Source organism: Castor canadensis, chromosome 18, assembly GCF_047511655.1.
Source record: "Castor canadensis chromosome 18, mCasCan1.hap1v2, whole genome shotgun sequence".
Classification (NCBI taxonomy): Eukaryota; Metazoa; Chordata; class Mammalia; order Rodentia; family Castoridae; genus Castor; species Castor canadensis.
This window is the reverse complement of record NC_133403.1, coordinates 4538921-4683099: the sequence shown is the minus strand read 5'-3', so window position 1 is coordinate 4683099 and position 144179 is coordinate 4538921. Positions and strand designations below refer to the sequence as shown.

At 37.9% G+C, this 144179-nt stretch overlaps 1 protein-coding gene, 1 long non-coding RNA gene and 1 other non-coding gene across 3 annotated transcripts; 2 read left to right on the top strand and 1 right to left on the bottom strand.

Annotated features, from left to right (window-relative positions):
• Positions 1-35351: 35351 nt before the first annotated feature.
• Positions 35352-35424, top strand: Trnaa-agc (transfer RNA alanine (anticodon AGC)). The gene has a single exon. It is a non-coding gene; the product is annotated as a tRNA-Ala (tRNA).
• Positions 35425-72171: 36747 nt separating this feature from the next.
• Positions 72172-141900, top strand: LOC109675102 (solute carrier family 5 member 4-like). The gene is made up of 15 exons (XM_074060813.1): positions 72172-72306; positions 72938-73009; positions 76165-76269; positions 77931-77990; positions 80854-80958; positions 96309-96414; positions 97554-97634; positions 98893-99113; positions 110151-110286; positions 111797-111907; positions 113095-113245; positions 126123-126291; positions 128627-128842; positions 138396-138498; positions 141028-141900. The coding sequence occupies exons 1-15, from the start codon at positions 72172-72174 to the stop codon at positions 141240-141242; spliced, it is 1986 nt and encodes a 661-aa protein (XP_073916914.1). The 3' UTR covers positions 141243-141900.
• Positions 77692-82567, bottom strand: LOC141418811 (uncharacterized). Its single transcript, XR_012443459.1, has 3 exons — positions 82245-82567; positions 82092-82125; positions 77692-79420 (listed from the first exon to the last, which is right to left on the bottom strand). It is a non-coding gene; the product is annotated as an uncharacterized lncRNA (long non-coding RNA).
• Positions 141901-144179: the final 2279 nt, after the last annotated feature.

The following is a 144179-nucleotide window of genomic DNA, read 5'->3' as shown; positions in this document are numbered from 1 at the left end:
ACCTAGGCAAACATCAGATGCTGCGCACTCGACAGTGGATACAAGTCAGAGAAAATTGTGGAGTTTTTTCCATCCTTGGGATAAAAGGCCTGGCACACATATCTTAGGAGCAAGAGCCCTGGTAAGTAGACTTGAACCATGACCTGCCCTCCACGTCTACTGTCTGTAGGGCACATTAGGAGACTGCATTTAAATAGGACAACTTCCTGGAGATTTTCTTTCTGGAGTACATCAGAAACTGAATTTAAAAATTCAAGAATGCAAGAAACTTGCAGTCTATCTCCCTCAACTTCTCTGTCAATGTTGTATTGACTTCAGGTGTGTGTCTGCTTTGAACTTACTTACAAATAAAAAAATCAAACAACCCCTTATAGAAATAGTTCCACAAAGAAGCTGACAGTAGCTGGGGATATAGCTCAGTGGTTTAGTGTTTGCCTCGCATGCATGAGGCTCTGAATTCAATCCCCAGTGCCACAAAAAAAAAAAAAAAAAAAAGAAGCTGACAGTCCTGTGCTAGAAAAATGGTGCTCTGAGGTGCCTTTAGGCACAGACAGGGCTCCAAAGTTGCTTGGGCCCTGATGGACTGGCTAAATCACAGCTGATCATCCAACAATATGTTGTTCAGCCTTCTAGCTTTTGAGTGTTCTCTATACTTTATTTTGTTGTTCAGATCTAGTTTTATTCCATTGTGATTAGACATGATACCAGAGAGGGGGGTTATTTCAATTTTCTTAAACTTGTTAAGGCTTCTTTGTGTCATAAAATATGACCTAATTTGGAAAAAGTTCCATGTGCTACTCAGAAGAATTTGTGTTGTGTGATAGTTGGGAGAAATATTCTGTATATGTCTATTAAGTCCATTTGGTCTACTATGTCTATTAGTTCTGACTATTTTTGTTGATTTTTTTTCTTTTATTATTCATATGTGCACACCAGGCTTGGGTCATTTCTCCCCCCTGTCCCCACCCCCTCCCTTACCACCCATTCCACCCCCTCCCCCTCCCCCCAACCCCCTCAAAACCCAGCAGAAACTATTTTGCCCTTATTTCTAATTTTGTTGTAGAGAGAGTATATATAGGAAGGGACAAGGGTTTTTGCTGGTTGAGATAAGGATAGCTATACAGGGCATTGACTCACATTGATTTCCTGTGCGTGGGTGTTACCTTCTAGGTTACTTCTTTTTGATCTAACCTTTTCTCTAGTTCCTGGTCCCCTTTTCCTATTGGCCTCAGTTGCTTTTAAGGTATCTGCTTTAGTTTCTCTGCGTTAAGGGAAACAAATGCTAGCTAATTTTTTAGGTGTCTTACCTATCCTCACCCCTCCCTTGTGTGCTCTCGCTTTTATCATGTGCTCAAAGTCCAATCCCATTGTTGTGTTTGTCCTTGATCTAATGTCCACATATGAGGGAGAACATACGATTTTTGGCCTTTTGGGCCAGGCTAACCTCACTCAGAATGATGTTCTCCATTTCCATCCATTTACCGGCGAATGACAACATTTCGTTCTTCTTCATGGCTGCATAAAATTCCATTGTGTATAGATACCACATTTTCTTAATCCATTCATCGGTGGTGGGGCATCTTGGCTTTTTCCATAACTTGGCTATTGTGAATAGTGCTGCAATAAACATGAGTGTGCAGGTGCCTCTGGAGTAACCTGAGTCACAGTCTTTTGGGTATATCCCCAAGAGTGGTATTGCTGGATCATATGGTAGATCGATGTCTAGTTTTTTAAGTAACCTCCAATTTTTTCTCCAGAGTGGTTGTACTAGTTTACATCCCCACCAACAGTGTAAGAGGGTTCCTTTTTCCCCGCATCCTAGCCAACACCTGTTCTTGGTGGTGTTTTTGGTGATGGCTATTCTAACAGGGGTGAGGTGGAATCTTAGCGTGGTTTTAGTTTGCATTTCCTTTATTGCTAGAGATGGTGAGCATTTTTTCATGTGTTTTCTGGCCATTTGTATTTCTTCTTTTGAGAAAGTTCTGTTTAGTTCACATGCCCATTTCTTTATTGGTTCATTAGTTTGGGGAGAATTTAGTTTTTTAAGTTCCCTGTATATTCTGGTTATCAGTCCTTTGTCTGATGTATAGTTGGCAAATATTTTCTCCCACTCTGTGGGTGTTCTCTTCAGTTTAGAGACCATTTCTTTTGATGAACAGAAGCTTTTTAGCTTTATGAGGTCCCATTTATCTATGCTATATCTTAGTTGCTGTGCTGCTGGGGTTTTGTTGAGAAAGTTCTTACCTATACCTACTAACTCCAGAGTATTTCCTACTCTTTCCTGTATCAACTTTAGAGTTTGTGGTCCGATATTAAGATCCTTGATCCATTTTGAGTTGATATTGGTATAGGGTGATATACATGGATCTAGTTTCAGTTTTTTGCAGACTGCTAACCAGTTTTCCCAGCAGTTTTTGTTGAAGAGGCTGCTATTTCTCCATCGTATATTTTTAGCTCCTTTGTCAAAGACAAGTTGGTTATAGTTGTGTGGCTTGATATCTGGGTCCTCTATTCTGTTCCACTGGTCTTCATGCCTGTTTTTCTGCCAGTACCATGCTGTTTTTATTGTTATTGCTTTGTAATATAGTTTGAAGTCAGGTATCGTGATACCTCCAGCATTGTTCTTTTGACTGAGTATTGCCTTGGCTATTCGTGGCCTCTTGTGTTTCCATATAAATTTAACAGTAGATTTTTCAATCTCTTTAATGAATGTCATTGGGATTTTGATGGGAATTGCATTAAACATGTAGATTACTTTAGGGAGTATAGACATTTTTACTATGTTGATTCTACCAATCCATGAGCATGGGAGATCTCTCCACTTTCTATAGTCTTCCTCAATCTCTTTCTTCAGAAGTGTATAGTTTTCCTTGTAGAGGTCTTTCACATCTTTTGTTAGGTTTACACCTAGGTATTTGATTTTTTTTGAGGCTATTGTAAATGGAATTGTTTTCATACATTCTATTTCCGTTTGCTCATTGTTAGTGTATAGAAATGCTAATGAATTTTCTATGTAGATTTTATATCCTGCTACCTTGCTGTAGCTATTGATGATGTCTAGAAGCTTCTGAGTAGAATTTTTTGGGTCTTTAAGGTACAGGATCATGTCGTCTGCAAATAGGGATATTTTGACAGTTTCTTTACCTATTTGTATTCCTTTTATTCCTTCTTCTTGCCTAATTTCTCTGACTAGGAGTTCCAGTACTATGTTGAATAGGAGTGGAGATAGTGGGCATCCTTGCCTGGTTCCTGATTTTAGAGGGAATGGTTTCAGTTTTTCTCCATTAAGTATAATGCTGGCTGTAGGTTTATCATATACAGCTTTTATTTTGTTGAGGTACTTTCCTTCTATTCCTAGTTTTCTTAGAGATTTTAACATGAAATGATGTTGGATCTTATCAAAGGCTTTTTCTGCATCTATTGAGATGATCAAGTGGTTTTTGTCTTTGCTTCTGTTAATGTGGTTTGTGATGTTTATTGATTTTCATATGTTGAACCACCCCTGCATCCCTGGGATGAAGCCTACTTGGTCGTGGTGAATAATCTTTTTGATATGTTGCTGAATTCGGTTTGCCATTATTTTGTTGAGGATTTTTGCATCAATGTTCGTTAAGGAGATTGGCCTATAGTTCTCCTTTTTGGAGGTGTCTTTGCCTGGTTTTGGGATAAGTGTAATACTGGCTTCATAAAATGTGTTTGGCAGTTTTCCTTCCCTTTCTATTTCATGGAACAGTTTAAGGAGGGTTGGTATCAGTTCTTCTTTAAAGGTCTGATAGAATTCAGCAGAGAATCCATCAGGTCCTGGACTTTTCTTTTTGGGGAGACTCTTGATTGCTGCTTCAATTTCATTTTGTGTTATAGGTCTGTTCAGATGATTAATTTCCTCTTGGTTCAGTTTTGGATGATCATATGTATCTAGAAATCTGTCCATTTCTTTAAGATTTTCAAATTTATTTGAATATAGGTTCTCAAAGTAGTCTCTGATGATTTCCTGGACTTCCATGGTGTTTGTTGTTATCTCTCCTTTTCCATTCCTGATTCTACTAATTTGGGTTTTTTCTCTCCTCATTTTAGTCAGGTTTGCCAGGGGTCTATCAATCTTGGTTATTTTTTCAAAGAACCAACTTTTTGTTTCATTAATTCTTTGTATGGTTTTTTTGGTTTCTATTTTGTTGATTTCAGCTCTTATTTTTATTTCTCTCCTTCTATTTGTTTTAGATTTGCTTGTTCTTATTTTTCTAGGAGTTTGAGGTGTATCATTAAATGGTCATTGATTTGGTATCTTTCAGTCTTTTTAATATATGCACTCATGGCTATAAACTTTCCTCTCAGGACTGTGTCCCATAGGTTCTGGTAGGTTGTGTTTTCATTTTCATTGACTTCCAGGAACTTTTTAATTTCCTCTTTTATTGCATCGATGATCCATTCTTCATTAAGTAATGAGTTATTTAGTTTCCAGCTGTTTGCATGTTTTTTGTCTTTACTTTTGTTGCTGAATTCTATTTTTACTGCACTGTGATCAGATAATATGCACAGTATAATTTCTATTTTCTTATATTTGCTGAGACTTGCTTTGTGCCCTAGGATATGATCTATTTTGGAGAAGGTTCCATGGGCTGCTGAGAAGAAAGTATATTGTGTAGAGGTTGGATGAAATGTACTGTAGACATCTACTAGGTCCATTTGGTCTATTGTATATTTTAGATCTTGGATTTCTTTATTGATTTTTTGTTTGGATGACCTATCTATTGATGATAATGGGGTGTTAAAGTCTCCCACAACCACTGTGTTGGCATTTATATATGCTTTTAGGTCTTTCAGGGTATGTTTGATGAAATTGGGTGCGTTGCCATGGGGTGCATACAGATTGATGATTATTATTTCCTTTTGGTCTATTTCCCCTTTTATTAGTATGGAATGTCCTTCTTTATCTCGTTTGATCAATGTAGGTTTGAAGTCTACTTTGTCAGAGATAAGTATTGCTACTCCTGCCTGTTTTCGGGGGCCATTGGCTTGGTAAATCTTCCAGCCTTTCATCCTAAGCCTATGCTTATTTCTTTCGGTGAGATGGGTCTCCTGTAAGCAACAAATTGTTGGATCTTCTTTTATAATCCATTTTGTCAAGGGGTGCCTTTTGATGGGTGAATTAAGTCCATTAACATTAAGCATTAGTACTGATAGGTATGTGGTGATTCCTGTCATTTAGTTGTCTTAGTTGTTTGAAGGTTTGATTGTGTGTACCTAAGATGAGGTTACTCTCTACTGTCTTGCTTTTTCTTTTCCTGTGGTTTGGTGCTGCCTATCTTTTCATGGTTAAGTTGGGTTTCACCCTCTGTGTGCAGAATCCCTTGAAGAATCTTTTGTAGTGGTGGCTTTGTGGTCACATATTGTTTTAGTTTCTGCTTATCATGGAAGACTTTTATTGCTCCATCTATTTTGAATGATAGTTTTGCTGGGTAGAGTATCCTGGTGTTGAAGTTATTTTCATTCAGTACCCAGAAGATCTCACCCCACACTCTTCTTGCTTTTAATGTTTCTGTTGAGAAGTCTGCTGTGATTTTGATGGGTTTACCTTTGTATGTTATTTGTTTTTTCTCTCTTACAGCCTTCAATATTCTTTCCCTATTTTCTGAACTTGTTATTTTAATGATGATATGTCGTGGGGTAGTTCTATTTTGATCTGGTCTGTTTGGTGTCCTGGAGGCTCTTGAATCTGTATGGGAATATCTTTCTCTAGATTTGGGAAATTTTCCGTTATTATTTTGTTGAATAGATTATGCATTCCCTTCACTTGCACCTCTTCTCCTTCTTCGATGCCCATGATTCTCAAGTTTGGTCTTTTGATGGAGTCAGTGAGTTCTTGCATTTTCTTTTCACAGGTCTTGAGTTGTTTAATTAACCATTCTTCAGATTTTCCTTTAATTACCATTTCATCTTCAAGTTCTGAGATTCTGTCTTCTGTTTGTTCTATTCTGCTGGATTGGCCTTCCATTTTGTTTTGCAGTTCTGTTTCATTGTTTTTCTGAGGCTTTCCATATCCTGGGTGGTTTCCTCTTTAGTGTTGTCTATTTTTGTCCTGAGTTCATTTATCTGTTTATTAATCATGTTCTCTGTTTCACTCTGGTGTTTATACAGTGCTTCTATGGTTTCCTTTATTTCTTCTTTTGCTTTTTCAAATTCTCTATTTTTGTTGTCTTGGAATTTCTTGAGTGTCTCCTGTACATTTTGGTTGACCCTATCCAGTATCATCTCTATAAAATTCTCATTGAGTACTTGTAGTATGTCTTCTTTTAAATTATTCTTGTGGGCTTCATTGGGTCCTTTGGCATAGTTTATCTTCATTTTGTTGGAGTCTGGATCTGAGTTTCTGTTTTCTTCATTCCCCTCTGGTTCCTGTACTAATTTTTTGCTGTGGGGAAACTGGTTTCCCTGTTTTTTCTGTCTTCCTGTCATTGTCTTTGGTGTTGTTACTGTCCCTGTACTGTGTGCAATTAAGTATTTTCTAGCTTGTAATAATAACAATGGTAATATTTAGAATGGAAGGGTGAGCTGAGATGGAAAGCAAGAAGTTAAAGAAAAGGGAAAAACAAATATAGAGACAAGAGGGAGAAAGCAGAACAAGGTATCAGACAAGAAAGTTTCAAAGGTATAAACAGGGAGTGTTAGTGTACTAATTGACAGTAAGCTGAACAGACATTAGAGAGACAGAGAGAGAATTGAAAATCAAAAATAAAAAAAATAAATATAAGAATAAAAATAAAAAATAAGTAAATGAAAGAAATATCTATATATAAAAATGAATTAAAATAAAATGGAAAATAGAAAATTAAAAAAAAAACACCAAAAAACTTCCAAGTTTATATGCAATGCAGTTTCAGTCTTAATAATTTGGGTGTCTGTCTCAATCTCCAGTCCTGGAGTTGGTGCCTCAGATGTTGTTCTGTAGTTGTCTCATCAAAGGGGATGCATAAAGTAGAACAAAACTACATTCTCTCTCTCTCTCTCTCTCACACACACACACACACACACACACACACACAAAGCCCTACCCAGTGTCCCAAGTTCAAATGCAATACAGTTTCAGTAAGTTTTTTGGCTTGCAGGTGTAATTCGGTTGTTCTCTCATCAAAGGTAGGGAGAAAAAGAAAAAAAAAGAGTTTGGAGACAGTTCTGAGATTGGTATCTGCAACTGTGGCTTGCCTGCCTGCTGCTCTCAGCTTGCTGTAGCTGGCGGCATTATTTATGCAGATGTCTGGGGGTGAACTTAGCACTCACCTGGTCCCACAGGCTTTGTTTGTTCAGAGTTCTCCTGTGCAGGAGCCTCTGCTACAGGCTTTCCCCTTTCCAAGCACTGGGAAAGGTGACAGTGCCCCCCGTGTTGTCAGGCCTGTGTGTTTATTTACAGTTCATGTGGGCAGTGGGTCTTCCCCCTTCTCCTGTGCAGTTTTCCTCCCACTGCCACTTTCACAAGCTTTCCTGCTCCTGCTTACTGGGCGGTGCTGGTGCTCCTGCCAGCTGCCATGTTTATTTACAGTTCACGTGGGAAGTGGGTCTTCCCTCCTCTCCTGTGGAGTTTTTCCCCCTCCGCCACTCTCACAAGCTTCCCCGCTCCTGGTTGCTGGGTGCGTGCCCCACTCCCGCCAGTGGCTCTCTGGCCTGGCCGGCTTGTTTATTTACAGTCCCGGGAAGGATTCCCTTCCCCCAATCTTCAGCACTCAGGGCACCCCATCCTCTTTCCAGCGTGTCTTAATTGTTCTTATTGCTTATTACTCAGTTTCTCTTTTTTTTCCCCGGGTGGAGATCAGTCTGTCCAGGGGGCTATGCTGCTCTGGCCCAGGCTTGTCTGTGGGAGTACAGTGGTACCACGAAGCTCACCTGGTCCGTGTCTTCCCAGTGGGTGCCGGCCACTGGCGGCCCTGGGGGCCCTCCTCGTTTCTCCGTTTAACGTGAAGTGGAGATTCTCTGCGCCGGCTGGAGGTGTGGAGGGGTCAAAGTTATGCCTTTTCTCAGTGATTATGCCTGCAAAGTGTGTCTCCAGCGTCTCTCCAAGATTTCACTATAGGAGGCTCGCTTTCTGCTTCCTACCTCTATCCGCCATCTTGGAATCCTCCCTTCCTTTCTTCCTTGTAAAATCACACATCCGGTATTAATTACTGTTGCCCCAGTTGTCTCTTTACCATTAGCACATTTATTATTTAGGTCTTCTTAGATCATGAAATTCTTTGCTCTTATATTCCTTCAAATATACTGGAGCAGGCAAATTATTGGACTTCATTAGAGTTTACTGTCATCAAGATTGAGATTAATTTCCTATTCCTGCAGCTAATTTTCCTCATTCTGAGTGGAGTGGGGAGCTTCATCCAGTGTCTTGAGCACTGAAATCAAATGTTTGAATACTGAGCCACTCATTACCAGTCTAGTGACAAGAAAATATACTACAACCGTGCCACTATAGAAGGTAAATGAGCTAAGAGAAATTCCTAGCTGAAAGGAAGAAAATGATTGAAATCCCCAACCAAAGATTCAGTCCCAGGTTAAAAATCACCATGTTGAAACCAAATTCCACATACAAGCAAATATGTCTCCTACAAAAATCCCAAAACTCCTCAATAGAGTTGCAGTGTAGGGCAAGATAGTAGAGTGCTGACCCCTACCACATCCTGGAACCCTCCAAGACCTGAAAGATGGAGGAAACTGATGTCCCTGAAAAACATGTGTGAAGATAGACAATCAGCAAGTAGCAGATCTCTGTTCAAGCCCAGAAAATGAGAAGTAACAGAGTAGGTGAAGAAACATTTTGTGCTCCTTCCAGCCATGGAGCCGAATGCCAGCTCTTCCAGAGAGGTGGGGAAGCTGAAATCTTTACCCCAATAACAATGAAGAAGGTTGGTGCCCAAACAAGAAAGGTGTTCAGCCCTTGACCTATGCAGAAAAGCTGCTGGGCCCCGGTGAGTAGAAGTGGCATCCCATAGAGGTCTCTTGGAACTTGGTACCACTTGGTGTGTCTTAGTGTTGCGGGAAATTATGAGCTGAGATAAGAGTCTCTGAGGCAGATTAGCAGGAAGCAATGTTTATTGTGCTGGCACAGACCCAGCGGACTCGTGTCCAAAGTCTGAGCCCCTGGAACAAAGAGGTCTCACCTTATATACCCTTGCAAGCAGGTTACAGAAGCAAAAAGCAAAACAACCCACATGTGGCTGCATGTGACTTCATTGGCTATTTCATTTTCCCAGTGCTATGCGACCTTCATGTTTTAATTTTTTAAGTTTTATCTCTCTGCTTTGTCATTCCCTCCCCCTGTCTCATCATCAGAACACAGCCTGTCTTTCTTTTCTGGTCTCCCCTTTCCTGCTACATTAGAACAAAGAAGTTCCCTGGAGGCAGGGGCCAGCAACAGTGACTGAGGAAAAGGTTAGTGTCAAATAAGAAACCTACCCCAGAAAAGTAGCTGGGAACCGTTGAGTGAAAGCAGCTGCTCACAGAGGCCTCAGGGACCATGGCACAGTGTGGTCTGTTTCAGAACAAAGAAGTTCCCTGGAGCACAAAACAGCAGCAGGGACAGTGGCCACACCAAGAGTGAGTTGTGCTTTCAAACCCACCACAGAGACTTTGCCATTGAGGATGTCTCACACAAGTCCACATCCATGTATAACTAAAGACTGTAAGTCCTGGGGAGCTTGAGAGAGGGTAAAGCTGCAAGAAAAATGATGCAAGACTGGCAAGTGGACAGTACAAACTCCAGAGATTGTATTTAGACCTCCAAACACTCCCCATCTCTGTCCTCACTAGCAAAGGAACACAGGCTGTCCTCAACAGACACCATTCCAAAGGCAGGAATCAAATTAGACTGCCATCTAGTGGACTGAAAGACTAAGATATTAAAGAGGAAAATCACCTGCTGAGAAGAGGACTAGGAAATTCTCAGTTTTTGTGTAAAGTAGTTTTTGTCATTATTAAGATTATGTTGGAGAGACCTTTTTAAACTTTTGTTTGTATTTACTTTTGCTGTACATTTCAGCTGAGCAATTTTGCATTCACTCTCCCTTGTTTTCTCTTTAGTTCTACCTCCTCCTTCTCTTTTTTTGTAGTAATCATATGAGAGTTCTGTAACCTGGCTTTTAGAATGCAACCTTAAACATTTCCTCTCCTCCATTTTCAACAGACCTCCCTAATTGATACTTTCCTTCTGTCAACAACCCAAACCACTTTCGAAGTCATACTTTCACTTTTCACCCACCAACAATGCTCTTTCACTACCAATACTTTCAGTGGGTAAATAGATCCTCAGATGATTTTTGTAGTTTTGTTGAGTTAACCATTGTTTTTTAAAAATTTCTCCATTTTCTTCTCCTCCCCTATGTCAATATCTTCTAGATCTCTTCTACCTATCCCAGTCTGCTTTTTCATTAACCCTTTCTACTAGCCCAGGCACCACACCTTTCTAACACATTAAAATTTTTAACCTCATATTACTTATTAGAATTATCCCACGATCTCCCTATCAGTGTCCTTATTAACTTAGTCCTCCAGGACCACAAAGACTCAGCTTTTATCCAGTACTGGAACAGTAGCATTAATTGATCCTTGTTAAGGATTGCTGTAATTTCAAGGCTATAGATTTGCAAGTATGACAGCTTTATCAACTAAACCTCCTTTCCTTGTGTGGAATAGGGGATGGTACCTAGCATCTTGACAACAAGAAGCTACAGATTGATTATTAAGCCACATCCCCCCATCAAGGGACAACACACAAGAGCTCACTCACCACCCAGTCCTGAATAATATTTCAGAAATCCTCAACTCTAGGGAATTAGAACCACTAACCTAAAATGACCCCAGATTCAAAAATTTCAATACAGAAACATGAAGCATCAAAAGCCAACTATGTGTCTTCTGCCAGTGGCTCATGTCTGTAACCCTAGTTATTCAGAAGGCAGAGATCAGGAAGACTGCAGTTTGAGTCCATTCCAGGCAAACAGTTCATGAGACCTTATCTCAAAAACACACAACACAAAAAAGGGTAGTGGAGTGGCTCAAGTGGTAAAGTGCCGCCTAGCAAGTGTGAGGCCCTGAGTTCAAACCTCACACTTCCAAAAAAGCACAACTGTATCACTAAGGACCTAAACTATTATAAAAAGGAAATATAAAACATGGAATTCAAAAACAGTAAGAATAATCAATAAGCTCAAAGAGGAGACACATAAGCTAGTGATTGAACTCAAAAAGAATATGAATAAACAACTAACTGAACTCAGAGAAAATTCAAGCATACAAATGAAAGAAATAAGGAAGACAATGCTGGATATGAAAGGAGACTTCAATAAAGATATAGAAATCCTGAAAGACAATCAATTGGAAAGAAATAAATCCATATCCCAAATAAAAACCTCAATTGAAACCTTGGCTAACAGAGTAGCCAAGTTGAACATAGACTATCAGGGAAAGAAGACAAAGTAAAGGAATTAGATCAATCAGTCAGAAACCAAGAAAAAAAAATGCTAAGAAAACAAAAATGGAACATACAGGACCTTTGGGACACCACCAAAAACCAAATCTATGATTCATGGGTATAGAAGAACAGACACAAACTGAAGATGTAGACACCTTATTCAATAATATAATAGCTGAAAACTTCCCCAATCTCAAGAAATGGAGGAACAATCCAGGTACTGGAGGATTTCAGAGCACCAAACTGGCAGGACCAGAAAAGAAATACCACCAGGGATATTTTAATCAAAATACTTAATCAAAAATTGATTGTATTTCAATCAATACAGAATAAAGGAAGAATATTGAAATCACAAAATAAGAATAGCAGGTCAGATATAAATGCAAGCCCATCAGAATAACAGCAGATTTTCCAACTCAAACTCTAAAGTCATGGAGGTTATAGAAAGATATGTTTCAGGCTCTAAAAGAAAATAAGTGTCAACCTACACTAGTCTATCCCACCTAATTATCCTTCCTAATTGAAGGATAAATGAAAAACTTCCACAATAAACAAAAACTAAAGGAATTGATGACCCCCAAACCGAAAAATACTGAAAGTAATACTGCACGCAGAAGAAGAAGCAAGACTCAGATAGGAAAGTGCAAAAAAGAAAAAACTCCTTTTGACCAAGCAGAACAGCAAACAAGGAATCAAGGAAGAGTAAACACCAGGAAAAAACCAACAAAAATGAGTGGAAATAATATATACATCTAAATATTAACACTGAATGTTAATGACCTCAATTCCCAAACCAAACCACACAGAATAGAAAATTGGATTAAAAAGCGAGACCTGAGAATTTGTTGCTAAGAAATACATCTCACTTAGAGAAACAAAAATTGGCTTAGAATGAAAGGGTAGAAAAAGCTCCATGTAAACACACCCTTAAAACAGGCAGGAGTAGCCATACTCATTCCTGACAAAGTAGACTTCAGTCTAAAATTAGTCAGAAGAGACAATGAAAGTCACTTCATATTAATGAGAGGAACAATCCATCAATAGGAAATAACATATATGCACCTAGCACCGGTGCACCCAACTACACTAAAAAACAAACAAACCAACAAACAATACTGAACTTAAAAGCAGATAGATACAACTCAGTGATAGTGGGAGATTTCAATACCCAACTGTCACCAAAAGATAGGTCATCCAGACAAAAAAATCAACAAAAGAGGATTCCAAGATGGTGGCTAGAGGGAGGAAGCAGAAAGTGAGCCTCCTATAGTGAAATCTTGGAGAGACGCCAAAGACACACTTTGCAGGCATAATCATTGAGAAGAGGCATAACTTTGACCCCTCCACACCTCCAGCCGGCGCAGAGAATCTCCACTTCACATTAAACGGAGAAACAAGGAGGGCCCCAGGGCCTCCAGTAGCCAGTGCCCAGACGGCTTGGGAAGACGGGGACCAGGTGAGCTTTGTGGTACCACTGTACTCCCACAGACAAGCCTGGGCCAGAGCAGCATAGCCCCCTGGACAGATGACCTCCACCTGGGGAATAAAAGAGAAACTGAGTAATAAGCAATAAGAGCAATAAAGACACACAGGAAAGAGGGTGGGGCACACTGAGCACCGAAGATTGGGGAAGGGAATCCTTCCCAGGACTGTAAATAAACAAGCCAGGCGGGCCAGAGAGGCTCTGGCGGGAGCAGGGGCGGGGCACACACCCAGCAACTAGGAGTGGGAAAGCTGGTGAGAGTGGCGGAGGGAGGAAAACTCCACAGGAAAGGAGGGAAGACCCACTTCCCACGTGAACTGTAAACAAACATGGCGGCTGGCAGGAGCAGCAGCACCACCCAGTAATCAGGAGCAGGAAAGCTTGTAAAAGTGGCAGTGGGAGGAAAACTTCACAGGAGAGGGGGGAAGACCCACCTCCCACATGAACTGTAAATAAACATGCAGGCCTGACAACGCGGGTGCAGTGACACCTTTCCCAGTGCTTGGAAAGGGGAAAGCCTGTAGCAGAGGCTCCCACACAGGAGAACTCTGAACAAAGCCTGTGGGACCAGGTTAGTGCTAAGCTCACCCCAGAGATCTGCATAAATAAGGCCTCCAGCAACAGCAGGCTGACAGCAGCAGGCAGGCAAGCCACAGCTGCAGATACCATTCTCAGAAATGCCTCCAGACTCTTTTTTTTCCTTTGTCTCCCTACCTTTGATGAGAGAACAACCGAATTACACCTGCAAGCTGAAAAACTTACTGAAACCGTATTGCATTTGAACTTGGGACACTTGGTGGGTTTTTTTTTTTTGTGTGTGTAGTTTTGTTCTACTTTATGCGTTCCCTTTGATGAGACAACTACAGAACAATAATTCTAATAAGTAATATGAGGTTAAAAATTTTAATGTGTTAGAAAGGTGTGGTGCCTGGGCTAGTAGAAAGGGTTAATGAAAAAGCAGACTGGGATAGGTAGAAGAGATCTAGAAGATATTGACATAGGGGAGGAGAAGAAAATGGAGAAATTTTTAAAAAACAATGGTTAACTCAACAAAACTACAAAAATCATCTGAGGATCTATTTACCCACTGAAAGTATTGGTAGTGAAAGAGCATTGTTGGTGGGTGAAAAGTGAAAGTATGACTTCGAAAGTGGTTTGGGTTGTTGACAGAAGGAAAGTATCAATTAGGGAGGTCTGTTGAAAATGGAGGAGAGGAAATGTTTAAGGTTGCATTCTAAAAGCCAGGTTACAGAACTCTCATATGATTACTACAAAAAAAGAGAAGGAGGAGGTAGAACTAAAGAGAAAACAAGGGAGAGTGAATGCAAAATTGCTCAGCTGAAATGTACAGCAAAAGTAAATACAAACAAAAGTTTAAAAAGGTCTCTCCAACATAATCTTAATAATGACAAAAACTACTTTACACAAAAACTGAGAATTTTCTAGTCCTCTTCTCAGCAGGTGATTTTCCTCTTTAATATCTTAGTCTTTCAGTCCACTAGATGGCAGTCTAATTTGATTCCTGCCTTTGGAATGGTGTCTGTTGAGGACAGCCTGTGTTCCTTTGCTAGTGAGGACAGAGATGGGGAGTGTTTGGAGGTCTAAATACAATCTCTGGAGTTTGTACTGTCCACTTGCCAGTCTTGCATCATTTTTCTTGCAGCTTTACCCTCTCTCAAGCTCCCCAGGACTTACAGTCTTTAGTTATACATGGATGTGGACTTGTGTGAGACATCCTCAATGGCAAAGTCTCTGTGGTGGGTTTGAAAGCACAACTCACTCTTGGTGTGGCCACTGTCCCTGCTGCTGTTTTGTGCTCCAGGGAACTTCTTTGTTCTGAAACAGACCACACTGTGCCATGGTCCCTGAGGCCTCTGTGAGCAGCTGCTTTCACTCAACGGTTCCCAGCTACTTTTCTGGGGTAGGTTTCTTATTTGACACTAACCTTTTCCTCAGTCACTGTTGCTGGCCCCTGCCTCCAGGGAACTTCTTTGTTCTAATGTAGCAGGAAAGGGGAGACCAGAAAAGAAAGACAGGCTGTGTTCTGATGATGAGACAGGGGGAGGGAATGACAAAGCAGAGAGATAAAACTTAAAAAATTAAAACATGAAGGTCGCATAGCACTGGGAAAATGAAATAGCCAATGAAGTCACATGCAGCCACATGTGGGTTGTTTTGCTTTTTGCTTCTGTAACCTGCTTGCAAGGGTATATAAGGTGAGACCTCTTTGTTCCAGGGGCTCAGACTTTGGACACGAGTCCGCTGGGTCTGTGCCAGCACAATAAACATTGCTTCCTGCTAATCTGCCTCAGAGACTCTTATCTCAGCTCATAATTTCCCGCAACACTAAGACACACCAAGTGGTACCAAGTTCCAAGAGACCTCTATGGGATGCCACTTCTACTCACCGGGGCCCAGCAGCTTTTCTGCATAGGTCAAGGGCTGAACACCTTTCTTGTTTGGGCACCAACCTTCTTCATTGTTATTGGGGTAAAGATTTCAGCTTCCCCACCTCTCTGGAAGAGCTGGCATTCGGCTCCATGGCTGGAAGGAGCACAAAATGTTTCTTCACCTACTCTGTTACTTCTCATTTTCTGGGCTTGAACAGAGATCTGCTACTTGCTGATTGTCTATCTTCACACATGTTTTTCAGGGACATCAGTTTCCTCCATCTTTCAGGTCTTGGAGGGTTCCAGGATGTGGTAGGGGTCAGCACTCTACTATCTTGCCCTACACTGCAACTCTATTGAGGAGTTTTGGGATTTTTGTAGGAGACATATTTGCTTGTATGTGGAATTTGGTTTCAACATGGTGATTTTTAACCTGGGACTGAATCTTTGGTTGGGGATTTCAATCATTTTCTTCCTTTCAGCTAGGAATTTCTCTTAGCTCATTTACCTTCTATAGTGGCACGGTTGTAGTATATTTTCTTGTCACTAGACTGGTAATGAGTGGCTCAGTATTCAAACATTTGATTTCAGTGCTCAAGACACTGGATGAAGCTCCCCACTCCACTCAGAATGAGGAAAATTAGCTGCAGGAATAGGAAATTAATCTCAATCTTGATGACAGTAAACTCTAATGAAGTCCAATAATTTGCCTGCTCCAGTATATTTGAAGGAATATAAGAGCAAAGAATTTCATGATCTAAGAAGACCTAAATAATAAATGTGCTAATGGTAAAGAGACAACTGGGGCAACAGTAATTAATACCGGATGTGTGATTTTACAAGGAAGAAAGGAAGGGAGGATTCCAAGATGGCGGATAGAGGTAGGAAGCAGAAAGCGAGCCTCCTATAGTGAAATCTTGGAGAGACGCTGGAGACACACTTTGCAGGCATAATCACTGAGAAAAGGCATAACTTTGACCCCTCCACACCTCCAGCCGGCGCAGAGAATCTCCACTTCACGTTAAACGGAGAAACGAGGAGGGCCCCCAGGGCCGCCAGTGGCCGGCACCCACTGGGAAGACACGGACCAGGTGAGCTTCGTGGTACCACTGTACTCCCACAGACAAGCCTGGGCCAGAGCAGCATAGCCCCCTGGACAGACTGATCTCCACCCGGGGAAAAAAAAGAGAAACTGAGTAATAAGCAATAAGAACAATTAAGACACGCTGGAAAGAGGATGGGGTGCCCTGAGTGCTGAAGATTGGGGGAAGGGAATCCTTCCCGGGACTGTAAATAAACAAGCCGGCCAGGCCAGAGAGCCACTGGCGGGAGTGGGGCACGCACCCAGCAACCAGGAGCGGGGAAGCTTGTGAGAGTGGCGGAGGGGGAAAAACTCCACAGGAGAGGAGGGAAGACCCACTTCCCACGTGAACTGTAAATAAACATGGCAGCTGGCAGGAGCACCAGCACCGCCCAGTAAGCAGGAGCAGGAAAGCTTGTGAAAGTGGCAGTGGGAGGAAAACTGCACAGGAGAAGGGGGAAGACCCACTGCCCACATGAACTGTAAATAAACACACAGGCCTGACAACACGGGGGGCACTGTCACCTTTCCCAGTGCTTGGAAAGGGGAAAGCCTGTAGCAGAGGCTCCTGCACAGGAGAACTCTGAACAAACAAAGCCTGTGGGACCAGGTGAGTGCTAAGTTCACCCCCAGACATCTGCATAAATAATGCCGCCAGCTACAGCAAGCTGAGAGCAGCAGGCAGGCAAGCCACAGTTGCAGATACCAATCTCAGAACTGTCTCCAAACTCTTTTTTTTTCTTTTTCTCCCTACCTTTGATGAGAGAACAACCGAATTACACCTGCAAGCCAAAAAACTTACTGAAACTGTATTGCATTTGAACTTGGGACACTGGGTAGGGCTTTGTGTGTGTGTGTGTGTGTGTGTGTGTGTGTGTGTGTGAGAGAGAGAGAGAGAGAATGTAGTTTTGTTCTACTTTATGCATCCCCTTTGATGAGACAACTACAGAACAACATCTGAGGCACCAACTCCAGGACTGGAGATTGAGACAGACACCCAAATTATTAAGACTGAAACTGCATTGCATATAAACTTGGAAGTTTTTTGGTGTTTTTTTTTTTATTTTCTATTTTCCATTTTATTTTAATTCATTTTTATATATAGATATTTCTTTCATTTACTTATTTTTTATTTTTATTCTTATATTTATTTTTTTTATTTTTGATTTTCAATTCTCTCTCTGTCTCTCTAATGTCTGTTCAGCTTACTGTCAATTAGTACACTAACACTCCCTGTTTATACCTTTGAAACTTTCTTGTCTGATACCTTGTTCTGCTTTCTCCCTCTTGTCTCTATATTTGTTTTTCCCTTTTCTTTAACTTCTTGCTTTCCATCTCAGCTCACCCTTCCATTCTAAATATTACCATTGTTATTATTACAAGCTAGAAAATACTTAATTGCACACAGTACAGGGACAGTAACAACACCAAAGACAATGACAGGAAGACAGAAAAAACAGGGAAACCAGTTTCCCCACAGCAAAAAATTAGTACAGGAACCAGAGGGGAATGAAGAAAACAGAAACTCAGATCCAGACTCCAACAAAATGAAGATAAACTATGCCAAAGGACCCAATGAAGCCCACAAGAATAATTTAAAAGAAGACATACTACAAGTACTCAATGAGAATTTTATAGAGATGATACTGGATAGGGTCAACCAAAATGTACAGGAGACACTCAAGAAATTCCAAGACAACAAAAATAGAGAATTTGAAAAAGCAAAAGAAGAAATAAAGGAAACCATAGAAGCACTGTATAAACACCAGAGTGAAACAGAGAACATGATTAATAAACAGATAAATGAACTCAGGACAAAAATAGACAACACTAAAGAGGAAACCACCCAGGATATGGAAAGCCTCAGAAAAACAATGAAACAGAACTGCAAAACAAAATGGAAGGCCAATCCAGCAGAATAGAACAAACAGAAGACAGAATCTCAGAACTTGAAGATGAAATGGTAATTAAAGGAAAAACCGAAGAACTATTAATTAAACAACTCAAGACCTGTGAAAAGAAAATGCAAGAACTCACTGACTCCATCAAAAGACCAAACTTGAGAATCATGGGCATCGAAGAAGGAGAATAGGTGCAAGTGAAGGGAATGCGTAATATATTCAACAAAATAATAACTGAAAATTTCCCAAATCTAGAGAAAGATATTCCCATACAGATGCAAGAGGCCTCCAGGACACCAAACAGACCAGATCAAAATAGAACTACTCCACGACATATCATCATTAAAACAACAAGTTCAGAAACTAAGGAAAGAATATTGAAGGCTGTAAGAGAGTAAAAACAAGTAAAATACAAAGGTAAACCCATCAAAATCACAGCAGACTTCTCAAAAGAAACATTAAAAGCAAAAAGAGCGTGGGGTGAGATCTTCTGGGCACTGAATGAAAATAACTTCAACACCAGGATACTCTACCCAGCAAAACTATCATTCAAAATAGATGGAGCAATAAAAGTCTTCCATGATAAGCAGAAACTAAAATAATATGTGACCACAAAGCCACCACTACAAAAGATTCTGCAAGGGATTCTGCACACAGAAAGTGACACCCAACTTAACCATGAAAAGGCAGGCAGCACCAAACCACAGGAAAAGAAAAAAGCAAGACAGTAGAGAGTAACATCAAATTAGGTACACACAATCAAACCTTCAAACAACCAAGACAACTAAAAGGCAGGAATCACCACATACCTATCAGTACTAACGCTTAATGTTAATGGACTTAATTCACCCATCAAAAGGCATCGTTTGACAAAATGGATTAAGAAAGAAGATCCAACAATTTGTTGCTTACAGGAGACTCATCTCACCGATAGAAATAAGCATAGGCTTAGGATGAAAGGCTGGAGGAAGATTTACCAAGCCAATGGCCCCCGAAAACAGGCAGGAGTAGCAATACTTATCTCTGACAAAGTAGACTTCAAACCTACATTGATCAAATGAGATAAAGAAGGACATTCCATACTAATAAACGGGAAAATAGACCAAAAGGAAATAATAATCATCAATCTGTATGCACCCCATGGCAACGCACCCAATTTCATCAAACATACCCTGAAAGACCTAAAAGCATATAAATGCCAACACAGTGGTTGTGGGAGACTTTAACACCCCATATCATCAATAGATAGGTCATCCAAACAAAAACTCAATAAAGAAATCCAAGATCTAAAATATGCAATAGATCAAATGGACCTAGTAGATGTCTACAGAACATTTCATCCAACCTCTACACAATATACATTCTTCTCAGCACCCATGGAACCTTCTCCAAAATAGACCATATCCTAGGGCACAAAGCAAGCCTCAGCAAATATAAGAAAATAGAAATAATACCATGCATACTATCTGACCACAATGCAGTAAAAGTAGAACTCAACAACAAAAGTAAAGACAAAAAACATGCAAACAGCTGGAAACTAAATAACTCATTACTTAATGAAGAATGGATCATCGATGCAATAAAAGAGGAAATTAAAAAGTTCCTGGAAGTCAATGAAAATGAAAACACAACCTACCAGAACCTATGGGACAAGGTCCTGTGAGGAAAGTTTATAGCCATGAGTGCATATATTAAAAAGATTGAAAGATCCCAAATCAATGACCTAATGATACATCTCAAACTCCTAGAAAAACAAGAACAAGCAAATCCCAAAACAAATAGAAGGAGAGAAATAATAAAAATAAGAGCTGAAATCAACAAAATAGAAACCAAAAAAACCATACAAAGAATTAATGAAACAAAAAGTTGGTTCTTTGAAAAAATAAAAAAGATCGATAGACCCCTGGCAAACCTGACTAAAATGAGGAGAGAAAAAACCCAAATTAGTAGAATCAGGAATGCAAAAGGGGAGATAACAACAAACACCATGGAAGTCCAGGAAATCATCAGAGACTACTTTGAGAACCTATATTCAAATAAATTTGAAAATCTTAAAGAAATGGACAGATTTCTAGATACATATGATCATCCAAAACTGAACCAAGAGGAAATTAATCATCTGAACAGACCCATAACACAAAATGAAATTGAAGCAGCAATCAAGAGTCTCCCCAAAAAGAAAAGTCCAGGACCTGATGGATTCTCTGCTGAATTCTATCAGACCTTTAAAGAAGAACTGATACCAACCCTCCTTAAACTGTTCCACGAAATAGAAAGGGAAGGAAAACTGCCTAACACATTTTATGAAGCCAGTATTACACTTATCCCAAAACCAGGCAAAGACACCTCCAAACAGGAGAACTATAGGCCAATCTCCTTAATGAACATTGATGCAAAAATCCTCAACAAAATAACGGCAAACCGAATTCAGCAACACATCAAAAAGATTATTCACCACGACCAAGTAGGCTTCATCCCAGGGATGCAGGGGTGGTTCAACATATGAAAATCAATAAACATCACAAACCACATTAACAGAAGCAAAGACAAAAACCACTTGATCATCTCAATAGATGCAGAAAAAGCCTTTGATAAGATCCAACATCATTTCATCATAAAATCTCTAAGAAAACTAGGAATAGAAGGAAAGTACCTCAACAAAATAAAAGCTATATATGACAAACCTACAGCCAGCATTATACTTAATGGAGAAAAACTGAAACCATTCCCTCTAAAATCAGGAACCAGGCAAGGATGCCCACTATCTCCACTCCTATTCAACATAGTATTGGAATTCCTAGCCAGAGAAATTAGGCAAGAAGAAGGAATAAAAGGAATACAAATAAGTAAAGAAACTGTCAAAATATCCCTATTTGCAGACGACATGATCCTGTACCTTAAAGACCCAAAAAACTCTACTCAGAAGCTTCTAGACATCATCAATAGCTAAAGCAAGGTAGCAGGATATAAAATCTACATAGAAAATTCATTAGCATTTCTATACACTAACAATGAGCAAACTGAAAAAGAATGTATGAAAACAATTCCATTTACAATAGCCTCAAAAAAAATCAAATACCTAGGTGTAAACCTAACAAAAGATGTGAAAGACCTCTACAAGGAAAACTATACACTTCTGAAGAAAGAGATTGAGGAAGACTATAGAAAGTGGAGAGATCTCCCATGCTCATGGATTGGTAGAATCAACATAGTAAAAATGTCAATACTCCCTAAAGTAATCCACATGTTTAATGCAATTCCCATCAAAATCCCAATGACATTCATTAAAGAGATTGAAAAATCTACTGTTAAATTTATATGGAAACACAAGAGGCCACGAATAGCCAAGGCAATACTCAGTCAAAAGAACAATGCTGGAGGTATCACGATACCTGACGTCAAACTATATTACAAAGCAATAACAATAAAAACAGCATGGTACTGGCACAAAAACAGACATGAAGACCAGTGGAACAGAATAGAGGATCCAGATATGAAGCTACACAACTATAACCAACTTGTCTTTGACAAAGGAGCTAAAAATATACGATGGAGAAATAGCAGCCTCTTCAACAAAAACTGCTGGGAAAACTGGTTAGCAGTCTGCAAAAAACTGAAACTAGATCCATGTATATCACCCTATACCAATATCAACTCAAAATGGATCAAGGATCTTAATATCGGACCACAAACTCTAAAGTTGATACAGGAAAGAGTAGGAAATACTCTGGAGTTAGTAGGTATAGGTAAGAACTTTCTCAACAAAACCCCAGCAGCACAGCAACTAAGATATAGCATAGATAAATGGGACCTCATAAAGCTAAAAAGCTTCTGTTCATCAAAAGGAATGGTCTCTAAACTGAAGAGAACACCCACAGAGTGGGAGAAAATATTTGCCAGCTACACATCAGACAAAGGACTGATAACCAGAATATATAGGGAACTTAAAAAACTAAATTCTCCCAAAACTAATGAACCAATAAAGAAATGGGCAAGTGAACTAAACAGAACTTTCTCAAAAGAAGAAATTCAAATGGCCGAAAAACACATGAAAAAATGCTCACCATCTCTAGCAATAAAGGAAATGCAAATTAAAACCATGCTAAGATTCCACCTCACCCCTGTTAGAATAGCCATCAGCAGCAACACCTCCAAGAACAGGTGTTGGCGAGGATGCGGGAAAAAAGGAACCCTCTTACACTGTTGGTGGGAATGTAGACTAGTACAACCACTCTGGAAATAAATTTGGAGGCTACTTAAGAAGCTAGACATCGATCTACCATTTGATGCAGCAATACCACTCTTGGGGATATACCCAAAAGACTGTGACACAGGTTACTCCAGAGGCACCTGCACACCCATGTTTATTGCGGCACTATTCACAATAGCCAAGTTATGCAAACAGCCAAGATGCCCCACCACCAACGAATGGATTAAGAAAATGTGGTATCTATACATAATGGAATTTTATGCAGCCATGAAGAAGAACAAAATGTTGTCATTCGCTGGTAAATTGATGGAATTGGAGAACATCATTCTGAGTGAGGTTAGCCTGGCCCAAAAGACCAAAAATCATATGTTCTCCCTCATATGTGGACATTAGATCAAGGGCAAACACAACAAGGGGATTGGACTATGAGCACATGATAAAAGCGAGAGCACACAAGGGAGGGGTGAGGATAGGTAAGACACCTAAAAAACTAGCTAGCATTTGTTGCCTTTAACGCAGAGAAACTAAAGCAGATACCTTAAAGCAACTGAGGCCAATAGGAAAAGGGGAACAGGTACTAAAGAAAAGGTGAGATCAAAAAGAATTAACCTAGAAGGTAACACCCACGCACAGGAAATCAATGTGAGTCAATGCCCTGTATAGCTATCCTTATCTCAACCAGCAAAAACCCTTGTTCCTTCCTATTATTGCTTATACTCTCTCTACAACAAAATTAGAAATAAGGGCAAAATAGTTTCTGCTGGGTATGGGGAGGGGGAGGGAGGGGGCGGAGTGGGTGGTATGGGAGGGGGTGGGGGCAGGTGGGAGAAATGAACCAAGCCTTGTATGCACATATAAATAATAAAAGAAAAAAAGAAAAAAAAAACAAGGAAGAAACTGATGGTGGCTTAAATTACTAATAGGAGTTAGTGAGAAAGTGGGTGAAACAGGTCAAAAAGATCTGGGTATGTTTGTTCGGAAAGAGAGATGAAGAAAATTCAACCAACAAACAATCAGTGAAAATTTCAGAAAAAAAAGATAATCTGGCAATATAATTAACCTGCCTAAAAGCATAGGTAACAAAGAATGATTATTAATGGAGCGCTAGAGATAAGGGCAAAATATGAATGAGAGAGTGGTTCTAATTTGAGATGTAAGGAAAATAAAAATAGACCATGGTGACAGAGAAGGTGTCCAAAGTATATGGCTCAAGGTCAAAGATTGAAAGCTGGGTGTTGTGGCTTCTATAAGATGACTGCAGAGAAAAAAAAAGAAGCAGGAAAGCAGAACTAAACAGGACATGTGAACATGTGTGAGAAAGAGAGAAAGAATGCAGTTACACTAGTCAGATGTATAAAAACATCAACACAAACAATTAAATAATCAAGTAAAACCCAAAAGTGACAAAAACATTTTTTAAAAAATCAAAATTTTCTGAGCTTTCTTGACTATCTGTCCATTGATCCATCTATGTACTTATCTTTTTTCCTTCAGAGTCTGGGTCTATCAAGCCAGCAGTTGGCAGTCTACTTTGAGTCATAGCTATGGAATGGAATCTGGGCTTATTTCCAAAATAGGAATGGGGCATGGAAATCTGAATACAGTCGCCAATGAAAGCTGCTGGCGTCTGAGACTTCAGCCCGCCAGTCTAGCACATCCCACTAAACTTGTCTTTTCTTCTCCCAAATTCTCAATAACTCATGGTCAGTTGTTCTGCTTTTGCCCACAATTACAGTTAAACTCATGTTGGTGGAAGAAAAACTGCTTTGCTGTCAGTGCTTACTATCTTAGCAATTCTGTAGAGTTAGTGAGAGAATTACTGTTTATTGGTGTGCATCTGTAAGGAAAATGGCAAACAAGGTTATTCGGTTGCTCTCTTGCCATCATCTCCCATAAATAACTCTTGAGTACTCTGAGTTTTTGTGGGTTAGCCTGCCTGGCATTTTTATACACATGAGTGTGAACATCAGAGGAAGATATTTGCATGGAAGGAAGTTCAATCATGTTTAAAATTTAAACACACTACCCTTGGATGAACTCAGGAAAGGACTTTGAGTTGTCACAAATGAAGGGAAGGACTTCGCCTAACCCTTATGTAAGATTCTACATTTAATTTTACTTTAGCACCCTTAGGATTTATAGTATTCATTCAGTCTCCAGATATGCTCTATGGCCAGGGTATTGATTTGATAGTGCTATGAACTCTGCTTTTAGAGTCACAGGCAGAATGACCTGTGATCCACTTGGGTGTGATTATCAGGCTGCAAGAGTACTCACTTTTCCATTTTTGGCCTTTGATCTTGAGCTTTCTTAATCTCTGTTAGGCCCAGTTTTATCTCTATTGGATAATTGTCTTTATAATACCTTCTTCACGTGGTTATAACAACAGCACAGAGTTTGGATTTATAAACATTTGAACATTGGATACGAATGTTATATTATTTTGTTATCAACATTACATGTGACAAGAGGTCATAGGCACTTCTGTCTCCAAATTGCTTTCTTATTATTTGTCATTCAGTATGTAGCTCCCAGAGGAAATATACTTTATTTGAATTTTCATGTTTTTAAATTAATTTTGTTGGTACATATTAATTATACAAAGGGGTTTCTCATGATATTTCTAAAGATGGTATCAACTTACAGTGGTCCAACTGCAATCAGATCTCTTGTCTATTTCTTCATCACACCCCAGAAAATGCTGATCTTTGAATCATGGATCCTTATTTCTAAGGATCATAACTTTTTAATGAGACAAGATCTAAGGGTGATATTTTTCAGAAAAAGAGATCATGAAATAATAAACCAAAAGTTAAATCTCTTTAACTTTCCTCTTTGATTCCTCATGGTCCATGTTGCTGGTACTGTTTCTAGGGTGGTTCTTTGTCCCCATCTACAAGGAAGGGTATCCAGATGTATACAAGGTGAATTTCTCAGATGCATCTTCAGGCATTCTTTTATTCATTTTTTTTCTATTCAAACATGGAATTTGTGTACTCATTTTCAGTTTGCCTATTGCTAAGAACATACAGGTGACAAAACAAATTTCTTGCCAAAAGGGGCTTCAAGTGTAGAATGTGGCTGCAGACAGGTGAGAAATCAGTAGGTTCTCTGCATAATGAACACCATGGTAGAGTATATCCTGGTGCAGGAATCCTGAAGATAGGGCTCCACATGTGCTTCAAGGAAAGTTTCTCAGAAGTGCCCTGAGGTTAGACTTAAGGGGTAATGTAGAAAAGTCAGGTCATGGCGATTCAGAGAAAACAGCATATGAAAGCTGAAAATTCTAACCTGGAATGAGTGTAGGTGAGGGTGTATGAGAGAAGAGTGTTAGTAGATGGTCAGTCTGAAGGTGTAGGTGGTATTCTGCTCTGAAGATCCAAGAGTTCCTGGACTTAAACAGTGCTCTCTTTCCTCCTGGAAATGGGTAATGTAGGCTTCAGGCCCTCAAAGGTCATAATAAGATTCATGTTTTAAGAATTTGTCTTTGCACAGTTGAGCAGACAACGGACTTTGGAAGCAGATCCAAAAAGGGAGACATTTACAAAGCTATAAGAGGGAAACAAAAGGAAGCTGGACTTTCTTTTTAATGTAGTTTGCCAAATGATGTCTTTTGATAGGGGAGTTGAATCCATTAATATTCAGTGCTAATATTGAGAGGTGTGTTGTGATTCCTGCCATTTAGTTGTGTTTTTGTTTAAGGATTTGAGTGTGTGCAGCTAAAAGGGGGTGGGAAGATGAACACAGTGCAATAAAATGTGTTAGTAAAAAAAGACTCCTCTATGAATGAAGGATAGGACTGCAAAACAGGTACTGCAGGGAGCGTGGGTTCTTATGGAGCAGGTGGGGTAAATGGAGGCAATGGAGTTAAGGGAATACAGTTGGTGGACTTCATGTACACATATGAAATGGACTGATGAAACCTTTTGCAATTGTTTTAAGCCCGCATGTATGGTGGAGGCGACCTAATCAATGTACAATGCAAGGTTATCTAAAATTTTCATAAGGAATATCCCCTGTACAATGAATATATGCTAATAAAAATGAAAAATGAAATAAAAATGGACAGAAAGAGTTTTTGGCATAGAGATGATGCATTTGATGGCAGACAAGAGGTGAAAGTGGTGTTTAAAGAAGTTTTATGAACAATTCTAAGACTTGATGCTGGAAGAGCTGGTTGGATGAGGCCACCTTTTAGGGTAAGGGAGATTCCAGAGGGGATAGAGACAGTAGATTAAAAGGAGGAGAATAAACTAGGTGCCAGTGGTTCAGGGTTGTAATCTTAAGTATTCAGGAGGCAGGGACTGATTGGGATGATTGTGGTTCAGAGCCACCCTGTACAAAAAGTTCAAAAGACTCCATCTCAACCTGACAATGATAGCAAGTACCTAGGAAGTACATGGGAAGCTGAGATCTAGAAGATCATGGTTCCTTGCTAGCCTAATCAAAAATTTGTGAGACCCTGTCTCAACAGAAGAAGCTGGGCACGGAGGACTACCATCCAGACTGGCCCATACCTAAAGCAAGACCCTATCTCAAAAATAACCAGAGCATAAGGGCTGGAAGCATGACTCAAGCAGTAGAGCAGCTGCCTATCAAGCATGAAGCTCTGAGTTCGAACTCCAGTACCTCAGAAAATAAATAAATAAAGGACAATGGAGATAAGTTAGCAAGAAGGTGGAACAGAAGTATCCTTTACTCTTCTACTGGGGTTGTGAGAATAGTCAGAGCAACAAATGATAAACTATATTCAAAGGAGATAAACAGAGGAAGAAATTTGGGAACCAATAAATAAGTGATGAGAAACCCAAATAATGCAGAGAATAAGTAAGAAAACCCAGATAAAAGTACAAAACAATTTACAACTTCAATCCTGGCTTCCCAACTGGGGTCAAAAAACCCACACTGTAAGCATACAGCGGGATATACAAGCAACCTCAACAATGATAGCAGACAGTCCTAACTGCAGGAGAAATCCATAGTTCTTACAAGTTTTAAATCCAGTTCAGGAATTTGTATAAAATGACTCCTCTTGCAAAATCAGCTAGCTTTTGAGGAAAAAAAAGTGTTTCACTCAGCAAACTCTTGTATAGCTATAACCAGGGAACATTTTGAGACAGATTGTATTATTAGTGATTAATCTTCTCTGGGGATCAGAAAACACAGCAATCACAATTCAGAGGCCATGCTGACACCTCACTGCAGGATGTGGGAAATTGACACATAAGACAGTGTGACACAAATCTGCTGAGAAGTGTATGTAGTGGGGACCACAGATTATGATGGGTGGGGACTGGTGAGTACAGTAGTCCATGAGCCAATCTGCTGTGATGAGAAGTAAAACCAGTCTCCATGGTTTCTTGCATGGGTCAAATTTGAGAGCACAGGGACCTAAGCTTGCAAATCATCAAGCAAATTTTTGGTTCCCAAAACCCACCCTCCAGTACAGAGCTCAGTGGTTTGTTTACTCCCTGTTACTCTCAGAGACAAATTGAGAACATGCTAAAGTCTGTGTGTATGGCACACTCTGGGGCACAAAGCCTTAAAACATGAAGGCTAAATAGTCTTCCTCCAACCCACAATGCAGCCCACGGTGGTTGCATAAATTTGGTGGAAATTTATATTTCCACCAAAAGTAGGTAAGGGTTCCTTTCCCCCCAGATGTTTAACAACATTTGTTGTTCTTTATTTTCTTGATGCTATGCATTCTGACTAGGGTGAGACAGCATGTCAGCTTTGTTTCGATTAGCATTCCCCTGATAGCTAAGGATGTTGAACTTTTCTTCCTGCATTTATTGCCATTTGTACTTCTTATGAGGAATCTATTTTCAATTCATTTCCACACTTATTAATTGGATTGTTTGTTCTTTCAGTGTTAAATTATTAAAAGCTTTTTATATATTCTGGATACTAATCCTTTATTTGATGAAGAACTGACACAGATATTCTCCAGTTCTGTAGGTTATCTCTTAAATCAGGTAATTGTTTTGTTTGCTTTGCAGAAGCTTTCTAATTTGATGAAATCTAATTTTTTAATTTTAGCTCTGATTTCCTGAGCAATTGGAGTCTTGTTAAGAAGGACCTATAATTACTTATGCCTGTATTTTCAAGGAGCTTCCCTAGCTTTTCTTCTAATAGTTTCAAAATTCCAAGCCTACATTTATATTTTGGGACTGCTACAAAGGAATTAAGTGACCACACTTGAGTTCTGTATAGATTTTCTTCTGTTGTGTTTCTCTTATTTTTTTGTATTTAATGATGCTTTTAATTAATATAAATGCCAATCTCTATTTTTTAAAAAAAAGCCTACATTTGTATCTTTGATCCATTTTGAATTAATTTTCATACAGGATAAGAGATAGGGGTCTACCTTCAGTCTTCTTTCTACCTGTGGATATCCAGTCTTCCCAACAATATTTGTTGAAGACTGTTTTTTCCAAAATGTATGTCTTTGGCAGCTTTGTGAAAAATAAGATGGATGTAGCTATGTGGGATTATTTCAGGATTTTTCTACTCTGTTGCGTTTGTCTACATGCCTGGTTTTGTGTCAATGCTGTATTTTTTTGTTACTATGCCTCTGTAGTATAATTTGAAGTTCAGAGGAGTGGTATGTCTGTCTAGCATTGCCCATTTTGCTCTGGATTGCTTTGTCTGTTCAAGTTCTTTCATGTTTCCCTAAGAGTTTTAAGATTGATTTTTCCATTTCTGTGAAAAATGACAATGGTGTTTTGATGGGGATGGCAGTGAACCTTTAGATATAATGGATTGCCTTTGATTGTCATTTTCTCAATATTAATTTTGCCGATCCATGAATATGGGAGTATTCTCATCTTCTAGTGTCTTCTTCAGTTTTTTTTTTCTTTCTTTTGGTTAATTTGGTTAAAGGTTTGTCAGTCTTGTTTATCTTATCAATGAATCAACATTTTCTTCATTGATACTTTGTTCTTTCAGTCTCCATTTTGTTCATTTCTGCCCAATTTTTATTATTTCATTTGGGCCACTGCCTTTAGGTTTGTTTTGTTCTAGGTGTTCTAAGGCTTACAGTACATTGCTAGGTTATTTATTTGAGATCACTCTGAGTTTTTATCAATGTCACTTATAGCTATAAACTTCCATTGTGGCACTGGTTTTTCTGTGTTCCAAAGATTCTGGTAAGTTGTGTCTTAACCTTCATTTGATTATAGGAAGTAATTTATTCCTCCACCTCTATTTTTTCAAGGACCCACTAATCTTTCAAAAGGGAATTATTCAGTCTCCACGTTTTTGGATATTTTCTGCAGTTTCTCTTGTTACTGATTTCTAGATTTATCCCATTATGTTTTGATAAAATACAAGAAATTATTTAAATATTCTTTTACTTGTTGAGACTTAATTTATGACCTACTACATGCTCTGTTTTGGAGAAGGTTCAGCAGGCTTCTGAGAAGAATGCATACCCTGTGACTGCTGGGTTGGATATCCTGTAGATATTCGTTAGGGCCATTTGATCTACGTGTTTCCCTGTTGATTCTTGTCTGTAACCTGCCTATCATTGAAAGTAGGGTGTTAAAATCACTCACTATTTTTGTGTTGGAGTTTATTTGTGCTTTTCTGTCCAGTAGTGTTTGTTTTATGAAATTGGTACACTGAAGTTTGGTGATTGCAAATGCTATATTCTCCTGTGGGATGGTTCCCTTTAATTATACGGATGACTTTCTTTGTCTCTTCTAATTTTAGTATAAATTCTGCTTTATTAGATATGAATATAGATACTTCTGCTGCCTTTTGGGTGTCATTTGTTTGGAACTTTTTCATTCCTTCACTTTAAGCCTGTGTTTGTCTTTGGAAATGGGGAGAATTTCTCATAGGCTGCAAATGGTCAGGTCTTATTTTTTAATCTAATCCAGTGTCTGTGGATTAGAGAAATGAGATTATTAACATCCAGAGTTATTATTGAAAGGCATGTAGTAATTCTTGATGTTTTTGTGGTTGTTTTATTCTTCCTTGCTCCTCATTTGCTTATTGATTCATCTAGTGAGACTGATTCTTTTCAATATTTTCATTTTGCATGGATTTCTCTCTGAACATAAGATTCCTTTAAGTACGTTCTACAGCACAGGTTTACTGGATATAAATTTAGTTTTTGTTTATCAAGGAATGTTTTTATTTCTCCATAAATTATGAAGGATAGCTCTGCTTGGTACAGTGATCTAAATTGACTTTTTTTTTCAACATAATTCAATGCCCTTCCTGTTTTTAAAGATTCTTTTGATACAGATGGTATGAGGATAGGTAAGAAACCCAAAACATGAAAGCGTTTGATGTCCCCACTGCAGAGGAGCTAATATAGAAACCTTAAAGTAACAGATCAATATGAGAAGGGGATCAGGAACTAGTGAAAAGGTCAGTTAGAGATGAATCAACTTGTGATGTAACACATTTGTACATGAAAGCAATGATAGGAATCTTCCTGTATAGCTGTCCTTAACTCAACTAGCAAAAACACTTTGTCTTCCTTATTAATGCTTATTCTTTCTCTTCAAGAAAATTAGAGATTAATGGAGAACAGATTCTTCCTGGAAGCGAGTGGAGGTGGGGGGGGCGAGAGGGAGAGGGCGGGGGTAGGGGGAAGAAATGGCCCAAACAATGTATGCACATGTGAATAAATGAATAAGGGAAATGAGATTCCAAGATGGCGACTACAGGGAGGAAGCAGAAAGCACGCTTCCTAAAGTAAAATCTTGGAGAGACGCTGGAGATACACCTTGCAGGAAAAACCACCAAGAAGAGGTAAAACTCCGACTCCTCCACACCTCCAGCCCACGCATAACATCCCCACTCCATGTTAAATGGAGAAACCAGGACAGTTCCTATGCCGCCAAAGGGCAGCTCCCAGATTGCTTGGGAAGATGCAGACCAGCAGGTGAGCTAAGCGGCATGCAGTACTCCCACAAACAACCCTGGGCCAGATCAGCATAGCCCCCTGGACAGACTGACCCCCACCCAGGGGGGAAAAAAGAGAGAAAAACAAACTGAATAATAAGCAAGCAGCTGAATTTTAAAAAAAAGACACATAGCAAAGAGGGTGGGGCACCCCAAGCCCTGGAGAGTGGGGGAGGGGCAATCCCTCAGGCAAACTGCAAATAAACCAGCCAGCTGGAGATGGCAGGAGTCGCAGCACCTGCCCAGAAACCTTGGAGAGGGGAAAGCTTGTAACTGCGGCTGTTATATGGAAATCATCACTGGAGGGGAGAGAGGGCCACTCCTGACACAAAAACGACAGCGATTGCAAAAGGCATGTAGGGCTGTATACTGGAGAAAACAAAAGGGACATGAGTCCAGGAGAACTCTAAATAAACAAAGCCTGCAGCAGCAGATGGCTGACAGTAGGAGGTGAGCAGCAGCCTCAGATAGATATTCACAAAGCTGTCTCCAGACTCCCCTTTTTTTTTTTCTTTCTCTGCCTTTGATGAGACAACAACACCGGATGCTGAAGGACTAACTGAAACTGTATTGCATTTGAACTTGGGGATTTTTTTGTTTGTTTTTGTTTTTGTTTGTTTTTTTCCCCTTTGATAAGAAAACAACAGAACTACTTCACAGACACTAGAAGTCTTCAGGACTGGAGGCTGAAGGACTAACACCAAAATTGTTAAGACTGAAACTTTATTGCATTTGAACTTATGGGGCTTTTTCTCTTTTTTTCAAATTATTTTCATTATCCTCTCTCTCATATTCAATGACGGAAAATAGATGTGTTACTTGAGAGAGAAGCAGATCTAAACTGTCCTGGATGGAGAAAAATTATACAATGAAGATGAAAGTTATGAAAATAACTTGTTGATGTGATGTGACTATCCTTGAAATTAGATGATCTTGTAGAAAGGAGTACTGACGTTCACTGCAGACTATTGCAGGTTTGAGGAGGACAAAGGGGCATGAGAGCATTTGAAGGGAAACAAGAGAGGAGAAAATCAGTTGAAAGTACTTCAAAAAAATTTTAAAGTAGAATATATAATAATGTTTGAAATGATCTTTTGTGTGAGGAAGAGATCAAATTAGTATTAAATTTAAATATTCTGGTTTGAATAATTAGATGAATAATGACATTTGATTTCATTGGTTGCAACCTACTTGCTTTGAGTCTCTTTTTCAAAAAAGTATTATAGGGAATCAGGTAAAATACAAGACCTGGAATCACTTAAGGCAGTAACATGTGAGGCCATCCATGAGTAATTATTCCAAATCACCAAAATGTGTTCACACACATCAAAGAGAGAATTGCAGTCACTGAAGAGTTCACTTGTCCTGTTTTGTATTGCTACTGCAAAATACCTGAGGCAAGGTGCTTTTTTAGCTCAGTTTTGGAGGTGAAAATTTAAGACCAAGCAGCTTTATCTGTTTGGGATCTGGTAAAGACCTCATAGAGAATGGCATCAGAATGTTGGGATCATACACAGAAATGATCACCTAGACGAACAGGTAGTCCTGAGACCAGGCTTGTTCTTTTTAAAACACCTATGGTTGTGGTAACTCATTAGAGTCCTGAGAAAACTGTATTAATCCCTTCTAATGGTGACACCCCTACTGAGCAACCACCTTCCATTTCCACTAGGCACTATGTTTTAACATTTCCATCACCTCAACACTGCCAAACTGGAGACATATCTTTCAGAATATGAACTTTTGGAGAACCTATGTGTGTCTCTCTGTGTGTGTGTGTGTGTGTGTGTGTGTGTGTGTGTGTGTACGTATGATAAGTGGATCAAATGGTAGTTGTATTTTTATTTTTTTGAAGAACATCCTAATGCTCTTGATGGGGTCTGTATGAAATTATCTTCCCCAAAACAATATGCCAGGAATCCATTTATGCACATCCTCACCAGCATTTGCTTTTTTGTTGTGTAATAATAGTCATTCTGACTGTAGAGGTGGTATATCACTGTAGTTTTGGTTTGCATTTCCATGCTGTATAATGGCATAGAGCGTTTTTCATGTTTATTTGCCATTTGCATTTATTCTTTTGACAATTGTCTGTTAAGAGAATTTTCTGATTTTAAGTTGGGTTACTGAAGGTTGTGTCATTAATCATATTGAGTTCTTTTTACATTCTGCATATTAACCCTTTTCAGATGAATAGCTGGCAAACATTTTATCCCATTGTATAGATTTTCACTTTACATTTTTGATTACTTCCTGCACCATGCATGAGTTTTTTGTTTGATGTAATCTCATTTGCCACTTTTTGTTTTGGAGTTCTATCCATAGAAATCATTTTCTGTACCAACATCTTCAATTTTTTTGCCTATGTTTTCCACTACTGGTTTCATGTCTTACATTAAGGACTTTGAGTTTGCTTTTGGATGAATTGAGAGATTCATGTGAATATCATGTGAATATCCAGATTTCCCAGCAACATTTGTTGAAAAAATTGTCCTCACTCCAATGTATGTTTTTGGTGCCTTTGTCAAAAATTAGTTGACAAAATGAGTTTATTTTGCATGAGTTTATTTTGGAATTTCTCATACTGTTCCACTGACCTAAATGTCTGCGCTTTATATCAATCATGTGTTTTTGTCCTTATTCCCTTGCAGTGATACAATATATTTATAGATTTGCATATGTTAAACTCTCCTTGCATCTTTGTAATGATTCCACCTTGATCATGGTGTATGATCTTTTTGATGTACTGTTGAATTTGTTTTCCTGGTATTTTGTTGAGAATTTTTGCATCTGTGCTCAGGGATATTCATGTACAGTTTCCTTTTTCTTGTGTTCTTGTCTGACTCTGGTTTTAGTGACAGGTAATGATGTCCTCAGAATGAGTTTGGAAAGGTCCCCTCTCTTTCTGTTCTTTCAAATGGTTCCAAAACCATTAATGTTACTTCTCATTTAAATGTTTGGCAAAATCAGAAGTGAAACTATCCAGGTTCTGGCATTTAGTTGTTGGGAAACTTATTATGACTGATTCAGTATCGTTACTTCTTTTTGTTCTATTCAGGTTTTTTTATATCCTCTTGATTCAATTTTGGTATAGCATGAATTTCCATAAATTTTTTATTTTTTCTAGGCTTTTCAATTTGTTATCATATATATTTTTTTCAAAATAATTCATAATGATACTTTGTACTTCTACATATGTCAAATATCCCCTTTTTCATCTTTTCTTATTCCAGTTTTTCTATCTTGTTTTTGGTTCTTATAGCTAAAGGTATGGCAATTCTGTATAACTTTTTGAAGTGCACATTTGATACTGTGCCATCAGATTCTATTTCATTCATTCATGCTTTTGATCATTACTGTTTGTTTCCTTTGACTAATTTGAGGTCTGCTTTTTTCGTGTCTGCCTAAGCCTATGAGACACATAATAAAGTTGTTTATTTGAAATCTGTCTAATTTTCAAATAAGACAGATCTAAAATTATCTTTTAGTACTGTCTCTGCTGGGTCCCACATTGTTTGGTGGATTGTGTTTCCATTTTCCTTTGTTTCAATGAATTTTTAAATTTTCCTTCTGGCTTCCTCAATGACTCACTGTTCATGCAAAGTGTGTTGTTCAGTCTCCATTTATTTGATAATTTCTGAATTTTCTCTTCTATTAACTTCTAGTTTTATTCAAGTTATCACAAAGGATACAGGATATTATTGCAACATTTTCAATTTGTTAACTGTTGTTTAGTGGCCTATTATATGGTCTGTTCTAAAGAAAGTTCCATGTGCTGTTGAAGAGAATGTTTGTTTTCAACTGTTGAATGAAATGTACGTTAAATACTGGATAAGTCCATTTTATGTATTGTATACCTTTTTATTTTTTATTTTATTTTTGAATTATCATGCATTAATAATACAAGGGGAGACTGGTGGTATAGCTCAAGTGGTAGAGTGTCTGCCTAGCAAGCATGAGGCCCTGAGTTCAAACCCCAGTACCACCAAAAAAATTAAAATAAAAATAAATAATACAAGGGGATTTCATTGTGATAATTCCATACATACTCTATAGTACATCTTAACTCTGTTGTTTCTTTTTATTATCATAGTATTTCTGTACCGGGAGTACATTGTATTGTATTGTACTGGGAGAACAATATATCACAGTTGAATTTACCCCTCCATCTTTCTGTTTTATCCTCCCATTCCTGGAATAGTTTCAAAATGTCTCATTTTTCCATTTTCAAACATGAGTACATAATATTTCTACTACACACTTTCTTTATATCCTCTCCCTTCCCACTGGTACCAACCCTCAGACTCTCCGTTTTTGAAAGAAGGCATTTTTGTTTGTTTAAGATAGCTATCCACGATGCGGGGGAAAAAGGAACCCTCTTACACTATTGGTGGGAATGTAAACTAGTACAACCACTCTGGAAAAAATTTGGAGGCTACTTAAAAAGCTGGACATTGATCTACCATTTGATGCAGCAATACCACTCTTGGGGATATACCCAAAAGACTGTGACACAGGTTACTCCAGAGGCACCTGCACACCCATGTTTATTGTGGCACTATTCACAATAGCCAAGTTATGCAAACAGCCAAGATGCCCCACCACTGATGAATGGATTAAGAAAATGTGGTATCTATACACAATGGAATTTTATGCAGCCATGAAGAAGAACGAAATGTTATCATTCGCTGGTAAATGGATGGAATTGGAGAACACCATTCTGAGTGAGGTTAGCATGGCCCAAAAGACCAAAAATCGTATGTTCTCCCTCATATGTGGACATTAGATCAAGGACAAACACAACAATGGGATTGGACTTTGAGCACATGATAAAAGCGAGAGCACACAAGGAAGGGGTGAGGATAGGTAAGACACCTAAAAAACTAACTAGCATTTGTTGCCTTTAACGCAGAGAAACTAAAGCAGATACCTTAAAAGCAACTGAGGCCAATAGGAAAAGGGGAACAGGTACTAGAGAAAAGGTGAGATCAAAAAGAATTAATCTAGAAGGTAACACCCACGCACAGGAAATCAATGTGAGTCAATGCCCTGTATAGCTATCCTTATCTCAACCAGCAAAAACCCTTGTCCCTTCCTGTTACTGCTTATACTCTCTCTACAACAAAATTAGAAATAAGGGCAAAATAGTTTCTGCTGGGTATGGGGAGGGGGAGGGAGGGGGCGGAGTGGGTGGTAAGGGAGGGGGTGGGGGCAGGGGGGAGAAATGACCCAAGCCTTGTATGCACATATGAATAATAAAAGAAAAAAAAGATAGCTATCCATGGAGTTTCATGGTGACATTTCCATATATGTATGTATTATAACCCTAATTAGCTCATTCCCTCTATTTTTCTCCTTTGTACCCTAGTCCCCTTCTTATGGTGATTTCAACAGGTTTAAAATTCAATATTCATTCTTGAACAGAAAGCACATCAACTATATTATCTGATGTTTCTTTATTGATACTTTTGTCTTGGTGATCTGTCCATTTATGAGATTAGGATATAGAAATCTTCCACTATTAATTGTGTTGTAGTATATCTCTCATTTTAGGACTAATGGTGCTTATTTTATAAAGTTGCATGTTTTATTATAAGATGCATATAGACTTATAATCTTTATACTTTCTTGACGAGTTGATCATTTATCATCACATAGTGACCTCCTTTTGCAGTTCTTACTGTTTTTTATCTAGAAAGTAATTTTGTTATAATAAATGTAAGCATAGATATAAGGTATAGACATAGCTAATCCTGCTTGCTTTCAGATTCCATTTGCTTGGAATCTCACTTCATTTTCATATTAAGTCTATATGTCTCTTTTACTGGTGAGGTCAGTTTTTTTGTAGATATCATTTTGTTAGGTGTTTTTAATTCATTCACTTTGTGTCTTTTGACTGGAGAAATAAGATCATTTACATTCATAGCTATGCTCAAAAGATATGGACTTGTGCCTATAATTTTCTTGTTTTTTTCTAGCTGTTTTGAATGTTTTTTGTTGATTGCCCCCCTCTAATTCATCTTTGCAATTTGATGGTTTACTGTATCAATCATTCTTAATTAGTATATACTTTTACAAGGGGAATTCATTATGACAATTCCAAATAGGCTCATATTGTACATTGGTTCAATTGTCCCCACCATCTCTCCCCCTTGACCCTCTCCAACTCCACTTAAAGCAATTGCAAGGGGTTTCATTTTTCTATTTTGTACAAGTATATGAAGTCCATCAATCATATTCCTTCACCTTAACCTCCTTCATTCACACTCCCCCTCCCACATGTACCCACACACACACTGTACCTATTTTACAGCCCCATTTTTCAACACCTTTCAATACACATCCTTATATCCTCTATCTTCACAGATGTTTTATATTACAATATTCTTGACACTCTATCATCCTGTTTTTCCTTTCCCTCCTTCCTGAGTTCCATACTGTAGTTCCACTATTGCAAACATGTTTGTATCTTTTGACTAGAGAAATAAGATCAGTTACACTCATAGTTATTATCAAAACATATGGAGTTGTGCTTGTCGTTTTGTTGATTCTTTTCCTAGCTGTTTTGAACATTCTTTGTTGATTGTCCCCCTCTAATTCACCTTTGCAGTTTGATGGTTTACTGTACTGATCATTTTTATTATGTTCTAGTTATAATTTGTGTATCTACTTTTCTAGTGGTCTTTATACTTTCACATTCTGTGATAGTTGTAGTCATCTCTCTGCAATTTCTGGGTGTAGAACTCCCTTAAGCATTTTTGTAATGGTAGTTTAACATTTATGAATTTTCTCAGTTCTTTTTATCTTGGAAAGTATTTATTTCTTCTTCTTTTCTGAAAACATAGCCTTGCTTGGCATTATAATCTTGTTTAGCAGTTATTTTCTTTTGGGATTTAGAATACCTCATTCAGTGACTTCCTGGCCTATAGGGCTTCTGCTGAGAAATATGCTATTATTCTATTTGGTCTGCTCTTAAATGTAACTTGGTGCATTTATCCTGCAAATTTTAAAATTCTTTGTCCTGTGCTTTTGACTGTTTGGTTAGAACATGTCATGTTGAGAATATTTTCTGGTCATATTTACTTGGGGTTCTATAAGCCTTCTTTTCTTGAATGTTCCCGTATATTCCTTGATCATTATTTGTTCCCCTTTGGTGATGCCAATGGTTTAGATGTTTGTTCTTTTAACAATGTCCCAAAAATCTTGAATACATCTGTTATTCTTACTTTTTTCTCTTTTCCTGAACAAATGTTTTAAAAGACCTGTCTTAAGGCTCTGGCATTGTTTCTTCTGTTTGATCTAGTCTGCTTATTGAGGCTTTCAAAGGAATTTTTATTTGACTTACTAAGCTGTTCATTCCCAGGATTCATGATTCATTCTTTTAAAAATCTATATCTCTTTGCTGAATTTCTCATTCATATCCTGCATTCTTACTAATTTCACTTAAATATTTATCTGTATTCTCCTGGATCTTGTTGAGCTTTTTAAAAATCATTCCTTTGAACTTTTAATCAGACATTTCATCCATGTTGGTGTCTTTGGAATCTATTAGTAGAGAGTTATGATCTTTAGGAAATGTCATATAGCCTTCATTTTTCTTGTGTTGAGATGAGTGCATTTGATGTAATGAATATTTTTGGGATACTTTCTTGGGATGACCTTTTGGAATACTTTCTTGGGATGACCTTAGTAAACAGACTTCTCCTGAACATGTGTCTTGGGGTATCAGTTTGTGCAATGGTTAAAATTATTTCCAGGTATGCACCATCATGTAATGTCACACCATGTATAATTTGAGCACAATGTGAGCTTTATTAGAGTTGGAGAGACCCACTGTTTCTTGAGCTACAGAAGTGTGAGGACTCTCAGGCAGTTCATACAGGTGCTTGAGACAGGGAGAGTGTGAACCTTATAGGGCTATTCTTATTATCAAGTTGTGGCCTATGTGTTAATGGGGCTTCATCAGGAAGCCCCTATTTATATTGGCCCTATTACTTGAAAGGATCTCTGTTACTGGATGAACCAGTAGTGGTGTGGAGACTGAAGCATTTGTCCTATGACTAGAACTTAGAGTGAGCCAGGCTGCTCCCTGGACAATAGTGGGGACTGGTCACAGATAGAGCCAGAAGAATTTCCTCTCTACTGATATCTTTGCATTATAAGCAAAAGCATAACTCAGCCAGTACCAAAAAAAAAGATTCCATCCAGACTTTGTTAGACTAAATGAACAAGGATGTGGCAAAACCCAGAGGCAGCATGCCTCAAGACTGCCTCAATGTGTACTGTGGACAGGAGAACAGTGAAGCCAAGGAGTCCTTTTCCTACCTTGTTAATGACAGGTAAACTGTACATCCTAGACACAGGCCAAATCAGAGATTCAGTGTTGCTGAAAATAACCCCAGTGGATGTCTTTGCATGGGGAAGTAGGGAAACCACAGAATTCTTTTTCTGTATTGTTAGAGACAGCTGGACTGTGAGTTCAAGGGTGGTGCAACAGCCAAATTGCCCCCAATATGCCCCATTTGACAGGGGAACCACAAAGTTCTTTTTTCTCTTTGCTAGTGACAGACATTCATGTTCTGCATTGGGTGAAAGGTGGCAGGAGCCATGTGGATAACTTCCTTCAGTCCTATTATCCGTGTGAAACCAAATGTAATTGCCCATGCCCCTGAACTCAGAGGAGAGATCCCCAATCTCTTAGTTCTTGAGAGTGGCACCCTTCATTCCCCTTTGTATCAGAATATTCCTTCCCTACAGTGAAGTTTTCTCAATGGATTTGTGTCACAGCCACTTCACAAAGCCAAGTTTACATTATGAGCGTGAGCAGTCCAATTCAGACAACAGGACACTTCTCAAGATGTTCATACCTATGGTACCCTAGGGGTTCACTATGAATTTAATTATTTTTTCCAAATCTAGTCTACTGTGATGATTTCAGATTTCTTACCTATTTAGGCATATGCCCATGAGGATAGTGAAAGTTTCCAATACCTAGGATTGTCAATTTCTGCACTGGTAATTTCCTAGGACTCTTTCTTTTAGTCCTATTTGATGGCTATAAATTTTTTAAACAAAAATAACAAGTATTGGCAAATGCATGGAGAAATTGGAACACGTATGCACTGCTTGTCATAATGTAAAGTGGTACAGTTGCTGTGGCAAAATTTGGGTAGTTACTAAGAAAGTGTAACATAGAATTACCATATGATCCAGAAATTCTACTTCTAGGTATATGCACACATGAACTGAATAAAGGCATTTCAACAAAGGCTTGTGCATGAAAGTTCATCCATAGCAGCACTGTTTACAAAGGGTAATGGTGAAACCAACCTGTGATGATTTGTGCTCCCCAAAGGTCCATATGATTGGAGGCTTTCTTCCCAGGGTGGTCTTCTGGAGAGGTGATGAGCTTGGTGGGAGGAATGATTAACTCTCACCATTTGAAAATAGTGGTGAACTTTTTTGGTTGATAATCTTTATTCTGTAAGAAACCCTCACTTTTTATCAATCCTTCTTTTGTTCTCATAAGTCACTGGGGACATGCCAGAAAGAGCAAACTTGTCCACTCATGCTCTCTCTGCTTTCTGCCTGAAGATATGATCCTTCTTCTGCATACACTGCAACATCCACTATGAGGCCAGAACCTAGTCATGCTATTGGAGTTTCATCCTCCAAAACTGAGAGCCAAATAAACATTGTTCTCCAGTTAGCCCATATGAGGTGTTTCATTATACTAACAAAACACTGACTTAATAACATCTGAACTATCCATCAATATATAAATAGGTAAATAAAATATGATATGCACAGGAAAATTTACATTATCCTTGGAAAGGAGTAAGATTTTGATACATGACAAAACATGGATAAACCTTAAAATATTATGTAAAGTGAAATAAGCCAGACACAAAAGAACAAGGATTGTATAATTCCACCTGTGTAAGGTACTTAAAAGTACTGAGGTTTGAACTGAAGATCTTGCGCTTCCTAGGCAAGCACTCTACTACTTGAGCCATGCCTCCAGCAGTGTGAGCTGCACCCCATAAAGACAGAAGGTAGAATAGAGGTTACCAGAGGCTGGAGAAAAGAAAGATTTGGGAATTGCAGTTTACTGAGTGAACTTCCATTTGCGATAATGAAAATGTTCTAAAAACAAAAGGTGTTGATTGTAATTTTACCACATGCTACTGAAATATACTCTTAAAATGGTTAAAATGTAAGGTTTATGTATTTCACAATGGTTTTGTAGATCTACTTCCCTCTCCTAGTTGAGCTGCGTGCCATTGTCCTAATGTGTCTCATGAAGTTCATTCAAACAACCTGTCCAAGAGAAATATAGGATTTCAGAAAACTTTAAGGCATGATTAACTCTCACCATTTGAAAATAGTGGTGAATTTTTTAGATTAAGAATCTCTATTCTGTAAGAAACATGCACTTTTTTTTCCTCACAAGCATGACTTTATTACATGTATAATAACAAAGCAATCACCATGGTTTTTTTTGTATGTACATTTTATTTATTTTTTGTACTTTTTTTATTATTCATATGTGCATACAATGCTTGGGTCATTTCTCCCCTTGCCCCCACCCCCTCCCTTACCACCCACCCCACCCCCTCCCTCTTCCCCCCATCCCCTTAATACCCGGCAGAAACTATTTTGCCCTTATTTCTAATTTTGTTGTAGAGAGAGTATAAGCAATAATAGGAAGGAACAAGGGTTTTTGCTGGTTGAGATAAGGATAGCTATACAGGGAGTTGACTCACATTAATTTCCTGTGCGTGTGTGTTACCTTCTAGGTTAATTCTTTTTGATCTAACCTTTTCTCTAGTTCCTGGTCCAGTTCTCCTATTGGCCTCAGTTGCTTTTAAGGTATCTGCTTTAGTTTCTCTGTGTTGAGGGCAACAAATGCTAACTCATTTTTTAGGTGTCTTACCTATCCTCATATCTCCCTTGTGTGCTCTCGCTTTTATCATGTGCTCAAAGTCCAATCCCCTTGTTGTGTTTGCCCTTGATCTAATGTCCGCATATGAGGGAGAACATACGATTTTTGGTCTTTTGGGCCAGGCTAACCTCACTCAGAATGATGTTCTCCAATTCCATCCATTTACCAGCGAATGATAACATTTTGTTCTTCTTCATGGCTGCATAAAATTCCATAGAAACATGCACCTTTTACCAATCCTTCTTTTGTTCTCACGCCATCACCTCTAAACTTCTCCCCTCCTTCTCTCCCTTTCACTCTACCTAATCCTCAAATGAACTGAATATCCTTGAATGCACTATATTTACACTCAATGAACACTTCCAATTTTCACCCTAATTATGGTCTTAATACTTCATTCTTAGAAACTACCTAGGCCATCATGGATTAGTAGAGGGCCAAAGCTCCAGAGCCTCGATTTCCAGGATTGCTTTAAAAGTTCACATGCCTGAAACTAATGCCCGATATCTTCTCCCACCTGCCCAAAGGTGATCATTAACCCAGTGCTTATAAAAAGAAGGAGTCAGACTTGGGATGGGTACAGATCCACCTGCAACCATGGCTAGCACATTAAGCCTCAAAATTACAACTGGGACCCTTGAGCCACCTGAATTGTCAATGTGCTTCCAAAATGCTGCTGACATCTCTGTCATTGTCATCTGTTTCATAGGTATGATGGCTGTCAGGCTGTGGATGTGGGAGACCAGTGGGCTTTCAGGGTGGCACCAAGGTTGGAGGAAATTGTCTTTGGGTGGGAGAGGTCTAGCATGACAAACTGTGACAACAAAGGAATTTTTACAAATCTCACTGTCATTCTATATGAATCATTTTTCTTGTATATGACATAAATAATGCTTGAACTGAGTGAATTTGTTCTCAATGCAATCCCATCATTTGAACAGAGACTCAAGGGGAAACTACAGATTTATTCTGTTTAACAGATTTAGCACCTGGAAAGATAAATAAAAACACTTTTAAGCTCGTTCTCCTTGTTTTCCTTTATTGTTTGTTCATTTTCCTACTTTGTGAGTTGGACAATTAAATCATTTGTACTCCTTTCATTCTTGTCAGTAATGAATTTAATGCTCTAAATTTTCATTGAATCACAGCATGTGTGAAACCACATTCTTTTTATAAATTATAATAAATAACAGCTCTGAGTTTGCATAAAACTGTGATTTTGAAGTCAATTGAAAATTGATACTTATCACAGTTTATAGAAAATATTTCTCTCTATAGGAATGTTGAAAAGTCACTACTATCAGTGTGCTGGCCAGAGCAACTGGAGCATCATGGAAGACTTGGATCCACCTGCTATTATTTGATCCTCACTTCTCACCTTCTGCTCAAGCAATGCTGAAGACCAACTGAGGCACAGTTAGAGACTTCTTCCTGGCTGGACAGGAGATGACCTAATGGCCAGTAAGAAGACCAATGGGCTTTCAGGATGGCAGATAAGTTTCCCGTGTGTGTGTAAAATAAATATTGGGGACATTAATTATTTGATGCTCATTGATTGTTCACTTGCTCTTTTACTACATTCCGGACTTCTTGGCTGTGACCTATGATTCAGAAAAATTAGAATATCACCAATGAATAAAATTTTTAGCCCAGCGTTTAAGGACCCCAAGCTGAGTTGTATTTATACTCATTTCCTTAGATCACTTCAACAATTTTTTGCATGGCTTCTTACTGGCTCCACATATTCTTTCTTTGCTCTCCTGCTAACACTGCTCCTTTTGTCTGGATTAGTCTTCACTCTTCTGTCTTCCTTCAGTGTTCATCTCATTCTCAGACTACTCAGCCCTGTCCTCGATATCGATCTAGTTTTTTTGTTCTATGCATTTAATGATAGTGGATTGTGTTCCCTATTATGGTGTTTATGTTAAGAGCTATTTGACATTTGACCAGTTGATGCTCTCCTTTCTAGGTTTTGATATGAGGCTCCCTTGACCATACTTGCATTGCATTCAAGTTTTCATCTTCCTGTCCAAAATTAGAGATTGGCTAAATTGAGTTGTGCATACAGTGGGTTTTCAGTAAACAATTCCTTCACAGTTCTTCTTATGTTTATAAATACTGTGAAAGAAAATGGAGATTGGCAATTGACCTGACAAGGTTGATTAAGCAGACCAACTGCAAGCTGAAAACAGATTTGTATTTGGGGCATCCAAATAGAGATTGCTTTTTGTGGTACTGTCTTATAAAACATGCAAGACTCAAACAATCACAAGGTCACAAACAATCTCAATCCTTCTTAACTAGCTAAATAGACCAAGTGATTTTTAGAGGACTAAAAATATCAGAATTGAAAAAGTGACATAGGGGTCCCAGACCCCAATTCTATTCTGTCAGATCTGGTACTCGTTCATTCCCATGCAAGAGATCTCTGTTGACCATTGCATTTTAAGAACCACTGACAATAGGATGGAAGTTGAGATGAAAGATAAAAATATCTTTTTACTGGGAGGCTAGAGAGGAACTCACCTTCTGAAATGTGATGTGCTTGCAGCTGGTTTGAAGGTCAGTATGTGATTAAAGTTCCGGCATTTCTTGACCAAATTAGGGCTCAACTCAGTGCATATTGTCAGATACATTAATGTACCCAAAAGCAAGGATTATTATGTTTTCTTTTGAAGGAGGAGATCTTAAGTACTTTAGGGTTGACAGTTTACAAAATCTTTTCAACCACACAATCTTGCCTTGCAAAATACAACCACTTATGGTCAACATGCAAAACCAGTCAGCATGAGTTCATTCCAAAAAAATATACTTATGGATGCTGAAATTTACACTTCATTTAATTTCACATTTCACAAAATTGAATGTGCCTTAGATTTTTTAAACCTTTTTTGACTATACAAAAATTTATAAAAATTCTAGTCCACATAAAAAGTGGTGATGTAGATCAAGGGACATAGTCTGCTGCTTCAGTCTCTAAGGAATAGGAATTGTGCCTCCTCAACATCTATCCATTTTCAAGAAGTCTATTTGGGCCTTTTTACTCTAACCACAGTCTGCTCTCTTGCATTCCAGATGGGAACCTTTCGCTTTGCCAGTAACATCGGAAGTAACCACTTCGTAGGCATAGCTGGGACAGAAGCAGCTTCAGGAATTGCTGTTGGGTCAAGTGAATGGAGTGTAAGTGACATCAAAGGCTTTTCCCTTTAAATTGAAACCCTATCAAGATATTTTAATCAAACCCCTATCCCAGTTTTCTGAGGACTCTGTGTAGAAGGTTCTCCTCTTTGGTTACATTTTTATTATTTTCTTCTCCAAGTCTACTTTTTCCTTGACCTTTATCACCTCTGTAGACAAATTCTGCCTGGGCCATTCCAGTCCCATTATTACTGGCCACTGAGCTCTTCTTCAAGCAGATATTTCTAGCAGGAATATCATCTCTCTATGATTCAATCCCCACTTTCACATGGCCTCGTTGACAATTCGAGCTCTCAGTTTTTTCTCTCCTTTCTGGACACTTTGTGCCCAACTATGAGCTAGATAAAGGAATTTTAAAATGTAAAAGCAAATGTAGATGTTACATTTCAGTAGGAGAAACAGACAAGCTTGCAATTGTGAGGATAGAATCATGCACAATCTATTGGCAGAATCATAGTCCTGAAAGAAGAGAATTGGTCTGAGAACCCATGGTGCTGCTGCTATCCTCAAATCCATCATAGACAATGGATAAGGCTTGACACAAGTCAAGGGAATTTACTATTGCTGATGTCAGATGGGTGAGCAGAAACCATCCATGTGGGGCTTTTCCAAGGAAGTAGCAGTGGAGTTAGAGGTGAATGCTTTGAGAGGTAATAGAACATGTCCTCTCTTGCATTCATACCACCCTATCACCTATCACATGTCCTGGAAAGTGGTGAGAGTTTATAAATAGTTCTTGAGTGGCCTGAGTTTGTCTGTCCTTTTATTTAATGCTTTGTAACATTTTCATGTACATTTGTTTGCCTAACAGTAGAAGAAAGTTTAAACAGATCATCCCTGAATAGATTCAAGAAGTGACTTTGAGTCATCAAAATTTTCTTTTCCCTTCCCCTTTTAAGATTTTTCCCCTAATTTTATGTAGTAATATTATGTATTATAGTATAAACCCAGACTTCAGATATGTCCCATGGTCAAAGTACCATTTTGATGGGTCCATAGACTCTGCCTCTACAGTCAGAGTCACAATGGCCTGTACCCAACATGGGTGTGATTATAAAGTTGATAACTCAGCTGTTCTTTATTAGCCTGCAAGCTTAATCCCAATTATGATCAGTTTCCATCTCTATAAGATAAGAATAATAGCTTATAATATTTTCCTCACTTGCTTGTTAGAGCAATGTAAGTAGGATGTGTGCAAATGTTGCACAATAATGATAGATTATACTTTAGCATTGTTTTCTGTGGAAATATGTGATGAACATTGAGAATCCTCTTCTGTCTCCAAAGAGCTTTTTGATGGCTTTATCCATTCAAGAATGATTCACCCATTGCCTTCCATACTACAATAATACTTCATGGCAAAGATTTATGATCTTGCACTGGCACACCTGAGCTCAGATCTATCATGTTCTGACCATCTTTCACCACACATCTCAAAAAGCTTCAGAAAATGAAGTAACAGAGGAAAGGAAGCCACAATTGTCTATGGATCATCATCATTTCAATGGCAGAGGATCTTAGAAAACTTTTTTTTTCAGATTAGGAGCTCTGATAACTACAACAAGCCAATCATCTTTAACTTCACACTCATTTATTGGTTTCTTATAGGCCATGTTTCTGGTGCTCATTCTAGGGTGGATCTTTGTCCTCATCTACACAAGGTAGGGGTGAGTATCCACAGGTATTTAAGGTATACTTATCAGTTGTAACTTTTATTCACTAACTTTTCTTTAAATAATGAAACATGGATATGCACCTTTCACTTGTTCTATGGCTAAGAACACAAAAGTGGCAAAAAACATTCCATGCATGGAAAGGATCCCATTGTAAACTGTGGCTGCAGTCCAGTGTGAAACCTGTGGCAGTACAGCACCCCTGAATCTGGGAGCATCTACGTGCTTCTAAGAAAGCTTCTCAGAGTGACTTGGCTTCATCCGTGAGGGACACATGTCACCTCTGTAGGTAGAAAAGTCAGATCTGAGAGAGTTAGAGAAAACGAACAAGAGATGTCAATCATGAGAAGACTTGTAGTGTGGAGAAGCATGGTGGGAGGCAGAGGTGAGTCTGTGAGTACAGGTGGGGTGCAACAGGGAAAGTCTTATGTGTCCTAGATTTGGAAAGTGTGTCCTGTACCTCTTGGTAATGGGCACCCTTAGCTTTTAGGCACTCAAGGTTCATAACCAGATTCATGTTTTAGGGAACTCTGCTCTGACAGCCGAGAGGAGAGGGGACTTGAGCAGGTGATCCATGGAAGGAAAGATAATGAAGAAGATTACAAAATAATTCATGATTCTACAGAAAGGACAAAGAAAGGAAAGGAAGTATTTCTGAGACCAAGATGAAGGCTTGATGGCAAATTAAGGTGAAAGAAGTGGAAAGGGAAGCAATATGAGCAACTCTTAGGAGTTGAAACCCAAGGGGCTTGAAGCATGAGGTCTCCATTAGGGAACAGGAAATTCTAGAAGGGAGCCAAACCATGGATGAAAAGAAAAACACTGAATTCACTGTGGAAATGGGTGAGTAATTCAGGCCTTTAGGACTCTTTTCATTTGTTCATTTTTTGTTGCTGCAGCAACATTCTTGTAGAATTTTTCTTCTTTTCTTATTATAAAGAAAAGGGGTTTATTTAGCTCACAGTACTGGAGGTTACACAGCATGTTACCACTGCTACTTAACTCTGCTATTTTCACTGCTGCATCACAATATGGTCAGGAAAGAGAAAGAGAAATGATTGCATGCAGAAGAGCGCAAGCACATAGAGTGGTCTAAAGCATTGAAACAAAACTCTCTGTCACAAAGCCAGTCCTATAAGGCTGACATTAATCAATTTGTGGGGGTGGAACCCCCAATACCTAAATGCCTTCCACAGCTCATATAGATTCCACATTGTGGATGAAAATTGAAATTCATGAACATTTCGAGTTATGAACCTTATTCGCCCACAGGATTCCATTTCTAGCCCCTAAAATTCATATCTATTTTGAAAAATAAAAAGTGCCCATTCTGTGTTAATATTCTAAAAGTCTTAACTCATTCCAGCATCAGCTCAAAGTCAAAGACCCAAAAAACTCTACCCAAAAACTCCTAGACACCATCAACAGCTATAAAAAATTGGCAGGATACAAAATCAACTTACAAACATCATTAGCTTTTCTACACACCAATAATGAACAAACTGAGAAAGAATATATGAAAACAATTCCATTTACAATAGCCTCAAAAAAATACCTAGGAGTAAATTTAACAAAGGATGTGAATGACCTCTACAAAGATAATTACAAATTCCTGAAAAAAAAGATCCAGGAAGACTACAGAAGATGGAAAGATCTGCCATGCTCATGGATCAGTAGAATCAACATAGGAAAAATGGCTATACTACAGAAAGCAATCTACATGTTTAATGCAATTCCCATCAAAATCCCAATGACTTTCATCACTGAGATTGAAAAATGTACCCTAAAATTCATTTGGAAACACAAGAGACCACGAATAGCCAAGGCAATACTCAGCAAAAAGAGCAATGCTGGAGGGATCACAATACCTGATTTCAGACTATATTACAAAGCAATAACAATTAAAAACAGCATGGTACTGGCACAAAAATAGACATGAAGACCAGTGGAACAGAATAGAGGACCCAGATATGAATCCACACAACTATGCCTACCTTATTTTTTACAAAGAGGCCAAAAATATACGATGGAGAAAAGACAGACTCTTCAACAAAAGTTGTTGGGAAAAGTGGTTATCCATCTGCAAAAAGCTGAAACTAGATCCATGTTTATCACCCTGTACTAGTACCAGCTCAAAATGGATCAAGGACCTTAATATCAGATCCCAAACTCTAAAGGTGGTACAGGAAGGAATAGGAAACATTTTGGAAGTAATAGGTATAAGCAAGGACTTTCTCAATAGAACCCCAGTAGCTCAGCAATTGAGAGCAAGTATACACAAATGGGACCTCATAAAACTAAAAAGCTTCTGCTCTACAAAAGAAATGGTCTCTAAACTGAAGAGACCACTCACAGAGTGGGAGAAAATAGTTGCCAGGTACACATCAGACAAAGGACTGATAACCAGATATATAGGGAACTCAAAAAACTAAACTCTCCCAAAATTAATGAACCAATAAAGAAACAGGCAAGTGAACTAAACAGAACTTTCTCAAAAGAAGAAATTCAAATGGCAAAAAAACACATGAAAAAAACTCACCATCCCTAGCCATAAAGGAAATGCAAATCAAAACCACACTAAGATTCCACTTCACCCAGTTAGACTAGCCATCATCAAAAACACCACCAACAAGAGGTGTTGACAAGGATGTGGGAAAAAAGGAACCCTCATACACTGCTGGTGGGAATGCAAACTAGTACAACCACTCTGGAAAAAATTATGGAAACTTCTTAAAAATCTAAACATAGATCTGCCATATGATCCAGCAATACCACTCTTGGGGATATACCCAAAAGACTGTGACACAGGTTACTCCAGAGGCACCTGCACACCCATGTTTATTGAAGCGCTATTCACAATAGCCAAGTTATAGAAACAGCCAACATGCCCCACCACCAATGAATGGATTAAGAAAATGTAGTATTTATACCCAATGGAATTCTACTCAGCCATGAAAAAGAATGAAATCTTATCATTTGCAGGTAAATGGATGGAACTGGAGAACATCATCCTGAGCAAGGTTAGCCAGGCTTAGAAGACCAATAATCACATGTTTTCCCTCACATGTGGACTTTAGATAAAGGGCAAATACAGCAATGTGGTTGGACTTTGGTCACATGATAAAGCGAGAGCATACAAGGGAGGTATGATGATAAGTAAGAAACCCAAAAAACACAATAGCATTTGATGTCCTCAATGCAGAGGAACTAATACAGAAATTTTAAAGTGACAGAGGCCAATAGGAGAAGGAACTAGAGAAAAGGTCAGTTCGAAAAGAATCAACTTAGAATGTAACACATTTGTACATGGAAGCAATGCTAAGAATCTTCCTGTATAGCTTCCTTATCTCAACTAGCAAAAATGCTTTGTCCTTCTTATTATTGTTTATACTCTCTTGTCAACAAAATTAGAGATAAGGACAGAACAGTTTCTGCCTGGAAGTGAGGGGTTGTTGGGGAGAGGGGGAAAAGGAGGGGGCGGGGGATAGGGAGGAGAAATGACCCAAACATTGTATGCACATATGAATAAACGAAAAAATAAAGTATAATAAAAATTTTAAAAGCCCAAGTCCAAAGTCACATCTGAGACTTAATGGAAACTCCTTTTTGTTGTAAACTTGTAAAATAAAAAATAAGCTCCAAGGTACAGTGTTAGGACAGTAACAGGAGAAACATTTCGATTCCAAAAACGGAGACATAGCCCCATGAAAAAAAGAGATCACAGGCTCTATCAATACTAGAACACAAAAGTGAAGATACCAAGTCTGAAACATCCCTATCAGGCATCCTGTGCCAGCTTGGGTAGATAGTGAGCCCCTAAGCCCTTGGGAAGTCCCATCCCCATGATTTGCTGGGCTCTGTCTGTAAGGCAGCACTCAGGGGTTAGAGAGCAATGACTGCAGGTTTTCCAGGTGGTGTTGCATCTACCAATTGCTCTGCTCTCTAGGGGATTGGTTAGAGCTCCACCAAGCTTTGTCCCATTGCTCACTCTGGCAACTTCTCCCTGGCATTTCTGTGTGTTTTCTAAAACCCTCCTTTGAAATCTCAGTGGAAATCTCCATCACTCCACAACTCTTTATTTCTGTTTGATCACTCCATAACTGTTTGGTTCTGTTTGATAAGCATTCATCTGGATGCCACTGAAGTCTACCACTTCTTCTCTTTGGAGTGGGGACATAAACCATGGTTGGTTCCATTTAAGCCACTTCTGTGCTGCCAGAGCACTGCACAGGGTTGTGTGGAGAACAGTCCTGAGGTCACCTTGGGCACCAAGTCTGTGGAAAATATCCTGAGTCAATTCTTCCTAGGCCTCTGGGGCCTGGATGGGAGGGATAACTTCAAAGTCTTCTAAGATACCATTGACATCTTCCCACTGTGCTTGATACACAATACCGGGCTCACTCTTGTCTTTTTAATCCCTACAACAACCAGTTGCACTACCTTCTTCTGTAAAAACTTCTGTAAATTTTCCTGATGATTCTGCTCTGTTTTTCTATTAATTATATATTCTACACTTTTAGATCCAGCATTGATGTGATATAAGGTCATATATATAATATCACACTTCAGTAATAAAAACCACAGGTATTTTCTAAGTAGGGAATTCAATTCTCTTTGCAGAAAGATAATCCTATATGGGCCAAGTATAGATCTGTAAGTTATTCAATTATCAATTTATTGTGCAGCTCTAATGGTGGTTCATTATTTACAAGTAATATTAATTTTAATGACTGTAGTATTATTGCTGAAAATAGTTAAAATCATTTGCTTCCTGTCTACAAGACATTTGGTGATGGTGTAAGGACTTAACTTTAGCATTCATATTTAAGACCCACTTGACAAAAGTCAAAGTATCTAGTAAAGGTTGGAGCTGGAAGAAATATCAACACAGTCTGCTTTTAGTACAAGGGTTAATTCCCTCTTGCTACTCTAACATGGGGCCATGCCTTTCTCACCTGTTTATTCCCAGTGTGTCTTGAATAGTGCTTAATTGCCCATAGGTACATAGAAAATACTGAATAATCTGAATTGCTGGGTTCTGAAAATAATTCCTGTTGATGTCTGTCTCTGCAGGTGATGACGATGCCAGAATATCTCAGGAAGCGGTTTGGTGGGAAGCGACTCCAAATCTACCTCTCAGTCCTCTCCCTCATGCAGCTTATGATCCTGCAAATCTCAGTGAGTTCAGTGCCTCCTGGCATGTTAGCTTCAGGAGGTAGATTGATCAGACCAAAGTGCTAAGATCAGGGAGGGGGTGTGTAAACTTTCAGTGGCCTTTATGGTCTGGAGTCAACTCACTGGGCTATCTCTATAAAATATTAAAGAGATCAAGGTGGGTTCAGAGACCCTATATTCATAGAGTACAGGACTCTCATGTTCTAAGAACATCCAGAATTTAATCCATCCTCTCATTCAGGTTATGAAAAAATGGGGTCCAGAAGGAACAAAATGTCTCCTCAACAGACAACCACTCAGTATTGAAGAGGAGGGTTTCTCTTGTCTCTTGCCTTTTCCAGTGCACACTGTGAAATGGAAACTATAAACTAGATTAGAAGAAAAGAAAAGACACTTCTATAAGGGTGCAAACTATGTTTGCAAACTAGGATGAATTCAATTTGAAACTGAAAACTGTTCCATCAAAATAAGAAGAGGACAAGGAAAGTGCCGCTCAGTTTTCTTTAGCAATAAGCAAGCGTTGACTGAGCCCAACAAGGAAACTGATGGGAATCAGGCTTGCCACCAATTTTGCAAGTCTTAAAATATTTGATCATCTGGAATATTTTCAGGCCCATAGGTATTTCAACTGCACCGAAAATGGTTTCATTTTTGGTTCTTGACCTGAAATTGACCCCTGCATATCAACTTATCCATGCCAGCAAGGCACTAAAGTTTGCAAAGTATTTTATTTCTCTGTAACTTTTCTACAGTCATTTCAACTTTCATTTTATCAAAATAATTTCATTCTTTCTTACAGATAGTCAAGGTGAATATTCTCACTTTCAGCTTATTATCCCACACATGTGAATTAGAAAGAAAGTACTTTGTATTTGTATTAATATGCTGACTTTCCTTAAATTTACCCTATTTTGTCTAAGACTACCACTATAAAATAGATAATCATGAATAAATGTTAAAAGAATTTGAAAGCTTTTTTAAAAGCTACATTCCTTGGAAATAATCAGGAATAAGGCAGAAAATAATTTGACGATTCAGCAGTATGTATAGAAAACAAGAAAAATGTATTTGTTCCTAATATATTAGTGTTGAAAAAAATCATCTCACCAAGTTTACAGTGAAGGCAGGTGTCTCAATGTTCTTGAGGAGGAAAATTCATCTCTACTTTTGTTTCTCCATTAAACTGAGTCATGATAAGCAAAGCAGATGTTGAGATTAGATGGCATGAGTTTTCAATGGGAGTGTTTCCCAGCACTTACTACTGGTTCCTTTCAGAGGAATTGTTCTTAGGGAAGTATCACTGAAGTGGTCTCCATGAAAATTAGAAGATGCAGAGAGAAGCAGATGAGCCCACAGGTGACAGGAGATGTGGGTTTTCATGTTCCACCACTGAGTTTCCCTCTGGCTCTGACATCTACAGTTTTAGGATTAGAATGAACAGGAATAGGTACTCAGACAAATAAGTCACTGAGGAATGTAACACCCAGAGTGTAGGGTTCCCAGTGACATTTGAGGAATGGAATGTTGGTGAGCTGTTTGTGGGTACAAGGAAACCCAGAGCGTGTGTGTGTGTGACAGTTGTGCATGGTCTCTGGTACACTGGAAAGATACCACAGCAAGGATCCTTTCTCACCTCCACACTTACACATTAAGTGATATGGATAATGATTAATCTTAGACATCAACACTTGTGTACTTTCACACTGTGATAGCTAACTCTGTACTAGTTAGACATTAGAGCACTATGAAAGTTGAGATAGCACAGTTTTTGGAATTATCTCTTTCTTAGGTTGAAATACATATTACACGAATTCTCAACCTCTAGTTATAGGCATGATATCTCTTCATTCCTAAATGTTCAGTTTTTATTTACCAAAAACTTTGAAATTCTTTTAGAAAATCACATTGCAAATTTTAAAATCAGGGAATTAACTTTGACACAAGCTATTACCTAATCTGTAGTTCCATTCAGATACTGAAAATTGTTCCAATAAATTCCTTTATAGTAAAACAAAATCCTGTGTCACTGCAATTAATCTTTATTATGGAGATATTTTCTGATCATTGTGATGCTATACGTGCCCTTACATGGTGCAATCAAAATTAATTTGCTATTTTATGTCGTATACATTTTACCACAATAACATAGTCAGGGATATATAAGTTACTCACATATAATTTTAAGCCATAAATTTGATACCTTAATGGTACTTTGTAATAGAATCAAAGGTCAAGGAATTCACAGTAACATAATTTGGGGATTTTTTTACTTTGCAATTATTTTAATTAACATACATGGCACATATTTATGAGGTACTGTGTGATATTTTGATATGTGCACACAATCTACAAAAACAAAATCAGGGAATTTGTATACACATCATCTAAACATTATCATTTCATTGAGTTGGAAATATTTTAAATCCTTCCTTCTATTTTGAAATACGTAATAAGTTATAAAGTAGAGCTAAACAACTGTAATGTACAACAATAAAACTTATTCCTCCCATCTATGGCTTTATATCCATTCAATGACCTTTATCAATCCCCCACATCCCTATCCCTCCAACCTTCAGTAGCCACTATTTTATACCCTATTTACATGGATACCAACAATGTGTAAGAATCCAGCTTTTGCTTCATCTTCACCACTATTTGTGATTTTTTTGTCATTTTAATGGTAACCATTCCTACTTGGCAGACAAAGCATCTGATTGCAGGTTTGATTTGTATTTTTCTGAATAACTACTAATGTTGAAAATTTCTTTCATATAAAAATTTGGGAGCTAATTGTATGTCTTCTTTTGAGGAATGTCTATTCAGATTACTTGCTCATTTTAAATCAGTTTATTCTACCTTTCGTGTTTAGTTGTTTTTGTGTCTTGTATAATCTGGATATTAATTTCTTATTGAATAAGTATTTTGCAAATATTCTTATTCTTCAGGTTGTGTCTTCCCTTTGTTGACTTTTTCCCTTTTCTATGAAGAAGCATTTGACTTCTATATAGTCACATTTGCCTATTTTTGCTTTGGTTTCCTATGCTTTTCCTTTCTCCTCTGCATATTCTTAGCATCTTTGTCAAAAATGAGTGACTGTAGATGCAAGGGTTTACTTGTAGACCCTCAAGTCTGTTCCATTGATCTGTGTTCCTGTTTTTCTTGTCAGTGCCTTGTGGTTTTGATTAATGCATATTTGCAGTATATTAGTCAGGAAATAAAATCTTTTTGCTCAAGATCAGTGTGCCTATAAACTTTAGGGTTGTTTTTCCTGGTTTGTAAAGAATGCCCTTAGAATTTTTATAGGGACGACATTGCTTTCAGGGATGTGGACATTTTAACAAGTTACTTCTTCCAATCCATGAACACAGGGTGTCTTTCCACTTTTGTATGTTCTCTTCAATTTCTTTATTAATGTTTTGTAGCTTTCATTGTAAAGATACTTCACTTCCTTGGTCAAATTTATTCCTAATTGGTTTTGTAGCTGCTGTAAATGAGATTCAGATAATTAAATATTGCCATATAGTTTTCTGTAGTTCATTTTTATCATGCATATCTGCATTTTTATCATGTATATCATGCATCATTTTTGTCATACATTTATTAGTTCTAATAGACTTTTGGTGGAGGGAGTCTTTTGAATTTTCTTTTTTTCAAGAACTAGTATTTATTGTCAAAATTGTATTTGATGTTAACAAGGTGGCACAACTACAAAAAATATTGCATACATTGAAATCTCAATGCAAACAGTCAAATGGAACCTGCCATTAAAAAAAATAATAATTCAAGTTACCCCAAAAGCAACTGAACTTTTCAAACATCTTTATATATCCTGCCAACAAAGTAAACAGGTTAACAAGAAAAAATACAAATTCAAAAGTCTTGTATTGATGTTTTAAAAAGGCAATCACTTAAGCATTTCTACCAGTTCAAACACCGATCTATCAGCCAAGCCATTCATCTTCTGCCTTGAGTTTTCTGTACTTGAGATCATGTCATCTGCAAACAGGGAAAATTGGACTTTTTTACAATTTACATGTCCTTCATTTCTTTCCGTAGCCTGATTGTGCTACCTAGGACTTTCAGTATCATGCTGAATAAAAGTGGTAAATGTGCATACTTGTCGTCTACCCTATCTTAGAGAGAAAGCTTTCTGTTTTCCCTTTTCAATATCATGTTTCTTGCTGGCTTCTCACAAATGTTCTTTATTATGTTAAAGTGAATTCTTCCTGTAATTAATTTTTTCATACTTTTTCTTACGAAAGTATGTTGAGTTTTATCAAATGCCTCTTCTGTATCAGTTGAGATGATCACATGGTTTTTGTTCTTAATCCTGTTGACATAGTGCCTCACATTTAGAGTTCTCTGTATTTAACTCTCCTTGCATGCCTGTAGTGACTCTCACTTGACCATGTTGAAGAATCTTTTAAATGTGCTGTAGAATTTGATTTGATAGAGTTTTGTTCAGATTTTTCATCAATATCCATCATAGATATTAGCCAATAGCTTTCTTTTATGCTGTATGCCTGTCTAGTTTTTAAAAATATTTTAACTGGGATATATTTATGGTACAGGGGGAGTCATTGTGGACAATTCCAAATGGGCTTATATTGAACATTGGTTAGGTCATCCCCACCATCTCTCCCACTCCACTCCCTACCTGCCCCACTTAAAGCAACTCAAAGAGATTTCTTTGTTCTGTTTCAGGTAGGTATATGAAGACCATCAACCGCATTCCCTCACCTTCATCTGCCTCATTCACCCTCCCCTCTCCCACAAGTACCTCTATACACACTGTACCTATTTTACAGTCCTGTCTTTCATTATTAATATTTAAGTTGATGTTCAAAGGGGTTTCTCAACGTATCCCCACTGTGAGTATACTTTACTTTGGTCTGTGCAACCCTTCTATTACTCTTCCTCCTTTATCTCCCATCCCCCACTTTTCAACAGCATTCGATAAATATCCTTATGTAAAGGATCCTTATATCCTCTACCTTCACAGGTTATGATTCACAATATTGTTGATGCTCTGTCATTGTCTTTTCCTTTCCTTCCTTCCCCAAGTTCTATAGAGTAGTTCCACTATTACAAACATTTTCTACATATGAGTTTGTGTATGATCATGCTTGTTTTTGTGTATATATTTATCTTTTGGATCTATCTTCACACATGAGAGAAAACATGCGTCCTTTGTGTTTCTGAGCCTGGATTACTTCACTTAACATGATGTCCTCCAGTTGCATCCATTTTTCTTCAATCTACATGTTGTCATTATTCCTACGGCTGACTAAAACTCCATTGTATACATACATATTTATACATATTATATATATTTAAATGTATTTATATCTTACATAAATATATATAAAATATTTATAAATTATATATATAATGTGAGATAGATAGATAGATATACAGTATCCATTCATCAGTTGTAGGTCATCTGGATTGTTTTCATAGCTTGGTTATTGTGAATAGTGCTGTGGTAAACATTGGTGTACCGGCGTCTCTATTGTATCCTATATTGCATTCCTTTGATTGTGTGCACAGCAGTGCTATCACTGGATCATGTGGCAGGCCTATCTTTAGCTTTTTGAGGACTCTCCATACCGCTTTCCATAATGGTTGTACTGATTTGCATTCCCAACAGTGCATGAGAGTTCCTCTTTTGCTGCATCCTCACCAGCATTTGTTCTTGTTTTTGCCCTTGAATATGGTCGTTCTAACTGGGGTGAGATAAAATCTTAGTGTAGTTTTGATTTGCAGCTTTCTTATAGCCAGAGAAGTCAAACATTTCCTCATGTATTTACTGGTCCTTTGTACCTCTTTCTTTAAAAATTCCCTGTTTAATTCATGTGCTCATTTCTTCAGTAGGATGTTGTTTTGGGGGGTTGAGTTTTTTGAGTTCCTATAGATTCTGATGAATCTCAGATGAATAAATGGCAAAGATTTTTTCCCATTCTGTGGGTAGTCTCTTAAGTCTAGTGACTGCTTCTTTTGTTGTGCAGAAACTTTTTGGTGGCTGCTGTCCCATTTGTTCATTCTTTCTCTTACTTGCTCAGCCTTTTAAGTTCTATTTAGGAAGGTATCCCCTTCGCCCTTATGTTCCAGTGTTTTTCCTACTACTTTCTGGAGTTGTTTCAAAGTTCCAGGCCTTATATTAAGGTCTTTGATTCACTTTCAGTTTGGTACAGGGTGAGAGAAAGGGATCCAGTTTCAGACTTCTATGTGTGGATATTCAATTCTCCCAGCAGCAATTGCTGAAGAGGCTGCCTCCATCATGTGCTTTGCACACCTTTGTCAAAGATCAGTTGACTGTAGATGTCTGGGTTTACTCTGTGTCTGCTACTCTAACACATTGGTCTTCATGCCTGTATTGTGCCAATATCATGCTATTTTATTGTTATAGCCCTGTAGCTTAGTTTGAAATCAGGAATTGTGATGCCTCCAGATTGGACATTTTTCTTTGGCTATTTGAGGTCTTTTGTGTTTCCATGTGTGTTTCAGGATTGATTTTTCTATCTCTTAGAGAAGTATGTCATTGGTATTTTGACAGAGATTGCATTGAGCATATAGGTTGCTTTTGGTAGTGTGGCCATTTTCACAATGATTGTACCAATCCATGAGCATGAAAGGTCTTTCTATCTTCTGATGTTTTCTTCAATTTCTCTCTTTGGTGGTTTATAGTTTTCATTGAAAAGGTAATTTGGTTTCTTTTGTTAAATTTATTACAAGGCACTTGATTTTTTTTGAGGCTATTATAAATAGGATTATTTCCCTGATTTCTTTCTCAGTCTGTTCATTGTTGGTATACAAGAAGGCTACTGATTTCTGTATATTAATTTTGTATCCTGCTACTTTGCCAAAAGAATTTACAATTTCTAAAATATTTAGTTCAGTTTTTAAGATCTTTTAGTTATAAGATCATGTCATCTGCAAATCAGGATACTTTGACTCCTTCCTTCCTTATTTGAATCCCTTTTATTTCTTGCTCTTGTCTTATTGCTCTGGATAGGAATTTCAAAACTATATTGAATAGGAGTGAGGATAGTGGGCATCCCTGTCCCATTCCTGACTTTAGCAGGAATGCTAAAGTTGTTCTCCTTTTAGCATGATGTTGGCTACAGGTTTGTCATATATAGCCTTTATTATGTTGAGGGACATTCCTTCTGTTCCCAGTTTCTTCAGAACTTTATCAAGAAAGGGTGCTGAATTTTGACAAAGGCTTTTTCTGCATCTATTGAGAGGATCATGTGGTTTTTGTCCTTCCTTCTCTTTATATGCTCTATTACATTTACAAGTTTATGTATGTTGAGCCATCCTTGCACCGATGGAATGAAACACACTTGGACATGGTATATGATCTTCTTCATGTGTTGTTGAATCCTGCTTGCCAGTATTTCACTGACAAACTCTTCATCTACATTAAGTATATTCATCTATAATTCTCTTTTTGTTGCATTTTTATTGTGTTTTGTAATGAGTGTGATACTGGCTTCATAGAATGAGTTTAGCAATGTTCCTTCCCATTCTATTTCCTGGAAAAGTTTGAGGAGTGTTGATGTTAGTTCTTCTTTAAAGGTTTAGTAGAATTCAGCCATGTGTGCAAATGTTACACAATAATGATAGGTTATACTTTAGCATTACTTTCTGTGGAAAGGTATAATGAACATTGAGAATCCTCTTCTGTCTCCAGAGATCTTTTTGATGGCTTTATCCATTTAAGAATAATACGTTCATTGCCTGCCATATTAAAGTAATACTTTGTGACAAAGTATTTTTGTACAGGCTCTTTATTATTTCTTCGATCTCATTGCTTATTATAGATCTATTTAGGTGGCTAATATCTTCTTCATTAAATTTTGGTTAGTCATATGGATTTTAGACATTTCTCCATTGCATCTAGATTTTCCAGTTTCCTTGAACACACGTTTTCAAAGTATTATGTAATGATCCTCTGGATTTCATTAGTATTTCTGGTTCTGTCTCCTTTTTTGTCTTTGATTTTATTAATTTGGGTCTTTTCCCTCCTCTGTTTTGTCATGTTGGCTAAGGGGTTTTTTTTTAAGGAAGACAAAACGTTTTTGCTAGTTGAGTTAAGGCTAGCTATACAGATAGATTCCTAGCATTGTTTTCCTGTACAAATGTGTTACAACCCAAGGTAAGTCATCTCTAACTGATCTTTACACTGGTTCCTGATCCACTTCTATGTTGACCTCTGTCGTTTTAAAGTTTCTGTATTAGTTCCTCTGGAGTGGGAACATCAAACGCTTTCATGTTTTGGGTTTTCTACCTATTCCATATCTCCAGTATGTGTTCTCCCCTTGTCATGTGATCCAAGTCCAAACACATTGCTATATTTGCCCTAGATCTAAAGTCTGCATATGAGGGAGAATATACGATTTTTTGGTCCTCTGAGTCTGGCTAACCGCTCTCAGAATGATGTTCTCCAGTTCTATCCATTTACTTGCAAATGGTAAGATTTCATTCTTCTTCGTGGCTGAGTAAAATTCCACATTGCATACATACCACATTTTCTTGATCCATTCATCAGTAGTGGGGCATCTTGGCTGTTTCCATAACTTGGCTATTGTGAATAGTGCTGCAATAAACATGGGTGTGCAGCTGCCTCTGGAGTAACCTGTGTCGCATTCCTTTGGGTATATCCCCAAGAGTGGTATTGCTGGATCATATGGCAGATCTATGTTTAGATTTGTAAGAAGCCTCCAAATTTTTTTCCAGAGTGGTTGCACCAGCTTGCATTCCCACCAGCAGTGGATTAGGATTCCTTTTTCCCACATCTTTGCCAACACATGTTGTTAGTGGTGTTTTTGATGATGGCTATTCTAACAGGGGTGAGGTGGAATCTTAGTGTGGTTTTTATTTGCATTTCTTTTATGACTAGAGATGGTGAGCATTTTTTCATGTGTTTTTTGGCCATTTGAATTTCTTCTTTTGAGAAAGTTCTATTAAATTCAGTTGCCCATTTCCTAATTGGTTCATTGATTTTAGAAGAGTTTAGTTTCTTAAGTTCCCTGTACATTCTGGTTATCAGTCCTTTGTCTAATGTATAGCTGGCAAATATTTTCTCCCACTCTGAGAATGGGCTCTTCAGTTTAGAGACCATATCTCTTCTTGTGCGAAGCTTTTTAATTTTATGAAGTCCCATTTGTCCATCCTTTCTGTTAGTTGCTGAGCTGCTGTGGTTCTATTGAGGAAGTCCTTGCCTGTAGCTATTATTTCCAGAGTGTTTCCTGCTCCTTCCTGTACTAACTTCAGAGTTTCAGGACTGATATTAAGGTCTTTGATCCATTTTGAGTTGATACTTGTACAGGGTGATAAACATGGATCTTGCTTCAGTTTCTTGCACATGGATAACCACTTTTCCCAGCAACATTTGTTGAAGAGGCTCTTTTCTCCATCGTATATTTTTGGCACCTTTTTCAAAAATGAGGTGAGTATAGTTGTGTGGATTCATATCCTGGTCCTCTGTTCTGTTCCACTGGTCTTCATGTCTGTTTTTCTGCCAGTACCATGCTGTTTTTATTGCTATTGCTTTGTAATATAGTTTGAAGTCGGGTACAGTGATACCTCCAGTATTGCTTCTTTTTGCTGAGTATTGCCCTGTCTATTCGCAGTCTCTTGTGTTTCCATAGTCTTTTCAATACATTTGTCCATTTATTAATTGGATTATTTGCTCTTTTTTCATTTTATGAACTCTCTATATTATGTGTATTAATCCTTTGATGAAATTTTGTGAAGGTTTTCCCTTATTCTGTGTATGTTTTCTTCATTCTGGTCACTTTTTTCTTTGATGTGTGGAAGCAGCTTTATTGGATGCACACCCATTTGTGAAATTCCTCAGTCTGTTGGAATCTTCCTCAGAAAGTTGTTTTCTACATCTGTAAATTGACATATTTTCCCTATGCTTTTGTCATGTAGTTTCTTTTTTTTTTTTTTTTTGAAGGTTCAAAATGCAATTTTTATTTAAAGGTTATGGCAATAATAAATAATTTCTAGAATCCAGACCTGCAAGTCTCATAACTTTCTTACCCTAACACATTGGAGCAAGGTCTTCAGAATCCCATGGGCCCCCAAAATGCCCTTCTATAGCACTATGCCCTCTTACTGATTTCTTCCTCATAGTCTTAAGGTTCCCACTCTCTTTACTTCATTACTACCACCTTTTGTTTTTTTGTTTTTTTGTTTTTTTTCATTTTTCTTTTATTATTCATATGTGCATACAAGGCTTGGTTCATTTCTCCCCCTTGCCCCCACCCCCTCCTTTACCACCCACTCCACCCCCTCCCGCTCCCCCCCCCAATACCCCGCAGAAACTATTTTGCCCTTATCTCTAATTTTGTTGTAGAGAGAGTATAAGCAATAATAGGAAGGAACAAGGGATTTTGCTGGTTGAGATAAGGATAGCTATACAGGGCATTGACTCACATTGATTTCCTGTGCGTGGGTGTTACCTTCTAGGTTAATTCTTTTTGATCTAACCTTTTCTCTAGTTCCTGGTCCCCTTTTCCTATTGGCCTCAGTTGCTTTAAGGTATCTGCTTTAGTTTCTCTGCATTAAGGGCAACAAATGCTAGCTAGTTTTTTAGGTGTCTTACCTATCCTCACCCCTCCCTTGTGTGCTAAAGCTTTTATCATGTGCTCATAGTCCAATCCCCTTGTTGTGTTTGCCCTTGATCTAATGTCCACATATGAGGGAGAACATACGATTTTTGGTCTTTTGAGCCAGGCTAACCTCACTCAGAATGATGTTCTCCAATTCCATCCATTTACCAGCGAATGATAACATTTCATTCTTCTTCATGGCTGCATAAAATTCCATTGTGTATAGATACCACATTTTCTTAATCCATTCGTCAGTGCTGGGGCATCTTGGCTGTTTCCATAACTTGGCTATTGTGAATAGTGCCGCAATAAACATGGATGTGCAGGTGCCTCTGGAGTAACAGTCTTTTGGGTATATCCCCAAGAGTGGTATTGGTGGATCAAATGGTAGATTGATGTCCAGCTTTTTAAGTAGCCTCCAAATTTTTTTCCAGAGTGGTTGTACTAGTCTACATTCCCACCAACAGTGTAAGAGGGTTCCTTTTTCCCCACATCCTCGCCAACACCTGTTGTTGGTGGTGTTGCTGATGATGGCTATTCTAACAGGGGTGAGGTGGAATCTTAATGTGGTTTTAATTTGCATTTCCTTTATTGCTAGAGATGGTGAGCATTTTTTCATGTGTTTTCTGGCCATTTGAATTTCTTCTTTTGAGAAAGTTCTGTTTAGTTCACATGCCCATTTCTTTATTGGTTCATTAGTTTTGGGAGAATTTAGTTTTTTAAGTTCCCTGTATATTCTGGTTATCAGTCCTTTGTCTGATGTATAATTGGCAAATATTTTCTCCCACTCTGTGTGTGTTCTCTTCAGTTTAGAGACCATTTCTTTTGATGAACAGAAGCTTTTTAGTTTTATGAGGTCCCATTTATCTATGCTATCTCTTAGTTGCTGTGCTGCTGGGGTTTCATTGAGAAAGTTCTTACCTATACCTACTAACTCCAGAGTATTTCCTACTCTTTCTTGTATCAACTTAAGAGTTTGGGGTCTGATATTAAGATCCTTGATCCATTTTGAGTTAATCTTGGTATAGGGTGATATACATGGATCTAGTTTCAGTTTTTTGCAGACTGCTAACCAGTTTTCCCAGCAGTTTTTGTTGAAGAGGCTGCTATTTCTCCATCGTATATTTTTAGCTCCTTTGTCAAAGATAAGTTGCTCATAGTTGTGTGGCTTGATATCTGGATCCTCTATTCTGTTCCACTGGTCTTCACGTCTGTTTTTGTGCCAGTACCATGCTGTTTTTATTGTTATTGCTTTGTAATATAGTTTGAAGTCAGGTATCGTGATACCTCCTGCATTGTTCTTTTGACTGAGTATTGCCTTGGCTATTCGTGGCCTCTTGTGTTTCCATATAAATTTCACGGTAGATTTTTCAATCTCTTTAATGAATGTCATTGGAATTTTGATGGGAATTGCATTAAACATGTAGATTACTTTGGGGAGTATTGACATTTTTACTATGTTGATTCTACCAATCCATGAGCATGGGAGATCTCTCCACTTTCTATAGTCTTCCTCAATCTCTTTCTTCAGAAGTTTACAGTTTTCCTTGTAGAGGTCTTTCACATCTTTTGTTAGGTTTACACCTAGGTATTTGATTTTTTTTGAGGCTATTGTAATTGTCATGTAGTTTTAATATGTTAGGCCCTACATTAAAATTTTTCTTATTCATTTATTCACTTGTTCACACATTGTTTGGGTCATTTCTCCCCCCTGCCCCCATCTCCCACTATTTCCCCCCTCCCCCCTCAGTTCCAGGCAGAACCTTTTCTGCCTTTATCACTAGTTTTGTTGAAGAAAAGGGAAAAGCATAATAAAGAAGGCAAAGTGTTTTTGCTAGTTAAGGATAGCTATCCAGAAATATTACTAGCATCTCTTTCCTATACACGTGTTATGACCCATGTTGATTCATCTCTAACTGATCTTTACACTGGTTACTGATCCCCTTCTCATGACAACCTCTGTTGCTTTAAGGTTTCTTCTTTAGTCCTCTGGAGTGGGGACATCAAAAGCTTTCATGTTTTGTGTTTTCTACCTATTTCTATATCACCCATATGTGCTCTCCCCTTGTCATGTGGTAGCAGTCCAAACACATTGCTACATTTGTCTTAGATCTAAAGTGCACATATAAGGGAGAACATACGATCTTTGGTCTTCTGAGCTTGGCTGACCTCGCTCAGAATGATGTTCTCTAGTTCCATCCATTTACCAGCAAATGATAAGATTTCATTCTTCTTCATGGCTGAGTAAAATTCCATTGTGTACAAGTACCACTTTTTTTGAACCATTCATCAGTAGTGGGGCATCTTGGCTGTTTCCATAACATGGCTATTGTGAATAGCGCTGCAATAAACATGGGTGTGCAGGTGCCTCTGGAGTAACCTGTGTTGCATTCCCTTGGGTATATCCCCAGGAGTGGGATTGCTGGATCATATGGCAGGTCTATGTTTAGATGTTTTAAAAGTCTCCAAATCTTTTTCAATAGTGGTTGCACCAGCTTGCATTCCCACCAGCAGGGGACTAGGGTTCCTTTTTCCCCACATCCTTGCCAACACCGATTGTTGGTGGTGTTTTTAATGATGGTTATTGTAATAAGGATGAGGTGGAATCTTAGTGTGGTTTTGATTTGCATTTCCTTTATGACTAGAGATGTGAGCATTTTATCATGTGTTTTTTGTCCATTTGCCTTTCTTCTTTTGAGAAAGTTCTATTTAGTTCAGTTGCCCACTTCTTAATTGGTTCATTAATTTTAGGAGAGTTTAGTTTCTTAAGTTCCCTGTATATTCTGGTTATCAGTACTTTGTCTGATGTATAGCTGGGAAATATTTTCTCCTACTCTGTGGGTGGTCTTTTCAGTTTAGAGACTATTTCTGCTGTTGTGCAGAAACTTTTTAATTTTATGAAGTCCCATTTATTCATCCTTTCTCTTAGTTGCTGGGTTTCTGGGGTTCTATTGAGGAAGTCTTTGTCTATACTTATTAGTTCCAGAGTGTTTCCTGCTCCTTCCTATAGTAACTTCAGAGTTTCAGGTCTGATATTTAAGTCCTTGATCCATTTTGAGTTGATACAAGTACAAGGTGATAGACATGAATCTAGTTTCAATTTCTTGCAGACAAGTAACCACTTTTCCCAGCAACATTTGTTGAAGAGGCTGTCTTTTCTCCATCATATATTTTTGGCACCTTTGTCAAAATTGAGGTGGGTATAGTTGTGTGGATTCATATCCGGGTCTTCTATTCTGTTCCACTGGTCTTCATGTCTGTTTTTATGCCAGTACCATGCTGTTTTTGATTGCTATTGCTTTGTAATATAGTTTGAAGTCAGGTATTGTGATACCTCCAGCATTGCTCTTTTTGCTGAGTATTGCCTTGGCTATTCGCGGTCTCTTGTGTTTCCAAATGAATTTTAGGGTAGATGTTTTCAATCTCAGTGATGAAAGTCATTGATATTTTTATGGTAATTGCATTAAACATGTAGATTGCTTTCGGTAGTATAGCCATTTTTTACTATGTTGATTCTACCAATCCATGAGCACAGGAGATATTTCCATCTCCTGTAGTCTTTCTGGGTCTCTTTTTTCAGGAGTTTGTAATTATCCTTTTAGAGATCATTCACATCTTTTGTTAAATTTACTCCTAGGTATTTTTGAGGCTATTCTGAATGGAATTGTTTCCATATATTCCTTCTCAGTTTGCTCATTGTTGATAAATAGAAAAGTTAATGATTTTTGTACATTGATTTTGTATCCTGCCTCCTTACTGTAGCTGTTTATGGTGTCTAAGAGTTTTTGAGTAGAGTTTTTTTGGGTCTTTAATGTATAGGATCATATCATCTGCAAATAGGGATATTTTGATAGTTTCTTTACCTATTTATATTCCTTTTATTTCTTTTTCTTGCCTAGTTGCTTTGGCTAGAAATTCCAGGACTATGTTGAATAGGAGTGGGGGTAGTGGACACCCTTGTCTTGTTCCTGATTTTAGGGGGAATGGTTTCAGTTTTTCACCATTAAGTATGATGTTGGCTGTAGGTTTGTCATAAATAGGCTTTACAATGTTGAGGTGCATTCCTTCTATTCAATTTTTTGAGGGTTTATAATGAAGTGTAGTTGAATCTTGTTGAAGTTTTTTCTGCATCTATTGAGATAATCAAGTGGTTTTTGTCTTTGCTTCTATTGATGTGCTGTATTACATTTATAGATTTGCATATGTTGAACCACCCCTGCATCCCTGGGATGAAGCCAACTTGGTCATGGTGTATGATCTTTCTGATGTGTTTGTTGGATTCAGTTTGTCAGTATTTTATTAAGGATTTTTGCATCGATATTCATTAAGGAAATTGGCCTGTAGTTCTCCTTTTTGGAGGTGTCTTTGGTTTTCAGATGAGAGTAATATTGGCTTCATAAAATGAGTTAGGCAGTGTTCCTTCCCTTTCTATTTCATGGAACAGTTTAAGGAGGGTTGGTATTAGCTCTTCTTTAAAAATCTGATAGAATTCAGCAGTGAATCCATCAGGTCCTGGACTTTTCTTTTGGGGGAAGCTTTTGATTGCTGCTTCAATTTCTTTTTGTGTTATAGATCTATTCAGGTGTTTAATATCCTCTTGGTTCAGTTTTGGGTGGTTCTAAGTTTCTAGAAATCTGTCCATTTCTTCGAGGTTTTCAAATTTATTAGTGTATAGGCTCTCAAAGTAGTCTCTGATGATTTCCTTGATTTCCATGGTGTTTGTTGTTCTCTCCCTTTTTTCATTTCTGATTTTACTGATTTGGGTTTTTTCTCTCGTCATTTTAGTCAGGTTTGCCAGGGGTCTGTCAAACTTATTTATTTTTTCAAAGAACCAGCTTTTTGTTTCATTGATTCTTTGTATGGTGTTTTGGTTTCTATTTCATTGATTTCAGCTCTTATTTTAATTATTTCCCTCCTTCTGCTTGTTTTGGGACTTGCTTGTTCTTTTTTCTCTATGAATTTATGCTGCAGTATTATGTCATGGATTTAAGATTTTTCTGTCCTTTTAATATATGCACTCATCAGTATTAAACTTTCCTCTTAGAACTGCCTTTGCTGTGTCCCATAGGTTCTGGTAGGTCATGTTTTCATTTTCATTAACTTCCAGAAACCTTTTAATTTCCTATTTTATTTCACAAATGACCCATTCGTCATCGAGCAATGTGTTGCTCACCTTCCAATTGTTTGCATGATTTTTACTGCTGTTTTTGCTGTTGATTTCTAGTTTTAATGCATTGTGGTCAGATAAAATGCATGGTATTATTTCTATTTTCTTATATTTGCTGAAGCTTGGTTTGTGCCCTAAGTTATGATCAATTTTGGAGTAGGTTCCATAGTTTGCTGAGAAGAGTGTATATTGTACAGAAGTTGGATGAAATATCCTGTACACATCAGCCAAACCCATTTGATCTATGGTGTGATTTAGTTCCAAGATTTCTTTATTGATTTTTTGTTTGGATGATCTATCTATTGGTGATAGGGGAGTATTAAGGTCTCCCACTACAACTGTGTTGGAGTTTATATATGTTTTTAGGTCCTTCGGAGTATTATTGATGAAATTGGGTGCACTGATGTAGGGTGCATATAGGTTGATAATTGTTATTTCCTTTTGGTGTATTTCCCCTTTTATTAGTAAGGAGTGTCCTTCTTTATCTCATTTGGTCAAAGTAGGTTTGAAGTCTACTTTGTCCGAGATAAGTATTGCTACTCCTGTCCATTTTCAGAGACCACTGGCTTGCTAGATCTTCTTCCAGCCTTTCACTCTCAGCCAGTGCTTGTTTCTGTCGATGAGGTGCGTCTCTTGTAGGCAGCAGATTTTGGATCTTCCTTTTTAATCCAGTTGGCCAGTTAGTGTCTTTTGATGGGGAATTTAGTCCATTAACATTCAGTCTTAGTATTCATAACTATGTGGTGATCCCTGTCACGTAGTTGTCTGTATTGATTAAGGGTTTGATTGTGTGCAGCTGAATCAATCTTACTCTTTGCTTTCTTGCCTTTTCTTCTCCTGTGGTTTGGTGCTGCCTGCCCTTTCATGGGTTTGTTTGCTTTCATTTTCTGTGTGCAGAATTCCTTGAAGAATCCTTTGTAGTGGTGGCTTTGTGGTCACATATTGTTTTAGTTTCTGCTCATCATGGAAGACTTTTATTGCTCCATCTATTTTGAATGATAGCTTTGTTGGGTAGAGTATCCCAGGATTGAAGTTATTTTCATCAGTGCTTGGAAGACCTCACTCCATGCTCTTCTTGCTTTTAATGTTTCTGTTGAGAAATCTGCTGTGATTTTGATGGGTTTACCTTTGTATGTTATTCATTTTGTTTTGTTTTGTTTTTCTCTTACAGCCTTCAATATTGTTTCTCTAGTCTCTGTACTTGTTGTTTTAATGATAGTATGTTGTGGGGTAGTTCTATTTTGTTCAGGTCTGTTCGGTGTTCTGGAGGCTTCTTATACCTGAATGGACATAGTTTGCTCTAGATTTGGGAAATTTTCTGCAGCCCAGGACCCACCGGGCTGCAGTTCTCACTACAGCACCTCCTACAGCCTGCTAAGCATGTGGCCGAGGCAACTGTGCTGCCACTGGCAGCAGGGGCCTCTGGGTAATCACACACCTGCTGCAGCTGTGGACACCACTGCAGGTGCTGCTGTGGAGTCAAAGCACAGCAGCCATGACTACTCCTGAACCTAGTTGGTGGTTTTAATTGCATGTTTTCTTTCCCTTGATTTAATTTTGTGTCATGACTGGCTTAGTTCTTAGCTAAGTTGTGCAATTTCTTTCCCTGGACTGGAAGTGTAAATTAGCAATAACAAATTTACAGGTTCAAGGCCAGACCAGTTGTTTACATGTTACATAGAAAACCCCTTGATGATAATATCTATAAACACTGGGAGTTGTTAGGTAATTGTTGTTTGGCTAGAGATAGAAACTTGGGTAATTATTAAAGATGGTGATAAATGAGGAGATGGATGGGAGTGGAGTGAGTGGGGGTAGAGGTGTGGGAGCTGCTGGATTTTGGGACCCTTGTGTGTGTTTGGGTATAGTTCTGCTCTTGTAGTGGAGGGTGCTTGTGTCAGGAATTGCACAGGGCTGGGGACGTGTATGGTTGGTACAGTAGGCAAATCTGCAGGTGGTAAATGTGTAGGAGGGGAAGTGCAATGTGGTGACAAGTTGGGGAAGGTGAAGTGGGGGAGGCAGTCAGTGAAGAGAGTGGATGAGAAAGGACAGAAAGAGTAGTTGGGCAGATAACAGTGGAGTGTAGCACAAGAAGAGGAGAGAAAGTGAAGGGGGTTAGAATAGTAATAAGTAAATAGTAATAGTAAAATTAATAGTACTAAAAATAAAAATGGGGGAAACTAAGAAAAAAACCCAGCTACATCAACAACAACTAAAAGTTCAGTCAGTTTGGAAATAGATCTAGATTTATTCCTTTGACATCCAATCCTGGTATTGGCGCTATGTGAGGAAGGGTGCTGCCCCTCTTGTGGGACAGTTTGAGGGGGAGATGGATAGAGAAATTTTCCCCTCTGCTTTCCCTGGTCTTATAGGATGTCTGTTATAAGCAGGAGCTCTGAAGTGGTCTCACCAGATGAATGGGATATGAGCAGTATTTGGTTCCTTCTGACCACAGGGCAAGTTGCAACTGGGACCTGTGGTACCTCACTATCAGTTTGTGCAATCTGTTGTTTCCACCAGGTGACAGGTGCATTGCCCTACAGCTGCAACTCTGGTCACCTCCTTCTCCAGCAAGGTGGGGCAATTCAGTTTTAAGCATCATCCTCAGTCCCATGAGACTAGTTCCGTGATCCGTCATCCCCCTGCTTTGGGAGGTTGGCTTGTCACCCCACTCCCTCTCTCAGTGCTTGTTTCTCACCCTGCCTCTGCTCACTAAGAGTTCGGCTCCTTGCCCTACCCCTATTCTCCGAGATTGGTTCAGTGTTCCACCTCACTCCCACTGTCAGTAGTACATTACAATTCACTCTTTATGATTCTCAGTTTTGTTCATGGGGGGCTCAATCTGTCCATGAGCTGGGTTGGATTATGTTCCCAGGGGATGGGTGGGGGAGTTGCATGTGGTGTGTGATGCTCACCTGCTGGGTTTGCAGATTTATGCAGGCAGCATTGAACCTGACATGCAGGGAGAAATGGCGTGCCACTTCTCTCAAGCCAGACACTTACTGGTACTGGGTTCAGCCTGGTGGGGTAGAGGTAGACTTTCCACAGGTTAGGATCTGGTATATCTTAGGGTTGGGAACTGTTCTATGCTCTATCTTCTGCTTTTTCAAAAAGAAAGAAAGATGGAAGGAAAAAAGAAAGAGAAAGAAAGAGAGAGAGAGAGAAAGAAAGAAAGAAAGAGAAGGAAGGAAGGAAGGAAGGAAGGAAGGAAGAAAGAAAGAGAGAGAGAGAGAAAGAAACAGAAAAGGGAGAAATTCCCAGGGGACTTTTCCCCAGGGCAGGCATGCCCTACTGCTGTGACAAACATGGATTTCCCTGGCTGTTAGATGCAATTAAAAGCTGTTTTAAAGGTCAGTTTTTGAATTTTATGTGCACCTACTGTGTTGGCAAATATTAAGCTGGGTGGAAACAATCAGAATTACCCAAGTGTAGTTCCCATATCTTAAAGTGGTTTCTAAAATCATGGAGTTCAGAAATTCTGATTCCCTATCCTATCCACTATCTTGGATCTCCTTAAATTTATTTTTAAGGGATGAATTATTTTTGTCAAGAATCTCTGTCCTGTAAGAAGCCATCACCTTTTAACCATCCTTCCTTTGTTCTGACACATTCACCTCTATAATTCTACCTTCCTTGTCTACCTTCAGCTTTAGCTAATCCTCAATTGAACTGGTCAAATCTCCTTGAATACACTGTATTTACACTCAGTGAAGACTTCCAATTTTTGCCCTATTTCTGTCCCAAATCCCTTATTCTTACATACTGCCTAGGCCAACATTAACTGTTGGAAGGCTAAGGTCCTAGATCCTGGATTCCCAGGAGTTTTATAAAGGCTCACATGTCTAGAACTAATTCCTGATATCTTGCCCCACCTGTCTGAGGTTTATCATTAACCCAGTGCTTATATAAAGAAGGAGCCAGACTTGGGATGGGTGCAGAACCACCTGCAGCCATGGCTAGCACATTAAGCCCCAACACTGCAACTGGGACTCCGGAGCCTCCTGAAATGTCAGCTCGCATCCAAAATGCTGCTGACATCTCCGTCATTGTCATCTATTTCATACTTGTGATGGCTGTTGGGCTGTGGGTAGGTGGGAGACCAACAACTTTTGAGGGTGGTCATCAGGGTGAGGGAAAGTGTTTTAGGGTGGGAGAAGTCTAGCATGACAAACTGAGACAACATAGGAATTTTCACAAATGTCTTTGTTAATCTCTATGAATCATTTTCTTGTGTGTGACATAAATAATGTTTGAACTTAGTGAATTGTTCAGAAGGTAATCCCATCACTTGAACAGAGACACAGTGGGAAAACTACAGGCTTATTCTGTTTAATGCCCCAGTATTTGGCAAGATGAACAAAAACATTTTTATTATCTCATTTTCTTCATTTTTTGTTCATTTTCTAACCTTGTGAGTTGGACACTTAAATCATTTGTGTTCCTTCATTCTAGTTGGCAATGAATTGAATGTTGTGAATTTCATCAAAGCACAGCATTAGTGATACATCAGTGTTTGCATAAGTGAAAATTAATAGCAGCTCTGAGTTTGTGTAAAACTCAGATTTTGATGTCAATTGAAGCTTCTAGAAGATATTTCTCTCTGTGGGAATTTTGAAAATTCACTACTTCAGCATTCTGCACAGAGCAACTGGAGCATCATGGGTGTCTTTAATCCACCTGCTGTTGTTTGACCTTTACATGTCTCTCCTTCTGCTCAGGCAATGCTGAAGACCAACCGAGGCACAGTTGGAGGGTTCTTCCTAGCTGGTCGAGAGGTGTCCTGGTTTCCAGTAAGTTAAGTTTGTGTGTGTGTGTGTGTGTGTGTGTGTGTGTGTGTGTGTGTGTGTAAGAATGAATAAAAAAAAACATTGGGGATGTTAATTAGTAGATGCACAGTGGTCCTCCACTTACTCTTTTCTTTAAAACCCCTATTTTTATGGCTGTGTCCTATGATTCAAAAAATTTAGAGTGTCACCAATTGAGAAAAGCTTTAGCAAAATGGCATTTAAGGACCCCAAGTTGGTTTCTACTCATATTCTTTTCCTTAGATCATCTTCAGCAACCTTTTGATGAGGCTTCTCACTGCCTCCACACATTCCTTCTTTGCTCTCAATCCTGCTGAGCTAACACTGCTTCTTTTGTCTAGATTACTCTCCACTCTGCTCTCTTCCTTAAGTGTCCATCTCATTCTCAGACCATTCCAGCCCTGTCCTGGATGCCTATCTAGTTATTATCTTCTATGCATTTAATGATAATGGATTGTGTACCCTATCATGGTGTTTATGGTAATATCTCTTTGACATCTGACCAGTTGTTGCTGTCCTTTCTAGGTTTTTTTTTCTTTTATTATTCATATGTGCATACAAGGCTTGGGTCATTTCTCCCCCCTGCCTCCACACCCTCCCTTACCACCCACTCCACCTCCTCCCTCTACCCCCTACCCCCTCAATACCCAGCAGAAACTATTTTGCCCTTATTTCTAATTTTGTTGTAGAGAGAGTATAAGCCATAATAGGAAGGAACAAGGATTTTTGCTGGTTGAGATAAGGATATCTATACGTATAGTGAGTTGACTCACATTAATTTCCTGTGCGTGTGTATTACCTTCTAGGTTAATTATTTTTTATCTCACCTTTTCTCCAGTTCCTGGTCCCCTTTTCCTATTGGCCTCAGTTGCTTTTAAGGTATCTGCTTTAGTTTCTCTGCGTTAAGGGCAACAAATGCTAGCTAATTTTTTAGGTGTCTTACCTATCCTCACCCCTCCCTTGTGTGCTCTTGCTTTTATCATGTGCTCAAAGTCCAATCCCATTGTTGTGTTTGCCCTTGATCTAATGTCCACATATGAGGAAGAATATACGATTTTTGGTCTTTTGGGCCAGGCTAACCTCACTCAGAATGATGTTCTCCAATTCCATCCATTTACCAGCGAATGATAACATTTCGTTCTTCTTCATGGCTGCATAAAATTCCATTGTGTATAGATACCACATTTTCTTAATCCATTCATCAGTGCTGGGGCATCTTGGCTGTTTCCATAACTTGGCTTAGCACTCACCTGGCCCTGCAGGCTTTGTTTGCTCAGATTTCTCCTGTGCGGGAGCCTCTGCTACAAGCTTTCCCCTTTCCAAGCACTGGGAAAGGTGTCACTGCACCTGCATTGTCAGGCCTGCATGTTTATTTACAGTTCATGTGGGAGGTGGGTCTTCCCCCTTCTCCTGTGGAGTTTTCCTCCCACCACCACTTTCACAATCTTTCCTTCTCCTGATTACTGGGCGGTGCTGCTGCTCCTGCCAGCCGCCATGTTTGTTTACAGTTCACGTGGGAAGTGGGTCTTCCCTCCTCTCCTGTGGAGTTTTCCTCCCTCCGCCACTCTCACCAGCTTTCCCGCTCCTGGTTGCTGGGTGTGCGCCCTGCCCCCACTCCCTCCAGAGCCTCTCTGGCCCACCCGGCTTGTTTATTTACAGTTCCAGGAAGGATTCCCTTCCCCCAATCTTTGACACTCAGTGTGCCCCACCCTCTTTCCTGTGTTTCTTATTTGTTCTTATTGCTTATTACTCAGTTTCTCTTTTTTCCCTGGGTGGAGGTCAGTCTGTCCAGGGGGCTATGCTGCTCTGGCCCAGGCTTGTCTGTGGGAGTACCACTGTACTGCAAAGCTCACCTGGTCTACGTCTTCCCAAGCTGTCTGGGCGCAGGCAACTGGCGGCCCTGGAGCCCTCCTGGTTTCTCCATTTAATGGAAGTGGAGATTCTCTGCACTGGCTCTTGGCTGGTAAGAGCCTTCCTGCAGCCCTCAGCATTCAGACACGCATTCTTCCTCTTTCCATTTGTCCTTTTCTAGGTTTTGATATGAGGATCCCTGGGCCAGATTTCCATTGCATTGGTAATGGAATGGAACTCTCTAAACTTTGAGAGTTTATGAATTGGGTTGTGTATATAGCAAGTCCTCACTAAATGATTCCTTCACAGATCTGCTTATACTTCTAAAAACAATAAAAGAAAATGGAGGTTAGAAATAGACCTTCACAGGGTAATTAAAGCAGACCAACTGAAAACTGAAAATAGATTTGTATTTGGGACATCCAATCAGACATTGCATTTTGTGGTACTGTCTTGTAAAACATGCAAGTTTAAAATCATCACAAGGTCATAAACAAACTCAATCCTTCCCTAGTAGCTGAAGAGGCCAAGTGATTTTTCGGGGACTAAAAATATCAAAATAGAAAAGGCACCATGGGATCCCAGACCCCAATTCTATTCTGTCAGGTCTGGTACTCATCCGTGCCCATTCAAGAGATCTCTCTTTACCACTGAGTCTTAATAACCACAGATCTTATCATGGAGATGGAAATGAATGAGAAAAATGTCTTATTGCTGTGAGGTTGGGAAGGAATTCCCTCCTTCTGAATATGAGGTCCTTGAGGCTGATCTGATGGGGGATCTGGCAGTCCTTGACCAAATAAAGGGCTCAACTCAGAGCATACTGACAGATACATTAATGTACCCCTAAGTAATGAATTAATAAGCATTATTCTGAAAGATAAGATTATAAGTACTTTAGTGCTAACAGGTTATATAATCTTTTCAACTGCACCACCTTACTACCTATTATCAATATGTAAAACCAGTGAGCATGGTTCCATTCCAGCAAAACTAATTATGGATGTGAATTTTACATTTCAAATAATTTCACATTTTTATATTTCACAATACTGAATCATGCCTTAGATTTTTAAAACCATTTTTGGTTATTCAAAAAAATTTATAAACATTCTTCACTTACAGTCCACATAAAAAGTGGTGATGCACCTGGATTTAGCCCTAGGGACATAGTCTGTTGGATCAAGCTCTAAGGAATAGAGATTGTGCCACCTCAACATCTATTGATTTTCAAGAAGTCTGATTTGGACCTTTTCACTCTAACCATAATCATCTCTCTTGCGTTCCAGATGGGAGCCTCTCTCTTTGCCAGTAACATCGGAAGTAACCACTTTGTGGGCATAGCTGGGACAGGAGCAGCTTCAGGAATTGCAGTTGGAGCAAATGAATGGAATGCAAGTGACACCAAAGGCTTTTTACTCCTAATAAGAACAATATTAAGATATTTTAATTCAACCCATATCCCAATTTTTTTCTGGGGCTCCATATAGAAATCTCTCCTGTTTTGTTTGATTTTTATTTTTCCTTCTCATAGTCTACTTTTTCCTTGACCTTCAGCATCTCTGTAGCCACATTCTGCCTGGGCCATTCCAGTCTCATTATTACTGACTACTGAGCTTTTTCTCAAATTGTCATTCCTATCAGGAATATCATTTCTATATCATTTAATCCCCACTTTGATATGGCCTTCCTGACAATTTGAACTCTCAGTTTTTTCTCTCCTCTCTGGATACTATGTGTCCATCTCCATCCATGACCTAGATAAAAGGAATTTTTAAGCGTAGATGCAGTTATAGATGCATAAGGAAAATCAAACAATCTTTCACTACAGTGTAGAGAGGATGAGGAGAGAATCATGCAACTGTATTGGGAGAATCATACCCTGACTAAACAGAATCGGGAACTGGGACCCAGAGGTGCTACTTCTATCCCTAAATCCATCATACAGAATGAGTAAGGCTTAGCACAAGACAGGGTAACTTGAAGATGATGATGCTAGAATGGTGAGCAGAAATTATCCATGTGAGGTCTGACACAGGCAGTATTTGTGGAGTGGAGTTAGAATGCTTTGAGAGATAATAGAATATGTCTTCTCTTGCATTCATACCATCCTACCACCTATCACATGGCTGGGAATGTGGGGAGAGTGTTATAAATATTTCTTGAGTAGCCTGAGGTTTTCTGTCCTTTTATGTGGTCCTTCAGAGTGCTTTCATGTACATGTGCTCGAATATCACTACAAAAATGTTTCAATAGAAAATCCCTGAATGGATTCAGAAAATGATTTTCAGTCATCACAAATCTCTTTGCTCTTCTCCTTTTAAGACTTTGCCCCCAATTGTTCTTTAGTAATATTAGGGACTCCAGTACATACCCAGCCTTCAGATATGTGCAATGGCCAAAGTTTTATTTTGATAGCACCATGGACTCTGCCTCTAGAGTCACCATCAGAATGACCTTTGCCCCACATAGTGTGATTACCAGGTTGAAGATATCTCAGCTGTTTTTTTCTCAGCCTGTCAGGTTAACCTCTATGATTTTAGTTGTTTCTCCTATCAGATAAGAATAATAGCTTATGTTTCCTCACTTGGTTGTTAGAGCACAATTAGTAATATGTGTGAAAAGCCTGTCAATGTTACATGTGAATGATAGATTACATTTTCATCATTGCTTTATGTGGAAAGCTACAATGAGCATTGAGTACACTCTTATGTCTTGAATTTTATTGCTGATAGCTTAATCCATTCAAGAATAATACTTGTACTTCCTGCCATTCAAGAATAATACTTTGTGGCAAGGTTTTACAATCTTCCAGTGTGCGCCTGATATCAGATCTATTATGTTCTGGCCATCTTTCACGTCACATCTCAGAAAGCCTCAGAAAATGGTGTTTTCTAAATCATACAAAGACAAAAATGAACATCACAGTTGTCTGAGGATTGTAATCATTTCAATGGAATAGGATATAAGAAAATTTTTATTCAGACTCAGAGCTCTGATACATCCCAGAAGCCAAGGCCCTTTACCCTCACACGGTTTTATTTATTTCTTACAGGCGTTGGTGCTGGTGCTCATTCTAGGATGGGTCTTTGTCCCTATCTACATCAAGGCAGGGGTGAGTATCCACAGGTATTTAAAGTGTATCTTCAGGCATTCTTTTATTCACTAACTTTTCTTTAAATAATGAAACATGGATATGAACCTTTCAATTATTCTATGGCTAACAACACAAAAGTGGCAAAAAACATTCCTTGCATTGAGATCCCAGTGTAGACTGTGGCTGCAGTCCAGTGTGAAACCTGTAGCTGCCCTGCATAATGACGACTGTGGCAGTACAGCACCCCTGAATCTGGGAGCATCTACGTGCTTCAAGGAAAGTTTCTCAGAGTGACCTGGCTTCATCTGTGAGGGACACATGTCACCTCTGTAGGTAGAAAAGTCAGATCTGAGAGAGTTAGAGAAAACGAACAAGAGATGTCAATCATGAGAGGACTTGTAGTGTGGAGAAGCATGGTGGGAGGCAGAGGTGAGTCTGTGAGAACAGGTGGGGTGCAATAGGGAAAGTTTTATGTGTCCTGTACCCTCCTGGAAATGGGCACCCTCAGCTTTCAGGCACTCAAGGTTCATAACCAGATTCATGTTTTAGGGAACTCTGCTCTGACAGCTGAGAGGAAAGTGGTCTTGAGCAGATGGTCCATGGAAGGAAAGAAATGAAGAAGTTTACAAAAATAATTCATGATACTATAAGAAGGAAAAAGAAAGTAGGGGACTACTTCTTAGACCAAGATGAAGGCTTGATGGCAAATTAAGGTGAAAGAAGTGGAAAGGGAAGCAATGTGAGCAGCTCTTAAGACTTGAAACCCAAGGGGCTTGAAGCATGAGGTCTCCATTAGGGAACAGGAAATTCTAGAAGGGAGCCAAACCATGGATGAAAAGAAAAACACTGAATTCACTGTGGAAATGGTGAGTAATTCATGCCTTTAGGACTCTTTTCATTTGTTCATTTTTGTTGCTGCAGCAAAATTCTTGTAGAATTTTTCTTCTTTTCTTATTATAAAGAAAAGGGTTTATTTAGCTCACAGTACTGGAGGTTAAACAGCATGTTACAGCATGTACTTAACTCTGACTATGGCCACTGCTGCATCACTATATGGTGAGAAAGCAGAAATAGAAATGATTGCAGGTAGAAGGGAACTAGCATGTGCAGTGGCCTTGCTTTAAACACCCACTCGATCAAGAACCCAGTCCTGTGATAATGTCATTAATCCATTAATGGGAGTGGAGCCCCCATTACCTAAATGGCTTCCACTAGTCCACACCTCTTAATTACACACTGTGAGCCAAAATTGAAATTCATGAGTATTTTGGTTGAAGAACCATATTCAAACAACAGCATTCTGTAAAAAATTGTGTCTATTTCACAATATAAAAATTGTTCATTCAAAGGCAACAGTCCCAAAGTCTTAACTCATTCCAGCATCAGCTTAAAGTCCAAGTCCAAAGTCACATCTGAGACTCAATGGAAACTCCTTGTAGTTGTAAGGCCTGTAAAATCAAAAAAAGTTCTCTACTTTCAAGGTACACTGGTAGGACAGGGATAAGAGGAACATTTGTATTCCAAAAAGGAGAAATAACACCACTACAAAAGAGATCACAAGCCCCTAACAACACCAAAACACAACAGAGCAAATATTAAATCTGAAACCTCCTTATCAGGCATCCTGTGCTGACTGGGGTAGATAGTGAGCCCTAAGGCCATGGGAAGTCCCAACCCCATGATTTTCAGAGCTCTACTTTCTAAAGAATTGGTTGGAGTTCCACAAGGCATTGTCCCATTGATCACTCTGGCAACTTCTCCCTGGTACTTCTGTGTGGTCTCTAAAGCTGTCCTTTGTTATCTCAGTGTAACTCTCTATTACTCCATAACCCTTTGGTTCTGTTTGATGCCTTTGGTGTAACCATCATATGGATGCCACTGAAGTCTACATTTGCTCTCCTTGGAGTGGAAACATAAAATGGGGTTGGTCCCACTTAAGCCACTCCTGTGCTGCCAGAGCACTGCACAAAGTTGTGTGGAAAAGAGTCTTGAGTTGGCCCTGGGCACCAACCTTATAGAAAATATCCTAAGTCAATACTTCCTAGGCCTCTGGGACTCATATGGAAGGGACAACTTCAAAGTCGTCAAAGACACCATTGCCACCTTCTTCCCATTGTCCTGATACACAACACACAGCTCCATAAGACAGTACTGGCATCTTCTTCCCATTGTCCTAATGTACAACATGCAACTCCATTTTGCCTTTCTGAGCCCTAAAGTTGCTAGAACATCACCTTACACACCTTTTCTTAATTTTTGTCACAGTAAACCAGCAAATTTTCCTGATAATTCTGCTCTGTTTTTCTATTAATTATAAATTCTACTCTTTTAGATCACAGCATTGATGTGATACAAAGTCATATACATAATATCATACTAAAGTAATAAAAGCCACAAGTGCTTCTCTAAGTAGATAGATAATTCAATTCTCTTCTCAAAAAGATAATCCTATATGTGCCTATATGTGTAAGTTATTCAATTATCAATTTATTATGCAGATATAATTGTGGTTCATTGTTTACAAGTAATATTCATTTTAACAACTGCAATACGACTGGTGAAAATAATGAAAATCATTTGTTGCTTGTCTTTAAGATATTTGGTGATGTTGTAACTACTTCAGCATTCATATTTAAGATCCACTTGACAAAAGTCAAAGTATCTAGTAAAGGTTGGAGCTGGAAGAAATATCAATACAGTCTGTTTTTAGTGCCAGGGTTAATTCCCTCTTGCTACTCTAACATGGGGCCATGCCTTTCTCACCTGTTTATTCCTAATGTGTCTTGAATAGTGCTTAAATGCTCATAGGTGCATAGAAAATACTGAATAATCTGAATTGCTGGGCTCTGAAAAGAATTCCTGTTGATGTCTGTCTCTGCAGGTGATGACCATGCCAGAATATCTCAGGAAGCGGTTTGGTGGGAAGCGACTCCAGCTGTACCTCTCAGTCCTCTCCCTCATCCAGCTTGTGATCATGCAAATCTCAGTGAGTTCAGTGCCTCCTGGCATGTTAGCTCCAGGAGGTAGACTGATCAGACCAAAGTGCTAAGATCAGAGAGGGGGTGTGTAAACTTTCAATGGCCTTTATGGTCTAGAGCCATATGGATGTCAACTCACTGGGCTATCTCTATAAAATATTAAAGAGATCAAGGTGGGTTCAGAGACCCTATATTCATAGAGTACAGGACTCTCATGTTCTAAGAACATCCAGAATTTAATCCATCCTCTCATTCAGGTTATGAAAAAATGGGGTCCAGAAGGAACAAAATGTCTCCTCAACAGACAACCACTCAGTATTGAAGAGGAGGGTTTCTCTTGTCTCTTGCCTTTTCCAGTGCACACTGTGAAATGGAAACTATAAACTAGATTAGAAGAAAAGAAAAGACACTTCTATAAGGGTGCAAACTATGTTTGCAAACTAGGATGAATTCAATTTGAAACTGAAAACTGTTCCATCAAAATAAGAAGAGGACAAGGAAAGTGCCGCTCAGTTTTCTTTAGCAATAAGCAAGCTTTGACTGAGCCCAACAAGGAAACTGATGGGAATCAGGCTTGTCACAAATTTTGCAAGTCTTGAAATATCTGTGCCAGAGAAAGATTGATCATCTGGAATATTTCCAAGCCCATTAGGTATTTCAACTGCACTGAAAATAGTTTCATTTTCAGTTCTTGACATGAAATTTACCCCTGTAAGCCAACTTATCCATATCAGAGAGGCACTAAGGTTTGCAAAGGTATTGTATTTCTCTGTAACTTTTCTACAGTCACTTCAACTTTCATTTTATCAAAATAACTTCATTCTTTCTTAGAAGTTGTCAAGGTGAATATTCTCATTTTCAGCTTATTATCCCACACATGTGAATCAAAAAGAAAGTACTTTGCATTTGTATTAATATGCTGACTTTTCTTAAATTTACCCTATTTTGTCAAAGACTACCACTATAAAATAGATAATCATGAATAAATGTTAAAAGAATTTGAAAGCATTTTGAAAAGTTACACTCCTTGGAGATAATCAGGAATAAGGAAGAAAAGAATTTGAAGATTCAGAAGTATGTATGGAAAACAAGAAAAATGTATTTGTTCCTAATATATTAGTGTTGAAAAAAATCATCTCACCAAGTTTACAGTGCAGGCAGGTGTCTCAATGTTCCTGAGGAGGAAAAAATCATCTTTACTTTTATGTTTCTACTAAGCTGTGTCATAACAATCAAATCAGCTACTAAGACTAGATGGTATGAGTTTTCAATGGGAATATTTCCCAACACTTACTTCTAGTCCCTTCTAGAGAAAGTTGTTCTTACAGAAGTATCACTGAAGTGGTCTCCATGACAATTAGAAGAGGCAGAGGGAAGCAGAGGAGCCCACAGGAGCTGTGCGTTTTCATGTTCCACCATGAGTTTCCCTCTGGCTCTGACATCTACAGTCTTTTGATTAGAAAGAACAGGAATCAGGTATTCAGAAGGACAGCAGACAAATAAGTCACTGAGGAATTTAACTCCCAGAATGGAAGGCTCCTGGAGATGGAAGAGGAATAGAATGTGGTGAACTGTTTGTGGATGCAAGGAAACCCAGAGTGTGTGTGCGTGTGTGTGTGTGTGTGTGTGTGTGTGTGTGTGTGTGTGTGACAGTTGTGCATGGTCTCTGGTACACTATAAGGATACCACAGTGGGGATCTATTTTTGCCTCCATGGTTACACTTTACGTGATATGGATAATGATTAATCTTGGACATCAACACTTTCGTACTTTCACACTATGAAGGCTAACTCTGTACTGGTTAGACATTAAGCACCATGAAAGTTGAGATAGCACAGTTTTTGGAATTATCCCTTGCTTAGGTGAAATACATCTTTCACAAATTCTCTACCTCTGGTTGTAGGCATGTCTCTTCATTCCAAAATGTTCAGTTTTTATTTACCAAAAACTTTGATATTCTTTTAGAAAATCTTTGCAAATTTTAAAGTCAGGAAATTAACTTTGACACAGCTATTACCTAATCTATAGTTCCATCCAGATACTGAAATTGTTCCAATAAATTCCTTTATAGCAAAACAAAATCCTATATCACTGCAATTAATCTTTATTATGGGAAATATGTTCTGATCATTGTGATGTCATACACGCCCTTACATGGTACAATCAAAATTAATTTGCAATTTTATGTCATATACGTTTTACCACAATAACACAGTCAGTGATATACAAGCTACTCGCATATAATTTTTAAGCCATAAATTCAATACCTTAATGGCACTTTACAATAGAAGCAAAATTCAAGGACTTCATAATACCCACTATTTAAACATTTATCATTTCCTTGAGTTGGGGAAATTTTAATCCTTTCTTCTAACTATTTTGAAATACACAATAAATTATGAAGTAGAGTTAAACAACTGTGATGTAGAACAATAAAACGTATTCCTTCTATCTAACTATGGTTTTGTACTCAATCAACAACCTCTATCTATCTCCCATACCCTTATCCTTCCAGCCCTCAGTAACCACTATTTTATACCCTACTTACATTGAAACCAACAGTGTGTAAGAGTTCAACTTTTGCTTCTCCTTCATCAGTATTTGTGATTTTTTTTGTCATTTAAATCCTAACCATTCCAACTTGGGTGAGGTAGCATCTAATTGTGGTTTTGATTGGCATTTTTCCAAATAGCTGCTGATGTTGAAAATTTCCTTCATATAAAAATTTTGGGAGCTGCTTGTGTGTCTTCTTTTGGGAAATTGCTATTTAGATTATTTGCCCATTTTTGATCAGCTTATTCTACCTTTCATGTTTAGTTGTTTGTGTGCCTTATATATTCTGGATATTAATTCTTTATTGGATAAGTAGTTTGAAATTGTTCAAAATTTTTTATTATTGTTGTACTGGGAGTGCATTGTGGCATTTACAAAAGTTCTTGCAATATATCATTTATTCTTCAGGTTGTCTCTTCCCTTTCACTTCTCTATAAGAAGCTTTTGATTTTTATGCAATCACATTTGCCCATTGTTGATTGGTTTCCTGCACTTTTCCTTTATCCCCTGCATGTTCTTAGCATCTTCGTCAAAAATGAGGTGACTGTAGATGCAAGGATTTACATCTAGATTCTCTGTTCTGTTGCACTGATCTATGTACATGTGCTTTCATCACTGCTTTGTGGTTTTGGTTACTGCATGTTTGCAGTGCATTTAATAGTAAGGAAATAAAATCTTTCTGCTCAAGATTTATGTGCCTAGTTCTATGGTTCATATGAACCAGTCATACGAACCAGTCTGTAAAGAATGCCATTGGCATTTTGAGAGATATGGTATTGCTTTCAGGGGTGTGGACATTTTAAGAAGCTGATTCTTCCAATCCATGAGCACAGGGTGTCTTTCCATTTTTGTATGTTCTCTTCAATTTATTTACTAACATTTTACAGTTTTCATTGTAAGCCTATTTCACCTTTTTGGTTAAATTTATTCCTAATTGGTTTTGTAGCTGTTGTAACTGAGATTGTTTCCTTGGTTTCTATTTTGTGTAATTAAATATTGTCATATAGTTTTTTTTGTACATTCATTTTTATCATGCATATTTACTGAATGCATTTATTAGTTCTAATAGATTTTCCATTGTGTCTTTATATTCATAACTTTTTTATCATGCTAAGTGGGGGTACACTATGGCATTTACAAAAGTTCTTACAATATATCAAATATATTGTACTCAAATTCATCCTTCTACCATTTTCCTTCATCCCCTCCACCCCCAATCCTAGAATACTTTCAAAAGAAATCATTTTTCCATTTACACACATGTGCACACCAAATTTGCACCATATTCACCTCCCTTACCATTTCTCCACCTCCTCCCCCTCCCACTGGCACCAACCCACCCTTCAGCCCCACCCAGTCAGGACCTGTTCTGCCATCCTGTTCTCCAATTTTGTATAAGAAAAGAAGAAAAATGACATTTTTGGTTGTTTAAGATACTACACAGGGAATTACTTGTGGCACTTCCATGTTTATATGTATTACAGTCCAATTTGGTTCATATCCTCTATTTTTCATCTTTCTACCTTAGTCACTTTCTTATGGTGGTTTCAACCAATTTAAAAATTCCATATTCATTCTTGTATAGAGTATATCAACCATATTCACCTTGTTAACTTCCTTCTTTTATCTTCCCCCTCTCGTATGTTACCTCTCTTAGCATGACCTGGTTTTCATAGTACAGCTTTATTTGTGTTAGGTCTATATTACACATATGAGAGAAAACATGTGACTTTTGGCCTTCCACACACGGTTAACTTCACTTAAAATGATGTTCTCCAGTTCCATTCATTTGCCTGAAAGCAATAAAATTTCATTATTCTTTGTGGCTACATAAAATTCCATTCTATATAAATAACACATTTTCTTAATCCATTCATCAGTAGTGGGCATCTTGACTGTTTCTGTAGCTTGGCTATTGTGAATAATGCTGCAGTAAACATGGGTGTGCAGGTGCCTTTGTACATTTTGACTTACATTCTTTTGAGTATATGCCTAGGAGTGGAATTGCTGGATCCTATGGCAGGTCTATTTTTAGTTTTTGTGGAGCCTCCATACTGCTTTCTATGGTGGTTGTACTAATTTAAATTCCCACCAGCAGTGTATGAGGGTTCCTTTTTCTCCACATGTTTTGCCAACATTTGTTTTTGTTTGTGTTCTTGGTGGCAGCCATTCTAACAGGAGAGAGGTAGAATATTAACGTGGTTTTGATTTGCATTTCCTTTATGGCCAGGGATGTTGAGAATTTCTTCATGTGTTTTTTAGTCATTTGGACTTCTTTCCTTGAAAAAAATCTCTGTTCAGTACATTTACGCATTTCATCATTGGGTCATTTATTTTGGGGGGAATTTAGTTTTTGAGCTCTCTGTATATTCTGGTTCTCAATGCCTTGTCATATTTATAGCTGGTAAAGAGTTTCTCCCATTTCCTTTGTTGTGCAGAAGCTTTTAATCGCATGTAGTCCCAGTAGTCAATCCTTTCACTTAGTTGCAGAGCCATTTGAGTTCTGCTGAGGAAGCCTTAGTGTGGTTTTGATTTGCATTTCCTTTATGGCTAGAGATGGTGAGCATTTTTTTCATGTGTTTTTTGGCCATTTAAATTTCTTCATTTGAGAAAGTATTGTTTAGTTCAGTTGCCCATTTTTATTGGTTTATTAATTTTAGGGGAGTTTAGTTTTTTGAGTTCCCTATATATTCTGGTTATCAGTCCATTGTCTGATGTGTAGCTGGCAAATATTTTCTCCCACTCTGTGGGTGGTCTCTTCAGTTTAGAGACCATTTCTTTTGTTGAGCAGAAGCTTTTTAATTTTATGAGGTCCCATTTCTCTATACTTTCTCTGAGTTGCTGAGCTGCTGGGGTTCTATTGAGGAAGTCCTTGCCTATATCTATTACTTCCAAAGTATTTCCTACTCTTCCCTGTACTAACTTCAGAGTTTCGGGTCTGATATTAAGGTCCTTGATCCATTTTGTGTTGATACTAGTACAGGGTGATAAACATGGATCTAGTTTCAGTTTTTTGCAAACTACTAACCACTTTTCCCAACAGCTTTTGTTGAAGAGGCTGTCTTTTCTCTATCGTATATTTTTAGTGCCGTTGTCAAAACTAAGTTGGGTATAGTTGTGTGGATTCATATCCGGGTCCTCTGTTCTGTTCCACTGGACTTCATGTGTTTTTGTGCCAATACCATGCTGTTTTTGTTTCTATTGCTTTGTAATATAGTTTGAAGTTGGGTATTGTGATACCTCCAGCATTGCTCCTTTTGCTGAGTATTGCCTTGACTATTCATGCTCCCTTGTGTTTCCAAATGAATTTTAGGGTAGATTTTTCAATCTCTTTGATGAATGTCATTGGGATTTTGATGGGAATTACATTAAACATGTAGATTGTTTTTGGTAGTATAGCCATTTTTACTATGTTGATCCTAACAATCCATGAGCATGGGAGATGTCTCCATTTTCAGTAGTCTTCCTTGATCGCTTTTGTAAGGAGTTTGTAGTTCTCCTTGTAGAGATTCCTCATTTTAGAGGAAATGGATTCAGTTTTTCACCATTAAGTATGATGTTGGCTGTAGGTTTGTCATATATAGCCTTTACAATGTTGAGGTACATTCCTTCTATTCCTAGTTTTCTTAGTGCTTTTATCATGAAATGGTGTTGGAAATTATCAAAGGCTTTTTCTGCATCTATTGAGATGATCAAGTGGTTTTTGTCTTTGCTTCTGTTAATGTGGTTTATTACGTTTATTGATTTTCATATGTTGAACTACCCCGGCATCCCTGGGATGAAGCCTACTGGTCATGGTGAATGATCTTTTTGATGTGTTGTTGAATTCGGTTTGCCATTATTTTATTGAGGATTTTTGCATCAATGTTCATTAAGGAGATTGGCCTATAGTTCTCCTTTTTGGAGGTGTCTTTGCCTGGTTTTGGGATAAGTGTAATACTGGCTTCATAAAATGTGTTAGACAGTGTTCCTTCCCTTTCTATTTCATGGAACAGTTTAAGGCAGGTTGGTATTAGTACTTCTTTAAAGGTCTGATAGAATTCAGTAGAAAATCCATCAGGTCCTGGACTTTTCTTTTTTGGGAGACTCTTGATTACTGCTTCAATTTCATTTTGTGTTATAGATCTATTTAGGTGATTAATTTCCTCTTGGTTCAGTTTTGAATGATCATAAGTATCTAGAAATCTGTGCATTTCTTCACAATTTTCAAATATATTAGCATATAGGCTCTCAAAGAAGTCTCTGATGATTTCTTGGATTTTTTTGTTGTTTGTTGTTATCTCCCCTTTTGCATTTCTGATTTCACTGATTTATGTTTTTTCTATCCTCATTTTAGTCAGGTTTGCCAGGGATCTGTTGATCTTGTTTATTTGTTTGAAGAACCTATTTTTGTTTCATTAATTCTTTGTATGGTATTTTTTTGTTTCTATTTCATTGATTTCAGCTATTTGTATTATTTCTCTCCTTCTGTTTGTTTTGGGACTTGCTTGTTCTTGTTTTTCCAGGTATTTGAGGTACAGCTTTAGGTCATTGATTTGAGATCTTTCTGTCCTTTTAATATATGCACACATGCCTATAAACTTTCCTCTTAGGACCCCCTTTGCTGTGTCCCATGATCTGGTAGATCATGTTTTCATTTTCATTAACTTCCAGGAACCTTTTAATTTCCTTTTTTATTTCATTGATGACCCATTGATCATTGAGCAAAGTGTTGTTCAGTTTCCAATTGTTTGAATATTTTCTTTTTTTTTACTTCATAATACTTTTTTATTGTTTTATTATTCATATATGCATACAACGCTTGGGTCATTTCTCCCCCCTGCCCCCACCCCCTCCCTTACCACCCACTCCACCCCCTCCCTCTCCACCCCACCCCCTCAATACCCAGCAGAAACTATTTTGCCCTTATCTCTAATTTTGTTGAAGAGAGAGTATAAGCAATGATAGGAAGGAACAAGTGTTTTTGCTAGTTAAGATAAGGATATCTATACAGGGAGTTGACTCACATTAATTTCCTGTGCATGTGTGTTACCTTCTAGGTTAATTCTTTTTGATCTAACCTTTTCTCTAGTTCCTGGTCCCCTTTTCCTATTGGCCTCAGTTGCTTTTAAGGTATCTGCTTTAGTTTCTCTGCGTTAAGGGCAACAAATGCTAGCTAATTTTTTAGGTGTCTTACCTATCCTCACCCCTCCCTTGTGTGCTCTCGCTTTTATCATGTGCTCAAAATCCAATCCCATTGTTGTGTTTGCCCTTGATCTAATGTCCACAAATGAGGGAGAACATATGATTTTTGGTCTTTTGAGCCAGGCTAACCTGACTCAGAATGATGTTCTCCAGTTCCATCCATTTACCAGCGAATGATAACATTTCGTTCTTATCAACTGCTTTTTCTGCATCTATTGAGATGATCAAGTGGTTTTTGTCTTTGCTTCTGTTAATGTGGTTTATTACATTTATTGGTTTTCGTATGTTGAACCACCCCTGCATTCCTGGGAAGAAGCCTACTTGGTCGTGGTGAATGATCTTTTTGATGCGTTGTTGAATTCAGTTTGCCATTATTTTGTTGAAGATTTTGCGTCAATGTTCATTAAGGAGATTGGCCTATAGTTCTCCATTTTGGAGGTGTCTTTGCCTGGTTTTGGGATAAGTGTAATACTGGCTTCATAAAATGGTTAGGCAGTTTTCCTTCCCTTTCTATTTTGTGGAACAGTTTAAGGAGGGTTGGTATCAGTTCTTCTTTAAAGGTCTGATAGAATTCAGCAGAGAATCCATCAGGTCCTGGACTTTTCTTTTTGGAGAGACTCTTGATTGCTGCTTCAATTTCATTTTGTGTTATAGATCTATTCAGGTGACTAATTTCCTCTTGGTTCAGTTTTGGATGATCATAAGTATCTAAAAATCTGTCCATTTCTTTAAGATTTTCAAATTTATTTGAATATAGGTTCTCAAAGTAGTCTGATGATTTCCTGGACTTCCATGGTGTTTGTTGTTATCTCCCCTTTTGCATTCCTGATTCTACTAATTTGGGTTTTTTCTCTCCTCATTTTAGTCAGGTTTGCCAGGGGTCTGTTGATCTTTTTTATTTTTTCAAAGAACCAACTTTTTGTTTCATTAATTCTTTGTATGGTTTTTTTGGTTTCTATTTTGTTGATTTCAGCTCCTTTTTTCTCTTTCTTCTTCATTTGTTGTCCATCTTTTTTGATTTTTATGGTTTTCTATTCATAGGATTTTATTCTTTTCATTTCTTTTTGTATTTATGTTCTACTAGTGGATTTTATACTTTGTACAATGTTTTCATGATAATGCATATTGTCCATTTGCTTTCAGATACAGGATTCACTTAAGCATTTCTTATAAATCCAATCTGGTAGTGATTAATTCAACACCCAATTCTCTTCTGTCCTGTAAGTTTGTCACAGTTGGGATCTTAAATTTCTCTGAATATTTGCGTGTTAAAAACTTGCTCTACAGCTGATTGGTTTATGGGAAACCTTAGGAAGTAGCTACTATTTGAAGGAATGAGATTATTAGGAGAGTATCCTTGAAATATATATTGGTACCCTGGTCTTTTCCTCTTTCTGTCCTTGCCTCCTGGTTGCTATGAGATGAAAGTTTTCCTCTGTGGCATGCTTCTGCCATGATGTACCACTGCACTTCAGGCCTAAAACCAACTTGCTAGGCAACTGAGCCAAGCAACTAAAACCTCTGAAGCTGTGAAGCAAAAATAAAACTTTCATCCTTGTAGATGATTTCCCTCTGATATTTTTGTCATCGTTATACAAAGATAGCACAAAATTCTTGTTTAGAAATCTGCTGCTAGTCTAGTGAAGATACACTTACATATAACTTGACACTTTTACTTTGCTGGACTTTACTTTGCTAGAATTTTGGTATTTTGACTGAAATATGTCTCAGAGAGGAACTCTTCAGGTCATTTCTAATTGTGATGCTTTGAGATCCCTGGACCTGATACTATACTGTTTTCAAGATTTGGAAAGTTTTCAGCTAATTAGTTAAATAAGTTTTCTGTCTTTTCCCATTCTTCTACTTCTGGAAGACCTATGATTAAAAAAAATACTTATAATGTTAATGGTGTCTCTAGGATTGATTTATTCTTTTTCCTTATATTTTTGTATCACTGCGTTATTTTAAATGCTTAGCACAAAGCCTAGAATTACATTCTTCTGTCTTAGTTAGCTGGCTATTGAAGCTGTCAACTGTGGGGCATTTTTATCTTCAGGATTTATGTTTGTTTCCTTGTATGATGTCTTACCCTTTTCTGGGTTACTTATTCAGCATTCGGTTAATTTCCTAATTTTGTTGAATTGTCTGTGTTTTCTTGTTTCTTGTATTCTTTATAATTACTCTTTTGAATTTTTCATTCAGTTTTTTCCTTTGGGGTCATTTATTAGAAAGTTATTATGTACTTTTTTTTGCAGTACTGGGGTTTGAACTCAGGGCCTACACATTGAGTCACTTCACCACTCTTTCTGTGTGCGCGGTTTTTTTGAGTTACAATCTTGCAAACTATTTACCCAGGCTGTCTTCAAACAATGATCCTCCTGATCTCCGCCTCCTAAGTAACTAGGATTACAGTCATGAGCCACCAGCACCTAACCTATTGTAACTTTTGAGGTATCTGAGTGCTTTATTTGTTTGTGCTTCTATTGTCCCTAATTTTATATTTGTACATCAGGCAAATCAGTTGCCTCTAATACTTTTATAGGGTGACTTTCATAGTAGAAACTTTCTTCTGACAATATGTCCTACAGTATTAGTTAGGTAGACTATGTTGGCTTGATTCCAGGTGAATATATTAGTGTTGTCTCTGTGAAGCTTCTTCAGCTGTAAAAAAAATCAGTGATGCCTTCATATGTCTTAGCTGCCTAGGCTGAAGTGTTTTGAGTGAATGCTCCACCACAGAGGATACAGCTTTTTTAAGTGGGACAGGTTTGTTGGACATTGATGTTCAGCCTACATGGCTGGTTATGTTGGAGCACTCATCAGTATCCATGGGTGACCCAGGGCTAGGGCTACTTTTGTGGGCCCTGGTAGATGAAGTATGGCTGTCATAGCAGTAAATATCTGAGAGCCACACAGAAGTGGAGTCACTCTAATGAGCCTGGGCAGATGTAGTATGGGGCACCTAATAGCAATGGTGAGATTCCCCTCAGTGTCTGAGGGCCACATGGGGCAAGGCCTCTCTGGTGGACCTGTGTGGGCACAGCATGGCACTTAAGGCATTAGGTAGTGTGTCAGGGTTCCTTTTCTCCCTGCATTCTCACATGCATTTGTTGTTTATTTTCTTGATAATATCATTCTGGTTGAGATGGTATGGAATTCCAGTGTAATTTGCATTTGCATTTTCTTTATGGGTAAGGATGTTGAACATTTCTTCATGTGTGCAGTAGCCATTTGTACTTCTTTTGAAAATGGTCTGTTCAATTCATTTCCTCATGTTAATTAGATTATTTGTTCTTTTGATGTGCATTTTTTGAGCACTTCACTCATTCTGGATATTAACCTTTTGTCCAATGAAGAATTTGCAAAGGTTTTCTCCAATTACGTGGGTTGTCACTTCATTCTGGTATTTGCTTCCTTTTCTGCACAGCTGTTTAATTTGATGCATTCCTTCTTATCAATTCTTTCCTAAGCAATTTGAGGCCTTATCAGAAAGTAATGGCCTATGCCTATATCTTCAAGAGGTTCCCTATGTTTTCCTCTTGCATTACGGTCTTTGATCCAGTTTGAATTAATTTTTGTACAGGGTGAGAGGTAGGGATCCAGTTTCATTCTTCTGCATGTGGTACCCAATTTTTCCAGCACCATTGATTGAAGAGGCTGTCTTTTTCCAATGTATGTTTTCCCCTTTTATAAGAAATCAGGTTACTGTAGCACATGGGCTTATTTCTGTGTCTTCTATTTTATCCCATTGGTCAATATGTCAGTTAATTTGAACTCTAATACAATGATAGTTTCAGCATTGCTCTTTTTTACCCAGAATTGCTATGGTTACTCAGATTTTTTACTTTTCCATATGAATTTTAGGATTGATTTTTCTACTTCTGTGAAGAATGACATTGGGATTTTTATCAGGATTGCAATGAATCTGTAGATTGCCTTCAAAACTGTAAATTATTTAATATTAGTGATTCTTCCAACCTATAAGTGTGAGAGGGCTTTCCATCATCTAATGTCTTCAGTTTCCTTCTGTGTTATTTTTACTTCTTTCATTGCTGAGATATTTCACATACTTACTTTAGCTTATTCCTAGGTATTTTACTTTTTGAGGCAATTGTGAATGGAATTGTTTCCTGATTTTTTTCTTTGCATTTTCATTATTCATATATAGAAAAACTACTAAATTTTGCATGCTGATTTTGTATCCTGACACTTTGCCAAATGTAAATATTCAATTTTTACAAGTGTAGTCTTCAATTTGCATAGTAGTTGTATTTCTGAAAAATCTCAGTGGTAACAATTATAGAAAAGTCTTCATGTTCATAAAGCTGAGTTAGGTTCTAGGTTTATAAAAATCTAGAACAAGATTTTCACCAAGAATATATAGTTAGAGGATAAACTGTCAGGTCTTGTTTCAAATCTTAAGAGGAATAAAAATCAACTATCTTGTACTACGTTTCTTTCTACTCCCCAATTTCCATTTTAAAAATCCTATTCCTATACCTTCTGTGTCTCTTTTGTAATTTGCTTCTTTGTTTCTAACTACAATGACTAAAATGTTGTTCCTACTTTTATGGGGTGGGATCATATGGAAACTGGAAGGATCTGAGTTAATGGAATCAGACCCAAATGGGACCAGCACATGTTTTGTTAAAAAAGAGTCCAGGTGAGCCTAGAAGCACATATTGGGGGTCTTGGAGTTGAAGCTACATGACCTCAAGTCCCCAAAGTGAACATGACCTTGTATCTACAGCTCTGTGTATCACATCTCCAGAGCTTCCATCCTTTTCATGGGCTCTTCCAACTACCAGGATTATAAACTAAAATTTATAATTCTTTTATAAGTGTTTCTTACTATTTTAATTGATAGTCTCAGTAATTATTATAAAGCATACAGAATTTTAGCTTTTGGCTCCCTTATTCTTGTCATAATGATTTTTCTCCTAAATCATTTAGAAAATTTAGGCATAAACTGTTCAATCCCCTCATCCAAATAATCTACATTTTCTCTGGGCTTTCATTCTTCCCCCAGCTCTGAAGTTGAGGTGAATTCTTTTTTCTAAAAGGTCAAACCTTCAACCTATACCTGTCCTGATCTTCTCTCTTCCCACTGTTTCTAGACACCTGTTTTGTAAGTAGCCTTATTATCCATTTACCCCTGATGTTTTACTAGCTCTCTCTTCACTAAAATGTTCAAGTGGCTTCTTCCTAACAATAATTACTGCATTGCTCTGAGTTCTTTCTACCTCCTACTTGCTTTTTATCATTATTCTCTAATGACAATTATCAAAGAATAATTGCATAAACTGATGTAACTTCACTATATTCTCACTTTCCATTTACTCACCCAGCATTCTTAAGTCTGGTCAGTACAAAATTGATCATCTGAGAATGATATCTGACTTCCAAGAAGGAAAAATTTTATTGCACATGTACATATAGTAACAATTAATGGAAATTCATAAATGAAGAGCTAAGTGATAGAGTACAGATGAAATACTGTGGGAAGGGGAAATTTAAGCATGAACCATCTTACACACAACCCCCAAATTGTCTACAGCAAGAAAAATTCTTGGACCTCAGATCACCCATATGTAGATTCAAGATCTTGGGATGAGAAAATCCAGGATTGGAAACCATATGGGCAAAGATGCAGAGTTAAAACTGAATATGATGATTTGAAAATAATTGAGTCAGAGTTGTTGTACGGCTGTGTCATGTTGTACATGTTGATCTGGTTGTGTTGTCCTCCAGTGGTTTTTTACCTGTACATACTTTCTGTGTTCACAAGAACTTGGAACTCAGGATAAGGTAGATATTCAGGATCCTAGAAAACAACTGGTAGACCTTCACCCCATCAGTTGCCCTTCCACAGTGTTAAAATTCTAGTCCTACATAAATATACAGAGACCCTAAAGATGGTTTGGCCCAAGCCCTATATTATATGGCTGATTGCCTAGTTTCATGCATTTATATCATGAATTATTGTCAAGGCTGACATGGAGTCCATTTTCCTGTCTATCATTATAGAGCCCCTTTGTGTTGTGAATGTAGTATGTGCATCATATTACAGTGCCTCTAACATAAAGAAACAGTAGCATCAATGCTCACCAAATGAAACCCGTATAATCAAGAAGCAGGTTTCTTTTTTATTTTTATTATGACATTATTGTTGTACAGAGGCACATTGTGACATTTATGAAAGTAAACAAGCTCCTTTCAGGAGTTATTACATAGATTTTTCTTCCTCTCCCCTAAAGATGCCTATCATTCTGATTACTAACATTTGAACCTCTTTTGGCCTCTTAAATTTAATAGCAACATAATCAAAGAATGTATAATCTTCTGTTTTGTGCTTCATTTTAATCAGCATTGTATGCATAAGATGCATCCATGTGGTTGGTTCAGTTACTCATTTTCATTGCTACAGAACATTGTAATAGATAATTATATCAAATCTGTTCATTCATGCCAACGTTGATGAATAAGGATGTGGTTTCTATGTTTTCCTTATGAGTAATGCTATTATATAACTTTTCTATGTTCTTAGTGCCCTTAAGAATATATTTCTATGTATCCAAGTAGTTCACCTGCTTGAGCATGTGATATCCATGTGATTGGCATTAGCAGATAATACAAAACATCTTCAATATGTATGTGTTTACACTCTCTCAGCAGTATATGAAAGTTCATAAGGATTTCCAGAATTGTTAATATAATTTTGAAGTTAATTTGTCCAAAGGTCTTGCATTTTGGACTTAGTTGGATTGCTTTACCTTGTTGGTTTGACTATATGATTATTCTGTATACTGTAGCGATTTGGGAAGTTTAAAAGCAATGCAATTATAACCACTGTCTTGCCAGCATAATTTCTCTATATTACCAACTGTTCCTAATACATTTAATTAAGTAAAATCCATAATAGCACATAATAAAGTGTTTAACATTGTGGCTTTGGAGTCAGACTGCACAGATGCACACCAAGAGCTTAGAATTTGCAATCTAGTTGACAAACAAACTCCCTCAACCAAAGTTTTCTAAGATGTGAAATTGTGATAACAGCAATACCTAACTTACAGGAAGTATCAGGGAGTAAAGAAGAGTGGATACGAATTCTTTCAAGAAATCCACAAAGAAATACATCTTTGGTATCTTGAGATTTTCTAAAATAAAGAAAAATCATTGCCCCAGTCATCTTTGAAACAGACCCAATCCTATATATAGTTATAGGAGAAGAAAAACATTCATAATCATGAAATCCTCATTGACAAAGAAGAATGCAAATTTCAAGATTATATTTTTGAAAATACCCAAATCGAGAGAATTACTATGACAAAATATTAACCCTTTCTAAGCCTTGTGATACAGAAACGGTTTTCAGGACATGTCACCTTGTTTAATTAATACCTTGGTTGAACAATGAACTAGCAGCTATAAAGGTAGAGAAAAGAGAATGAAATGTTGTTTGATGCTTTATTGAAGATACTATTGTGCAGACATCTAAGTGGAGTCTTAAATTAAAAGATGAGTAGAAGTCTACTTGGAGAAGGGAGGGGAGAGTAGACACTAGTGCAGAGAAACCAATAGCCTGATCCATGATTATCCTAACTGTTCTATTTTTAGTCAAGCTTATTTTCTGGAGCCATATTCATCCAGTTGGCCTTTGGATTGAACCTTTACCTAGCAATCTTCATCCTCTTGATTGTCACTTCTATTTATACAATCACTGGTGAGTCTACTGCAATACCCAGTCATGCTATACTCTATGGATCTTATCTGAACCTGCAGTTAGTAACCTCAGTCTTAGCTTTGTCACTGCCAAAATAAGGATTCATTTCAGGGCCACAATGAGAGCCAGGCACAGGACCAGAATAAATATGACATAATCCTCATTATTCAAGGTGAGCACTTTAATTGAGGAAAATGATGAGGTAGATGGGATGGAAACCTTATGGATGCAGGTTAGCTGTGTTTGGATGAGAGACCATGTCAGATATGAGACTAGAAAATGCAAGGTGAGACTCAAATTAGCACAAGATGCCAGGACATGGTAGGTGAGCTATTCTTAGCACAATTAAAAGGGAAGCACTGGAAAGTAGGCTGATTTTGCAAAGCAGGTATATACCAACAGTCTAAGCTTTTGTAACCAGATATGTTGGTGTAGTGTCTCCTGCATACTGACTTAAGAAAATTAGTTAATTTTCATGAATTTTAAGTTAGCAGGTACAGTTGAGTTGGAGGAAATAAAGAAAAATAGCTTGAATAATTAAGACTCTTCTGAAGCTACTTTTGTACTTTTAGCATACATTTCACATTACATACAGATAAGGGCATTACTCTCGGTTTTCAAGATCATTCTTGCTTACTCATGACAGTCTCATAAGGGAAATTCCTTTCTGATTAAGAATCTGATGAGTCTATAGTTGAAAGAGAACTTCTTTTTGTTCAATATTGCTGAAAACCACAGGTAAATGACTATTTCTTATATTCAACTAATAAAACTGTGATTCATCCCAACACTAACAGTTTTGCTAGACTTTTGAGAGCAGGGACAATGTGCTAAATGGGAACAATGAGTGGATTTTATGAAAAACTTTCATGATATCAAAATTTTACCCTTTACCCCATATATTGTTCAAAACCTCACAAAGACAGAAGTCTACTGCAGAGTTTTAAATCAGGGCAAAATAAGAGAAAGAGGAAGTTAATAAAATGCATAATGATGTCAAGACAAGCTTAGGGCTCAGGCAGGAGCTACTGATAGGTTTTATGTTGAGTCACTGTTTGGGATAGAGGAAAACCCAGAGGTGAGATCAGATGAATCAATACATCTAAACAAAATGTTCTGGTCCATTTTTCTCCCTACAGGGGGCTTGGCCTCAGTGATTTATACAGACACTCTCCAGGCTGTCATCATGGTGATTGGCTCTGTTATTCTCATGGGGTTTGGTAAGTAATGACAGTGCACACTGTACCCAAGACCTTGTCTACTCTGCAATGCTGCTTCTCCCTTGCATTTGGGAATATATATATATATATATTTACTCTTATAGAAATGTCTTCCAGGCATCTTTATAGCTTTATGATCTCAGTACATAGAAGTGTGAAAGAAGAGATTCTTTCCTAAAATTATTGCTTAAATTATCATTTTAACCTTAAATTATTTGCTTTTCATTTTGTGGTATGGAGATTAGAATTTAGGGCTTCATTCTTGCTAGGCAAGTGTTTTACGAGTTGAGTCACTCTGTCAGCACATTTTGTATTAGTTATTTTTGATATAGGATCACGGGCTTCAAAGTGTGATCCTCCTAATCAAACAATTATAGGCATGAGACACAGGTGCTTGACAGAACAATTTTTTATAAATATTTCTTTTAGAAAAATAAATTTTATTATGTTGCTCATATCTTCCACTAAAGTGTGTTTACACCTTGAAAATTCATTTTGCACAGTTTCAGCATAATGTTTGGTTCCTGGTACATGCTCAATAAAATAATGAAGATTTAAATGAATATCAACCTCATCTTTGCAGTTCTCTGGCACTGTGATGAATTTTGCATCATTTGAGCCTATGCTAAATGGCCCCAGATATCTGGGTTCCTCTTTCTAAGATCAACTATAATTGCTGTATTCACCTGATTAGCCTCTCCAGACCCACAGTGGGCTGAGTTCCACCATCTCTTTTGATCATGTTTAAACTGCTGTCTCTCATTTGTTTTTCTGTCTAAACATTTACCTTTATTTTAACATTAGCATAATACAGTATTGTGCCAGAAAACCAAACTGTGAGTAAGGTCAGAACAACTGGGCTCTGAGACAGGGAACAGTTCATTGCTTCCTGTTTTTTTCTGATGACTAAGTCCATCAGGCTTGTTCTGTGAACTCACCATCAGGTTAATCTCTGCTTTGGATGGTTGTGTGACAGCAATTCAGTCTGTTAGATCACAGACACTAAGCCAAATTTTTAAAGGGTACCATAAGAAAAATGTTAAAGAATTATTTGCTTTATGTACTTTGTGAAAGTTAATCTGCTAATGTGGCCAATGCTGATGAGATACCAGAAAGACATGAATCACGGGAAAAGGTCACCGATGATCTGACCAGGCTAACAGGAGACACTTAGATACCTGCACCCAAAGGAGTAGTTATGAACATCGGGTGTTATAAATGTTCACGTGACATTTCATTTTTTCTGATGCCTTTTTAGCATTTCATGAAGTTGGAGGCTATGAGAGCTTTACTGAGAAGTACATGAACGCCATCCCATCAGTAGTGGAGGGGGACAACCTGACAATCAGCCCCAGCTGCTACACTCCTCAGGCAGACTCCTTCCACATTTTCCGAGATGCTATCACGGGAGATATTCCATGGCCAGGAATGATATTTGGAATGACCATTTTAGCTCTGTGGTACTGGTGTACAGATCAGGTAAGCACAAATGTTTGTGTGTGTAGGAATATGTTTATATTATTTTTCTTGTCTCATAGAACAGCATCTGTCTTCTATTTTGTGCACTTGCACATTATTTAAAAAGTCAAATATTTCTATAAGGCTTGCTATGAAAAATAGATTATTTTTGCCTTCCTCATTATCCTATTTCTTTTCCTCAGAGACAACCTCTCTCACTTCTTTCAATTAAGTGTTTTGGGTTTTGGGTCTGTTCTTTGGGCACTTTGTGCTCAAAGTGTGATCTGTGAAGTAAATCAGTGCAGATGTCATCCTGGAAACAGAAACACACTCTCTCAGATCCTACTCTGACCTACTCAATTAGAATTTACCATTAACTTCCCTTGACCAGTGATTTAAATACTTGTGCTGCTCCATTTACGTTTTCAAGTTTTAGAATTTTTCTGCTGACTTCCCATGATAAAAACATGAGCTTCATACACATATATGAAATAGAATGTTGAAATTGCTTTAAGTGAGGCATTGAGGGTTAGTGGTGGGGAAGAGATGGGTGAGCTAACAAATGTACAATATAAGATGATTTGGAATTGTCACAATGAATCCCCTGTACCATGAATACGTCCTAACAATAACAATAACGGAAAAAATACTGAAGCCTATACATAAGCCTATCACCTATTAAATCACAATTTGGGGAACGAGCAGCATTCAGCAGTACTATTTTAGTGATTATGTAAAAGGAATTTGCCACTGAGCTAGGTGGTATATTTTTGTTTGATTTAGCATTAGCTTTTTGTTTCCCATGAAATTAAAAATTACTTTTATTTTAAATTATTCTTAATAGTTACTACTTATTATACACCAAACTCTCTGAAAATTGCTGAAAGCTGCACTCAGTACTTTTAAAAAAGAAGAGTGAAGGTCAGGCACCAGTGGCTCAGGCCTGTAATCCTAGCTAATTGGGAGTTTGAGTCACAGTTCCAGGCCAGTCTGGACTGGAAGTTTATTAGACTCCCCCCATCTCAATGGAAAAAATCTGGGCATGGTGGCATGCACCTGTCATCCCGTGACTGCAAGAAACATAAAATAGGAAGGTCATGGTTCAGGCCATTGGTTGTAATAAATAACCAGAGCAAAAAAAGGGCTACGGGCATGGCTCAAGCAGTAGAATGCCAGCCAGGAACATGAAGCTCTGAATTCAAACCCTAATACCTACAAACAAACAAGACTGACATAAGTAACATGACAGAATAGGAGACCACTGACTAGTCCACCTCCCACAAATACATTGAGTAAACATCTATATATGAATCAATTCTCCTGAAGAGAAAACCAGAATGCAGCTGAAAGAGTCCTACACTCTGAAAAACTAGAAGAAAATAGATAAGGACAAATGGAGACAACCACATATTAACTCCAATGGTAATAAAGTGTCTTACATTGGAAAGAGAAACCCAACTCTCTTCATTTCTCATAGTGGTGATGGGCTTGTACTACACATATAGTGCTTAACTTTCTTGGTCACTGCTGGAGAGATTGGCTTTTAAGTCACAGTTCTTGAAGAACAACAAGTTCATAAATTGTAGGATTTCACTCAAACACCAAGGAAAAGGAATGTTTTCAGTTGTGTAAACACCTGCACCTATTTGTAGCCCCAAAAATACCCAGAGGTATATTTGGCTACATACCTTTTCGGCAGCTGCCTTGATTCTGGTATATAACAAGTCAGTACCTTGAAGCCTAGACTATGCAAAAAAATCAAGAAAAAACCAATTGTAGTTTGAACAGGAATGATGACACTCCTTGTCATTTCTTTCCTGACTTACCCCAGTGAGAATCCATCCCTACAGTCTCTTCCTAGAAAGAGGTTGGAGGCCTCTATCAGCAAGAATGGGATGATGGATGGTGCTCTGGTCCTTCTTCCCTGACTTGAACCTGAGACTAATGCCTGAAATCCCTCATTAGGAAGAGGCTGAAGACCTCTCTCTATCTGATAGGAAAAGGGGAAAATTCCTCCACCTTCTTCAATACTTGGCTTGCTTCAATACTGACTCCACATCAGGTAGCTTGCCAGAAAGAAGTCCTAAAACTTCTTCCCTATCTTGCTAGAGCAATAAATCCAGATCTGCAGATTCTTCCTTCTAGTAGTTTCTGACTCCACTGAGTCAACTTTTATGTTCTTTGCCTAAAGAGGATAAATATTGCCCAAGGTACTGGATCCTAAATTACTAGACTCTGGGAGTAGAGGGACCTCTGCACTCCTGACTCCCACAAAACACAAATAAGGAGACTTCTACACTCACAAATATTCAGCGGCTATCTTCCCAGCTTCAAGGTTACTGGTATCTTCAAGAGTACAGACATTTGTCTCACACTCTGTCTTGGTGCAGCATAGAATAAATGAAAGACAGACTTTGGCTCTCTGATTCTCTGCAAGTAAATAAGGAAAGTAAAGAATATCTACTACCCAACCTCTCAAGATACATCCCAAGACATTGATTTCTATCCTGCCTCCTTAAAGGCAACAGAAACACTTCTCACTATAATTTCAGGGAAATCAATAAGAACAAAGACAATAGATAAAGCAAACACAAAAAGTTTAGACTCAGAATCTCTTGTTTGACTGATTCGTGAGGAACAGCTGCTGTCCAAGAACAACTTACCAAGACTTGTAGAGGTGGCTCTTTTGTCTACTGTGCAGAAACTCACACAGAGAACAAAATAATGAAGAAACTGGGATATACATTCCAAATAAAAGAACAAGAAAAATATGTAGGAGCTGACTAATAAAATGGAGATAGGTAATTTACCAAACAAAGAATTCAGAAAACCCTTAAAAAGAAGCTCACTGAGGTAAGGGGAGCAATGTATGAAAAAACTGAGACCTACAACAAAGAGATTTAAAAATTTTTTTAAGACTAGCAAATCATTGAGAGGAAGAATACAATAATGGAACCCAAAAGTTCAACAGAGGAGTTCAACAGCAGATAGACGAAGCAGAAGAAAGGAAGGATGAGCTAAAGAGAGGTTATGGGAAATCACCCCATGAAGACCAAAAGAATGAAAAAAATGAAGAGTGCCTATGAGATTTACTGAACACTCTCCACTGAGTCATGCCTCAACATCAGAGCATGTAATAAAGAAAGTAAATATAGGGGACTTCAGTATCCTATCCAAAGACACTGAATAATCCCATCTAAGAGTTGAAGAATACACATTCTTCTCAACAGTATATGGAACATTCTCCATGTGTTAGGCCGGAAAACAAGTCTTAAGAAATTTTGAAAACCCAAACCATATCAAGTACTTTTCTGATCACAGTGATGCAGAAATAGAAATCAATAACAATAGGAACTTTGGAAACTCTAAAACACAGATGTCAAAACACATGCTCCTGATCAACCAACAGGTCAATGAAGAAGTGTGACAAGAAATTTAAATGTTTCTTGAGCCAAAGTAAAATGGAAATACACATAGCAAATCTATACAATACGGCTAAAATTGTGCTAAGATGGCAGCTGATAAAAACAACACCTACAATAAAAAGATATAAAAGGGGACTAACAGGACTGGGAAGGTACTAACTGATAGAATTTGTGCTTAGTATGTATGAGGCCCTTGATTCAATTTCTAGCACCCAAAAAAATTCAGGGAAAGAGAGCTAATGTTACTTACTATGATGAGGAACCTGAGAGTCACAGAGGACAAATACTCTGCAAAAACAGAGTAATAATTCAAAGTCCATTATTGTTTGTTAATCATGACTTCCTTTTTCTTTTTTTTTTTTCTTTTATTATTCATATGTGCATACAAGGCTTGGGTCATTTCACCCCCCTGCCCCCACCCCCTCCCTTACCACCCACTCCGCCCCTCCCTCTCCCCCCCAATACCCAGCAGAAACTATTTTGCCCTTATTTCTAATTTTGTTGTAGACAGAGCATAAGCAATAATAGGAAGGAACAAGGGTTTTTGCTGGTTGAGATAAGGATAGCTATACAGGGCATTGACTCACATTGATTTCCTGTGCGTGGGTGTTACCTTCTAGGTTAATTCTTTTTGATCTAACCTTTTCTCTAGTTCCTGGTCCGTTTTTCCTATTGGCCTCAGTTGCTTTAAAGGTATCTGCTTTAGTTTCTCTGCATTAAGAGCAACAAATGCTAGCTAATTTTTTTAGGTGTCTTACCTATCCTCACCCCTCCCTTGTGTGCTCTCGCTTTTATCACGTGCTCATAGTCCAATCCCATTGTTGTGTTTGCCCTTGATCTAATGTCCACATATGAGGGAGAACATACGATTTTTGGTCTTTTGGGCCGGGCTAAACTCACTCAGAATGATGTTCTCCAATTCCATCCATTTACCAGCGAATGATAACATTTCATTCTTCTTCATGGTTGCATAAAATTCCATTGTGTATAGATACCACATTTTCTTAATCCATTCGTCAGTGCTGGGGCATCTTGGCTGTTTCCATAACTTGGCTATTGTGAATAGAGCTGCAATAAACATGGGTGTGCAGGTGCTTCTGGAGTAACCTCTGTCACAGTATTTTGGGTGTATCCCCAAGAGTGGTATTCCTGGATCAAATGGTAGATCAGTATTTAGCTTTTTAAGTGGCCTCCAAATTTTTTTCCACAGTGGTTGTACTAGTTTACATTCCCACCAACAGTGTAGGAGGGTTCCTTTTGCCCTGCATCCTCGCCAACACCTGTTGTTGGTGGTGTTGCTGATGATGGCTATTCTAACAGGGGTGAGGTGGAATCTTAGCGTGGTTTTAATTTGCATTTCCTTTATTGCTAGAGATGGTGAGCATTTTTTCATGTGTTTTCTGGCCATTTGAATTTCTTCTTTTGAGAAAGTTCTGTTTCGTTCACTTGCCCATTTCTTTATTGGTTCATTAGTTTTGGGAGAATTTAGTTTTTTAAGTTCCCTATGTATTCCGGTTATCAGTCCTTTGTCTGATGTGTAGCTGGCAACTATTTTCTCCCACTCTGTGGGTGTTCTCTTCAGTTTAGAGACCATTTCTTTTGATGAACAGATGCTTTTTATTTTTATGAGGTCCCATTTATCTATGCTATCTCTTAGTTGTTGTGCTTCTAGGGTTGCATTGAGAAAGTTCTTGCCTATACCTACTAACTCCAGAGTATTTCCTACTCTTTCTTGTATCAACTTTAGAGTTTGTGGTCTGATATTTAGATCCTTGATCCATTTTGAGTTAATATTGGTATAGAGTGATATACATGGATCTAGTTTCAGTTTTTTGCAGACTGCTAACCAGTTTTCCCAGCAGTTTTTGTTGAAGAGGCTGCTATTTCTCCATCATATATTTGTAGCTACTTTGTCAAAGACAAGTTGGTTATAGTTGTGTGGCTTCATATCTGGGTCCTCTATTCTGTTCCACTGGACTTCATGTCTGTTTTTGTGCCAGTACCATGCTGTTTTATTGTTATTGCTTTGTAATATAGTTTGAAGTCAGGTATCGTGATACCTCCAGCATTGTTCTTTTGACTGAGTACTGCCTTGGCTATTCGTGGCCTCTTGTGTTTCCATATAAATTTCTCGGTACATTTTTCAATCTCTGTAATGAATGACATTGGAATTTTTTTGGGAATTGCATTAAACATGTAGATTACTTTTGGGAGTATGGACATTTTTACTATGTTGATTCTACCAATCCATGAGCATGGGAGATCTCTCCACTTTCCATAGTCTTCCTCAATCTCTTTCTTCAGAAGTGTATAGTTTTCCTTATAGAGGTCATTCACATCTTTGTTAGGTTTACACCTAGGCATTTGATTTTTTTTGAGGCTATTGTAAATGGAATTGTTTTCATACATTTTTTTTTCAGTTTGCTCATTGTTAGTGTATAGAAATGCTAATGATTTTTCTATGTTGCTGTTATATCCTGCTACTTTGCTATAGCTATTGATGATGTCCAGAAGCTTCTGAGTAGAGTTTTTTGGGTCTTTAAGGCATAGGATCATGTAGTCTGCAAATAGGGATATTTTGACAGTTTCTTTATCTATTTGTATTCCTTTTATTCCTTCTTCTTGCCTAATTGCTCTGGCTAGGAATTCCAGTACTATGTTGAATAGGAGTGGAGATAGTGGGCATCCTTGTCTGGTTCCTGATTTTACAGGGAATGGTTTCAGTTTTTCTCCGTTAAGTATAATGCTGGCTGTAGGTTTGTCATATATATCTTTTATAATGTTGAGGAACTTTCCTTCTATTCCTAGTTTTCTTAGAGCTTTTATCATGAAATGGTGTTGGATCTTATCAAAGGCTTTTTCTGCATCTATTGAGATGATCAAGTGGTTTTTGTCTTTGCTTCTGTTAATGTGGTTTATTACGTTTATTGATTTTTGTATGTTGAACCACCCCTGCATCCCTGGGAAGAAGCCTACTTGGTCGTGGTGAATAATCTTTTTGATGTGTTCTTGAATTCGTTTTGCCATTATTTTGTTGAGGATTTTTGCATCAATGTTCATTAAGGAGATTGGCCTATAGTTCTTTTTGGAGGTGTCTTTGCCTGGTTTTGGGATAAGTGTAATACTGGCTTCATAAAATGTGTTTGGCAGTTTTTCTTCCCTTTCTATTTCGTGGAACACTTTAAGGAGGGTGGGTATCAGTTCTTCTTTAAAGGTCTGATAGAATTCAGCAGAGAATCCATCAGGTCCTGAACTTTTCTTTTTGGGAAGACTCTTGATTGCTGCTTCAATTTCATTTTGTGTTATAGATCTATTCAGGTGATTAATTTCCACTTGTTTCAGTTTTGGATGATCATATGTATCTAGAAATCTGTCCATTTCTTTAAGATTTTCAAATTTATTTGAATATAGGTTCTCGAAGTAGTCTCTAATGATTTCCTGGACTTCCATGGTGTTTGTTGTTATCTCCCCTTTTGCATTCCTGATTCTACTAATTTGAGTTTTTTCTCTCCTCATTTTAGTCAGGTTTGCCAGGGGTCTATCGATCTTGTTTATTTCTTCAAAGAACCAACTTTTTGTTTCATTAATCTTTGTATGGTTTTTTCTGGTTTCTATTTCGTTGATTTCAGCTCTCATATTTATTATTTCTCTCCTATTTGTTCAGGGATTTGCTTGTTCTTGTTTTTCTAGGAGTTTGAGATGTATCATTAGGTCATTGATTTGGGATCTTTCAGTCTTTTTAATATATGCACTCATGGCTATAAACTTTCCTCACAGGACTGCCTTAGCTGTGTCCCATAGGTTCCGGTAGGTTGTGTTTTCATTTTCATTGACTTCCAGGAACTTTTTAATTTCCTCTTTTATTTCATCGATGATCCATTCTTCATTAAGTAATGAGTTATTTAGTTTCCAGCTGTTTGCATGTTTTTTGTCTTTACTTTTGTTGTTGAGTTCTACTTTTACTGCATTGTGGTCAGATAGTATGCACGGTATAATTTCTATTTTTTTATATTTGCTGAGGATTGCTTTGTGCCCTAGGATATGATCTATTTTGGAGAAGGTCCATGGGCTGCTGAGAAGAATGTATATTGTGTAGAAGTTGGACGAAATGTTCTGTAGACATCAACTAGGTCCTTTTGATCTATTGTATATTTTAGATCTTGGATTTCTTTATTGAGTTTTTGTTTGGATGACCTATCTATTGATGACAATGGGGAGTTAAAGTCTCCCACAACCACTGTGTTGGCATTTATATATGCTTTCAGGTCTTTCAGGGTATGTTTGATGAAATTGGGTGAGTTGACATTGGGTGCATACAGGTTGATAATTATTATTTCCTTTTGGTCTATTTCCCCTTTTATTAGTATGGAATGTCCTTCTTTATCTCATTTGATCAATGTAGGTTTGAAGTCTACTTTGTCAGAGATAAGTATTGCTACTCCTGCCTGTTTTGGGGGGCCATTGTCTTGGTAAATCTTCCTCCAGCCTTTCATCCTAAGCCTATGCTTATTTCTGTCAGTGAGATGGGTCTCCTGTAAGCAACAAATTGTTGGATCTTCCCTTTTAATCCATTTCGTCAAGTGGTGACTTTTGATGGGGGAATTAAGTCCATTGATATTAAGCGTTAGTACTGATAGGTATGTGGTGATTCCTGTCATTTAGTTGTCTTAGTTGGTTGAAGGTTTGATTGTGTGTACCTAAGTTGAGGTTACTCTCTACTTCCTTGCTTTTTCTTTTCCTGTAGTTTGGTGCTGCCTGTCTTTTCATGGTTAAGTTGGGTTTCACTTTCTGTGTGCAGAATCCCTTGAAGAATCTTTTGTAGTGGTGGCTTTGTGGTCACATATTGTTTTAGTTTCTGCTTATCATGGAAGGCTTTTATTGCTCCATCTATTTTGAATGATAGTTTTGCTGGGTAGAGTATCCTGGGGTTGAAGTTATTTTCATTCAGTGCCCGGAAGATCTCACCCCATGCTCTTCTTGCTTTTAATGTTTCTTTTGAGAAATCTGCTGTGATTTTGATGGGTTTACCTTTGTATGTTATTTGTTTTTTCTCTCTTACAGCCTTCAATATTCTTTCCCTAGTTTCTGAACTTGTTATTTTAATGATGATATGTCATGGGGTAGTTCTATTTTGATCTGGTCTGTTTGGTGTCCTGAAGGCCTCTTGCATCTGTATGGGAATATCTTTCTCTAGATTTGGGAAAATTTCCGTTATTATTTTGTTGAATAGATTACACATTCCCTTCGCTTGCACCTCTTCTCCTTCTTCGATGCCCATGATTCTCAAGTTTTGTCTTTTGATGGAGTCGGTGAGTTCTTGCATTTTCTTTTCACAGGTCTTGAGTTGTTTAATTAATAGTTCTTTGGTTTTTCCTTTAATTACCATTTCATCTTCAAGTTCTGAGATTCTGTCTTCTGTTTGCTCTATTCTGCTGGATTGGCTTTCCGTTTTGTTTTGCAGTTCTGTATCATTCTTTTTTCTGAGGTTTTCCATATCCTGGGTGGTTTCCTCTTTAATGTTGTCTGTTTTTGTCCTGAGTTCATTTATGTGTTTATTAATCGTGTTCTCTGTTTCACTTTGGTGTTTATACAGTGCTTCTATGGTTTCCTTTATTTCTTCTTTTGCTTTTTCAAATTCTCTATTTTTGTTGTCTTGGAATTTCTTGAGTGTCTCCTGTACATTTTGGTTGACCCTATCCAGTATCATCTCTATAAAATTCTCATTGAGTACCTGTGGTATGTCTTCTTTTAAATTATTCTTCTGGGCTTCATTGGGTCCTTTGGCATAATTTATCTTCATTTTGTTGTAGTCTGGATCTGAGTATCTGTTTTCTTCATTCCCCTCTGGTTCCTGTACTAATTTTTTGCTGTGGGGAAACTGGTTTCCCTGTTTTTTCTGTCTTCCTGTCATTGCCCTTGGTGTTGTTACTGTCCCTGTACTGTGTGCAATTAAGTATTTTCTAGCTTGTAATAATAATAATGGTAATATTTAGAATGGAAGGGTGAGCTGAGATGGAAAGCAAGAAGTTTAGGGAAAGAGAAAACCAAATAAACAGACACGAAGGAGAAAACAGAACAAGGAATCAGACAAGAAAGTTTCAAAGGTATAAACAGGGAGCATTAGTGTACTAATTGACAGTAAGCTGAACAGGCATTAGAGAGACAGAGAGAGGATTAAAAATTTAAAAAAAGATAAGAATAAAAATAAAAAATAGGTAAATGGAAGAAATATCTGTATATAAAAATAAAATAAAATGAAAAATAGAAATTTTTTTTAAAAACCAAAAAACCAAAAAACCTCCAAGTTCAAATGCAATGAAGTTTCAGTCTTAATAATCTGGGTGTCCATCTCAGTATCCAGTCCTGGAGATGGTGCTTCAGATGTTGTTCTGTAGTTGTCTCATCAAAGGGGATGCATAAAGTAGTACAAAACTACACACACACAAAAAAAAACCCCACCAAGTGTTCCAAGTTCAAATGCAATACAGTTTCAGTAAGTTTTTCCATCATGAAGGTGTAATTTGGTTGTTCTCTCATCAAAGGTAGGGAGAAAAAGAGAAAAAAAGAAAAAAAAACAAAAAAAGAGTCTGGAGACAGTTCTGAGAATGGTATCTGCAGCTGTGGCTTGCCTGCCCGCTGCTGTCAGCCTGCTGTTGCGGGAGGCCTTATTTATGCAGATCTCTGGGGTGAGCTTAGCACTAACCTGGTCCCACAGGCTTTGTTCAGAGTTCTCCTGTGTGGGAGCCTCTGCTACAGGCTTTCCCCTTTCCAAGCACTGGGAAAGGTGTCACTGCACCCGCGTTGTCAGGCCTGCATGTTTATTTACAGTTCATGTGGGAGGTGGGTCTTCCCCCCTCTCCTGTGGAGTTTTCCTCCCACTGCCACTTTTACAGGCTTTCCTGCTCCTGATTATGGGGCAGTGCTGCTGCTCCTGCCAGCCGCCATGTTTGTTTACAGCTGACATGGGAAGTGGGTCTTCCCACCTCTCCTGTGGAATTTTCCTCCCTCTGCCACTCTCACCAGCTTTCTTGCTCCTGGTTGTTGGGCGCACGCCACCACTCCCGCCAGAGCCTCTCCTGTCTGCCCAGCTTGTTTATTTACAGTTCCGGGAAGGATTCCCTTCCCCCAATCTTCAGTGCTCAGGGTGCCCCACCCTCTTTCCCACGTGTCTTTATTGTTCTTATTGCTTATTACTCATTTTCTCTTTTTTCCCTGGGTGGGGGTTGGGCTGTCCAGGGGCTATGCTGCTCTGGCCCAGGCTTGTCTGTGTGAGTACCGCGGTACCGCAAATCTCACCTTGTCTGCATCTTCCCAAGCTGTCTGGGTGCAGGCGACTGGTGGCCCAGGGGCCTTCCTTGTTTCTCCGTTTAACATGAAGTGGAGATTCTCTGTGCCGGCTGGAGGTGTGGAGGGGTCAAAGTTTTGCCTCTTCTCAGTGATTTTGTCTGCAAAGAGTGTCTCCAGCATCTCTCCAAGATTTCACTATAGGAGGCTCGCTTTCTGCTTCTTCCCTGTAGCCGCCATCTTGGAATCTCCCCTTTTTCTTAATGTAATATTAAACCCTGAAAAGGGACACTCGCCTTCTTTGAAATCATTCCAATTTTCTCATGAGTGTTTCATGTTTTCTGGGAAGGTTATTGTGCAGCGCTGCCTGTCTGGCAAGAACATGAGTCACGTGAAGGCTGCCTGCATCATGTGCGGCTACCTGAAGCTCTTGCCCATGTTCCTTATGGTGATGCCAGGGATGATCAGCCGTGTTCTCTACACAGGCAAGCCATGAATCCATATGTCCTCCTCTTTGTGCTTGAATTCTAAGTCTTTTACAGATATAGAAAGACTAAAAAAGCCATTTGGTATAGAAATAAAAGCAGAATTACAGGTGGAAGTAAGCACTTGTGCAAAGACAGTCAGAGGCAGGAATATCTGTTCCATATCTCTTTTGTACCCACCTGCCTGACACATAAGTCCTGTTCTTGTGAGTGACTTTAATTTAAGGTACCATGGTGAATATAATAGAAGGGCCCTGGAGGATGAAGTAGACTTAACAAATGTGAGCCAAATGAGCTTTCATAGTTGAGATTGGTGATATCTTTGACCAAGAAGATCTTTGAGCTATACCTTAACTTTTTTGGTCGCTCTGAGAAAACTACAGGACATAATCAGTTTTCAGTGTTTGGAATCAGGTTGTTTGAGAAACATTAAATTCTGAGTCAGTTGTGATTAACTACTACTATTAAAGTTTTTCCTTAAAACTTATGAAAAGTGAAGTGTGCAGTGGATATATCAAGTATGATATATTTGGTACATTGTAAGAACCTTTGAAATGCCACAATGTACCCCACCCAACACAACAATAAAAAAAAACAAAGGAAAGATAACCAATATTTTGTGGCTAACTGGGGACTCATTTCTAGTGAGAAAATCCATCAGATAACATGGTATTCACTATGTTTTCTCAACTAGACATAACGTTATTTCAATTACATTCTAAAATGATCATCATGTGAGCAACATTGCAGTGTTTTTAGAACAGTAAAGAATATAGAGGAAACTTTCAGGCAAGGAATAGTCAAATAATGTTTGTGTTTCCCTTTATGGAAAACTGCACACAAAATACTAAACATTATGTCAAAATAAGAGAAATACTACGATTATTATGTTAAATGCAAAAATAAGGCTGTAAATTTTTATCTCAATGATAACCAAAAGGACATTTTTCTGTGGACAACAATTAGAAAGGAACAAGAATATTTTAAATGTAAATGTATTATTTTTCTAGGCAGTTTTAATAGTTTCTTCCTATCTCTCACTATGATGTGATTTAAGCAAACATTGCATCAAGGTACTTTACAACTGCCACAGAGGTAAAGCATTAACATGCACAGGACAGTCACCCAGTTAACCAGCACAGGTGAGACTTCTTAGGTGAATGACACTGGATAAATGTGTCTGGACATGGGACCTAGTTATCTAGGTGTAGCGTTGCTTATTTCTTGGATTCACTGCTTCTGGTAAAATGGATTCTCTTGCCGTTTTCTGGATCTACTCCCTTTGTTTACTTTAGTGTGTCAACTTGGCCATATCCACTGCTCAGTGCAAGAGGACCTACAGGTATCAGACATTCTGGAGATTCCATTATGGGCAGTGACCCAATCCATTGTAGCAAACTCAAAATTCAATATACAATTTCTACACAAGTATGTTTCATATTACATCTTGTCTTTGTGGATTCTGCTTTGGTTGAGCCCTGCTCACTGAAATCACGTTCACATATCTTCTCAGATAAGGTGGCCTGTGTCGTCCCTTCTGAATGTATGAAACACTGTGGCTCTGAAACTAGCTGCAGTGACTATGCCTACCCAACACTCGTGCTGGAACTGATGCCAAATGGTAAGTAAATGTTCATGTTCAGGCAGCCTTGGAGGCCGGGTGCACAGATGGCTTGCCTGGATAGATGGAACTTGAGGAAATATTGTAGAATAATCTTTGGTAATTCTTGCTTCCATTAATTTAATTCTATTCATCAGATATTTCTTGAGCATCTTACATAGACTGCAAGCCATATGATAACTCTAGAAAATTCAGAGATGAGTAGTTTCTTAGAATGATCCTTATTCCTCCAGATTTAAGACTGGCTGTGAACTCAGTCAAGAACATTTAGATGAGCTATTTGTCAAGGAAAGGGTTGTATAATCACAAACATAAAAGCAGAGGACTACAGGTTAACTAATTACCTTGCTTTCCTTTTCTTTGGCCAGAGATTTCAAAACAATATTTGAAATGTATATGATTTATACATATTTATTAAGTACATAGTATTTTTCAGGCACTAAGCAGGAAAGGTCAGTGAAGTAAGCAGAAGTAGAAATGTCCCTACACTTTGAAACTTCATTATAGTTTTGCAATACAGAGAATAAACCACAACATAACATAAGTAAATTATTAGGATTTCAGGAGGTGGCCAGAAAGAAATGGAACAGGGTGCAGAACTCTAGAGTGACTGAGTAATCTTGTAACTTGTGACCATCAAAGGTTGGCTAACACTTCTCTGCCCTTTCCCTTACCAGCACTCATGAGCATTTTCAAAATGAAGATAGAATTTCCCCAATACATAGCATGGAACACAATCCACACCACCCTGTCCCAAGTTCAGGGTCAACTAATGAGCACAAGGAACTGAAGTGTAAAGCTCCCCTAATGTTTCACAACCCTCAGTTTTGCCTACAAAGGCTTTACAACAGTGCCACCCACCAGCCCTCTACCTCTCCAGTTCTCTAAGTCTTCAGGAATCAAAGACTTTCTCTTCCAAAGAAAGAGGTTATTGGACTATTTCCTCTCTTCCAAAATTACTTTCCAGCAGATAACTTCTAAGTTAATATTTGTAGCTAAATGTCTATACTGGATTAACTTCAAATCACCAGAAAATTTGAAAGATATTGATGGTTATTGATAATTACATTAGCTAATCCATATTGTATATGACCCATTTATCATACAATAGCTCTCTGATTTAGCAAAGTACTCATGGATCATGGCATCCAGCCCCTAATCAATGCTTGCACTCACTCCTGCTCCAGGGCTGCGAGGCCTGATGCTGTCAGTCATGTTGGCCTCTCTCATGAGCTCCCTGACCTCCATCTTCAACAGCGCCAGCACCCTCTTCACCATGAACCTCTACACCAAGTTGCGAAAGAAGGCGTCAGAGAAAGAGCTGCTGATAGCTGGACGGTGAGAGAGTCCGAATTTCTAACTACAGTCCCTGAGTATGTGGTAGACATAAAATGAGCTACAGCTCCCTGGTCTTTGGCTTCTGTGAAAGCAAACATAAGAGTACTAGAGTTGGGGGGAGGAACATTAGAGTATATTCAATTCCACTTTTCATGTTCACATACAAAAATTTAGATCATACTTTTTAGTAGCATATGTTAAATTCTGCAATTTAAGGGTTTTATTGTGACACTTCCACACATGCAGTAACATACTTTGACCATATTCACCCCTTCTATTACTCTTTCTTTCCCTCTTCCTCTCTCCCCCTTTTCCTTCCTCTTCTATCTCCCTAGTAGTTCCTTTTCTACCACAAATGAGAAACCATCCCTCACTTGTCTTTGTGGGTCTGGTTTACTTTACTTAACATGATAATCTCCAGTTCTATCTATATTACAGAAAATGACATAACGTCATTCTTAGTAACTTAGTAAAACCCAATGTGTATATATACCACATTTTCTCTGTCCATTGATCTATTGATGGGCACCTAGGTTGATGACATAATTTGACTACTGTAAATATTAATGAGACCATACATTTTCTCACATTTCCTGTTTTTGCTTCAACATTTAAAATGTTTGCAGGTAGAGCGTTATATTCATTAACATCTCTATGGAAGATGTGCCAAACAAAGCATACAGTCATACCACAATTGCAGAATTACATACTTGTGACTATGTGCATGTTTACATGAGAGTTTATCTCGAAAACACTTTTTAAAAACTTGAATGTTTCACTGTATTAATTTCCACAAAAAGTGAACCATAAAGAATTTCCAGAGAGACACCTAAATATGAGACATTTTTTAAATTTTCAAACTCTTAAATTACTCTGCCTACTTACCTTTGTCAGGAACACTCAATTAATATTCAATTCTTTTTCTTTTCCCCTCAGTAGCCAAGCCAGGATGTAGTTTCTTCCATTTTTCCTAAATCTTTGTTTTATATCATATTACATAATTATCATCACAGCATCTTGACTAGCTAAAGAGGTAGGTATGCTTTTCAATGTAGTTTTGAGGCATTTATGAAGTAAAACAAAAGAAAATAGTCAATGTATACATTATACAGTCTTTCTTTTTGAGTAGTTGTTCTTGAAAATGCCAGTAACCATGGAAATTGAACAAATGTTGCTCATACTTTAAAAGACAAGAAAATGTGAGGCCATGCTTTTATTTTTTTTTATTCATATGTGCATACAATGTTTGGGTCATTTCTCCCCACTTCACCCACCCCCTCCTTTACCCCCCATCCCCTCCCTCTCCCCCTGCACCCCCTCAATACCCAGCAGAAACTATTTTGCCCTTATCTCTAATTTTGTTAAAGAGAGAGTATAAGCAATAACAGGAAGGAACAAGGGTTTTTGCTGGTTGAGATAAGGATAGCTATACAGGAAGTTGAGTCACATTGATTTCCTGTGCATGTGTGTTACCTTCTAGGTTAATTCTTCTTTATCTAACCTTTTCTCTAGTTCCTGGTCCCCTTCTCCTATTGGCCTCAGTTGCTTTAAAGTATCTGCTTTAGTTTCTCTGCATTAAGGGCAACAAATGCTAGCTAGTTTTTTAGGTGTCTTACCTATCCTCACCCCTCCCTTGTGTGCTCTCGCTTTTATCATGTGCTCATACTCCAATCCCCTTGTTGTGTTTGCCCTTGATCTAATGTCCACATATGAGGGAGAACATACGATTTTTGGTTTTTTGAGCCAGGCTAACCTCACTCAGAATGATGTTCTCCAATTCCATTCATTTACCGGCAAATGATAACATTTCATCCTTCTTCATGACTTCATAAAATTCCATTGTGTATAAATACCACATTTTCTTAATCCATTCATTAGTAGTGGGGCATCTTGACTGTTTCCATAACATGGGTATTGTAAATTATTCTGCAATAAACATGGATGTGCAGGTGCCTCTGAAGTAACCTGTGTCACAGTCTTTTAGGTATATCCACAAGAGAGGTATTGCTTGATCATATGGTAGATCAATGTTTAGCTTTTTAAGTAGCCTCCAAATTTTTTTCCAGAGTGGTTGTACTAGTTTACATTCCCACCAACAGTGTAAGAGGGTTCCTTTTCCCTGCATCCTCACCAACACCTGTTGTTAGTGGTGTTGCTAATGATGGCTATTCTAACAGGGGTGAGATGGAATCTTAGTGTGGTTTTAATTTGCATTTCCTTTATTGCTAGAGATGGTGAGCATTTTTTCATGTGTTTTTTGGCCATTTGAATTTCCTCTTTTGAGAAAGTTCTGTTCAGTTCACTTGCCCATTTCTTTATTGGTTCATTAGTTTGGGGAGAATTTAGTTTTTTAAGTTCCCTATATATTCTGGTTATCAGTCCTTTGTCTCATGTTTAGCTAGCAACTATTTACTCCCACTCTGTGGGTGTTCTATTCAGTTTAGTGACCATTTCTTTTGATGAACAGAAGCTTTTTAGTCTTATGAAGTCCCATTTATCTACGCTATCTCTTAGTTGTTGTGCTGCTGGGGTTCCATTGAGAAAGTTCTTGCCTATACCTACTAACTCCAGAGTATTTCCTATTCTTTCCTGTATCATATTTAGAGTTTGTGGTCTAATATTAAAATCCTTGATCCATTTTGAGTTAATATTGGTATAGGGTGATATACATGGATCTAGTTTCAGTTTTTTGCAGACTGCTAACCAGTTTTCCCAGCAGTTTTTGTTGAAGAGGCTGCTATTTCTCCATCGTATATTTATATCTCCTTTGTCAAAGACAAGTTGGTTATAGTTGTGTGGCTTCATATCTGGGTTCTCTATTCTGTTCCACTGGTCTTCATGCCTGTTTTTATGCCAGTACCATGCTGTTTTTATTGTTATTGCTTTGTAATATAGTTTGAAGTCAAGTATCGTGATATCTCCAGCACTGGTCTTTTGACTGAGTATTGCCTTGGCTATTCGTGGCCTCTTGTGCTTCCACACAAATTTAACAGTAGATTTTTCAATCTTTTTATGAATGTCATTGGAATTTTTTGGGGAATTGCATTAAACATGTAGATTACCTTTGGGAGTATAGACATTTTTACTATGTTGATTCTACCAATCCTTGAGCATGGGAGAGCTCTCCACTTTCTATAGTCTTCCTCAATCTCTTCCTTCAGAAGTTTATAGTTTTCCATGTAGAGGTAATTCACATCTTTTGTTAGGTTTACACCTAGGTATTTGATTTTTTTTTTTGAGGCTCTTGTAAATGGAATTGTTTTCATATATTCTTTTTCAGTTTGTTCATTATTAGTGTATAGAAATGCTAATGAATTTTCTATGTTGATTTTATATCCTGCTACTTTGCTATAGCTATTGATGATGTCTAGAAGCTTCTGAGTAGAGTTTTTTGGGTCTTTAAGGTATAGGATCATGTTGTCTGCAAATAGGGATATTTTGACAGTTTCTTTACCTATTTGTATTCCTTTTATTCCTTCTTTTTGCCTAATTGCTCTGGCTAGGAATTCCAGTACTATGTTGAATAGGAGTGGAGATAGTGGGCATCCTTGTCTGGTTTCTGACTTTAGGGAATGATTTCAGTTTTTCTCCATGAAGTATAATTCTGGCTGTAGGTTTGTCATATATAGCTTTTATAATGTTGAGGAACTTTCCTTCTATTCCTAGTTTTCTTAGAGCTTTTATCATGAAATGGTGTTGGATCTTATCAAAGGCTTTTTCTGCATCTATTGAGATGATCAAGTGGTTTTTGTCTTTGCTTCTGTTAATGTGGTTTATTACATTTATTGATTTTTGTATGTTGAACCACCCCTGCATCCCTGGGAAGAAGCCTACTTGGTCGTGGTGAATAATCTTTTTGATGCGTTGTTGAATTCGGTTTGCCATTATTTTGTTGAGGATTTTTGCGTCAATGTTCATTAAGGAGATTGGCCTATAGTTCTCCTTTTTGGAGGTGTCTTTGCCTGGTTTTGGGATAAGTGTAATACTGGCTTCATGAAATGTGTTTGGCAGTTTTCCGTCCCTTTCTATCTCATGGAACAGTTTAAAGAGGGTTGGTATCAGTTCTTCTTTAAAGGTCTGATAGATTCAGCAGAGAATCCATCAGGTCCTGGACTTTTCATTTTGTAGAGACTCTTGATTTCTGCTTCAATTTCATTTTGTGTTATAGATCTATTCAGGTGATTAATTTCCTCTTGATTCAGTTTTGGATGAACATATGTATCTGGAAAAACAAAAAAGTTTCAAAGATATAAACAGGGAGAGACTGTGTACTAATCAACAGTAAGCTAAAAAGGCATTAGAGAGACAGAGAGAGGATTGAAAATAAAAATAAAAGAATAAAGATAATAAAAATAAAAAATAAGTAAATGAAAGAAAAAATGTATATATATAAATAAATAAAATATAAAATAAAAAATAAATAAAATTTTAAAAAAACTCCAAGTTCAAATGCAATGAAATTTCAGTCTTAATAATTTTGGCGTTCGTCCCTCAGCCTCCAATCCTGGAGATGGTGCCTCAGATGTTGTTCTGTAGTTGTCTCATCAAAGGGGTAACATAAGGAAAAAAAAACCCACAAAGTGTCCCAAGTTCAAATGCAATACAGTTTCAGTAACTTTTTCAGCATGCAGGTGTAGTTTGGTTGTTTTCTCATCAAAGGTAGGGAGAGAGAAAAAAAAAAGACTCTGGAGACAAGTCTGTGAATGGCTCTGTGGCTGTGGCTTTCCTGCCCGCTGCTGTCAGCCTGCTGTTGCTGGCAGCATTATTTATGCAGATCTCTGGGTGAGCTTAACACTCACCTGGCCCTGCAGGCTTTGTTTACTCAGAGTTCTCCTGTGCGCAAGCCACTGCTACAAGCTTTCCCCTTTCCAAGCACACAGGGGGAAGTGACACTGCACCTGCTTTCTTGGCCTGCATGTTTGTTTACAGCTCACGTGGGAAGTGGGTCTTCCCCCCTCTCCTGTGGGGTTTTCCTCCCTCCACCACTCTCACAAGCTTTCCCGTTCCTGGTTGCTGGGCACGCACCCCTGCTCCTGCCCTCTCCAGCCTGGCCCAGCTTCTTTATTTACAGTTCCAGGAGGGATTCTCCACCCCCCTTTTCAGCACTCAGGGCACCCCACCCTCTTTGCTACGTGTCTTTATTGTTCTTATTGCTTATTATTCAGTTTCTCTTTTTTTCCCCTGGTGGGGGTCGGTCTGTCCAGGGGCTATGCTGCTCTGGCCTCTGGCCTAGGGTTGTCTGTGGGAGTACTGTGTACCGCTTAGCTCACCTTGTCTGTATCTTCCCAAGCTGTCTGGGTGTGGGCAACTGGCAGCGACCCAGGGGCTCTCCTGGTTTCTCTGTTCAATGTGAAGTGGAGATGCTCTGTGCAGGCTGGAGGTGTGGAGGGGGTCAAAGTTTTGACTCTTCTCAGTGGCCTTGCCTGCAAGGTATGTCTCCAGCATCTCTCCAAGATTTCACTTTAGGAGACACGTTTTCTTTTTTTTTTTTTTTTTTTTCATTTTTCTTTTATTATTCATATGTGCATACAAGGCTTGGTTTATTTCTCCCCCCTGACCCCACCCCCTCCCTTACCACCCACTCCACCCCCTCCCGCTCCCCCCCTCAATACCCAGCAGAAACTATTTTGCCCTTATCTCTAATTTTGTTGTAGAGACAGTATAAGCAATAATAGGAAGGAACAAGGGGTTTTGCTGGTTGAGATAAGGATAGCTATACAGGGCATTGACTCACATTGATTTCCTGTGAGGAGACACGTTTTCTGCTTCCTCCCTCTAGCCGCCATCTTGGAAATCCAGCATTGGACTTTTTGCTCACAATTGCTTTGGCTATTCAAGGTGTTTTGTGTTTCCATATGTATTTCACAATTGATTTTTTTATTTCTGTGCAGAATGTCATTGGAATTTTGATAGGGATTGTGTTGAACATGTAGATTGCTTTTGGTAGTATGGGTATTTTCACAATGTTGATTCTACCAGTGGATGAGTGTGGAAGGTCTTTCCACTTTCTGATGTCATCTTCGATTTCTCTCTTCTGTGGCTTATAATTTTCATTAAAAAGGTCTGTGGTTTCTTTCATTACATTTATTCCAGGGTACTTTGTTGGTTTTGAGGCTATTGCAAATGGGATCATTTCCCTGATTTCTTTCTCAGTCTGTTCATTGTTGGGATATAGAAAGGCTACTGATTTCTGTATGTAAATTTTGTATACTGCTACTTTACCAAAAGAGTTTATAAGTTCTAATAATTTTATTAGAGTTTTTGGACTCTCTTAGACATAGGATCATATCATCTGCAAACAGGGATAGCTTAACTTCTTCCTTCCCTATTTTGATCCCTTTCACTTCGTGTGCTTGTCTTATTGCTCTAGGTAGGAATTCCAAAACTATATTGAATAAGAGTGGAGAAAAAAGACCAACCTGTCTCATTCCTGACTTTAAGGGGAATGGTTTCAGTTATTCTCCATTTAGTATAACGTTGGCTATCATTTCATCATATATAGTCATCATTATGTTGAAGAACATTCCTTCTATTCCTAGTTTCTTTGGAGCTTTCATCATGAAAGGGTGCTAAATTTTGACAAAGGCTTTTTCTGCATCTATTGAGAGGGTCATGTAGTTTTTGCCTTGCTTCTGTTTATATACTGTATTATGTTTATGGATTTGCTTATGTTGAATTATCCTTGCATCCCTGGAATGAAACCGCCTTGGTCATGGTGTATGATCTTTTTGATGTGTTGTTGAATTCTGTTTGCCAGTATTTTGTTGAGAATCTTTGCATATATATTCATTCTTCAATGAATATATACTGGTCTATACTTCTCTTTTCTGGTTACATCTTTAAAAGGTTTTGGAATGAGCTTTTGTGTTTCTTCTTTGAAGTCATTTATCATTTTTACTATTTTTTTGGAATTTATTATTTGATATTGTTACATGCTGGTTTGAGGTGTTGTGGGCCGGTATTGAGGGTCCTTGCCTTTACAGGCCAGAGAACTGGCCTGAGCCAAAGCAGGTATATGAAGTAGGATTTATTAGAGAGAAAGGAAAGGCTACAGCTAGAGAAATGCAGTGAAGCCTGGAAACTGGCAGCTCACTGCTCAGGTGAAGGTTGGGGTTTTTATGGATGTTTTAACTCTGGGTTTGGGTAAGGGTTAGGTGGGCTACTTTCATTGGCCATGGATTCACAGGCTTTCTTAGGTGAACTGGTTTGTTTGCCCCTTATTGGGTGGGGAACAATCTTGAGAGCATTTTGCTCTTCAGCCCTGTGGCAGATCTAGAGATCCTGCATCCCCTCTAGAAGAGTGCAGGAATGCAGGTTTATAACTCCTTCTCAGGATGCAGGAGTCATAGTGCTCTCCATGGGGGGATGAGATACTCACTCATCTGCCTTAGGTCTCCCAACAGGTGTTTAGATCCTTAATGGTAGAATTGGCTTGTGAAGAAGAGTAGATGTCTTGCTGTTTCATTCTGCATTGAGATTTATGAACCTGGAATTGTTTTTGGTTAGGTTATTGATCCCATGTGCTCCTATAATTGGGGGTTTGAGTTTTTTCTCCTGAAATTCCAGCAGTGTTCCTGAGAGAGGGATATGCTGGAAATGTTACCCCTTGCATAGTTCTTATTGTGGTGCAGATTACCTCTTTTCTCCCTCAGTGAGGGGCCTGGAGTTCCCACTCTTTGATTGGGATGCAGGGGCTCTCCTGCAGACACAGTGGGGAGCTCTGGGTCTCTGTGCCTGTGGGAGGTAGGCCTTCTAGCACCAGCAGAGTGGTGGATTGCCACTCAGTGGAGGAGCTGGGATTCCAGCTCTTGAACAGGAAAGACATGATTCTCCTGCAGGGAAGCACTCCAGTACTTATAGTAATAAGTAATTTCAAAGTTTTAGGTCTTACATAAAGATCTTTGGTCTACATAGAATTTGATATTAGTACCGGGTAAAAGACAGATATCTAGTTTTGTATTCTGCATGCAGATATCTACTTTTCCCAGCACAATTTAATGAAGAGGCTTTCTTTTATCTAACATGTTTTTGGTACCTTTGTCAAAAATCAGATGAGTGTAGCTGTCTATTCTGTTACATGAGTCTTCATGTCTGTTTTTTTGTGCTAATACTCTGTATTTATTGCTATGGCTCTATAGTATATTTACAAGTCAGGTATTGTGATACCTTCACCATTGCACTTTTTTCTCAGGATTGCTTTGCCTATTTTAGGTTTGTTGTGCTTCCACATGAATTTAGGATTGATTTTCTACCTCTATGAAGAATGTCATTGGAATTTTGATGGGGAATGTTTTGAAAATATAGATTGCTTTTGGTAATATAGCTATTTTTACAATATTGATTCTATTGATCCATTAGCCTGGGAGTTCTTTCCATCTTCAGATATCATCTTTAATTTCCTTCACCAATTACTTATAGTTTTTATTGTAGATGTCTTTTACCTCCTTCATTGAATTTGTTCCTAGGTATTTAATTTTGAGGATATTGTAAACAGGATTGTTTTCCTGATTTATTTCTCAGTCTGTTCATGTTGTTATATAGAAAAGTTACTGATTTTTGTATATTGATTTGATATCCCTCTACTTTGCTGAAAGTGTTTACAATGTCTATAAAGTTTTTTGGTGGAGTTTATATGGTCTTTAAGGTATAAGATCATACCATCTGCAAATAAGGATAATTTGATTTCTTTCTCTCTACTTGAATACACTTACTTCTGCCTCCTGGCTTGTTACTCTAGCTAAGAACTCTTAAACTATATTGAATAACAGTGGGGAAAGTACACACACTTGTTTAATTCCTGACTTAGAGGAAATAGTTTCAGTTTTCCCCATTTATAATGATGTTGGCCATAGGTTTGTCATAGATAGCCTTCATTATTTTGAGGTATATTTCTTCTATTCCATTTTTTCAGAGCTTTTATTAGAAAAGACTTTTGAATCTTCTCAAAAGCATTTTCTGCATCAATTGAGATGATCACGTGATTTTTCCCTGATTCTGAGTATATGTTACCTTACATTTATCTATTTGTGTATGCAGAGACATTCCAGCTTCCTTGGAATGACATCAAATTGATCACAATGTCTGATCTTTTTTATACATTGTTGAATTCAGTTCGCCAGTGTTTTGTTGAGAATTTTAGTTCTTTAAATGTCTAGTAGAATTCAGTAGTGAATCCATCAGGTCCTGGGCTTTTCTTTTCTGGGAGACTCTATTACTGCTTCTATTTCGTTGTTATGAATCTACTAGGTTCAAAATTATTTTCTTTCAGCACTTAAAATGCTTTGTTCCCTTCCCTCCTTGCTTTTAAGGTTTCTGTTAAGAAATCTGCTATTATTCTGATGAGTTTGCCACTACAGGTGACATAATTTTTCCACTGAGGTTTTCAGTATTCTTTTCCAGTTGTCTGGGTGCTCAATGTTATAACTATAATATGCTGTGAAGAGTTTCTATTTTGGTCACGATGGATTAGAGTCCTGCAGGCCTTCCATACCTAGATGGGCATCTCTTTCTCAAGATTTGGGAAGTTTACTGTTATTTTGTTGAATTTGTTTCCTATTCCTTTAGTTTGCACTTCTTCTTCAATGTCTATGATTCATAGATTTGATCTTTTCATTGAGTCCCAGATTTGAGTTATTGAGTTACATATTCTATTAATATTTCTTCATTCTTTTATATAGTCATATGTTTTTTCTATTATATCTGCTTTGGCTTCCATGTCTTTTTTTTAACACAGTGCCTCATGCTTGCTAACCAGGCACTCTACAACTTGAGCCACTCCACCAGCCTCTACTTTGTCTTCACATCCTGAAATTCTGTCTTCCACTTGCTTCTGTCTGCTGGAGAGGCTTTCAAGTGAATTTTTATTTAGCTTAAAGAGTTTTTCATTTCAGGAGGTTCATTTTTGAGGGGTTTTTTGAGGCTTTCTGTATCTTTGTTGAATTCCTTTTTCATGTCTTGCATTGTTTTACTTATTAAGCTGCTTATTCATGTTCTCCTTGAGTACATTCTGCTGTTTGTATTCTCTTTGACTTCATTTAGTTTTCTCTGCATCCTCATTGAATTCATTTAGCTGTTTATTTTCTTTCATTTCATTGACTTGTTTTTGCATGTCCTCTCATCTCATTGATCATTCTTATCATCATTCTTTTGGGCTTGGAAACTGGAATTTTATCCCCCTTATTAACCATCAAATCCTTTGTTGTATAATTTTTGACCTTTCAAGGAGTTGTATTTCCATGCCTTTTCATATTTCATGTCTCTAATTTTGAGATTTGCTCATCAATCAATAATGATTGTAGTCAATTAGTTAGTGGGGGCTTTGAGTCACCTAAAGTCTTTCCTTGAGTTATTTTCTATGCTCTAGCAGAAATGGTTAGTGACTCAGTTGTTGTGCTATTTCCGACCACTGGCCTGAGGTAAAACTTAGCAATAACAAGTTAACCAGTTCAATACCAAGCCAGACATTTACATGAAGTAGAACCACTGGCACTATGGTCTAACTGATCATGCTATATGTGAAGGGGACTAGTGTTTTATATGGTACGGTAGGGGGTTAGAAATCTAAAATTTGTTTGCATGAAAGAGTGATGAGAAGGGGAGTGAAATATGAGAGCTGTAAGTAAACAAAACTCTAGTATGTAAAGACACAGTTCAATTGTTGTGGAGAAGGGTGTATTGCCAGGGATTGCAAATGGATAGAAAGGTTGTGAGTCATGTAAGAAGGAGGTAGACTAAACCATTAGCTGAATGGTTTGCAAATAAGAGATAGGAAAAGTGAAGAAAAAATCTGAAAAAGAAAGGAAATGAAAAAGTGAGGAGAAAATATTGGCAATGTACGAGGATTAGACAAAGTAATTCAATAGTTCTTCCTTATTGAGGAGAAGAGTAGATATTTTCTGTGCTCTGTTACAACACTGATGCTTCACTGGAATCTCTCATCCTCAGGTTTTTATCTGCACTTTTGTTGTGTTCACACGTGTTCCTGCTGGGCACTGGGTTGCTAAACGTTAACCTGGGATGGGGAACCTCTCATTAGGTCAATTGCTAGAGTGAGGTAGGACAGTTCTGGATGTATTAGGTTGTCATTGTGGAGCAGTTGTAGGTTCTCTGAGAATTGATAGTGGGTTAGAAAGCACTTTGCCACTTTCAGATCCTGTGCTTTTCCATATTCAGTGACTTTAGTGGCTTCTCTGGCTTCTCCATAATGGGTTTTTTTCCAACCTAGGCCTCCAGTATAGTGTGTCTTTTGGAGAGTGAGGGGCAAGTATCTCCTGTCACTTGAGTATATGCAGCACTGCTGGGTTGGATGGTAGGCTAAGTGCTCTAGCTAATTTGAACACTTAACCTACCACCTGGTTAGCTCACCTGGCAGCACCCTCCTTGTTCTGGGATAGAGATGCAGACACTTACCTCTAACTGAGGCTGCAGGGCTGAGTGGCTTACTCCCATTCCTAGTCAACCAGTCTGGGAGCCCTCAGTGAGTCCATTTATCCAACAGTTTTCTTGAGGGGGGGCACTCACATCAGTTCTCTTAGACCCCAGATTTTTGGGATCAGATGAATTTTCTGCTGTGCACTAAACTGACCTTTGAATAGCCTTCTGGCTTTCTGCCCCTCCTTTGGATAGAGATGCTGGGCTGAGTGGCTTCAGCCCATCCATGCCAGGGTGGTCTAGTAGACTTCCATAAGTCCACTGAGCAAAGTTTTTTTTGGGAGGTCAGTTTCTGGTCACTTAGCTACCAGATTTTTGGAAGTGGGGTGAATTTGTCACTACAAGCTGAGCTAGCCTATGTGGTAACCTGCTCACTTTCTTCTCCCCCTTTGGACAGAGCTGGACTGAGTGCCTTCATCCCACCCCCACCAGGCAGGTCCAGGATCTTTCAAGTAGTCCACTTAATCAAAGGTTTTCTCTAAGGTCAGATTCAGCCCTGTTACCCACAAGATTTCTAGGAGTCGGATGGATTTGTTCTCATGCTCTGAGCTGGCCTGTGCATTAGCCCTCACAATTGAAAGACTTAGCTCTCCTGATGGGTTTGCTGGTTTCTGTATCTGATCTCAGTGGGGATGAAGATGATTAGGTGGTTAATGACCAGGGGCTTGCAAAAGGCGTCCTGATATGCTCTTAGCTTCTGTTCCATTTTTTTTCTCATGCAGTGTAGACCTTATGAGTTGCTCTTGCAGGAAGAAAAAATAGACAGAAAAAAACAACAAAACTTAGGCAGGGACATGGAATGGAGATCTGGGTCTGCACCAAGGCACCCACATCCAACTTGCACTTTAAGAGGCTTAGTTACAAGTTGGGAACTCTACTACAGTTTGTCCTTGTACTGCCCTGCATTTAAGTGAATTATCTGGCTCTCCTATCCTTGCACTCACAAACCTGAGGTTTTCTTTCAGATTTGTGGAGACCCCGGGAGGTGGTGCCTGCCAGCAATCCACTGTCTTGCATTAGGATATTTTGATTCTAATCTATGCAAACTAACGTCACTTCTTTCAAGCTAGAAAAAAAAGACAAAAATGGAAGCCTGTTTTATTTATCACACAAATAATTACTGACTCACAAACGTAGTGTGGTGTTTATTTCTCATTGATATATACACATTGCATCAGAGAGATATTAATCAATTGATAAGATTTGAGTTGGTATTATGGCAGACATTTATTCTCACAGATACGTACATTATGACTGATTATAAAGAAGAAATTTCTTCCTTAACATTTTCCTAAGTGATAATCATTAGATGGACTGTGGGTTCATGAGGTCAAGTAACTTGATTTTGCTTGGAGCACTAATGGGAGACCAAAGAATGAATTCAAGAAAGCACAGTGGAGGTGTCTAAAATTCTTTTTACATTTAAATCACTACTCTTTCTCAACAGGGTATTTGTCACTCTACTATTTGGTGTCAGCATTCTGTGGGTCCCATTAATCCAGGAATTTCAAAATGGACAATTATTCCATTACATGGCATCAGTTTCTAGCTACTTTGGGGCTCCAATTGCAACAGCCTTCTTCCTTGCTATCTTCTGCAAAAGAGTCAATGAACCAGTAAGTGAAAATGGAAAAATCTTTTTTATGCCAGAGCGAAAAGAACAATCTTCTGCTTAGAGAGAAAAGTACATTCTGTCTCCCAGGCATAGTGGGCATGCCTATAGTCTCAGCTATTTAGGAGCCTTGGCAGGAAGATAACTACAGCCTAGGAGTTCAAGACCAGCCTGAGATAACATCTCAAAAATAAAAATGTTCTTAGGGACAGGCATGGTGACACACACCTGTAATATCAGTGACTCAGGAGCCAAGAATCAAGAAGATCACAGTTCAAAGCCAGCCCAAACAAACAGTTAGCAAGACCCCATCTCAACAAAAATCTGGGCACGGCAGTGCAAGCTATAATCCCAAATGTGCAGGAGAAGTAAGTAGGAAGATCATAGTCCAAGTGGTAGAGTGTCTGTGTAGCAACCATGAGGCTGTAAATTCAAATCCCAAACCCTCAAAAAAGAGCATTCTTTCTACCTTATTTATAAAACTCAAAGCCCATTTCACGTTCAGTTGTGGTAAGCCACAGTTTCTGATCCTCACAAACAAGTATGTGAATACATAGTGCACACTAATAAGAAAGCCTTTATGTTTCTTAAAAATTATTATGTACACTCATGTTGAAGGAAATTCATTTGGAAGGCAGAGTTCCAGAGTCCAATCATGGCTATGCCAAATTATGACCTCACACAAAGCATGTGACTCTATAATATAAAAATGGTAACTCTTGCCTTACAAGATTTCTGGGAGGATTGAATTAGTTGAAATATGTAAAATGCTAGAAGAAAATCTCCCATACTAGTAATGGTTCAAATATGTTAATATTGCTAATATCAAATAAATGTTTGATTCTTGTGTACCATTTATGCCCACATCATTCTCTTAATTATCCCTAGGTATTAATCTTATTGCCATAATTTTTAGATGGAAAACAAGTACAGAGAGGTTAATATCAATGTGCTTATCACATCTTACTAAGTGAGGTACTGGGATTCAGACTTAGTCTTTCTCCATCCAAAGCTGCTATTTCTACTTTCCATGCAACACTATGTCCATAAAATGTAGCATCTGAGGCAGGAGAAGAGAGGCACATATTTCTAACCAGCAGCAAGTTCTCAGAGAAATAATGCGCTGTTTTCAAGAGCTTTATAGAACTCTCAGAACTACTTATTATTAGCCATGAAAATTGTGTAATGTATGTTATAGTTCTCTTTATCCAACAACATAAATCACAATTTCTAAAAGCTGAATAGAAAAAAATTCAACAAAAACTTCAGCTTTACTCAGAGTAAACAATAGTGTTCTGGAGTTGGAAAATCAATCCTTGAGATTGTTTGTAAAATAATTTAATGTAATCATTCTACAATATGTACATCATAATATAAACCCACTTTACCCTTAAATATATATAATTCTTACTGCCAAATAAAATACCCAAAAATTTGTAATGGGATTTCACATCCAGCTAATAAACATACAAATTTGCAACCTCCTCTACTTTGAAAAGCTTTAGCTCGGTAATTGGATGCAATTGGAGGTCATCATGTTAAGTGAAGTCAAGCTCAGAAACACAAAGGTTGCATGTTTTCTTCCATACACGGAAGACAGATCCAAACAATAAACATATACACAAAAACAAACATAATCACATACAAACTCCTCTGAAGAACAAGTTAGTAACAGTGGAACTACTGTATAGAACTTGGGGGAAGAGGGAAAGGAAAAGAGAATGACAGAACATCAGTAATACCATAGAACATAACATCTGTAAAGGTAGAGGATATATGTATGTGCATTGAAAAATGTTGACAAATGAAGGGTGGGAGGTAAAGAGGTAAGGGAGAGTAATGGAAGGGGTTGAACGGATCAAAGTAAAGTATACTCACAGTGGGTATACACTGAGACACCTTTTGAACATCAATTTAAATATTAATAATGAAAAACAGGACTGTAAAATAGGTGCAGTGGGTGGGGTAGTTGTGGGAGGGGAGAGGGGGAATGAAGGAAATTAAGGTAAGGGTGTATGGTTGATGGACTTCATATATTTGTATGAAATGGAACAAAGAGACCTCTTGCAATTGCTTTAAGTGGGGTGGGGAGGAGGTGAAGGGGGAGAGATGATGGGGACAACGTAACTAATGTACAATATAACCCTAATTGGAATTGTCATTATGACTCCCCCCTTGTATTATCAATATATCCTAACAAAAACTCATAATTTAAAAAAAAAGCTTTAGCCCATGGTTAGTCATTTGTCAGTTACAACAGGTAGGGTGGTATTTATGTCTTACCTGAATAATCCCATAATCTTTTCTAAACATTGATTTTGTTCATGTTTCTTTTGCAGGGAGTATTCTGGGGTCTAATGGTTGGTCTTGTGATAGGCCTGATTCGTCTGATCACAGAGTTTGCATATGGAACAGGAAGTTGCCTGGCTCCCAGTAGTTGTCCACAGATTATCTGTGGAGTGCACTATATGTACTTTGGCATCATTCTTTTTTGTGTGACAGCTGTGGTCATCCTGGGGATTTCCTTCCTAACAAAACCAATTCCTGATGTGCATGTGAGTGACATGTAATGTCTATAAGCTCATATTAAAATAAGAGTTATTTTCTTTATAAAGCTGCAACTAGTATATGAGTCTAAGATCAGTGAAATCATTCCATCACTAAAGCAACAAGCTTCCTAAGAGATTTCCGCCCAGACATCTACTCAACAATTTTGCACCCAGCATGTCAAAGTGCCTATGAGGAAAGTACAGGATTGGGAAATGGGCAAGAGTCTCAAAGAATTTCGTGATGCAGGTGTGAGATAAACCTACAGCCTTGTGATAGGGAAGTCGGGAAAAAAGTACTTAGTGGTGCCTGAGAGACAATGAAGCACTGCAGAATAGAGCTCGTATCTTGCCTTGGCCTGTTGGGGGAAAGTCAAGTTTCATATACAACATGGCACAGAGAATTTTAAAGTGTACATGGTAACAAGAACAAGGAAAGGAAAAATACAGAATGGCATTCATTTTACCTTTTAAATTGGCAAAAATATTTAATATGAAAAATGGGCAGTTTTGGTTTGAAAGTAAGAAAATGCACACAGTACAGAATTTTTGGGTTTGGTGTATAAATTTTGTGATTTGTTGGAGAGCAAATGGGCAGAATTTTCAAATTTTAAATTTTCAACTCTACAGATCAACAATTCCACTTGTAGTCTCTTATGTAGAAATATGTGTACATATAGAAAAATATTTGTATAAGTCATTTTCTCTGCAAAAGCTTTCTAATGAAAAAAAGACGAATCCAAATGTGAATGAGTACATGATAATGGAGCTCTGTTATTCTTTTTAAATGTTCATGATTTAATTAAGTGGTAAAAACACATCAAAGTATTATAATGACCTATAAAATCATATTTGGACTGGAACACATGAGCTCATGTTTGTCTGAGCATAGAAAAAATCCTGCAGCATTCTTCTCTGCAATTTTTTTAATTCATTTATTCACATGTGTGTACATTGTTTGGGCCACTTCTCCCCCTTACCTCCTGCACGCTCCCTCTCCCCACAACCCCCCTCACTTCCAAGCAGAACCTGTTCTGCCAATATCTCTAATTTTGTTGAAGAGAAAGTATAAGCAATAATAAGAAAGAGAAAGCGTTTTTGCTAGTTGAGATAAGGAGAGCTATACAGAGAGATTCCTAACATTGCTTCTATGTACAAATGTTACATCCCAAGTTGATTCATCTCTAACTGACCTTTTCTCTAATTCCTGAGCCCTTTCTCATATTGACCTCTGTCGCTTGAATATTTCTGTATTAGCTCCTCTGCAATGGGGTCATCAAATACTATCATGTTTTGGGTTTCTTACCTATCCCCATACCTCCTGTATGTGTTCTCCCCTCACCATGTGACCCAAGTCCAACCACATTGCTGTACTTGTCCTAGATGTAAAGTCTGCATATGAGGAAGAACATGTGATATTTGGTCTTCTGAGCCTGGCTAAGCTGGCTCAGGATGATGATCTCCAGTTCCATCCATTTACTTGTGAATGATAGCATTTCAATCTTCTTCATGGCTGAGTAAAATTCCATTGTGCATAAATACCATATTTTCTTAATCCATTCGCTGCAATAAACATGGGTGTGCAGGTGCCTCTGGAGTAACCTGTGTCAAATCCCTTTGGGTATATCCCCAGGAGTGGGATTGCTGGATCATATGGCAGATCTATGTTTAGATTTTTAGGAAGCCTCCAAATTTTGTTCCAGAATGCACCAGCTTGCATTCCCACCAGCAGTGTACAAGGGTTCCTTTTTCCACACATTCTCACCAACACCTTTTATTAGTGGTGTTTTTAATGATGGCTATTCTAACAGGGGTGAGGTAGAATCTTAGCTTGGTTTTGATTTACAGTTCCTTTATGGTTAGAGATGGTGAGCATTTTTTCATGTGCTTTTTTGCCCTTTGAATTTCTTCTTTTGAGAAAGAAAGTTCTGTTTAGTTCAGTTGCCCATTTCCTTATTGGTTCATTGATTTTGGGAGAGTTTAGTTTTTTGAGTTCCCTATATATTCTGGTTATCAGTCCTTTGTCTGATGTATAGCAGGCAAATATTTTCTCCCACTCTGTGGGTGGTCTCTTTAGGTTATAGACCATTTCTTTTGTTGTGCAGAAGCTTTTTAGTTTTATGAAGTCCCATTTATCCATACTTTCTCTTACTTGCTGAGTTACTGGGGTTCTATTGAGGAAGTCCTTGCCTATACTTATTACTTCCAAAGTGTTTCCTGCTCTTTCCTGTAGTAACTTCAGAGTTTCAGGTCTGATATTTAGGTTCTTGATCCATTTTGAGTTGGTACTAGCACAGGGTGATAAACATGGATCTAATTTCAGTTTTTTGCGATGGCTAACCACTTTTCCCAACAACATTTGTTGAAGAGGCTGTCTTTTCTCCATTGTATATTTTAGCGTGTTTGTCAAAAATAAGGTGGGCATAGTTGTGTGGGTTCATATCTGGGTCCTCTATTCTGTTCCACTGGTCTTCATGTCTGTTTTGTGCCAGTACCATGCTGTTTTTATTGCTATTGCTTTGTAATATAGTTTGAAGTTGGGTATTGTGATCCCTCCGGCATTGATCTTTTTGTCCAGTAATGCCTTGGCTGTTCGCGGTCTCTTGGGTTTCCAAATGAATTTCAGGGTAGATTTTTCAATCTCCATGATGAATGTCATTGTAGTTTTGATGAGAATTGCATTAAACATGTAGATTGCTTTCTGTAGTATAGCCATTTTTATTATACTGATTCTACCAATCCATGAGCATAGGAGATCTCTCCACCTTCTGTAGTCTTCCTAGGTCTCTTTCTTCAGGAGTTTGTAGTTCTGCTTGCAGAGGATATTCACATCCTTTGTTAACTTTACTCCTAGGTATTTTTTTAGGCTATTGTAAATGGCATTGTTTCCATATATTCTTTCTCAGTTTGTTCGTTACTGGTGAATCAAAAAGCTAATGATTTTTGTAAATTGATTTTGTATCCTGTCACCTTGCTGTAGCTGTTGATGGTGTCTAGGAGTTTTGGGGTAGAGCTGTTTGGGTCTTTAAGGTACAGGATTATATCATCTGCAAACAGGGATATTTTGACAGTTTCTTTACCGATTTATATGCCTTTTATTTCTTCTTCTTGCCTAATTGGTCTGGCTCGAAATTCCAGGACTATGTTGAATAGGAGTGGGGATAGTGGGCACCCTTGTCTTGTTCCTGATTTTAGGGGAAATTGTTTCAGTTTTTCACCATTAAGTATGATGTTGGGTGTAGGTTTGTCATATATAGCCTTTACAATGTTGAGGTACTTTCCTTCTATTTCTAGTTTTCTTAGAGTTTTTATCATGAAGTGGTGTTGGATCTTGTTGAAGGTTTTTTCTGCATCTATTGAGATGATCAAGTGGTTTTTGTCTTTGCTTCTATTAATGTGCTGTATTACATTTATAGATTTGTGTATGTTGAACCACCCCTGCATCCCAGGGATGAAGCCGACTAGGTCATATTGAATGATCTTTCTGATGTGTTGTTGGATTTGATTTGCCATTATCTTATTGAGGACTTTTTCATCAATGTTCATTAAGGAAATTGGCCTATAGTTCTCCTTTTTTGGAGGTGTCTTTGTCTGGTTTTGGGATGAGTGTCATACTGGCTTTATAAAATGAGCTAGGTAGTTTGCCTTCCTTTTCTATTTTGTGGAGCAGTTTAAAGAGGGTTGGTATTAGTTCTTCTTTAAAGGTCTGATAGAATTCAGCAGAGAATCCATCAGATCCTGGGGCTTTTTTTGGCAGTGGGGGAGACCCTTTATTGCTGCTTCAATTTCATTTTGTGTTATAGATCTATTCAGGTGATTAATGTCCTCTTGGTTCAATTTTGGATGGTCATAAGTATCTAGAAATCTGCCCATTTCTTCAAGATTTTCAAATTTATTAGAATATAGGTTTTCAAAGTAGTCTCTGATGGTTTCCTTGATTTCTGTGGTGTTTGTGGTTGTCTCCCCTTTTGCATTTCTGATTTTGTTGATTTGGGTTTTTTTCTCTCCTCATTTTAATCAGGTTTGCCAGGGGGCTGTCAATCTTGTTTATTTTTTCAAAGAACCAACTTTTTTTTCATTGATTCTTTGTATGGCTTTTTGTTTGCTTGTTTCTATTTCATTGATTTCAACTCTTATTTTTATTATTTCTCTCCTTCTGTGTTTTGAGATTTGCTTGTTCTTGTTTTTCTAGGAGTCTGAGATGGAGCATTAGGTCATTGATTCGAGATCATTCTGACCTTTTAATATATGCACCTAAGGCTATAAACTTTCCTCTCAGGACTGATTTTCTGTGTCCCATAGGTTCCGGTAGGTCATGTTTTCATCTTCATTACTTCCAGGAATCTTTCAAATTAATCTTTTATTTCATCAGTGACCCATTGATCATTGAGCAATGTGTTGTTCAGCTTCCAATTGTTTGCATGTTTTTACTGCTGTTTTTGTTGTTGATTTCTAGTTTTAATGCATTGTGGTCAGATAGAATGTATGAGATTATTTCTATTTTCTTATATTTGGTGAGGCTTGCTTTGTGCCCTAATATATGCACAATTTTGGAGAAGGTTCCATGAGCTGCTGAGAAGAATGTATATTGTGCAGAAGTTAGATGAAAGATTCTGTAGAAGACATCAGCTAGTCCTTTTGATCTTGGTGTGGTTTAGTTCTAGGATTTCTTTATTGATTTTTTGTTTGGATGACCTATCTGTTGGTGATAGAGTGGTATTAAGGTCTCCCACTACCACTGTGTTGGAGTTTATATATGTTTTTAGGTCCTTCAAGTATATGTTGATGAAATAGGGTAAGTTGACATTGGGTACATATAGGGTGATAATTGTTATTTCCTTTTGGTGTATTTTCCCTTTTATTAGTATGGAATTCCTTCTTTCTCACATTTTATCAATGTAAGTTTGAAGTCTACTTTGCCCAAGATAAGTATTGCTACTTCTGCCTGTTTTCAGGAGCCATTTGCTTGGTAAATTTTCTTTCAGCCTTTCACTCTCAGGCAGTGTTTGTTTCTGTCAATGAGGTGGGTCTCCTGTAGGCAGCAGATTGTTTGATCTTCCCTTTTAATCCAGTTTGCCAATCAGAGTCTTTTGATGGGGTAATTAAGTCCATTAATGTTAAACATCACTATTGATATTTATGTGGTGATTCCTGTCATCTAGTTGTCCTTGTTGCTTAAGGGTTTGATTTTTACAGCTGAATCAATGTTACTCTCTACTTTCTTGTCTTTTCTTCTCCTACGTTTTGGTACTGCCTGCCCTTTTATGGTTTTGTTTGCTTTAATTTTCTGTGTGCAGAATTCCTTGGAGAATCTTTTGTAGTGGTGGCTTGGTTGTCATATATTGTTTTAGTTTCTGCTTATCATAGAAGACTTTTATTGCTCCATCTATTTTGAATGAAAGTTTTGCTGGATACAGTCTCCTAATTTTGAAGTTATTTTCATTCAGTGCCCGGAATACCTCACTCCGTGCTCTTCTTGCTTTTAAGGTTTCCGTTGAAAAATCTGCTGTGATTTTGATGAGTTTATCTTTGTGTGTTGTTTGTTTTTTCTCTCTTACAGCCTTCAATATTCTTTCTCTAGTCTCTGAACTTGTTGTTTTAATGATAATATGGCAGGGGTAGTACTATTTTGATCAAGTCTGTTTGGTATCCTGGAGGCTTCCTGCACCTGAATGGGCATAGTTTTCTCTAGACTTAGGAAATTTTCTGTTATTATTTTGTTGAGTATATTACAAATTCCTTTTGCTTGCACCTCTTCTCCTTCTTCAATGCCCATGATTCTCAGGTCTGGTCTTTTGATGGAGTTGGTGAGTTCTTGCATATTCCTTTCACAGACCTTGAGTTGTCTGACTAATAGTTCTTCAGTTTTTCCTTTAATTACCATTTCTTCTTCAAGTTCTGAGATTCTGTCTTCTGCTTGTTCTGATATGCTGAAGTGGCCTTCCATTGTGTTTTGTATTTCTGTTTCATTTTTTTCTGAGGTTTTCCATATCATGGGTCACTTCCTCTTTAATATTATCAATTTCTGTCCTTAATTCATTTATTTCTCTATTTATGGTGCTCTCTTTTTCACTTTGGTATTTATTTAGGGCACCTATGAGTTCACTTATTTGTTTTTGTGTCTTCTCATATTCTTTATTTTTGTTGTCTTGGAATTTTGAGTGCCTCCTGTACATTTTTTGACCTTGTCTAGTAACATCTGCATGAAATTCTCAGTGATTTCTTGCAGGATTTCTTCTTTCAGGGTGTTCTTGTGGGCTTTATTGGGTTCCTTGGATAGTTTATCTTTGTTTTGTTGGGGTCTGGAACTGGGTATCCTTTTTCTTCGTTTCCCTCTGAATCCTGTACTAATTTATTTTGAAGGGCAGAAAAGTTTCCATCCCGTTTTCATCTTCCCATCACTCCACTTGGTGCTGTTTCTGTCCCTGGTCTGCGTGTAATTTAGTATTAGCTAACTAACAATAGTTTACTGCTGTAAACTATTAATTACCTTTAGGTAATAAAACCAAGAAAGAAGAAAAATAAAGAAAAGAAAGAAAAAAAAACAATAGAGAACCAAAGAAATCAATAGGAAGAGATGGTGTGCTAACCAACAGTGAGCAAGACAAGCACTTAGAGAGAAAGACAAAAAATAAAAAGGAAAAAAATTCTGAGTTTCAGGAACAATGACATTTCAGTCTTAGTAATTCTGGTGTTGCTCCTTCAGCATCCAGTCCTGTATTGGTATTTAAGCAGTAGCTCTGTTGTAGTCTCTCAAGATGGTTGGGTCAAGAGACAGCTTTGTAAACCGCTATCTGCCCTATTTCAGGCAGCAGCTCATCTGCTGCCTACTGTCAGTCGTCTACCTTTGCAGGCTTTGTTTACTGAATGTTCACATGGAGAGAAGCTCCTTGCCCTACCCCCTTCTCTGGTGCACTCAAAGTACCCTATCCTCTCTGCTGCATGTTCTTTTCAGTTCCTTGTTTATTATTCAGTTTTTTGACTTATTTTTTTGCAGGACAGGGAGTCAGTCTGTCTTGGGGCTGTGCTGGTTTATCCCAGGGGTGGCTGTGGGAGTACCACAGGTCATTTATTTGCTTACCTATTGATCTGCATCTCCCAAGCAGGTTTGGAGCTGGCATCTGGCAGCATAGGAGCCCTTCTGATTTCTCAGTGTAACATGGCATGGAGAAGCTTTGTACAGCCTGGGGGTTCAGGGTGTCAGTGTTTTGCTTATTCTTGGTGGTTTTTTTCTGCCAAGTGTGGCTCCAGCATCTCAGCAAGATTTTTTATTTATGGAGATCACACTGTCTACTTCATCCCTCTAGTCACCATCTTGAATCTCTTCCTCTTATCTTCAATTTTTGACAGTAATATCTCTAGATTGTTACACCATTTGGGAGCCCAGAAAATATTCAAAATGTAAATACTATTGTATATTAATATAATTTGACTTTATTACTAAGATGTATAGTTTTTATATATTTTGCTATTATCCACACTATCTTTGAAGCAATACCTATTTGCATATTTCATTGAGGTACAACCAGTACATTCTGTGGAGGTAGAGAACCTAAAGTTGAAAGTGACTGAAATCACTTTACCAAACACATGTCATCAGACTTTATCATTGAACACTTACATTCAATATTGGAAGTTGAACTGAAGAACACTAAAATATGTAACATAGTTTCCAAAGAAAATATGCATATGTTTTACACTCATATGACAACAGAAATAAGATTAAATTACTGTTAATTTTTAAAAAGAAGTTGTCTCAAGGGCCACTGAGACCATTTAATTTATTTATATTTCAATATGCTTATTAACTTTCAAATCAGACTGTAATATCAACCATTACTTCATAGACAGTAATAATAACTACTGTGGACCTCAACTTGCAGAGTAGCAATGAGATACCCCAGGATGACAGATGGGGGCAAGAATAATGAAACTAAGGCACATTAAGACAAGAATTCAAGGAATCCAGTGAAAATAGTTTGGGCAAAGGAAGTTGATTTAATATGAGAAATGCTACAAATAAGAACTTATGAAGCTTTGATGAGAAATCTTACCGACAAGGTAAAAGCATATAGTTTGTATATCAAAGTTAGAAAGCCAATTACAAATTCTAGTACATTGGTACAAGAAGACGGGATAAATTAATTAATGCATGGCTTTGAAAATATGATGGATTGTAAATTTATAAGCCTATTGATATTTAGAATAATTCCCTTATAAGGACTCAATGTTAGCATTTATCCATTCTGTCTGATCACCTGATTTGGATATGTGGCAAAAAACAGTATCATATATGCTAAATTTTTCAATCAACATACAGCCTAAGAATGGAAATCTTACTTCTATTACATAAAACAATTAAATTCTATCAAACTTAGTTTAAAATAATAGTATAATTTGTGCTGGATGCCAGTAGCTCATGCCTATAATTGTAGCCACTCAAGAGACAGAGATCAGAAGGATTTTGTGGTTCCAGGCCAGCCCAGTAAAAACATTTGCAAGATCCATTTCAAGAGGAAAAATTAGACATGATGGTGCACACCTGTCATCCCAGCTATGTCAGCAAGTATACATAAACAGATCATACTCCAGGCTGACACAGGCAAAAATAAGTACCCTGTCTCAAAACTAACCAAAGTAAAAATGACTGGAGGCATTGCTCAAGTAGTATAGCACCTGCCTAACACACACAAAGCCCAGAGTTCAAACCCCACTACTGCCAAAAAGATAGCTAAATAAATAAATGAATGAATAAATAAATAATTTTTTTAAAATAACAGTGCATTTTATGGAAGTTTGCCAGTGCTTTAATTGTGATTGGAACACAAGAATAGATGCTATTTAAATATGATGGATCCAGAGCTAGAATTTAACAAAACATTTTAAGTTATGAAACTCAACACTAGACCAAATGAAAATAATCATAATTTAGCTATTAACAGTTAGATGATAAGAAAATGAGAGAATCTAGGGTATTGTACAGGTAAGACAAATCTTTGACTTTTCTGGAATCACAAATCCAGAAGTAGGAGTTCCAAGAGTATAACTTAAAGTTTTTAATGACTAGTAAAAGGATGAAAAACAGAAGTAACTCAAAATGGTTGCATATTTTGGTTGGAGACTTTCTTATGACCTGTACTCTCCAGTGCATGTACACTAAGCATACACTAAATATCTCATGATTCCTCTTCCAGGTGAGATTCACATTTTTAATGTCTGTCTATAAAATAATTGTTGATATTTAGCAGTCTGCTTTGAAAGTTAAAACCACAACGTTTGTTGAAATATAGACTAATTAAATAGCCTAATAGTACCTTAGACCATTTCTTTTCTAAAAAAAATTAACAAATTATTGTTATTTCTATTTCAATATAAAAGTTTAATATTTACATATTTTCTTTGGAAACTATGATATATTTTGTTGTGTTCTTCCACTCAACTCCGGATATTCAGCGTGAATACTTAGAGATGATATTTATCCATACACTAAACAAAGATCCCATTGGATCATTGCAACCACTTGCCCATCACTAATGAACTTATGTGTCTAATCTCTGGTTAGCTTTATCGTCTGTGCTGGGCTCTTCGAAACAGTACAGAAGAACGAATCGACTTAGATGAAGAAGACAAAGGGCAAGAAGAAGTTGGTGATGATGCTGAAGATGGTAATGTCTGGCTTAGTTTAGTTACTTTGTTAGTACATATTAATTGTGCGGGAGGGTTTTATTATGATATTTACATATGTGCTTACAATGTATCTTACTTAGATTTAACCCCTCCCTCCATCATTTTTCCTTCATCCCTCCTAAGAACACTTACAACAGTTTTCATTTTTGTATTTTCATACATGTATACGAAGGCATGGCTTGGTTTAATGGTGATGTTTTTATGCCACTAAAAACATCTTCTGAAAAAGCTGTTATACGTGTGTCAAGCTGAAACATTAAAATTTTATACTTTCAACAACCAAGACAATGGTTTACTACACATTAAATCCACTTATTCATCTGCCTGTCCATCTGTTCACCAGTCCATAAAACTGTGTGCCACCTGCTGAAATGGCAAATGGCAATCAGTTACAAACTCTTGTGCTCCTAGTCATGTACTGAGCTCCACAAATCAATCTTGATTGATTATGCTGAAGCATCTAATCCCACCTCCTCTACAATCTTATTTCTCACTATTCTCTCCCATACATCACATTCCAGGTAAGCAGGTTTCTCCATTTTTCTCCACAAAACAAAAATCTCCCTAGAATATTTGTACTTCCTGTCCAAGATAAAGAAAGATATCCACTCTTAAAACCTAGGTATGTTCAATCATACTTCCTCATAAAAATATCCCTAGGATCCATCTCTATAGCTTTTATTACCTAACACTTTTAGAACCTGTGACAAGCTTTAGCATCTCTAAATACATTGTTTTGAACTTTGGTTAGTTCCTCCAAATTTAGGCAAAGGTCAAGAGTCAATGTCTTCTACTTCTTGGGTTGTTCATATCAGAGCTGCTGGATAAGACTAGCCTATGATTTTCTTTTATTGTACTTTGTTTTGGTGTTAAAATCAGGGATTTATTCTCAAAGAATAAATCAGCAAGTATCACTAGTACATATTTTCATTTTATGGAAATATTTCAACAATATTGAAATATTTCTGCTGCAATTTTAGTGTTTTGCCAGTAATATTCAGGCATATTATGAATGTGTATGTGAGAGACAGAGAGAGAGAAAGATAGACAGATGGACAGACTGACAGAGAGACAGAGAGGGAACATGGGGGTCATAGAGAGACAGAGATCAAGAGAGACAATGAGAGAGAAACTTCTTAAATACTGATCAAACTTATATAATGGCAATAGAGGTATTAAGAGTGCCCACAGATGAATGAACCACTTGTAAAAAGTTCTATATTTCTAGAATTCTGTTCATTCAGTGCACATTTTAAATATTTTGGCATAAAATTATTCTGTTATCTTTTCTTTTCTTCTACCTCTATACTTATGTCTCCATTATATCTCTAATGTGCTTTTTATCTGATTTCATTTTCTTCACACACTATTTTTTGTTTTGTTTTCTTTTGGTCAGCACTGGGGTTTGAACTCAGGGCCTCACATTTGCTAGGCAGGCACTCTACTGCTTGAGCCGCTCTACCAGCCCTCTTGATTTCTCCTTTTTCTGACTGAAGACTAGACTATTGTGATCTTATCAGAGAACTAACTTTTAGCTTTCTTTCTCTCTGTCATTATCCTTCTTTTTGATCTCAGTACTTTTGTTCTCATTTGTATATCCTTCTATTTATGTTGTTTATCCTATTGGACAAAGTTTCTAATTTAGGTTGGGTATTATTTTGTAAATTTTCAGTCTCTTAAGTTCAGCTTCTTTTAAAAGCAAAGGTCTTATGCTTTTCCTTTAAAGGAAAGCCTGTGTTTATTTCACATATTTATTTCCTATAATTTTATTATCATTCATTGCTAAATATCATCTTACTGTGATTACAATTTTTCATAGGCATTTGACTGTAGAAGTATGCTTTAAATTTTCCAATGGTGCAACAAATAGCTTTTTACATACTGCTATTTATCTGTGTATCAATATACCATTGAGATATTTCAAGAAGTTTCCTGGGTTGAAGAGTTAGTGCCTATGCACTTTTGTTGTATTCTCAAATTTTCTTCCATAGGAGCTAAATCATGCTTTCCTATCAATAATGTGTGACAGTTCCTATTTCCACACAGATCATTATCAACATAAAGTGAAAGCCTCAAATTTTCCCATTGATAGAAGACAACTGGTATTTCACTGCAATTTTAATTTAAACTTCTCCTTTCTGAGTGATCTTAAGAAATACCTGTCTTTTTCTTTTAACTCCTTCTTCATCTCTTTAGTATATTTATGAGGGGTTGTTGATGGTTTTCTTTTCTCTACCCTTAGAAACCTATTATTTACTAAGGATATTAAATGCTTCATAAAATAATATGTCAATGTTTCCTCCAGTTTTCCACAAGCTTGTACTTTGTTGATTGTGTTTTAACCATGCAAAACTCTTTTTTATATAACCAAATTTGATCTTATTTTTCATCTGTTCTTCTGACACTTCTCAGTAATTGTTCTTATCCCTCATAGTCAACAGCACAAAATTGAAAAGGAGTTATATTTCTCATGTTTTCTGAAGATTTGTTCATCCTTTTTGTTTCAGATCAGCTGGAAGAATCCCGTGGATGTTTCAGGAAGGCTTACGACATATTCTGTGGTTTGCAAAAGACAGGACCTAAGCTGACCAAAGAAGAGGAAGAAGCTCTGAAGAAGAAACTCACAGATACATCTGAGAAGCCTTTATGGAGGACTGTAATGAACATCAATGCCATCGTCCTTCTGGCTGTGGCAGTATTTGCCTATGCCTACTTTGCCTGAACTCTATCTGAGCCACTACAGTATTGGTTAGGAAAAGGAGAACTTTATCGACTTTCATTTTATAGTTTATTGTGTTGCAAAAGGGGGATGACCAAAAATACATCTCATTGGATAAAATTTATTATTTATCATTCTTTTGTGTTAATTCCTCAAAATTATTTTCCATCTCTATTGAGATATAAATGAAAAATAAAAATTGTACATATTTAAGTTATAAAACATAGTTGATATATGTACACATTTTGAAATAATTACCATGATCAAGTTAATTAATCCATTTACCATCACTTATGATTATCTTTTCTGTGTTTGTGATGACAACACTTAAGAGCTACTCACTTAGCAAACTTCAAATACACAAGAAGTATGTTTAAGTGTAGTCATCATTATGTACATTCAACATGTATCTGGAAGTTTATGCCCTTTGATTGACATCTCTCTGTCTCAAGAGTTGGCTTCTCATGTAGACTTGGACTCTCAGTAGGCTTTAAATATTGTAACCAATTAATTAGTATCATATGTCTGCATAAATAAGAGTGGCATCTTGCTCAATGCACGTGATTCAGAGCAATTTGATTGTGAGAGCTTCCTTAATGCATCTGCATTTATAACTATGTGCAATGCATTTGTGTTTCTGTCTTTTGTATGCTCCAATGGAGAAGGGGAACATAAATATCACAATAGTAGATGAACTTAAAAGTCTCGATCTTGTCATTAATGGAAATCTGTACCAAACCCTCTTTTACAAGTAAACAAACTCAATCCTAGAGAAGCTATATGTAGAAGGTAGGCCCAATAAAAATATACACTAAGGGGAGGTCACTAACAGGAAAGGGAGGGTAAAAGAAGGAAGTTAAGAAATCGAATATGTACTTTCTATACAAGAATTAATATAGAATTTATAAACCTGTTGAAATCACCATGAAAGGGGAACTAAGGTAAAAAGGAGAAAAATAGAGGAGAAGAACCAACTTGGGTTAGAGTACACATATACACGAAAATGTCACAAGAAAACTCCCTGTATACCTATCTTAACCAAATAAAAATGTCATTTGTTTTACAAAATCAGAGAACAGGAGGGCAGAACAGGTCCTGACTGGGGGATTGGTACCAGTAAGGAGAGGACATGGGGAAAGGGTATAGGAGGGTGAATATGGTCAAACACTGTGTACACGTGTATGTGAATAGAAAAATGATACCTTTTGAAAGTATTCCAGGAATAGGGGGAGGGGAATAAAGGAGAATGGTGGAGGGGGTGAATCACATATGACATATTTGATACATTGTCAGAACTTCTGCCAAGGCCACAACATACCCCTAGCACAACAATGAAAAATTAAACAGTTGAAGAATTTAATCAAAATTATTAGCACATTGATCATGAGGCTATTTTTCTTTAAGTGGACCACTGACTTACTATATAGAAATAATGAATATTGACTCCTGCTCACAGTTAATGCCAAAGATAATTTGATTTGAATCACAGAGCTAGATACAAAACCTAAATCCACAAAGATTCTGGAAAAAAAATATTTAAAAGAAGCTTTATATGTTTAGAGTAGACAATTCCTTCACAGAGAGGACACAAAAACTAATCATAAGAGGAAACATCAGTAAATTACATTACTTCAAAACTGAGAACTGCCAGTAAAAGTCTCCTTGATAGAAATGACTTTCAAGTCACAAAATGGCAGAAAATAGTTGGCAGCATACTCATTTGACAAAACTTGAATCCCAAAAATATAAAGAACTTCCGCAACCTCACAGTAAAAAGACCAACAAACCAATGTTGAAAATGGGCAAAAAGAGACACCGCTCAAAAAATATAAGACAGTCAAATACTACATGAAAAATGACAACCATCTCTATCATTCAGTAGAATTCAAATGTCGCTCCACACCCTGTTAAATAACTATGTTAAGTACTACAGCAAAAATAACCATTTCAAGAATGAGCACCAACTAGAACACAAACTGCTGCATAAAGAGTAAGGTGGCACAGCAACTTTGGAAAACTCCTTGACAGCTCTTTGTATTGTTAACTGTAACCTACAGCATGGCCTTCAAATGCTGCTCTGCACTCCTGAGTACCTTGAGACTTCAGATAATGAGAGGTTACCTTTCAAGGACCCATCTCTAGAAGAGATCTTCCCAGGTTCAGCACATGGAGTCTGAATATGAGTTCAGGCATTTGCCACAGATCCTTACTCACAATTAATGCAGAATGAGTGGGAATGAATTCTATCACTCAGCTTCCTCCTGAGGAGAGAAAGAACGATACATCCAATGTAACACCGCAACATTCCAAATGCACCTTAAGAGACTGATTTATTTCACCAGTCTTAGGACACTGAAAGCACCAGGCAGGCTAGTCTCCTGTGGGTCACAATGAACAAAGGAAGCACTTTGCAGAAGAACAAGGACCTGAGAAATACCTGTGACCACTGGCCAGGCCGACTGCTAAGGTCCATCTCCCGTATGAGTACCATAGAAAAGAAGGGTATGGGTGATTATCTTATCCAATCAACACAAAGACTCAAGGAAAAATGAAAAAATAGGAAAATGTGTTGTAAATAAAATATCTCCACAAGCTGAATGGATGAAATAGAGATATATGATTTATACTAAGAAAACATGAATGGAACATGAAAGACCTCTGAGGCACAATCAAAAGACCAAACATGCAAAGTATGGGTAAACAAAAAGGAAAAGAAATACAAACAAAAGTCATAGATGACTTACTCAATAAAATAATAGCAGAAAACTTCCCCAATCTCAGGAGATACTCACCCAAGTTCAGGTGTGTCTTAGAACACCAAAAAGGCAATATCAGAAAAGAAACACCCTCAAACATAGTATAGCTAAAATACTAAATATACACAACAAAGAAAGAATATTGAAAACTACACCAGAGAAGTGACAAGTCACAAATAAAAGC

Coding starts and splice junctions, on each gene's coding strand:
- LOC109675102 (XM_074060813.1), top strand. CDS start 72,172: ATGGCTAGCACATTAAGCCCCAACACTGCAACTGGGACTCCGGAGCCT. Junction 72,307..72,937: donor TGATGGCTGTTGGGCTGTGG/GTAGGTGGGAGA, acceptor CCTTCTGCTCAG/GCAATGCTGAAGACCAACCG. Junction 96,415..97,553: donor TTCTATTTATACAATCACTG/GTGAGTCTACTG, acceptor TTCTCCCTACAG/GGGGCTTGGCCTCAGTGATT.